Source organism: Pelmatolapia mariae, linkage group LG10_11 (assembly GCF_036321145.2).
Source record: "Pelmatolapia mariae isolate MD_Pm_ZW linkage group LG10_11, Pm_UMD_F_2, whole genome shotgun sequence".
Taxonomy (NCBI): Eukaryota; Metazoa; Chordata; class Actinopteri; order Cichliformes; family Cichlidae; genus Pelmatolapia; species Pelmatolapia mariae.
Window position 1 is genome coordinate 21,296,132 of NC_086236.1, and position 143,651 is coordinate 21,439,782.

The 143,651-nt window shown below is 39.6% G+C and overlaps 8 protein-coding genes across 10 annotated transcripts; 4 read left to right on the forward strand and 4 right to left on the reverse strand.

Annotated features, from left to right (window-relative positions):
- Positions 1-31,940: 31,940 nt before the first annotated feature.
- LOC134635336 (serine/threonine-protein kinase 36-like) lies at positions 31,941-35,714 on the forward strand. The gene is made up of 13 exons (XM_063484729.1): positions 31,941-32,153; positions 32,303-32,434; positions 32,520-32,696; positions 32,789-32,880; positions 32,998-33,061; positions 33,197-33,307; positions 33,395-33,469; positions 33,563-33,680; positions 33,811-33,937; positions 34,036-34,216; positions 34,379-34,980; positions 35,023-35,305; positions 35,595-35,714. Exons 1-13 carry the CDS (start codon positions 31,941-31,943, stop codon positions 35,712-35,714), a joined length of 2,295 nt encoding a protein of 764 aa, XP_063340799.1.
- Positions 35,715-37,652: 1,938 nt separating this feature from the next.
- On the forward strand, positions 37,653-41,225 carry prdx4 (peroxiredoxin 4). Its single transcript, XM_063485576.1, has 7 exons — positions 37,653-37,945; positions 38,876-38,993; positions 39,101-39,217; positions 39,390-39,512; positions 40,090-40,220; positions 40,372-40,406; positions 41,112-41,225. The coding sequence occupies exons 1-7, from the start codon at positions 37,735-37,737 to the stop codon at positions 41,160-41,162; spliced, it is 786 nt and encodes a 261-aa protein (XP_063341646.1). The 5' UTR covers positions 37,653-37,734; the 3' UTR covers positions 41,163-41,225.
- Positions 41,226-42,434: 1,209 nt separating this feature from the next.
- Positions 42,435-43,970, forward strand: LOC134636755 (diamine acetyltransferase 1-like). Its single transcript, XM_063486886.1, has 6 exons — positions 42,435-42,636; positions 42,728-42,779; positions 42,867-42,947; positions 43,054-43,155; positions 43,302-43,342; positions 43,443-43,970. Exons 1-6 carry the CDS (start codon positions 42,571-42,573, stop codon positions 43,608-43,610), a joined length of 510 nt encoding a protein of 169 aa, XP_063342956.1. The 5' UTR covers positions 42,435-42,570; the 3' UTR covers positions 43,611-43,970.
- An 814-nt stretch (positions 43,971-44,784) lies between these two features.
- Positions 44,785-54,633, forward strand: LOC134635993 (zinc finger Y-chromosomal protein 1). 2 transcript variants are annotated; one of them, XM_063485720.1, is made up of 8 exons: positions 44,785-45,206; positions 47,636-47,732; positions 47,990-48,307; positions 49,754-49,903; positions 50,038-50,166; positions 50,259-50,393; positions 50,535-50,678; positions 51,674-54,633. In XM_063485720.1, the coding sequence occupies exons 2-8, from the start codon at positions 47,666-47,668 to the stop codon at positions 52,972-52,974; spliced, it is 2,244 nt and encodes a 747-aa protein (XP_063341790.1). In that variant the 5' UTR covers positions 44,785-45,206; positions 47,636-47,665; the 3' UTR covers positions 52,975-54,633. The 2 variants fall into 2 exon arrangements, with proteins under 2 accessions (XP_063341790.1, XP_063341791.1); XM_063485721.1 differs by lacking the exon at positions 50,259-50,393 and having other exon boundaries at positions 44,786-45,206.
- A 20,910-nt stretch (positions 54,634-75,543) lies between these two features.
- LOC134635337 (lipocalin-like) lies at positions 75,544-77,201 on the reverse strand. The gene is made up of 6 exons (XM_063484730.1): positions 76,919-77,201; positions 76,228-76,367; positions 76,063-76,142; positions 75,851-75,964; positions 75,665-75,766; positions 75,544-75,563 (listed from the first exon to the last, which is right to left on the reverse strand). The coding sequence occupies exons 1-6, from the start codon at positions 77,012-77,014 to the stop codon at positions 75,544-75,546; spliced, it is 552 nt and encodes a 183-aa protein (XP_063340800.1). The 5' UTR covers positions 77,015-77,201.
- A 2,009-nt stretch (positions 77,202-79,210) lies between these two features.
- Positions 79,211-87,836, reverse strand: LOC134637946 (palmitoyltransferase ZDHHC23-A-like). Its single transcript, XM_063488524.1, has 9 exons — positions 87,718-87,836; positions 86,116-86,754; positions 84,498-84,665; positions 84,061-84,298; positions 80,165-80,304; positions 79,965-80,044; positions 79,743-79,856; positions 79,526-79,627; positions 79,211-79,424 (listed from the first exon to the last, which is right to left on the reverse strand). Exons 1-9 carry the CDS (start codon positions 87,834-87,836, stop codon positions 79,405-79,407), a joined length of 1,620 nt encoding a protein of 539 aa, XP_063344594.1. The 3' UTR covers positions 79,211-79,404.
- Positions 87,837-92,128: 4,292 nt separating this feature from the next.
- Positions 92,129-99,867, reverse strand: LOC134637944 (V-type proton ATPase catalytic subunit A-like). Of its 2 annotated transcripts, none has more exons than XM_063488522.1 (15): positions 99,739-99,867; positions 99,094-99,202; positions 98,532-98,660; positions 98,153-98,367; positions 97,927-98,064; positions 97,696-97,847; positions 97,133-97,295; positions 96,898-97,006; positions 96,532-96,654; positions 95,206-95,320; positions 94,927-94,990; positions 94,620-94,823; positions 93,254-93,348; positions 92,917-93,088; positions 92,129-92,803 (listed from the first exon to the last, which is right to left on the reverse strand). In XM_063488522.1, the coding sequence occupies exons 2-15, from the start codon at positions 99,173-99,175 to the stop codon at positions 92,711-92,713; spliced, it is 1,854 nt and encodes a 617-aa protein (XP_063344592.1). In that variant the 5' UTR covers positions 99,176-99,202; positions 99,739-99,867; the 3' UTR covers positions 92,129-92,710. The 2 variants fall into 2 exon arrangements, with proteins under 2 accessions (XP_063344592.1, XP_063344593.1); XM_063488523.1 differs by lacking the exon at positions 99,739-99,867 and adding an exon at positions 99,338-99,531.
- Positions 99,868-100,951: 1,084 nt separating this feature from the next.
- Positions 100,952-107,071, reverse strand: LOC134637947 (actin-binding protein WASF3-like). Its single transcript, XM_063488525.1, has 9 exons — positions 106,899-107,071; positions 105,461-105,671; positions 103,847-103,981; positions 103,592-103,745; positions 103,377-103,494; positions 103,101-103,285; positions 102,475-102,696; positions 102,091-102,395; positions 100,952-101,955 (listed from the first exon to the last, which is right to left on the reverse strand). The coding sequence occupies exons 2-9, from the start codon at positions 105,591-105,593 to the stop codon at positions 101,798-101,800; spliced, it is 1,410 nt and encodes a 469-aa protein (XP_063344595.1). The 5' UTR covers positions 105,594-105,671; positions 106,899-107,071; the 3' UTR covers positions 100,952-101,797.
- Positions 107,072-143,651: the final 36,580 nt, after the last annotated feature.

A 143,651-nucleotide genomic window follows, 5' to 3' on the forward strand; every position in this document is an offset into this window, starting at 1 on the left:
CTGCAAGTGTACAGGAGCCCATTTTTGGAGACAATCACTCCTGTGTTATAATGTTAATTGAAGTTTATCAGGTCAGATGACCAATAGATGATAAGAAATATACTCTTACTAATTCTTAGAGTTACAAGTACTTTGCTAAGCAAAATTAAATGAGGTTAGGTTGGAACTTGAGACGTTTACATAAAAGGTTCAGTTGGTGATGCATGAAAGAAAATAAATTTCTTCTAAAAATCTTTTGGAGAATTCTGATGGTAAGAAATGAAAAATATTCAAAGAGTGAAACTGTTAAAAAAGTGAAGGTTTTGTGCAGCTGGGTGTTGCAGCCCCTTTAGAGGAAAATGTAAACTTGGTTTAATGAGGTTAAAAACAAAACCTGTGATGATCCAGACACATTTATTGTTTCTTTAATCACCACAATAGTTTGAGTTTGTGCTAAAATCTCTTAAAAAGCTGTTTTGAGTAAAAGTTTGGCTTTAATGTGTTAAACTTGCATTAGATAAGACAATGTACCACTGAACACAGGAGGGATTATTGCTGAAAATGGGTCTCTGAACACTTCTGTAGATATTCTATTCAAAATCATTCATGATTTGTGATCAGTGTCAATATTAAGCATTTATATGATTATTTATTCTTTTGATTAATTGCTGTGATTCAACATGAAATCAAATTTGAGTCTATTCAGAAAACAAGACATTTCTAATTCACCTCAGACTTTTGAGCTGTAGTCTACATTGTAATTATAGTGTACGGTTATTGATTAGAGCAGATGATATGAGACTATCAGGAGAGACTGTTAAAAAGTTATGAGCTGTCTTGATGCAGAGAAAGTGGAGTTTGTCATCCTTGAGCTGCTGCCAAGATAGGCAGCAGGTAGGATTGAATGATGCTCTGGCTCTGTGGTCAAGTTCAGACATAGGCTTTAAGCAACCATGAGCCACTGATAAGCGTGATAGATTAATAAGCATGTATAAAGTGGACTTGTTAAACAGCTCTGATAGGAGAAAGTCAATGAGCACGCAATAAAGTGGACTTGTTAGGGCCAGTTTACCATCAGCCTTGCTAAAGTTGAACTTCATTTATATTTAAAGACAGACTTTAAAGAAAATTCTTATTTGAAACTGGTGATAAAATCCAGGTCAGACACAGTTACATACAAACATACAGTACACACTGCTGCTCAAAAGTCCCTGATTTTAATAGAAAATTGGCTTTAATGCAATATCACATGACGTTTATCAGTAATGTTTTCACAGCTTTAATCAAATCATTCATCATCCATAAGTTGTGATGGAAAAATGTCTGCAAGTGTGCAGGAGCCCATTTTTAGAGACAATCACTCCTGTGTTATAATGTTAATTGAAGTTTATCAGGTCAGATGACCAATAGATGATAAGAGATATACTCTTACTAATTATTAGAGTTACAAATACTTTGCTAAGCAAAATTAAATGAGGTTAGGTTGGAACTTGAGACGTTTACATAAAAGGTTCAGTTGGTGATGCATGAAAGAAAATAAATTTCTTCTAAAAATCTATTGGAGAATTCTGATGGTAAGAAATGAAAAATATTCAAAGAGTGAAACTGTTAAAAAAGTGAATGTTTTGTGCAGCTGGGTGTTGCAGCCCCTTTAGAGGAAAATGTAAACTTGGTTTAATGAGGTTAAAAACAAAACCTGGGATGATCCAGACACAATTATTGTTTCTTTAATCACCACAATAGTTTGAGTTTGTGCTAAAATCTCTTAAAAAGCTGTTTTGAGTAATAAGTTTGGCTTTAATGTGTTAAACTTGCATTAGATAAGACAATGTACCACTGAACACAGGAGGGATTATTGCTGAAAATGGGTCTTTGAACACCTCTGTAGATATTCTATTCAAAATCATTCATGATTTGTGATCAGTGTCAATATTAAGCATTTATATGATTATTTACTCTTTTGATTAATTGCTGTGATTCAACATGAAATCAAATTTGAGTCTATTCAGAAAACAAGACATTTCTAATTCACCTCAGACTTTTGAGCTGTAGTCTACATTGTAATTATAGTGTACGGTTATTGATTAGAGCAGATGATATGAGACTATCAGGAGAGACTGTTAAAAAGTTATGAGCTGTCTTGATGCAGAGAAAGTGGAGTTTGTCATCCTTGAGCTGCTGCCAAGATAGGCAGCAGGTAGGATTGAATGATGCTCTGGCTCTGTGGTGCTAAAGTTGAACTTCATTTGTATTTAAAGACAAACTTTAAGACAGTAATGTTTTCACAGTTTTAATCAAATTATTCATCGTCCATAAGTTGTGATGGAAAAATGTCTGCAAGTGTGCAGGAGCCCATTTTTAGAGAAATTAAATGAGGTTAGGTTCGAACTTGAAATTTTAATATAAAAGTTTCAGGTGATGATGAATGTAAGTTTCACATAGTAGAAATTTGTGTTTATCATTTATATTGGTTTTATTCTGAGTTTTGTGTTTATTTGTGAGCATTGTTTTTATCTCCATGATTTTACTCTGTTTGTATCACATGTTTTTAGTCTGTTTTTACATTGTTTTAATCCACTGGTAATTGGCTGGGCATGGGACAATTTAGCTGATAGTCATCACCTGCTGAGGCATGTGTCTGTCCAGTGGTGTCTGTTGGGTCTAAACTCAGACCCCGCTGTATCCAGGACTTATTCCCATGAAAGAAAAACAAGGCAACAGTGTTCGATCGATTACTTGCGCAAGGGAGGCCACATCTGTGTCCAGCACGACAATGAACCCCATGATGGCCTCCTCTCGCTGGCTTTTATTGAGAGACAGTTAACACAAAACACAGCAAAGCAACGCCCCCCGCATTGTATGTATATGTGTGAACTTCTATATGTAAGTAGGAATGTGTGTGTGTGTGTGTGTGTGTGTGTGTGTGTGTGTGTGTGTGTGTGTGTGTGTGTGTGTGTGTGTGTGTGTGTGTGCTGCTGATCAAAGGGTCATAAACTCAGGAAGCTTAGATCAAAAGAAGTAGATCCTCCAGATAGGATGTATCTGCAATAAAACCTTACAGCCCCCTACCCAGAACCCCGAGAATCTGGGGGGAAGGACAGTGGAATCCCTTTCATCAAAGTTGGCAAGCATAAAAATGACAAACATTTAACAATCTACTCTAACAGTGTCCTTTCAGCTGTTTAAAGGACTTATTAAAAGGAAGCAAGCTGAGTACTGGAAGGAGAGAGGCCCTAGATTGGAAGAGGAACGCATGAAGCCCGTCTGGAGACCGGTCAGCGTGATGTGGTGACCCAGGAACGGCGACAGTAGGAGACAACGCGTGTGATTGACATCAGTGCAGATGTATACCACTGCCTGCATTTGTGAGTAGTGGCTGACTGTTGTTCACTGGGTGCAGCCGTGTTGGGAGAGTGTCGCCATGGCTATAAGCCAGTGCAGCATCCGGGATGATGGTTCTGGCTCCTATTTGTTTTTACGTACAGGTGATGACGTGAGGGGAGCCGCTGTGGTATCGAGCGACGGACTCCAATGCAGAATGCGAACTGGGCTGGGATGTGATGGGGCCCAGTGGATGGACGAGACTGGGACAGGAGGCTCCTAGTCTGCCTGGCACGATGCTGGCGTGGACCTCGCTTAGCAAGAGGAATTTCTGTCCAGCTCAAGAACACACAAGGAGTATTCGTCCTGGGTTGTGCGACTGGGTGGGATTTTTGTGCATGAAGAGAATTGTATTTTTACCAGTTTTAGAATAATCTTATCTAGTCTCGGTGGGAATTTTAGCATATTGAGAAAAATGTTGTTGTGAATTGGCTTGATTTAAATCAAATTGAACTGCACTCAATTAAAACCAAATATAACTTGTAATCAAATCTATTCAAATGTAAAGTCATCTCACTCAATTTGGACAACTAGCACTGAAAAATACACTGACATCCTCTGTTTCCCAATTAGCAGATGAGAGGTTGCTGTTTTATTCATGACTCAATACTTGAATGGTTTTATCCTTTTTATGAATAAACATTTTAAAATGACATTGCTTCATTGTATGATTAATTCTTTGTCTGTGTCAGTCCTTAATACATACACATGTGTACAATAATTCTAGTTGCCATAGTCTCCGGAGATCCTATGCTCCGTTTTCTCATACTTTTCTTCACTGTTTACCTCATTCTGCCCAATAAAATGTACAAATTTCTGTAAACAATTATGACTTGTTTTATGCCATTAATAAAAAATGTCTCCATATGAGGACGTACTTGAAAAGAAAAAGTCACCACTTTGCATTTTACAAAGCAAGTAAACAAACACGGGGCTATTTATCATATAAATAACTTTTAGGTCTGTGGGATAGAAGGATAGGAGCTTTAAATGTTGTGCCTCCATAATTATTCTAGAGTCTTTACAGTGTTCAGCGACTGTTGTGATTTGGTGCTATATACATAAACTTGAAGTGAATGAATCCACCTGTTCACAGGAGATCACAGGAAGATGACACCAAACATCAGAAGATCTTATTGTGCGCCAGAGTAAAAGGGTGGTTTCTTGGGACTAAAAGCACATAAACTACAGCAGAAGCTCACATAAAGCAGGAAATAAGCAGGCAGCCCTTCAACTGCTAATGCACGTTTTGCACTTTTATTGTTGTGTCATTCACTAACAGTTCAATGGTGCAAGATTACCATATATAGAATTAGGATATCTGCATGACACATCTATGCTATACAGCGAATGGATTAGAATTATTACAAATACAGTAAGCATATTTACATTTGATTTCAAGCTCCATACAATATAGATATTTACAAAGTATGAAAATGAAACCGGTCTGACAAATAATGTACAGTGTTAATGACGGGTTTTTTTCTCCTTTTCTTTTGGTGAACAAATCTGAAAGGGGGCGGGGTTAACTGATATTAATTGTCAGAGGGGGAAAATATCATGGCTAGTTTCGTTTGAAAGGCATCAACGGAAAAACAAACACACACACACAGAAAAAAGTGATGAGGTGAAGAAAGACATATTAAGTGTGCTGTCGTTTTAGATGTCACAAGCTACTTTGTATAGTCCTATATCCCTGATATTAGAAAGAATTAAAATGAGTTAAAATACACCTTTTTTTTGATAGAGTTCAGATGGATGCCTAGCATGACTAATGAGTAGATATCCCCCCCCCCCAAAAAAAAAACAAAAAACAAAAAAACAACAGACTTCTAATTCACTCAAACTGCTTTCTAATAAAGAGGAAGCACTAATGTAACTCACCTCCTCAGTCGGGGTGCAGGGGTTACATTTTAGGTCTCCTTTTCCTTCCCCCCCCCCCCCCCCCCCCCCCCCCCCCCCCCCCCCCACCCCCTCTCTCTTACATTCAAACCCTCTTTTAGTTCACACTAGAACAGGCCGCCACACCATCATTTGGTTTAATATGAGTGGAACAACTAAACCGCACAGACTTTAAATGATCAGTTAGTTGAACCTTTTATTAATATGCGCAAAGAGCTGCAAACTAATATATATATATATATATATATATACACTGCAAACAATAAATACACAATCCAAAATAAAAACACCTCTGCAAAAGAAGTGGAAAAGTTTGCTCTGGCGGCGCTTCGCATCAACATGTATATGAGGTACATTGCACTTTTGAGATTTGATCTGTGCATAGGTGCATCTTTGATGTGCAGCTCAGAGATCCACAATCCAGCACGTTTCTGTTTCTCTGACCGTCAGGCTGGCTGACCCGAGGTCACGTCAGAGCTTTGTTTTTTATCTATATGTAACAGACAGTCGGTTCCTCTCTTTCCACGCATTTCATACAACACAGCAGGCATACTGCTGGTTGGTTGACCAGAGTTTTTTAATGCCTGTCTACATGAACACATCTCGAGAGGCGTAGGCGCCAAAAAGTGAATCTGGAGCCAAATGTAGCAGCTGCAGCAGGGCACACAGAGCAAATATTTTCATGGGGTAGTATCAGAAATAGGACCTTTGAATATGTAGTCCCTTTAACTTCTTTCCTTCTATTAAACCCTTTGAGAAACAGCTATCCAGTGTACTCCTGATATGTGCTCTTATCATTTGTTCCTGATGCTCAAATACAATCCTGGACTCAACATATGTGGCTGTGTCTCTGTCCTTGCTATAGATTTGTGTTAATGTGCAAAATAAGGTTAAAAAATAAAGAAATAAATGTGAGTTAGAGCAAGCTAGAGGAGCAGAGAGGAATGTGTTAAATGAGGGTTAACTACCACACTGATCCCAGAACAGACCGCATGTACAAATCAAGTTCTCCCTCTAGTTCGTTTTCATCCTCCTAGTCCTCCTCCTCCTCTCCTCGTAACCCTGTTTTTACTCCTTGGGATGAAAAAGCAAAAAGGGGCCGAATCTACTCCTGCAGGAACAATTGGTCTTTTTTTTTTTTTTAACTGCTGAGATATGAAGCGATCCTCGCTTGTTTGTCTCTAGTTAGTCTGCAGTTTTTATGTTAACACAAATGCATGAGTATTTTACTGACTCACTAACTGACACTGGCACTATCGGGGGTTTAGTGGCGGCATATGTACACAGATTGAGGAGGATCTAAGTATGACGTGGATAACCGTGGAAATCGGGCGTGGCCCGCCTGTCAAATTTCATTCCCACTTTGAGTTTTTGTTTCAGAGCCTGTTTCAGCCTGATGCAAATCTCACTGCGAGAAGAAAAATACCCTATAAATCTATTAGCAGCTATAGTTTAGGTAGCAGAGCATAAACTAACACGTCACTTGGAGAGATCTGTAGATTTTTCCCTTCATGGTTTCAAATGTAAGCTGGCTGATTTGGTTCATTTTTGTTTTTTGTTTTAAACTGAGCAAACCTGGTCTTCTCCCAAGGACTGCTGCAGGTATCATGCAAGCATGTTAATTTAATAAAAAACCAACAACAAAAAAAACCCCAAAATAGAATGAAACTCATTTCAGGAGACAAATAACACTGATAGCGACATTTTTTTGTACAGATGATTGGCAAACGGAAAGTTCCTGGAGAGTCGTGCACACACAAGTAGACTACTACAACATGCTACTTAGTTAGGGGAGTTTGGGAATGACAACGAAGCAGAACAAAATTAGACCCAAACATTGTCATGGAAACAAAAACACAAAAAGCTGAGGGGAGGGAATAGAGAGGAGGAAAGCTAAGTTGGCAGCAGGGTTGCTGGAGGGAAGCGGGGAGGCAAAAGTTCTGTGGAACTTCAACGTTTTAGTCGCATGAAAAGAGACTTAAGCCACAAGTCTACTTACAAGAGAAAACTGTCAAGAATCACAATGATTAATAAGGTTTAACACTTGGTATTTTCGGTATTTTCAAAGGCTTTTCAGAAAGGATGAAAGCGGTGGTTTTCCCGCATACCGCTCCGCAAGCTCAGTTCTTCGTCAGGCCGCTGCGCCACCTCACCAGCTTAGATCTGCGGGGAGAGTTTTACATTGTGAGGAGAAGGGAATGTTTTTGAAGGGTGCAGAAGCTGCACGTTTGACTGTGGTGTGAGGAGCGTGTGTGTGTGTCTGTGTGTGTGTACCTTCTCGTTCCTGCTAGCAGAGGATTAAAAGCGTGCACTTTTTTTTTCAATATAAATACCAATAAAGGGAAGTGACCAGAGCAGATTATACAGTGTGCTTGTGAAGCTGCAGGGTAGCTTCTGAGTGCATCCTGTGGAGTGTGTTGTGTGTGTTTAAGTGTTGTGGTTGAGGTGTCGTATGGCTTGATGGTAGAAACTGTTTTTAAGTCTTGTAGACAAGCGTGTTACATCCATCCGTACCTTAAGCATGGCCTGCTGGTCTTCGCTGTATTCCACCTGTGGACATAAATGTTAGTTTAAAGAGTCTTCACAGACTCTTACAACCCAATAAAGAAAATAATAGAACTATTTCTGAATGAAATAAGCCTATTGTTGAGTGTAATCTTTCATTCTTTCACTATTAAGAGTTTAAAAAACTAAAGATGACTTGAATAATTTAGACTCACATAATGAAAAGAGAGGTTTGTTTTACTTACCCTGAAGGCTCTGAGGACTGCTAATGGATCATCGGCTGTGAGTCTCTGCAGGAGTGCTGGCCAGCAGCGATGAGCCATAGGCAGCAGTTCATTTTCCCCCTCACTCAGCACCTGAACGCACAACTCCAGCACATCCAGTACCTAAAGACAAAGACGCACAACACACCTAACAGTTATCTCTGTTTTGATGCTGAATATATGTGAGCTGAAACTAAGTATTGAGGTCTTCATTGAGAGCCCAAACTCCTGAGCAGGTACGACGTCAGCACAGACATGACATTTTTCTGTTTCACTCCTGGACCAGACTGAATGTTTTTCCTTGATGAGCATTACACCAGTGAACAGTCATCCACACAGTTCTGACAGGATGAATTGTACCAACGCTGGCGGTCCTACCCTCACAAGAATGATTATTTTTGTTATTAGTCCAACAGTTGACTCTACATAAAACTACTGATACAGTACCTTGAGTCGGAGCCTGAGGCTGGGATCAGACAGCAGATGAATGCAGCGCTCCATAACATCCTTAGTGATGCTGAGGTGGGAGGGAAGCTCTGCTTTCACATCAGGACTACCAATATCTGCCACATCCTCACACTCAGTGGGAGGGACCTCTGCAACGGCAGCACATGTACAGTTAGACCGCCAGTTTAGCAGTGAGGTTCAGATTTCTATGACTCTTAATTACAATGATCCATCTCCTCTACACTCTGAATCTAATCTCACCACCACTACAACCTATAGCTTATATTCCACTGGCCCGTAGACAGACCTATTACCTCGGTCTTCAGTGTCATCATCCTCTATTCCAATGCTCTCTGCCAGTTCTTTCTGTTTGCAGTAATTCAGCAGGAATTGGCGAAAGCTGAGGTCTTCCTGGTCACTGGAGCTTTGCCTGGAGCTGGCAGACTTACTGGTCCTGCTACAAGTGGAAGGAAACCACCTCAACAAGACAACAATATGAACATAGGTTTGGTTACAATAAAATAAGTCAGTTGATCAAAATCACTGTGACACAGACAATGATGTTTTTGGAAAGAGCCCATTAGTGACATTTAATTTATATATTTTTACTGTGAGGGCTTGTAAAACTTCTGTATGAATATTATTATGAATATTAATTCTACAACAGAAAACGACTCAGCATTTAAACCATCATGATGTAGTAAATGTTTCCAAGGATACTGATAATTTGATAACAAGCAAAGTTATACATCCTGAAATGTACTCATTGATAGAAACTTTGAAAGGCACTGCAGAAAACAAAGTTAAGCAACACAGAAAAATGTGGTAGAGAATGCCTTTAGTCAGGTTTTCTTCCTTATCCTCTTTGACTCCCAGTATACGTGAGACTCAAGCTGACATCACTGTTGAAATCTTACCCAGTGCCTTCATGAGCGAGTGCAGCATGGAGCAGAAAAGAGCAGCTGTGCGCTCGTAGCTGAGATCCAGAGCCATCAGCACATCCTGAACGATGTCCCTGACCAGCGGGTTGCAGTCAGAGTGAGTCAACATAACTGTCAACACCCGTGGAGCCTGGCCAACAAGACAGGATTACAATGAAATACAGTACAAGCTCTGGGCAGCACAGGCTTAAGCAGACAAAGAAGAAAATCGGGTAAATCCTCCAGCAGTCTCCATTTTGGGCTAAAAACAAAAACACATCATAACTACATGTGGATGCTGGCTGAGCCTCTGAAGGTTGAGTGATATGTCATTAAGCAGGTAGTCAGAGTTCTCATTGATCAGTTCCTTGAGGGAAGTGTATCCACAGGCCTTACTGATGTCCTACAAGGAGCTCAGCGCCGCCTGGCTGACCAGCAGCGTCTCCTCACCAGCTTTCTCCAGCACAGGATACAGCGAGGCCATCAACAAGGGACGGAAATTGCGGCCCAGCGCCGGAGCACAGCAGGCAATGCCCTCGAGTTGGATGCACAGCTGACAGATGTTGCTGTTGAGCTAATGGATCGTGGATGCAGATGTTGATGATGAAGGAATCACTTGGAGAGAGCTTGTATTTGAGTTGCTGGCATCACTGTTGCATATGGAGGGGAGTCTGGATGGACTGAGCAGCTACGCAAAGAGACAAAACACGTACTAATGCACTGCTTTCTAACCACTTTTACACCTGCACTGCAGCTCTGAAGCTTTCAAGATATTGTCCATGCACGTGAGAACGCAAATGTCTGACACAGTTAGATCAGACATTAAACAGCCTTTAGCCTTCCTGCTCCTGAGTGAAAGCCTGTATTATATCTGACTGTGCTCATGTGGGGGTAGCACAGATTAGCCTTTCTCAAATTCAAGAGTGGGGGCCAATTTAGGATCTTCACTCAAATTTAAAATACAGGGGAAACTGATGTATTTCCTTACATAAACAAAAACCACACAAGCACTTATAAAATGCTCATCCTACCCAGTCATGCGCAAAGTGTTAAAATCAACGTGTGATCCACCTGCCACTAAGAGATATTATTTCTCTTTGGTAGATGGAAAAAATGTAATCAAACTCACTGTCAGTAGCTATAACAGCACATTTGTTATAATATGATGAATCAAGCATTTAGATATTAAATAGTATTGAGGGAGACAGGATCAAATACAGTGGGGCAAAATGTATTTAGTTAGCCAATTGTGCAAGTTCTCCCACTTAAAAAGATGAGAGAGGCCTGTAATTTTCATCATAGGTATACCTCTAACTTGTCCGAGTTTTAAAGAATTGATTTGCAAATTATGGTGGAAAATAAGTATTTGGTCACCTCATTTTTTGCCCCACTGCGTAATATACAAAGATATTTGTGGCAACTCGATGTGCTTTGTCCACTTTTATTATTGCATTGCTCTGTTAACCAAAGGGAATGCCTCAGTTTATTGTATGTTTGACTATAATTTACAAAAAAACTAAAGCATCATTTCTTATCGTTTCTACAATAACTATCAAATGAACAAATGGACAGTGCTTACTCAAGTCATGGATCAAGTGACTTAAAGGGCTGTTTTCAAAGAAAACTAAAAGTGTATGAGCAACCAAGGAAGTGAGTCCTACCTGGCCACTGGACAACATTCAGTGACAGTGCACTTGCTGGCATCTCCGGTGGGCAGAGCCCTGATTCAGTAGGGTGAATAAGGGATCTCGTCTCCTCCGTACTTAATGAGAGTGGTGTATCTGTCAGTCATGTCTGGCACATAAGACACCAGGTAGGTCCCATCATGGTTGTCACAGATATTTGCTTCTTGGGCTTCCCCTCTGGGTCCTTCAGGAGAAAACAAAAACTGTTACCTAAATATCAATGCTTTGAATACATTATTGTGTGGTCCACGTTCATGCACTCACAGTGATCTGCACTGCCAGCAGTCCCTCACCTGCATCTTTGGCATCAATGGTGACCTTCACTGGCAAAGAGGTGGGCACTCCAATGGTGTTAAGGTCGGATCCACTTGCACGCACCTTGCTGGTATCATGGGTGGGCAGCACCTTCACCTTGTAAGGGCGGACCAAAGGGGAGAGAAGACAACTGACTGTCGAATACAGTCTCACAAATGAAAGGAGCCTCATTTTCAGAACCGAGTAAACCACGCAAAGAGTTTTCCATTTTTAAAGCTGGCCAGAGTGGAACACTGTAACATGTAACACCTAGAAGGTTCAGATGGCTGCAGTACTTTGCTAATTTGGATCAAAAGTTTGGGGGAAAAATGTAATTAAATCAAGTGATCGTAATGCTGTTACTTCCGTTGTGTGGTTAACCATCTATCATTTTAGATTTTTTATTAGCAGCCTGATGAAATTAGCTGTGTAGTTAGCCGACTTCTGCCATCCAAACAGATGACCATCTAAGGTGAATTATGCAGATCACTAGCACAGTACACAGATTACCACTTCTTATTCCAGCCAGACTTCAGGTACTTCATTCTAATCATGCAGTAACAACAAAGATGTATTACTACTAGCTTTTTAAATTGTGGTTCTTCTATTCTAGAAAAACAAAAACATGTTATCAAAGGGTTTTGTTTTTTTTCAATGACATTTGTGTTGGCTGTGTCGGTTGCAGGCAAACATTTATCATAATGGTTAGATATTAGGAAATAGCTTAAAATGTGTGCATATTTAACTTGTTACACTGCCGTCGTGTTACCTGCGTGGGATCTCCTCATGAGCATATGACTGTACCCTGGATGATGATATGTGAGGAGCTTGAACTTGATTCGCTAACAGAAACTAATTTAGCTAGCTTAGCGCACATGTCTTGTGGCAAGATATTTGCGCTTAAATGTTTTAAGTCATTGGCTCTTCTGCCAAATTGCCACCAACCTGCAATTTTGTGAGCTGACTGTTTCGCGATTTTTGTGTTTTAGACAACAAAAATAAAAGAAAAAGATGTACAGATTCAGGCTTTTCCTTTCCTGTGGTAGTCGCATAGAATGACGTCACTGACACTGGTTTAATATGAAAACAAACTTTGCAAAAAAAAGAAGAAGAAGTGAGTCGGCGTGTCATCTTTATCGAGCACCATACATGTTTTGCCTCACATTAAAATTATTATTTTTCCTTTTCAAAAATAATTTATATTCAGAGAAGTCAAATATACCAAATTTGTATGGCTTCCACGGCCGGCAGGTGGCGCAGAGCACTTGCCGGCCCCTGGCAGATTGAAGCACAGAGGCGGCTGTTCGAGTCTCGCTCGATCACTCACACACTCACTCACTCACTTCAAATCCTCTCTGTAGCTTCAGTCTGCTAGGGGGATTCCTGGTCTGCGCAGGGAATCCCAAGGTTTTTTTTCTTGTCTTTTTTGGGGTGTTGGGGCCTGTATTTATAAAGCTGGGACTATCTCCGTTGTCATGGCTACCAAGAACAACGCCAGCTTGGGGGAGAGCGGAGAGCCGATAAGCACAGACTCATTCATCCTTTCTCCTCTTTCGTTTCACAGCTGCTGCGGTGGGAAACGCTAGGACTTGTGTGGCTATGCAGTTTTTGCATTGTTGGGAACTTTTAAGGACCAGCCTTGAATTTTACAGATTTGATAAGTGAAGACTGGATATTTAGTGAAGAGAGCTGGGATAATCTGGACAGAATCTGCAGGCTGCATCTCCAAATCAGAAATGGCTTTAGATCTGACGCTAACAGACAGGTGTTAAATCCTCCCAATTCTTTCGATCTTTGGGCTGAAGGAAGGACAATACTCGGTGTATAAATGCTCAATCAACAATTACTTTATTACATACAATTCAACACTTTTGAGCACAAACCATCCGGATGGGGAGACATGCATGCAGAGGGTCACAGCAAATCTCAAACTGGTGGAGGGTTACTCAAGCTCTTATAGCCTCGAGTGGCCCCCACCTAGTTGTAAAACCCTAAACATTCACATTCTTTCTCTCACACGGCGCCTAAGTTATGACCTTGGCTTCCTGTGCAGTATGTTCTGTTCTTTTCTAATCAGACAAATAAGGCGATGACTCTCTGAAAACAGTATTTCTTATACCTCAGCAGTATAATGCATCATAAAACAATATCATTCATTCACCATAAATCAGCAGTCTAATGTGATACAAATCAGTTTAATAAGTGTAATAATTATCACCTTCTTCTAATTCAGGAGAGTAATGCAAACTAAAACTACATAATTTCACAATCTTTAATTAGGGGTATAACATGGCATAAGATAATATAATAATCTCACACAGGCATGCATGTCTCAGGGTGATTGCACACTAACACTTTGTGATTAATCACACACACATTTGTATACATAACAAGATTAAAAAATTGGGTTCTTGAAGTATATATTATGAAATAAAAAATACAATATCTCAATAAACTGTTGTCCTGTGTCTTAAGGAGTATCAGATATCACTGTCTGCACTCTATGGAGATGGAGCTCAGAGTGAAGCTGTGGCCGTACGCTATAGCACCTGTGAGTCACACATTTTCTGATCCTGAGCATTTCTCAAACACAGGAGGGGAGAGCATGAAACCATTTACCTAATCACATTAGCACTAGTGTTCAGCCTAAAAAATAGACAAGTTAAAAGTCATGCATCTGAGTCAATCATCCTTTTTTATTTTTTTTATTATATTGTTTATTTATTAAATTATTTTCGAGACACTGTTAGTTGTTAGAAGCCAATGTTTTAATGATAGGATATATATGACAGTAATGAGACAACCTAAGATATCCAAGATTACCACAAAAACACAGAAATAAAAATCATAGAATCACAGAAAGCTTGTTTCTCTCCCGTTAGTCTATAGGCCCAGTTACCTTTTACTTTTCTGTGGTCAGTAGCCCTTCATGTCATATTCTGTCTCTATGTATAATATAGCATTACTAATACAATAACCTGTACGTAAATGAACTTCATTGTGTAATTGATGGCCGTTCTTAAAGTACTAGTCACTTAAAGATTAAATTTCACATCTAAATTCTCATCTTTGAGTAACTAGAACTCTGAGCTATGAAATAAATGTAGTGAGGGTAAAAGTATCAAATCAAAGTATCAAATTCTCTGTTATACTTTACATTTATTGTCTAAAAAACACTTTGCTCTGCTGCCGAAATAATTTCCTCCTATAAAGGAACAAAATGAGTGTTAAGTGTCGTTAGCTGTGGTACTTGATCTCTTCTATGATGTTGCTGCAGTGTCTGGTGGAGGCCCGACCAGCCTCACGGTTTCTGATGAGACTCCCGTCAGCATGGTGATCAGCTGGGTATCTCCCAATGCTCATGTCCTCCAGTATCGTGTGTCCTACACAGCATTGACTGGAGCTGATAGCCAGGGTCACACTGTCAGTGGGTTCTAGTCATTACATCTTCAACTATTCTGGCCTTCAGCCGGCTGTCCTGTGTGAGAATTCCAGGAATTCCATAAGTCCCAAAACTTTAGTTCTTGGGATGATAGTGTGGTTTGTTGTCTGCAGGTGCTGGTCCCTAGTGGGGAGAAGCAGGTGATGCTGGAGTCATTGCAGCCAGATACACATTACAGCATCTTGGTCACCGCTGAGCACCACAACAGAGAAGGAGGCAGCGGTTCAGCTCAGGGCAAAACTGGGAGTCAAACAAGGGAAAGATGCCAAGACAGCTCAAGTGCAACTTCCAGTTAAGACCGACAGGCTTACATGCAAAAACTGCAAATGTCCCATAACTTTACCCTTACAGGAGGATATGCATGCTTGAAGGTCTCCTCGTGTAGAAACATCAGGATTTTGGGGCAGTATTGTTTCTGCAGCACTACACATACAGTCATTTTGGTCCAGAGACACAGATTCCTTTCTCTGCATAATGATAGGCTCTCTGAACAATGAGACAGCAGCCAGTACCGGTACGATACCAGTACTGCTCTTGAAACTTGGTTATAAGTTCAAAAATTGCTGGGTGCACTGTGTCTACGTTTATTGTCCATGCTAGTGTGCAGATGACATTCTTTGGCTTTGTGTTTTTTGTTTCTTTTCTGTCTTTTTTCTGTCTCTCTAGACACTTTGTGGGTAAGCAGTGCGAGTGTGGTCAGGTCAGACCACTCCAGTATCTGTGTGTCATGGAGACCAGTATCTGCCGTTGATGTGTCTCATTCCCCTCGTTATTCCGCAGCGTATTTAAGCCCTGTGTTTCTCTGTGTCAGTGTCGCGTCATCCCTCATTGCTGTGTGATTCTCCCTGTGTTTCCCCGTGAGTTTAGGTTATTCTTTCCCAGTTTAGTTTAGTTTTGTGTTGCATGCCTTTTTCCTTTGCCAGTGAATAAAGCTGTGGTTTTGAGTTTATCCCTCGTGTCTGAGAGTCTGCATTTTGGGTCCAACTCCTGCCCGCACACAGCCAAATCATGACAAAACGACGCGACGACAAAATGGACTCAGCAGACTCACGTTTTGCCCCGGAGGAAGAATGGTTAGAGTAGGTAGGGGATTATTACTGGAGGATAATTCATGCTGCGGATCCCTACAAGGCAACTGGAGGTAGTGTTTGTTGATCACTTCCTGTCGTCCACTAGGCTCGGACAGTCTCGGTCATTGTGTCCTTGGGCAAGACACTTTACCCGTTACCTACTGGTGGTGGTCAGAGGGCCCGGTGCCGCCAGTGTCCGGCAGCCTCGCCTCTGTCAGTGCGCCCCAGGGTGGCTGTGGCTTGCCATCACCAGTGTGTAAATGTGTGTGTGAATGGGTGGATGACTGGATGTCTAAAGCGCTTTGGGGTCCTTAGGGACTAGTAAAGCGCTATTATTATCATTGAAAAAGATCAAACATGCGCAATTAAGGGACGATTGATGTGGGATAATTTATGCATGTTAAGAGAAATTATTTATAATGGAAAGGATTCAGAACTCTGCATCCTAGGCTTAGACCAAAGGAGGGCTTTTGATTCTGTTTCTCATTCCTACTTATGGCAAGTAATGAAAGCTTATAATATCCCGGATCAATTTATTTCCATTGTGCAATTGATTTATAAAATGTCCCTAGTGCGAGTTAAGGTAAATAGAAAGCTCTCATCCCCTTTTAGTGCTGAGTGCGGGGTTAAACAAGGATGTCCTTTGAGTGCTGCATTATATGTCCTTGCCCCTTATTGAAAAGGATAAATAATGATAAACGGATTAAGGGATACATCCTTGACAAATCCCATAAAATCACAGCCTTGGCGTATGCAGATGATGTGACGGTGTTAATTAGAAATCAAAACGAACTGTCTTCAGTTATGGGGATATTACACCAATAAGAACTGGCATCAGGTGCCAAGCTGAATCAAGATAAAACTGAAGGGTGTGGCTTGGACATCAGACCAGACAACCTAAAATCACGATCTCCCTATGTAGGGAGATTAAAATTTTGGGTATATGGATTGATAATACTGATTCTAGCTTACTAAATTGGAATAAGAAAGAAAATGAAATCAGAATGGAAATTATGAAATGGGAAAATAAAGATACAAATTATAAAACACGTATTAATATTGTAAAAACACACATAATTTCAAAACTTCTTTTCCTTGCCACAATACTTCCTCCTCCGAGAAAAACCGTAATGAAAATAAGTAAGATGTGCATTAAATTTATCTGGGGATCCTATTGCGGCTGCAGTGAATACTCAGAATAACATCTCTGAGCGGATACTGGGACACATCAGGGAAGAATCAGCTCAAATCAACAACTATGGGCGAAAGCTGGAAAACATCACGGATCAGTTGGCTGCGGTCGCGAGGTCTCAGAACTGGCTCTGTGAGCAAAAGATTGACAAGACCACGGAATTGAAGGTTAACAACATCATGGAGAAACTGACGGCTATCCAACGGGAGATGGAGAGATCAGTGTCGGAGTGCTAAAACAATACAGCTCGAAATTCTCATGAGCTGTTGGAAAGAAATCACCATCTTAATACGGCTACCCCTCCGGCGCCAGCTGCGGGCTCAAGGCTGGAGCCGATCAAAACAATCCGAGATAACGCCTGTGTTGACATTGTTCCTCCCCATTCTAAGGCCACCTGGGTTGGCTGGCAGACTGTTTACTTAGCCTGGCAGGGCGAAGGACACTGTCTCCGCTGAACTATGGACACGCACACACATACACTTACACTGAAAACCACACACTTATCCCCCTCCCTTTCCAAACGCCTTCGATGCTTGTTTCCTGTGGGGGAACACGGCGGGTCTACGTGCCGCGCTGGATAAGATAGCGCTGTGCGAGGCGGCTGCTGGGTTTGCTTCACATTGCTCCTTACCCATCACCCTACCGTGTGGCTTGTTATGTCTTCCCAATGTTGTGTCACATTTATGTGCTTTTTTGTGCAGAGGAGTTTTTTTGTTTCCTGTTCTCGTGCTGTCCTACCATGGAAGCATAGCATGAGAAGGGGTCTCTTTTTTTCCTCTTGTACTTTCCCATTGTAATGTACATTTCAATGTTTTTCTCTCCAATGCTACCAATCTCCGACTGTATCCCCATGTGATGTTTGTGTGTCTATGTAAGGTCGGGGGGGGTCCCATTTCACTGCAGGACCCCCCTGCATGTGACGAATAAAGCCTTGATTGATTGATTGATTGATTGGGATCCAATTATGGAAGCCCGTTTCCGCCACTAAAAAAAACCAACAAAAAACGATACTTAACTCGAAATTTCGAGTTATCTTCCTCTAGATTTCGCCTTATTTTCTCCAAATTTCGAGTTACTAACTCGAAATTGTATGTATGTGTGTGTATATATATATATATATGTGTGTATATGTATATGTGTATATGTGTATATATATATGTATATGTGTATATATATATGTATATATGTATATATATATGTATATATGTATATATGTGTATAAGTATATGTATATATATGTATATATATATGTGTATATGTATATGTATATAGATACATGTATATATATATATATATATACAGATGGGTGTTTTATATATATAAAACACCCATCTGTTTTATTTATATATATTTTATATATATAAAACACCCATCTCGCCCCTGCGGGCGGTTTATCCTTCAAGCTTGGGTCCTCTACCAGAGGCCTGGGAGCTTGAGGGTCCTGCGCAGTATCTTAGCTGTTCCCAGGACTACACATATATATATGTGTATATATATATATATATATGTGTATATATATAGAATAGAATAGCCTTTATTGTCATTGTACAGGGTACAACGAAATTGGAGTGCCACTCCCTTGGTGCAAAAATACAATAATAAATATAAATGTAAAATATAAAAGGTGCAATAAAACAAACAATAGTAGGTACAATATATACAGGATGGCAGCATATATATATATATATATATGTGTATATATATATATATATATGCGTCCAGCCCCATGCACGGGGCGATCCGCGGTAGCTCGTTAACGGAGATTTGCCTTGTTGTGGCGTTAATGTCATTTCAGATTAACGCTGACAGCACTAGTGGGAACACAATGAATATGACTGCACATTTACTCCGACATCATCCTAGTGCAAAGACAAGTGGAAGCAGACAAAAACAACAAGCACGCATGCTACAAACTTTACCCGTGTCATTTAGACAGCCGTTAGCACATGATTCTCCTTATGGGGACCTGATATGTTTAATATGCTGCTTAGAGTATACCCCAGAAGAAGCGTATAGTATAGCTTTTATTTTGGAAAGAGCCATTTCTCTGTAATAAACTCTCTTTTCCAAAGATGAGGGATTTTTCCATGAGATATTTATTTTTTTATTACTTTGTCATTTCAGCAACATTAAATTTAAAAACTGTACTTTTGAGTTAAAATATATATTTATAATTTTAATAAATGACAAATTAAAAAAGCATGAACATTTTTTTGTATCGAAAAAATATCGAACCGTGACACCAAAGTATCGAACCGAACCGAACCGTGAATTTTGTGTATCGTTGCACCCCTAATATATATATATATATATATATATATATATATATATATATATGTGTGTGTATATATATATGTGTATATATGTGTGTGTCTATATATATATGTGTATATATGTGTGTGTGTATATATATACGTGTATATATGTGTGTGTGTATATATATGTATATATATATATGTACCAAAGCTACATTAATGGTGTGTAAGCTTAGAAAATCAATGTAGAAGTTAGTTGTGCTTTTGTACATTAACATTTTCATATTGTATGCCTAAAAAATTTTCTAGTGTGCATTTGTTTTCATCTAGGAAGACTTAAATGAAGTTGCTTTGGCCTGGAATGACCACAGAATGCGCCCAGTCCACAACTCCCGAAGTCCTCACGGCCGACCATTTTTTATGTATGCCCTCCCAGGCATTTATGGCGCGAGGGACTGTCTCAAACATGTCAATATGGACAAAGTTGAAGCCTGCCTTGAAGAATGAGTGTTCAAAGACTTTCCATGTGAAGAGGATGTCTTTCATCTCTGTGTAGAACTCATGTCAGAACATAACCTGGACTTCTCAGATGATGTGTTTCATACAGTGGATCTGTATGTAAAGCTAAGGCAGTTGATGCTTACTGAGTTGGAGCTTTTGCCTTAAAGGTTAGACATTGTTATGCATTTGATTGAGGTGGCAAAAACACATTCTTTGACTCTTGTCCTTCAGGGACATCTAGGGATATTTAGGCCTTTTTTCCCCTTTTGTTTGGTTTTAATTTTGCTACATTTGCTGTCTGCAACAAATATCACCCCAAAAGAGAATTTTTTTTAATGCTATATTTTCATATTTAGACTGTAAACTTTTATGAGTTATTAATTTATGGATGGTTGTCATTTTGGGGGCACACATACTTGGGTTTTGGGGGCCTGAAAATGTATTTGACAAACAGGGCCCAATGAAAAAGGCTATAAAAATTGTATGTAATTTTTGGAGGGGTTTTTTTTGGATGGTTTATTTCAATTAACAAACCAATTTTTTGCGTTAAAAGCCTTAATATTAAAACATATGTACACATAATGTCTGTTAAACCTGCTATTTGGAGGATATGCAACGCATGTCACCTTGGAATTATGATTTCAACTTTTTGTAAATATGCTTTTTCATCTTTCTTTCTATTTGAGTAATTATTGATGTTTTGAAATATCTGGTTATGTAGCAGTAATTGTTTTTTCATTTTCATTTTTTTTACTGCTGAGACTTTTTATATATACTGACTGTTTTCCTGATTATGGGCAGTATAATTATATATTTTTTAGCATATGGATAACCTAACTGAGTGAGATTTATGGACCTATGATTTTTTTCAGATTGCACCTCAGAATAATAAAAACCCAGAAATTACCAAAATGAAAGATGTAATTTGTCTCATTGAACACTTTATTATAAAACACAGATCTTTTGCCATCATCTTATCTTAAAGCAAAATAACAACTGTACTGTATTTACAGTAACACAAAAAACCTTAAAGTATTCTTATAAAAATCAAATTGCAAGCACAAGACTTGGAAAAAGTAAGACAATACACTTAACAAAAATATGCAATATTTTGTGCAAAAATTCAATTATTATTAAAAATACAAACTTTCTAAAAACAGAGAATGGGACAATAAAAAGAGATTGAGGATAATATGGCAAGATCTGATAACAATATCCTACAATTACTTAAAGAATAAGAACGTGTGGTCTAAAACCACTATGAAGCAAATACATTGGGCTCGAAGATGAAAACAGAAATATAGGAAAATATCCTTTAAATAACTACCCCATCGGATATGCAGTTTTTAAAAAAAAAGGGGGCTATGATAAACAAGGGTTTTTTTCCATTAGAAAAATCAGGAAAAGCCAACCAAAAATCAACCTTCAGCTAAGCAATTGCTGATTTCACAGAAATCCAAAATAAAAGCATATAGGTGTGCATATGGCCATTCAAATTAGCAAAAGTCACCATAACCCAGATGGCTAAACAGAACTGTACGAACATAACTGTAATAAAATACAATGATATAGTAAAACCTGACTTGTAAACTGTAAAATGTGTGCACAATGATAAAGCACGTAGGAGATATTGAATATATCTCCTACATGTACTATATACTACATATTGCAGGGGTCTCAATCTCTAATTTTCTGGTGAACCACTACAATACATGTAATCTTGTGACTTTACATTAATAAAATTTGACAAATTAAAATTAACCTAATGCATTTTTTAAGTTGATTTTGGATTCAAATAATAGGAAAAATTGAATAAAAGGTGGGAAAACTGCTTTCATTGTTCACATGCACACACGCTGACTGAGGAAATGGGAATGCTTATAAATGGTCTCCAGACTGCCACTTTGAGACCTCTGCAGAAATGCATTTCACAAGTGTTTAGAAAAATATTGCCTCAGTTGTAATAGGAAAACACAGAAACACAAAGAAGTACCTCAAATTACATTACAGTGGTATTTCACCAAAGACTTTTTCTTGGAACTCAGTTTTTAAACACCTGAAACCTTTGCTGTGACATTCAAATGGGAACACTTTAGTTTTAGTCCACAACTCAAATATTATCTGTTGTAAAACAACAATGGCTTTTAAGCCATTGTCCGTGAATCAAACCTTTAGATAATGTCCATGGCCCACACATTTGATTCCAACACACTGTTCATCTCCGATCTGAAGTCAGGATAGCTGTCATAATTTATCGACAGCTCCAGTACACATCCACATGTGTGTGCCACAGGTCGTCTCTGGAAACCTTTCAAGTTCGTTAAACACAATGATGATGTTCTTTCCAAGATGTAAATCTGAACCTGTGCAAAACCTGAGGACCAAACACAAATGTTCCTTCTCAGCATTCTTCACATATGTAGTTAGATATTTCTGAATCAGCTTCTGGTGAGCCGTCATTGTTTCAGGGAAAGTGAGACAATTGAGAACTTTTCTCACAGTTGGTTGGAGGGTTTCATAAACTGAAGATAGATCACAAAGGCTTTCCCATGCAGTGCTGAGTGTTTTTGCCCACTGTTCAATAACATAGGCAGGCTCTTGGACAAGTGTTTTGTGTGCAAGCTCCAATAGGACTTCAGTGGCATTGTAGGCTGTTGGTATCTTTCTGCAGCTGTGGTTATCAAGTATGTCTATAAGTTCTTCTTGGTCCACGGTGCTAAAGTCTGATCGCCACGCCTCTAACACTGTACGCTCATTCAGGCATGAACTTAAGGAAATTCTCCACAATATCACTCATTACATATCCAAAGGCAGCTTGTTCCAGAATGGCAGGTGCAATTTTCACAGGCAGATATTTCTCTCTAACCCATCCAAATGCAATGATTCTGCCCACACTCTCCTACTCCTGTTGCCCAAAATCATGCCTTAAGAAGGGCACTTTGTAAACATTTCCAGTGGTGCACTGGTCATAGAATTCGTTCCAGAATTCTGAAAGACAATCTCTCACAACTCCCCCATCGTCATGGGCCATTTCAGGTGTTCCATCATGCAGTAAGACCTGGATTTTGATGTCGACATCTTCAAGGTCCTTATCACTAAAATGTGAAATGAGCTCTGACATTACCTGCCCTCTGTGGACCACCACTACTCTCCTCACTCTCTCACTGGATGGACCAGGTTGTGGAGAAAAAATCAGGGTGTCATCCAAATTTATTGGTTCACTGTCAGAAAAGGGGCCAACAAAAATAATGTCACTGCTGTGAGAAGTGTTAGCACTTAGAGACTGCGTGGAAGATTGTGGAAGGTTATCGTTTGGAGTGTCTTCAATGTATGTCACATCATGGCTGATTGTTTCAAATGGAGCAGATGTTTGGACTGTAGTGACAGTAAAAGTAGAGGTTTGGTTTTGAGGACTCGCTTCAATTTCTGAAGATGGATGCAAACCTGGGCTGGAGCTCTGAAGGCTGTCATTTTGTTTTTTCTTTGTGGTAAGGTAGAACCTGAGGATATTTAGTTTTGTGACATGATAAAGTTCTCCTACTGTCAATGCATCATCGACTGTCATCTCTTGATAATCCTTCAGATCACAGTCAAAATCTGTTAAGGGCCCCTGAATGTTTCCTCCATCTGGAAAGAACAGTCCCGTTGCAACCTGTAATATGTCCCTTTTCTTGGCATCCTTGCAAATGTCTATTTTTCTTGTTCCTCCTCCTCGTCTAGCTCTAACCTGCTTGAAAACCTCAGTGTCTTCATCATAATGCATCCATCCTATTTCTATTTTTCTATTTCTCTTCAGAGCATTTCTTTTATGGGTTGTTTGGGAATGTTCTTCTTGCCGTGTGCTACTGCCATCCTCTTCAGATAATTTTCTTTTGGACAGTTTGGATTTCAGCCGTTCAAAAAGCACTGACTTGCGGCTGCTGCCCCTCCGTCTGCAAAAAATCCAAATACTGCTAGACGATCACCGTATGATGGCAAATAAGTCTTCAGCTCCTCATCTGTCATTAGACTTATGACACTGGCATCAATCTAAAGATGGAAAAATAATTTAATTTATTAAAACAACCAGTCTTGAAAATACAATCCTATTTTTAACTTAAGAACAATGAGGAAAAGTTGCATTTCAACCAGTATCTTGTTGGAATTAAGTACCTTCTCATTCTCCAATGTCTGTATAATTTCCTCAGAGACTTCTCTTTGTTTCAGGAATTCAGTCAAGTCTCCCATGCTGTAAGGAAGGATGCAAATTAAAATTACCTATTACAAAGCCACCATATTATCATCAAAGTATCTGTGCCTACCTACATTATGAGCTCTGACTATGGTGGAGAAGTGGGAATTGCATTTTTAAGTGTCCATTTGCACTGTAACTACAGTCAGCATCACAATACAGTCAATCCCACATTTTCTCAGTTGTCTGGTTATATTTTTATTGGTTTTGTTCCTTATTTATATAGTTTTCAGTCATTTTCCCTGTTTTGGGTGATTTGTGATTTTGTTTTATACAGTGCTGTACACTTATTACGCATGCTTTCAGCAAAACGTCTGTTTCATCAGACGTAACAGGTGTCAATAGCGTGTAACAGAAACCTTATAGGTACCTTTGGTTAACCCTCACGTTGCATTCTATTCAACTTTGTATGTAACAATCGCTGTCACACCGTTTTTGTATACCTTTTATCCAGTTATCATTTGTAGGAAGGCATACAAAGCTGAAGCTGTTATACAGTAGCTCACTAGACGATCCAGTTTTGAGCGCGCACCCCTTTGCATATCCTTCCGAGTACCAAGGAAATGACGTCAGCCACATAGATAGGCAGCACTAACTCGAAATTTCGAGTTATTTTCTCAAAATTTTGAGTTAATAACTCGAAATTTCGAGTTATTTTTCTCAAAATTTCGAGTTAATAAGTCGAAATTTCGAGTTAATAAGTCCGAATTTTGAGAAAATAACTCGAAATTTCGAGAAAATAACTCAAAATTTCGAGTTATGGATCTTTTTTCTTTTTTTTTTAGTGGCGGAAACGGGCTTCCATACTAACTTTATTGTTTTATTCACACATAACAGAATAACAGAATTACAAAGTGCCTTGATGCTACTGTTGTAATAATACTGAACTGAACTTAAATGAGCTGAACTGTGCTATACAGTGATTGATGAATTTGTTAGACTACCATCCAGTGCAATTTTTATGCTATAAATTAAGTGTATTGGCAATCATTTTTGTATTTCTGTAATGGTTAATCCACCAGAGTGCACAAGCTCTTTAATCAAAATGATATTTTAATGCTAAATTATAATTATTGATTCATTCCTAACTTCTCACAAAAATGTAATTTCAGTTTCCTATTTGCCCAATCAATGAAATCATTTGTAGTTTCAATCATGTTTTTGACAGATTTCTAAAATATTAATCTTTTTTAATTTTTTTAATGACAGGTGGTCTAACATTTTGTGAAGCACTGTGTGTATCACCATCAGTTACATTTTAATTTTAGTATAAAAGTGCATGAAGCGATTACTTTAAAAAAAAAAATCTAAACAGTCAGGAAGGTCATTGGTTGAATCAGAGTCTTGACAGGAAAAGATAAATTTGTGTCTATTTTGGAAAAATTTGAGTATTTCCAGCCTGGCATTGTAACCTCATTTGGACAGGTAGTAGCTGCCAAAAGTATTGTTGCTGTAAAGCCTTTAGCCCCAACACCTCCAAGAGTTCCCGAAGCTAAGAAACAAGGACCTCGGCCTGGGATGTTGCTCCGCCATGCAATAGCCATCGCTAAAGAAGGTAAGTCGTTTTCCGCAGTAACTGTAGAAGAAGCTGTGTACTGAAACTTTGATTTAAGGGATTTTTTTAAAAAGCATTTTATAAACAGTATAAAAAAGCATTTTTTATAAACTACATCATCTACAGTCCTTTGGATTATTAGAAATTACGTGTGTTTTACTAACCTGCTTGACTATCAGCCACGAAAGCAGACAGTCAGTGCAGACCAAATATTGCAAGAGAGGGTAGGGTTGAGCTCCCGCCTCTGTCCCTTAGCTTAAGTCTGCTGTCTTCAGATAGCTGGTAAGAGGAGGAGACATTAAATAATGCACATAAGAAGTGCTGTACACTGTGGCTGTGTTATTTGTGTTGTTCCTGAAGTCACGTTCAGTGCTGTGTGGTGTAAATACATGATAAAGAAAAGACGGGGGTCAAAAAGTTTTCAAGCTCTGGCAAAGCACCACTCGGACATCCTGATGACTAAACATGAAGTGTGCCTAGTCCTCATTGAGCAGGTATTGCACACGTTCTGCTTCGTACATGTGTTTCATGCAGTTAATTTCCCCTTCAAGTGCATACTACAGCCTCAGTTGATGATTTTCACTCACATTTTAGGTGAAAAATCAACGCTCAGCAGTAGCCTGTGAGGCCATACAGACCTTAGATGAGCTTTACATTCAACTCTAGAAAACCATGGACCCGGAAGTAGAAGGAACAGGCTGAGTGCTATTGCTTAAACTTACACAGACTACAAATGACTTTATTCATCAGGAGGTCAATCTGGCCCTTGATGCCATTGTTGGAAAATTGCAGCCATGGTTGGATTCTCAGCACTCTGTTTAACGCAGGACTGAAGTAAGAGGAGAGAAGAGGCTGTAGTGATTTTATCAGAAGAAATGAAAGGGAGATACAGTTCACTGAGTTGTGCGTCTAATATTGTCCTTTCTTGGTTGGAGTTTGAAAACTGAAGCAATGCTTGAGAATATGTCTCTCTCTGAGAACACCACCCGGGCCTTTCCTTTGGATTTCTCTGGAGCAGTGCTGGGGGTTTGCTGAGTGGCAGTGTTGTTGCCATCTTGGTCCCCTGGGACATGAAAACCTGTTACAGGAAGTTTGTATATCAGCTTATAGTGTAGTACAATATGTAGTGAAGACAATTTTCAACTCCTGTTGTTCATACTGAGATAAAGCAGTGAATGAAGTAATTCACATCAAGTAAAAACATAAGAATCTAAAGTTTGAATAAAAAGTGCAGTTGTATTATCAGAAAAAATGTACTTTAAAAATATATCTGCAGCATCTGAATAAATCTCTAAACAGTAACTTCCATCACACAGTACACTGTTGGTACAGATGAACTGAACTTTGGAAGGCTTTAATCTCTAACAGTGCTCCAGATTGTATTAATTTATCACAGGAACACCTGTAAAACCTGAATCTGCAGAGTAACTTTTTACTGCTACTGTTAAATAAATGTACAAAACCTCCCTCCCTTTATTGCTCTAAAACTAACTGGTTTCGACTGGTAAGTCACACCTTGTTCCCACGTAACACTTGTCCTTAGTTAGTTCCGTATTATATAAGATGTCAGTCCCAGTCAAAGAGGATCGGTATCAATCTTCTGTCACCTTCCTTGTATTTCACCTTTGTATAACTGTGGTGTGAAGCTTTGCTGGTGAGTAAACTTAATCACTCTCGTTGAATCATAATTTAAAATGAATAACTCAGCAGAGCAAAGGGAGGCTATGTATGAATGAGCTTTTATCCACGTTCTCCTCCCGCTGATCACTTCTTCCACCCAGATGATAGCATTGCAGCTTGTCTCATTGCCTGTTCTGTGTTTTGTATGTTTGAAGTGTAATGTGCTCAGGATTCCTGATAACATGGTCCAGTACCTGCATCCTGTTGGAGAACTGTAGGTTTCTCTCCTGCATTTTTTCAGTGACCTGCAGGTATCTATGTGCAGATGTCTATGTGAATTATTGTAATCAGCCTCCTTGAATGTTTTCATTCAACTTTACTCAACTACTTTCTCACAGTTGTATACAGTGGTTCTTCTGTGGTACTAGTTTCAGTCCAGCAGGCCAAATATTTTGATCATGTTGTAACTAAAGGTGATGTTACGTCAAGGAGCAAACAGACTGGTCCACCAAGTAAACTACAACTGTCACAGCCACGAATGATGAAACAGTCACTGTGCAGAGTCTGTATGAGCTCATGAAATTCAAATAGCTTGTTTTTAGGGCAAAAAAGGGAAGAGAATCCCACATCACACCTATAGCACAGTATTTTTTTTTTCTCGTGAAATGTGATGAAAATGGGACAAACGTCGCTCAATAAAGAAGACTTCTTGTATTTTTGTTTGTTTTGTGGCATCTGGGTCTGAATCTTAACAGAAATGCTCAACAGTCCAAGAGCCTTTGTATGAGGCCAGCTGAGATACAGCCATCTTCTTCCTCTAATTCAGCTTTGAAGGAGTCACATCAGCAGCCACTGGCACAGACAGATGTTACCAACCTGCCTCATCAGGAGTCAGTGTGCAGCTGCTAAACACACAGACATCAGTTAATACACCTCATTCAGCTCATTGGCCTCCTCTGCTGCACAACTTGAGCTCTGGCCTCTGTCTGGGCTAAAGTGGATTAGACTAGATTGGACTATCAAAAAAAAACCCTCTAAAAAAGCCAGCACAGTTCCTGAAAAATATTCTTTGGACAGATAAAATTAACCCAAAGATGCAGGGACCAAGCCTCTTGTCCACCAGGAGAAACCCCAATGAGAGGATACCAGGATACCCAGGGTATTCTATTAAGATTGCCAGAAAAAGAGCCATGTGGTAGAAAGTAACTCCTCTAATTGTTTTTACTCAGCTACAGCCTAATTTGGTCTAATTTTGCGCAAAAGTACTTCTATACAGGAGGATGGGGCTGTTGCTACATGATAGTTCTTTATTATTTCTTTACGGATTAAAATCTTATTTCCGAAAAGCCTCAGCATTTGAATTAAAGTTGTTATGTGAGACATATTTTGCACTATTATACATTTTAATTGCATTATACATACCTTACAGAGCTCTAATATAAACAATGCAGCTAAAGTTAATGTAATTCAGTTTTGTCAGTCAAACATAGATTAAAGAAGTAAAGCTGCTCTTTATACACATATTTAACAGCTTAAATATCATTAATAGTTGTTTTTTTTGTGTGTGTCGTCGTGAAAAAGTCTGTGGATATCTTCATCTCATCCGTCTGTAGTAGTAAATATGATTGTGACTTTATATCTCACTCCCCCCCCATCATCCTGACTGACACCCTCATCACCTCTGTGGACTCATTCCACTTCCTGGGTACCACCATCACCCAGGACCTGAAGTGGGACCCCACCATCACCTCCGTCATTAAGAAAGCCCAGCAGAGGATGTACTTCCTGAGGCAGCTGAAGAAATTCAACCTGCCAACACGGACGATGATGCAATTCTACACCGCAATCATCGAGTCCATCCTCACCTCCTCCATCACCATGTGGTACGCTGGAGCCACTATCAGGGACAAACAGAGACTGCAGCGTGTTGTGCGCTCTGCTGAGAAGGTGATTGGCTGCAGACTGCCATCTCTGCAGGACCTGTACACCTCCAGGACACTGGGGCGTGCAGCTCGGATCACAGCTGACCCTTCTCACCCTGGACACAGTCTGTTTGACCTGCTCCCCTCAGGCAGGAGGCTCCGGTCCATTCGCACCAGAACCTCTCGCCATAAGAACAGTTTCTTCCCCTCTGCTGTTGGACTCATGAACAATAACCATATGACTGTTCCCACCACTAACACATGACCCTACACTGTGTTCACTGCATCATTCCATGTTTGGCACTGATCACCACCTGCACTCATGTATATATCTATCTACTTAGCACTTTTAATTCTTATTTTTATGTCTATTTAAGCGTTATATGACAGTATGTTTGCACTAAGTACCGCAGCAATTTCCTAATGTTGTAAACCTGCTCAACATTTGGCAATAAAACCCTTTCTGATTCTGATTCTGATTCTGATATGGTCTACTATTAGCTTTGCGTCAACAGAACAAGACTTGGGCCACTTCCCTCAACCATAAGGATTTATAATATATTTATAATAATTTGTGCTATAGAATTTCTAATATTGCGCCAACGATAGTAATAATACTCTATAAGTTGACTCAGGAAGTAATAGAATTTTATTTAACGTTCAGATTTTTATATTTTATTTTTGTGCCATGAACAGAGATGGGCCAGTGAATCCCCCGCCACCCCGCCCTCTCCTCCCTGTGCCGCAAGCAGCAGGCGCACCTCGCAAACGGAGGGCGCCCTTACTCCAAGCAAATGGGCGATAGAAAACCGATCGGTGCCTATGCCATTCTCAATATGCGCTGACTGATGTCGGGGCAGCATGAGTACGAGCAATTTTTTATTTATTTATTTATTTTTTTGCCGATGCCCCAGCACGATGTCGCCCCAGGCCCGTATCAAAAACCACTACTGTTCATGGCCAGTGTTGGTCAAGTTACTTGAAAAAAGTAATCAGTAACTAATTACTGATTACTTCCCCAAAAAGTAATCCCGTTACTTTACTGATTACTTATTTGCAAAAGTAATTAATTACTTAGTTACTTAGTTACTTTTTAAAAACACGATTTATAACCTGAATAGGTGATAAAGCAATAGATCTTTCAGCCCAATTCTACTTTTTCTGCATAATCCATCATACAAAATGTAATCAAATGTAAAAGTCTCTTTTTAAAACTTGTTTTATTAGTTTTAATCTTTTAACTTTATGCATCAAGCAAAAATTCAATTATATGCAACATTCTCTGACTGGAAGAAATTTGTTTAACATTTAAACCTATTTTCTGCACATTCCAGCACATAAAATAAAATATTTTTTTGTGTTTACACTCACTCTTTCAAATAGATGCAAGTAAAACACAGCAGAAAATAAATAAAATCAAAGACTAGCGGTCCTGTTGTTCTATTTTCACCTGTAAAGCAGGAGTGGTGTAGGCGGAGGTGTGCCCTGGTGAAGGTGAGCCGCAGCGGTCAGTTGAAGAATCCGCGAGTTTCTCTGTGAATTTCCCATTACGTCGTAGCGCACTCGGTGCTTGCTTGGAAGTTTAGGGGTTTTTTTCCCGCTGTAAAAAGAAGTTTTCTTCCCACGCACAACGGACGCTAATGTTTTTGTCACTTTTTATGGAATCAAACTTAAAGTAAGGTCAGTACTTCCACGCTTTAAACGCTGCATGCTCATACTCTCTCCCGCACTCGATATATTATCCATTGTTGATCTGCACACAGCTGTTGTCACGAACGTCGCACTCGCTTACGTCACTGTCATGAGACATTCTCGCAAAAAAATCACGGTTTTAGTAACGCAGTAACGCAGCGTTCCTACGGGAAGTAACGGTAATCGAATTACCGTTTTTTCAATAGTAATCCCTTACTTTACTCGTTACTTGAAAAAAGTAATCGGATTACAGTAATCTACAGTAATCTAATAACCAACTCGCAAAATAAAACAAAATAAAAACAAACCAACAAACACGAAAACACCAGACATCATGATACAGACTTATAATTTGCACCGATGTTTTTTCGAAATTCTATACGCGAAAAGTGAGCGCGAGAGCCCTTGGTGCACCTGCTCGCTGCTGAAGTCAAAGTAATTTATTGTCATCTCCGCTACATACAGTCCAGTATATAGAGACGAGATGACGAGGCTCCAGTTACAGCAGTGCAAGTAAACAAAAAATAAATATAAGAAGAGTAAGAAAATAAATATACACTTTAGAACTAGGGGTAAAGGGATCAATAACAATTTAAAATTTATAACTTACAGTTTGATGATTTAAAGTCTCACACAACCCGTCGAAAGGGGAGGGGGCCCTGCTGCTTCCAAATAGAGCACATTTCATTCATAATGATAATGATGGGGGGGAGTGTTCGCCCGGGGCGCCAAACAGGCTAGGACCGCCACTGGCCATGAACGCAGCTGCCGTTGCTAGGCTGCGTCTATGCTACCCTCTCTGTCACAGTTTCAAAGTTAGGGTTTTGTCGACTCCAACAAAACCAACCTTCTCACAAATGAACTCCCATAACGGTTTGTCGCAGGAGGGAAAGGGTTCATTTGGACGGGTTTACAAAAGGAAACCAACAGGAAGTGACAGTGTCAAAGTAAGTAATCCGTAATTAATTATTATTATTTTAGGTTTTTTTATTTGTTAAGGCTTGTATGGTGAATTCAACGGAGGGCCTTAAACCTGTTCTGTGCGCACTGACAGAAAAATAAGGATGAAAGGGAAAATGGTGCGATGGCAGCAGCAATGTCCCCTACAGTGCGCAACCCCAACCCCTCCTGTGGCGATGTTTCTGTTACAACGGGTAAGCTGGATATGATGGCTACTAATCGAAGCCTCGGACCGAAGATTCAAGCTAGGTCGACATCAAAGCACAGGTCTAAAGAGATCAGTCCGCGACTTGTGCGGAGATGCAGTAAGAAAAGCCAGGGCACACTGCGACTGCAGGTCAGAGACAGCTGCCTTTTCCACGCATTAGAAAATATTTATACTGTATATTCTCTGTGAGTAGAGCGTCTGCTTTGGTAATTTAAAAAAAAAACTTGCTCTATTAAATTAATATATAGTTCACACTCAGTCATTTCTTGGTCTTTCAGGATGTCAACAACAAGGAGTACTGGAAGAATCTGGCCCAACTATCAGATCCCAGCAGACAAAAGAGAGAGATATTAGATTACAGTGTCATTATACCTCAGATTAAATCCAAGATCCAGGCATTTAAAGCTCAGGTAATTTGTTTCAGCATTTCACTTGGTGTGAATTTCTCCTTCTAAACAATTTTGTATCTACTCTTTTTTTCCTTGTCTTGGACAGCTAAAAGGGGGCGTGATAAAAGAAGTTCAGCAGATTCAGCAACCAATGAGGGTCCTACATAATCTGCTAGTGATGGCTGAGGTTGAGAAGTTGAACAACGTTGGCCTTGAACTTGGACTACCCCGTGTCCTCTTTGGCCTGATCCAGGATACTGTAGAAAGCTCAGATTTCATTAAGGTTGTTACTCTGGATTGAAACAGTGTTTCACAATGAACTGATCCTGCAACAATGTTTCTCACTTCTACTTTGGTACTTTGCCACCTGTTCAGCACCAGCAGAGTATCCCCGTCGTTCAAGAAATGATCACAGTGGTCCTGATCTACTGGGAGAAGAACTGTGCCTGGGTGGAACAAGAACAAAGGTTTGATAAGTCTTTTTTGTTTCTTGCTTAATCTGATTTTCTTAATTTGTGAAATACCCAACGCATACACACGTGATTCCAACTACAGCAGCTCACCATCTGCTTCTCACACTTTAGTCTGGAAGAGTTCACCAAGTCCTTCAAAACAATTCTTAGTCAACCAAATCTCAGTCGTCTGGTCGTGAGTACCCACTGACATATTTCCACAGCATCAACCATGTTCAGCATAGTTTACATATAATATTCTGTGTCTGTACCTTTTTGATATGCATTGAGCTGGTCTGTTGTGTGAAACACTTGATTATCTGTCTTTTAGCCTCTGGCTGCTTGTGTTTTGTCTCTCTTTACACAACACAATGTTGATGTCAAAGTTGATGTGGAGCATCTAGCATCCTTGCTGAAAACTCTGGTCTTGGACCCATGTGAGGTACTGAGCTCATGTAAACCTGGCAGTAATATGAAAGCTTAAAGGGATCTGAAAATGTGTGAACCATTTATTTTTCTACATTATCAGCCCCACATTTCTCCACCCTCTGGTTGGGGACTCTGTGATGGCCTGCTGTCTTTGTTCCTAGATGCACTTAATGAGGTCAGACTGCAGATGAAGTTTGGTTAAACATGTAAATAGGTGGATATTAGCAACGTATCTGTACTAAATGTCTGTGCTTTCTTGTTTAAACAGCATGAGAATGGCCCTTTGCCTTCGGGTTTAAATCCAGTTTTCTTTCTGAATCTGTGGAAAAAGATCGGTGCTTCCCTAAGAAGTGCAACATCAGACTCTGACTTCTGTTCAGCAAATGGTAATATGCTCATCTTATGAAACCCATGACGTCTGAAAACACTTCTAATGAAAAAAACAAACTTTACTTCTGTGTGTGTGTGTGTGTGTGTGTGTGTGTGTGTGTGTGTGTGTGTGTGTGTGTGTTACAGGGCTGTATTCCTTTCTCTCTGCTTTGCTGTTTGCCTTCTGCAAGGATGCATATTTGTGCATTCCTCTGTTTTGTGATGATGGATCAGAATGTGTGTACGCTCTCAGCCGCCTGCTAGGCACCTACTGGTTAGTGTTGAGATGTCTTAATTAAATTGCATTTTTATTTGTATTACAAGTCAGCTACAATGCCTGCAGCTAATAATAGCATCTTTTACACCCTACAGTCTTCATTTGTTTGCCAAGGGCAATCCTGGGAGACCCAGTGTGGATCTGAGTCACAACACTTTATCCACACTGAGCTGCCACTTGTTATGTTTTCCATTCGCCCTGGACCTGCCTCCACACACCATGTCCACAGTTCTCCAGTTGTACGACAGCTGTGGTATTGTTACAAGCCTCCTGCAGGTTAGGGCCTTATTTTGCTCCAATAAAGACCTCGCCGACAAAGATAATTCTCTGATGCAACACAGGATAACTCTTGCACTAGATTCACGTTGTTGTTTGTTGTTGCCTGTTTGATGCGTGGTGAGTTGTCTGTGTGATTTGGGGGTTTTTGTGCTTTTGCAGGTAATTCAAACCTTTCCTCTTCAACTACTGGAGCTGCCTCTCTCCCTTCTGAGCCGGATGCTCCTGTGTGATCCCCACCGCTCGATTGACCACCTCACAAAAGCAGCTTCTTGCTTTTTCTCGCCATCCTGGGATGACCAGCTCCCTGCCTCCAGCCATCAGAGTCCTCCAACCAGAACTGCCAGCTCTCTGCTCCCTGAACTCCTGCAGTTAGAAATTCTGTGGGAAGCTGCTGTGGAGCTCCTCACTCTATTGTCTCAGATAGCCCATTGTCCCTCCTGCCCCCTGCAACTTTCTGTAGAAACCTCAGTGCTGCAGCATGCACTAGCTCACTCGTATGAGCAAATCAGGGCTGCTACGTGTAGATTTTTAGGAAATTTGGATCCATTCAGGCCTCTCACACAACACACCCTAAAACCTGACATTTTCAAAGCCATGATAAACTGTCTTAATGATTCCTGCATGCCTGTCCGGCAGGTGGCTTGCAGGGCGGTTGGGAACTGGTTGGGCTATATTGCAGCTGGGCCGCATATGGACAGACCCAGTGAGAATGGGATATATAGAGAGAATTGGTGCATAGAAAAGCAACAAAATAAACAGACGTACTCAGATATTGAGGCAGCAAGTGATTTGGAAACATTAAGAGAGCAGAGAACGGAGGAGGAAGAAAGAAGGTGGACACATGAAGCCAGGAGGACAGTGGCCATGCTGGTAACTCTAATCTGTGATCCTGATGCCCTCACACGTCGTCACTGCTGTGCCGCCCTGGGAAACCTGCTAAATGTTGATGGAGCCATATCCTTGTTGCTGGAGGAAAATGTGCCCGGCTTACTTCTAAGAACTGCATGCACAGATTCCCATAGTGCAGTGAGAAAAGCTGCCATAGGATCTTTATACCTGTACAGCCAGCAGGATGCCATGCATCAGGTAACGAGCATGTCACAGCAGCGCACATGCTCACATTACAATAAGACAATCTCTGTTTGGAGAATTTGGTGCTTTTGAAATAGTTACATTTGACTTTTTAATTAGAAAAGCAGAAAACAGTTCACACCTCCTGGTATTGAATTTAAAGCTGTGCTCTTACGCACAGAGCTTGTTCTGTCCTTTAGATAAATTTGTTGACTGTTTAATCTTTCACAAGTCAGTAAGACACTTTGAAACACACATTTATTGGTTTATTTTATATTATTGCTTTTTTTGCATACATTTAAAGGTCCTGATGTCTCTTGATGCCAGTCAGAAGCTTGTTCAGGCTTCACAACATGCTCCTCCACAGTGTGACTATCAGCGGCTCATTGGACAGCTGACTCCACCAGAAAAGTCAGCAGCTTAAAAACCTGCTCCCTGTTTAACTTTACAACAACATATTTGTCTAAACAAATATGTTGTCTGTGTTAGAGAACGACCGAGTCTCCCGTTTATGAATCAAAATAAAACTGTTTTTACTGTTTAACGTCTCAGTTCATGACAGCAAGCTGTTCTGATTTCATGAGAAAAAGAAAGGATATAACTTCTTTAGAATCACAGTAGGTTTTCTTTTTCACTGATAAAATTGTCATAACAATAATTCAGTCTGTATAAAAGTGGCAAATGAGGAGTTTCATTCATTTCGGAGTCATGAGTATTTCTACAGGCACTGCAGCGTGCTGTCGATTTTTGAAAAGCTTGATGGATTTTTAAGGCGACATTTTTCCATATGCAGATCAACATGTGAATTTAGAGGCTTTTGCATTTCAAAGCCCTTCAAAGCCCAAAGTCTTCAAGAAGTCTGTGTATTTGGGCTAAATAAAGTAGAAAACAGCGAAGCTGAATTTCCGAGGACTGGACGTCGAAAGTGTTTTTATGCTTTTTATGATAAATTTTGTATCGACTAAACCAGAAGTGATCGATACCCATGAAAGTTTTCAGTCTTCTCTGTGTAACTCTATTTGTCAGCTGTCTGCTCAGCAAGGCTGCGTGAGAAAAGAAGCACTTGTCAGGGTCCGTCAGGGACCTCAAACATGTGTAAGATGAACGCTATGAAAGTTTTCTTTACCTGTCTGGTGCAATGAATAGCTGTCTCCCAGTACTCGGGACGCTTGTCGTTTTTGTTTGTCTTTTTTTTGCCAAGTGCAAAGGTTCTGCAGTGTCATGGCTGCTTTCATGGACACCTTGGGTCCTTTGTCCTCCTCGGATATAATCATGATCTTTACAGCTGTAATGATGATGGAGTTGAGGCTGCTGGGGTGCTTATACAGCTTCACTCCCACTGCCATCAATGTCAAGAGGCAGTACTATAAGTAATCTGCGTGGAATTTTGCCATGGACTCGTCCACATCGACAAGCGCCTCCACATATCTGGGGATTTAGGCAAACCTTTTGGCTCTCCTCATCCTTCTCAGCATCATTTTGGTCACATTTCTGTGGTCTACCAGTCACTTGTATTTCTCTAAAAACTGCACAGCCTTCCATTTTTTAAATGGAAGGCTTTTTCTCCTTAGAACAACCCCAAGAGTTTTAGTATTTTCTTAGTTTTGGTATTTGAATCCACTTTTGATAAAGTTGTGGGGAAAATATTTCAGGAAGATCTTCTGAATCTACAGAATCTTGAAACATAAATATGTTAATATGTTAATATTACACAGTCAATTCTATTCAAGCATATGTAGGAAACTAAATTGTTTTAGTGTCAAGTTTCAAATGCATCAGTTTTCTAAATGTTAAAAATACAAACAAAGGCCACAGAATTTTAAGCATAGTTGACCAGAAAAGTTTGACCTTGAAGAAGAGGTCAGAAGTCCAAAGTAACGTGGTATTTAGAATACATCATTCTTTACATGTCTGTATGTTGTCAACACAAACAGTAATAAGCAGCATCGCTTTCAATCCTATAAATGGCATTATTGTTACTTTGACCTTCAGATCAATCTATTGACCTTCAAGGAGAGGTCAGAGGTCAGATGTGGCATATTTTAAATCTGTATGTGGTCGCTCTAAGTTACAAGGCTCTTTATCAGTTCTTGACCAATAAAGCTTGATTTTGAAGACATTGGTGGATGTAAGCCAAACTTTAATGGACTGTTAACATTACCCCACTCCACACCTCGACAAAAATATATCAAAATCCATTCAAAACATTTCGAACTATCGTTTTTTCTAGGTGAAAACTGGCACTGTGTGTGCACTCCAGTGATACACGCAGTACGCCTGATGGGCTAATTAATTCCAGAAGATGGCAGCAATGTGAAAACAAGGATGTCAGCTACTGGAAAAACCTGAGTGAAGAAGAAGAACAAGGAAGACTGCTCCAATCCTGCAGTAGGTCTGAGGCGCATTGCTAGTGAGTGGCTACGTGCTGTCAAAGGAACGTAACAATGGAGTCTATTTTCAACACTGATATGAAAAAGGAGCTTTTCTGCACTCTGTGCACTGCTCTGCTCCTCCTCGCCACGGTCACGTCTGCAGAGGAAAGCGCTCAGGTGAAAAACCCCCAGTGTCAAAGTTACGCGGGAGGACACGTCTATCCCGGAGAGGCTTTCCGTGTGCCTGTGTCCGACCATTCCCTCCACCTCAGCAAAGCCAAGAGTGAGTTTCTCTCATGCTTTCATCCAGAGAGTGCTGCTAGATTAGCATTTGCATATTTAAAGTGTGCACTGATTTTTAAAAAAAAAAAAAAGTACTGCTTTCTCCTTCCTGTCAAACTACGACTAGCAGCTTGTGCATTGATGCAGCTGGCTGGTGCCGCACAGAGCACCCATGTTATGGTTTAATTTTGCAGTTATTGTTAAAATCCCCAGGTGATATCTTTATTTAAACTTTAAGCCTAACCTGAACTCTCATGGTTTTTGTAGGACACGTCATACTCTGAAAATCTTGGCGTGAGCACCTCTCCCCGCCCCTCTGACACATGACTGTGTGTGGCGCAGTACCTACACTTTTTAATACAGACCTGATAACATAAATAACACTACTTTCAAAATAATAAAAGGGGACCACTAAACTCATGTGATTATGTATGGGAGATTTACTGTGAAGATGTCTGAGTCATTTTCATTACTGCAGGTTTTTCCTCTTCCATATGGAAACATGAGTTTGTAGACTTTACCGGGCAAAGTGCGTAATTTTGCGCCTATTCCACAATTTGCACATTTATGACATGATGCAAATGTACTTTTTAAAAGGTTGGGGAAACCTGCAGTCAGCTGAGACTAAAGAAGTCACTTGGATAAGTGACTAAATGTTTCTCCCACTGAAAACACTAAAAACGTCCAGATGAACAGAATCAACCTTTTGGGGCTTATTCCACTGGTTAAATACAGTGCATTGCTAGTTGTAGTACGTAATACGTTCAGTACAGGGCAGGGAATCCAAAGGAAACAAAAATGAGTAACATAACACAGGAACCATTTTACTGTGCAAAGAGCATATAAGTAAGCTCTACAATTATATTTTACAAATCTAAAATGAATATATACTGTTTCCCAACGTTTAACTTGGTTTTTCGTCCTGGTTTAGTTTCAAAGCCTGCACCCCACTGGGAAGGAACAGCTGTCATCAACGGTGAATTCAAGGAGCTGAAGCTGTCGGACTACAAAGGCAAATACCTCGTTTTTTTCTTCTATCCACTGGACTTGTAAGTACCATCGAATGCACACGTTACATTATCACTTTGCACATTCTGCTGGGATTGCTGCACAGCATTGTTCTCAAGTGAAAGCATTTGTTTTGTTTTTTCTGCAGCACATTTGTCTGTCCGACTGAGATCATTGCATTCAGTGATCGTCTGCACGAGTTTCAAGCCATCAACACGGAGGTGGTCGCTTGCTCAGTAGATTCCCAGTTCACACACTTGGCCTGGTGAGATTGCCGTTTCCATCACAATTTAATGGCTGAAGATCAACTCTAATAAAAACAGATGATGTTGTATTATTTTGCTCTCCTACTTTAACCTTTTGTATGTACTTTTGATAGACTTTAATTCATTTTATGATAATGAAGACTGATGTTTTTTGCTTTCTGTTTTTTACAGGATCAATACTCCCAGGAAGCAGGGTGGACTTGGACAAATGAAAATCCCTCTGCTGTCTGACGTCACTCACCAGATTTCAAAAGACTATGGTGTCTACCTCGAGGACCAAGGACACACACTGAGGTGAAGTTTATAGCCATCATCAAAATTTTATAGCTTAAGCAGCTTAAAGAAATATTACTTATTATGTAGCATTGTTATGGCTCCTTGCTGTAGGTGAAAGGTTTTATTTGCAGTTGTAAAACTAATGGCTGTGATCAGTGTGTAAATGGTAGATGGACTGGTTCTTATATAGTGCTTTTCAACCTTACCTGAGCACTCAAAGTTCGTTGTACAACACGCCTTATTCACCTTCATTTCTATACATAAGTGCTTTCTATCTAACTTTGACACATTCACAGTAGCTTGGGGTTAATATCTTGCCCAGAGATATTTGGTCTGCAGATTGGAACAGCCAAGGATCAAACCACCAAACTTCCAATTAGTAGATGATCCGCTTTACCTCCTGAGCCAGACACACAAAAATTAAAAGAATCAACCTATAGTGCAGGAAGGCATAAATAGTTCTAGAACCACAAATGGCATATATGAGGCAGGGTCCTGCTGCTGACATTCAGATAATTTACCCCCATGGAAACATTCACAGGAAGCATTGAGCAGCCACTCATGCTCTATCCTAACTCATCCATGTCTTCCTCAGGGGTCTATTCATCATCGATGGCAAAGGTATCCTGAGGCAGATCACCATGAACGATCTTCCAGTGGGAAGATCTGTGGATGAAACTTTGCGGTTGGTCCAGGCCTTCCAGTACACAGACAAACATGGAGAAGGTAAAAAGATGGATTTTATTATTAGCAGCTGAAATGTCTGACTGTCTTTCTTTTATGCAGAATACCTAGAAACAAACAGCTGGCTTTCAGCTGAGTCTTTGAGCTGTTTCTTCTTTAAATTCTGACTAGTTCTGTGTTATTGTTTTCACAGTGTGTCCAGCAGGATGGAAACCAGGCAGTGACACAGTAAGTATCACTGGGCCAGTGACTAATATGGATCCTTAGGCACTAACTGCTATTGTCTTCCAGCATATTAAAAAAAAAAAATCAGACAGGCAGCCATGTATTTGTAAAAACTGACGAGCTGTCTCAGGCCTAGTTTCTGAGTGAAAAAAAGTGAAAAAAAGTGAAAGCGTGATGGAAGTGCTTTAAAATGGCATTGTTTCTGTTTAGCGGCCAGCAGGGGGCAGCACTAGTTGCAAAAAAGCATCTGACTGTGTAACAGGCTTAGAAAATGATCCCACTGCTCACTTGAACGATGATCTCAGTCTGTAGTTTCAAGTCTTCTTAATGCATCATGATTTGATTTTGTAAATTATGGTCCCATTTAGAGTAACATAGACCTTATTATTGACAATTAGGTATACTATGAGATACATCGTCATTGTTTTTCCAAATCAGATCCACCACTTTTTTTTGTAATTCCTTCAAAAGAGGTTTTATTATTTATTTATTTAGTTAAAACAGTTCAGTTTGGCCTTGATGGTTGACCTTAATTGTTACCCAGCAATTACACTGCAAAGATAAGAATTCACCTTTTGCTAATCTTTTCCATTGTTAAGTGGGAGATACACTATGACTAGTTTATTATCAGAAATCTACATTATGTGTCATATAGGTCTTCTTACATGAAATGTGCTGCACACTAATTTAATGATTTCTTTTCCACAGATCATTCCCGACCCTTCAGGCAAGCTGAAGTATTTCGATAAACTGAATTGATCTATTTGTTTTCCCAGTCTGTGAAATTCAACACTTACACTTTAAAATTTCCAATAAAATGTGTTTTCCTAAACTGCTGTGTGTCTGGTCTCTTAAACCATGACGATGTTGAAAGTGATGTTGAAAAACTAGTTCATGCATTTATTACTTCTAGGCTGGACTATTGTAATTCGTTACTATCAGGATGTCCTTAAAAACTCCCTGAAAAGCCTTCAGCTGATCCAAAATGTTCTGCAGTGAGAGTACTGACAGGGACTAGAAACATTTGAACATATCCAGTGACTCCCAGATTCTGGAGACACAGAAGTGAAAATACTGTTCCCTCTCTGCTGTCTGTGCTTTGAATTTGCTACAATGTAAATATGTGATGAACAAACATTTTGCTGTAAAAAACAGCCCCAGGCTGTCCAGCATGTGCAGTGAATAATGCAGGTAATGTCTTCAGCATTTACTTAGCACGCTGAAAACGCATTTAATCATTCTAAGTTATAGCTGCAATATGCAAACTTCACTGTGACCTTTGGGCAGCATGGTGGCCCGTTGGCTACACTGTTGCCTCACAGCAAGAAAATCCTGGGTTCAAATTCAGTCTTTTTGTAGATGCACTTGTTTTTAAAATGCTTTTAAGGACTATTGCAGCAGGGCCCTGCTTGCTTGTGCTTTGCAAGAGAAACAAATGCATGCAAAAGTATCAGTGCCATTGTGATTTCAAGGGTAAAATTTGCTCTCGAATGAGTAAAACAAACTCAAATGTTTCATAAAATAAGTTAACTGAAGTTTGTTTATCAGCTGCTGGTTACTAACTTGATCACCTATAGATAATGTTCATCCTCAACCACACCCCTGTTTTTTTGAGCTGTTAAAAACAGGTTATATAACGTGTTTTTAATCAACAAAACTGTTTTTCCTTTTCCACCAATGCAAATAACTGCATCTGAATGCAAAGAAGCAGTAAATTTTAGCAAGGGAAGAACAACCGGCTCAATGTTATGGGTTGATTTTGTATTTAAAATATTTTACACGCATTTTCAAATGTGGGTTATTCTTTACTCAGCATAACAGATATGCTTGGCATTTTTTTTTAGGTCTGGTTAATATTAACCTTTTAAACAACATTTAAATGTCGTCCAGTCAACACAAAGATAAGGAGCGAGCAGAAAAGGAAAAGAAACAGGATGTAATGAGCTGTTTGCCCATATATGGGTCACCTTTGTCTGGCATGTATAAAAGAGAAGCGTCTGAAGCTGCTCTGCCACTCTGCAACGCAGCCAATGCAGTTCTGTGTATGTTGGTTTCCCCATTTCATTGTCGGGGGGTAGACTCCTGAGGAGCGGATGAAGAAACAAATTTTGCTTTTGTTTACATTCAGAGGATTAGTGAGCAAAGGGAAAAGGGGTAAAAAGAGAAAATGGCCAATTTTATATTACGGACAGCTGAACCAAAGGATGTCTCAGATATCCTGCGACTCATAAAGGTAAACCATATGTGAACTGATAATACTTCAAGCCTTTAACTGGGAGTGTGCTTAACTAACAGAAATATGACCAAATGACCTTGCCTTTTAGGAGCTTGCTAAATTTGAAGAGATGGAGGAGAAGGTGGTGCTGACAGAAAAAGGTGCTGTGATTTAGCTTCACGATGAAGTTTGCATTGATCTGGAGTTTGAGAAAGCTTAAAGGTTTAATAATGTTTTGTTTTTTTCAGATCTGCTTGAAGATGGCTTTGGGGATCATCCATTCTACCACTGTTTGGTTGCTGAAGTCCCAAAAGAGAAGAGCTCAGAAGGTAAAAATACGCCTCTTACAAAATATTCTCATATTTCTCAGGAACTATTAATGTTGTTCACAGGTCTGATCCACTATTTAATCACCTGCTTTGTGTTTTCTTTAAGGGTACACTGTGGTTGGGTTTGCTATGTACTACTTCACATATGACCCATGGATTGGAAAGCTTCTGTACCTGGAAGATTTCTTCATCATGCAGGAGTTTCGTGGTATGTTTGATGAAAAGTTTTATTGCAGTGCTAAAGGTTAATGACTAACAGAGGAGAGACAACTTCTTTCCTACTTTGCGGGACAATTTGTACTCATTGCCAAAGAACTGTCTTAATTGCTCCATGAACATGTAATCTTTCACCAGGTCTTGGCATTGGTTCAAAGGTCCTGAAGGTGCTGAGCGAGGTACTTTGAACATTGCACACTTCAACATTTTTCTGGTGACAGAGTCACCTTTATTTCAGCTGCATTCACGCGTGCACTTTTCTTTTCTCCTTTTTCCTAGACGGCAGTGAAGACCCGCTGCAGCGCCATGCATTTTATAGTAGCAGAAAACAACACCAAGTCTATTGAGTTCTACAAGAGAAGAGGTGCAGCGGATCTGTCCTCTGAGGAGGGGTGGCGTCTTTTTGCCATTGAAAAGAAAAATCTGCTGAAAATGTCTGCCAAATAGAGTTTGCCACTCTTAAACTTGTGCTGATGTTTGGTTTATTTTTAGTTTTATTGTTTTATTTAGGACAGTGCATGTTAATGAACATACAATTACATGAATGTAAACATACCAGATTATAGCCAAGGGCTAATTTCCATCTGTGATAGCAGTGAACTTTGCTCTATGTGATCAGTGACTTGGAGCAGCCTCAATAAATGCATTTATCAATCAGCTGTTCCATTCTGACCACAAACCATGTCTGGGACTTTTGAAGTCATTGCTAAATTTACACTGATCTTGGAAGTTTGGTGAATGAACACTGAAACGTGATAATTACATGGTAATAATCTACCACACAGCTGGAAAGTTTGTGAGACTTGAACAAGCATGCTAATAAATACATTAATAAATATAGATTTTATGTGTTTGGGATTTTCCATCACAACCTACATCATCCTTTGCTTCTTTGCTATGTTGCCTTTCCCAAGCTGACTAATATTATAGTGCTTTTTTAAATCATATGCACATTGTGATTCAATCAGACCTTAGAATTATAATACGGCATTAAGAGTTTCTGGGATCATTTTACTCATTAAATCCTGAAATGTCACAATATAAGAGAAAAAAAGGCCCTCTTACATACTGAGTAATTTTAACAAAGTGAAAGTGTAGCAGTGTGTATGCATAAAGATAAGTATGGAGAAGTTGTTACTATTACCGATTAACATTCTTTGCTGATAACCACTAAATTTTGCAGAAATGCAATTGGGTTCCTTCTAAACTGGAAATTTCTGCTGTTTCTGATAAAAACCCTATCAGTAGCTAAAACTGCAACATATTTAAAACTGATGGATGCATTTCATATATTTTCTGTCTAGTTTCTGGAAATTTTTAACTGCACTTTAGTTTTATTTTCTTTTTAGATCACTTTTAATGGAGTTCAAAAGAAGCGCAGTTAACACACTATTTGGGAGAACATAAACTGCCCAGGTACAGTTGTGCTGCAGATGTGGGGAAAAAACAGCTATACTTGTAGGCTTAACAAAACTGCAGAAGTGATAGGTTCATTTATAAAACAGGGCAGTCGTCGGTTTGTTTAAATGTTGAAGCCATGCTCTCTATCTTGAGGTCATAGTTTAATTGTCCTTTTATTGTGATGCACTCTGTTGTTTGGCGCGAACTGACGTAGTCCTCAGCCAAATTACTTGCTGATACACCGGGCCATGGAGCATAAACTAATTAGAGTTACCGCTGCAGCGCACGCTTTCACACGACCCGCGTTGTTCTTTAGATTATGGCCTGTTTGGTGCCTGTCGGGCTGATTTCCACCACAACCCTTCCGCATTTTCCTGCTGCTCTCGGGCTGTGACGTGTCGTGCTGACGGCGGCCTCGGAGCTGGAGGAGCGGGGGGCTGTAGCATGACAAGATCTGGCTCGAGACGTCCTGCTTTGCTTTCAGCGGTGCTCCTGAATCAACCCCTAACCCCTCCTTCTCTTCTCCTCTCCGGCCCGCCCAAATAACACAAAATTCCCGACTGAATCCTGCCCGAGTCTGGGGGAACCAGGCGGCCTGGGAAGCCGAGGAGCGGACAGAGGCATCCCTGCAGCACGAATCTGGTACGCGGCTCGTTTTTGTGCCAAAGGCGTCCGATTTCAGAGCTGTGTTTGCATTTGTACGTGCCCGTGGCCTTTTGTTTTTTCACATGCATGTTGTATTTTAATTTATTTCTTTATTTTTGCTGAGAGGCCGCAAAGGGTTGGGCCTTTTCTTTTCGGGGCCGGGGCCTCAATAGAGGCCGTAATTGGCAAATCAGGCCTATCCCGTTAGCTAGCGAGCCTCCCGAAAAAAAGGGATTGTATATTCGTCTGTCGTAGTTGGCCATCGGCATTTGTTATCGATAGCTGACAGCTGATAGGCAACGCACCATTCAGCCCCATATTCGTCTGACACTTTGTCGTCGCCGAGGAGTAGTTTAATAAATGTTAAAATTAGCATTCGTCCAGCAGTTAAGCTAACAAAATGGCGGACGCTTGTGTGATGGAAATTGGTTGTAGAAAAGGTATGTGTGTGTGTGGGTTCAGCCCTCCTCTCGCTAGCTGGCCGGTACAGAGCTACATAAGTGTGCACTTAACGAAAGCCTCGTTTCTTTGCATCTTTGTCTTTTCGCATCTGTATGTGTGCGTGCAATCAGCCTTTTCTAAACGTCTGTTTGCACCGTGACAGTCGGGCTTTGCATGTGTAATCAGTGCTAATCTTCCTCCAGTGGTCAATTGAAGACATTGCCGTGAATCACCTCATCGGGATTTGTATTGTGCTATAGATTTATCGTAGTTATATATATATTTTTTTAATGTGATGTCGGTGTCTTTTGAGCACAAGTGATGCGGGGAAGTGCCGCACATCTTCCTCACACCGTTGTCATCTTTTTCCACCTGGAGGTGGGGGATGGTACATTCAGTGGAAATTAAATGGCAACCCGGTTGCATCGTTTTCTGTTTACACCTCAGTGTTCCCTTGTGTTAGTTTCAGAGAGATATCTGTGTTGTTTTTCTTGTCCTACATTAGCTCAACTTTACCTCCATTTTTTTGGGTGGGGAGGCGAAATGTGGCTTTGATTCTGTTAACTGTAGTGATGCGGGCATGACAATAATGGCACTGGTCATTTTAATTTCTGTCCGTTATCGCATACACGAGCTAACAGTTTAAAGCACATTTTATTTATTATTATTTTTTAATGTTGTGGTATCCCTTTTAAAAATAGCTTAAAACCACAAAGCTGAAGTCGTGGGGTGTGTGTGTGTGTGTGTGTGTGTGTGTGTGTGTGTGTGTGTGTGTGTGTGAATTAAAGGTCAAATAATTTGGATCTTCACAAAGAAACACTGCGTGAGCAAAGGCAAGGCTACAGCGCGATTTTAACCCTGGTTCTTGATAAAGTTCGATTCAAAAGTTGGTTTATAGGGTACTGTGAGGTAACAATCAAGTCTTTGAAGCCTGATTTGGATGCTTGACGGCTTTTAATGCTCCAGGGCAGAGAAGAGCACACTTTCTATGGGATAAAACGAGAACTGAGGTTAGTGAGTGTACACCATGTTTACAGTATCAAGCCCACAGATGCCTATACATGCCCCATTTGCTGTAAAGTGAATCTTGAAAGGATACGCATTAGCTGTTATGGTGGTGGCAGGAAATTGTGCAGCAAAGGCCAGTGATGGAGGAGTGTGGGTGACTGTAGAAAAGCATGGAATCAACCAAAGTGGAAAAAAAGATGACTTTTAAAAGTTGATTTAATGTACTTAATGCTTCTCTGTTGAGGGCTTCTGAAGTGGAGCATATCATAAAAAGTTTGAGAACCACTTTGTTAAGGCACTGCTCAAGCTACAGTACTTGTACAATGCCAGGCCACTGGTCTGTATCATGTGAATCACGTTACAGTAATTCAACAAGTTATACTAAGTCTTTTTTTGAAAACACGCTGGATGCCAGGCTCATTAGGGACTTCATGGGGTAGTGTGCAAAAGAAATGACACCAGCATTGTTGGGCTAACATTGGCGATGTTGCCCACGTTTGCATTAGCAGCTCGTGTGGCAACTCTGACAAATTGAAATGGATTTAAAGCAGATTTGGGGCATAAACATATGATTTTTTTTTTTTGTTTTTTTAAATCGTTTTTAGTTCCAGTGGCTTGAAGCTGTCAAAGCAGCAGTGTTTTCATCACATATCATTGTGTGTGTGTGTGTGTGTGTGTGTGTGTGTGTGTGTGTGTCTTGAGTGACCTGCAGTGGCTGCTCTGAGTGTCATACCAGTGTGTGAATGGGTGAATGACTGAATGTAGTGTAAAGCGCTTTGGGGTCCTTAGGGACTAAGTAAAGCGCTATACAAATGCAGGCCATTTACCATACAGAAAAGCATAACTGTACACCTGTAAAATATTGTATAAGGAGGGCAATGGAGTGTAACAGCATTACAATTTATAAGTAACCTATTTTCTGCATAATTTTCTGCCTGTGTTTACTTTATACTAAGCTGTCTATCATTTGGTTTCAGCTGTCCAGTAACAAATGCAGTGCGAGGACAATGGATGAGGATGTCACCAGGCTTGCAATACATTCTGAAGAGCCTAAAATAATATTGCACGGATCGGGTAATTAGCAATGCTTATACTTACAGAATACGTCTTGCTGGTATGAGAAGTACAAGAGTACTAGCAGGATTTCTTTCTTTTTTGTGGATAGCCAGATAGCTTAAAATATTTGAATGAAAGTGTTGTTTGGAAGGAGATGACATGACCATCCACAGCAAAGTTATATTATGACTGTATGACCATTTAAATCATTATCACACAATAAACCCTTGCTCTTCACTGTTATCTGGTTAACCACGCAATCCTGCTTCTTCTAGATGAAGGTGGTGCCGGCGGGCAGGAGTTTGTTGTGGAGCTTCAAGAGACTGTGTTGGTGTCTGAAGGCGAAGGGGAAGGCATGGCAGTTCACAGGTTTGCCCCAGACGAGCTAGTGATCCAGGATGCTGTTGAGGATGTGGTTTCAGAGTATGTTCACTGCGATGAAGATGAAGATGTTGCTGTAGAAACCTGTGTGATGGCTCTGGATGGTGAGGAGGAAGGTGTTGCCATGGGAGACATCCCTGAAGATGGGCTGGACCCAGAGCAGCAGGAGGACGATGACCAAGATGGCTGTGGAGATTATCTAATGATATCCTGTAAGTTTACTAGACTGTGCTGCATTTACACTTAGCATACATGTCTTTGGTTTGTTGTATTATTATTATCTGTATAATATCTGTCGCTTGGAGAGATGGAAAATTTATATGCAATTAAAAGTTAAAGTAAACCAGTAAGCAGTCATAGCAGTGGCTACTCCCCTGATCTTTTTATGAGCTGTCCTGTTAACCGCAGCTTATGTTCATCTAATATTAGTTAAACATTTCTGTGGTTTTGGTACCAAAGAGCAGAAGTAATAACTTCTGAGCTCATAGGTGCACCCCCCTCCCCTTCTCTTCTGCCTTTTGGGGGAAAAAGCATTGAACTCAAAATGAGCACATGCACAGATCAGAAAAGATCTAATATTGCTTAAGAGTCAGTTGTGCCTCTATAATGGTTGACACATTTGGAGTGTATTTAAAAGGAAACATCCATGTAAATGACAGGACGAAAGGTTTAAATCTACAGTGTAGGCTAACATGCACCTTCCCACCTGCAGCAACGTAGACCTCAACAACTAATGTAAACACAGTTTATAGATTAGCACAGTGATAGTACCCCTGTGAAATTAAATCAATGGGTTTTAACCATATGTAGCTTGCTCATTGTGCTGTGGCAGCGCTACTGTCATGGTGGTGGCAGATGGCTGCCCCTCCCTCAGCCTGGTTCCGTTAAAGGTTTCTTCCTGTTGAAAGAGTTTTTCCCTCCCACTGTCACTCAGTGGTCGCTCATAGGGGGTTGTTTGATTGTTCAGCTTTTCTTGTAAATAAAACTTAATTGAATCTAAATAAGCAAATCTTTCTCGTTTTTGAATGTGTCAAGTTTTCCTTTTTATTATATATTGTACAGGTTGAAGCACTTATGTGTTTGGCTTAGTTTGCCTTAGTTACTTTGCACATCCAGCTACATAACTACTGCACGTGCACATCCCTGCTGGGGAACAAATATCACACTTATAGCTACATAATGAGCTGAGGTGATCAGTTTTTGTTTTTTCCCCAGGCTTAATTAAAATTACAAAATTGTGGACAGACACACTGTACAACTTCTTTCTCTTGCATAGTAGTAGTTTGCATTCAAACAAAACAAAAGATCACGGTTCAAATTTATTTATTTTTTTTGGGGAGGGGGAGAGAGAGACTCATTAACTCTAATTTCCCTGAGTACCCAGAGATTTGCTTTAGCCATAAATGCTATGAAGATGTCAGTTTAAAAGGGTGGAATTGAAGGGTCTTTTTTTTTTTTTTTTTTTGATAAGTGATCATACTAAATCATAATAAGTTTTGATCTTTTAGATTTAATATTTAGATAAGCTTCTTAAAAGATCGAGTACCTTATTTGCACTCATTTCATGGAAATATTTCCAGTATGTCATAATTTACACTGCTACGAAGTCTCTGCTGGTGACTCTGTTTAATCAAGTCTGATGTGTGTCCCTTTGCTAGTGGATGAAGCTGGTAAAATGGTGTCTGAGGATGGAACAGAGGTGACAGTGGAAGGAGCTGTGGAGGACCAGGAAGTGGAGAAAGATGAGGATGGACAAGAGGTGATAAAGGTCTACATCTTCAAGGCTGATTCTGGGGAAGATGACATGGGTGAGTGGCAGTTAGCTTTCCGTTAATAAAAGAATCATGATCATAAATAATACTTGGTGAATCCTGCAGAAAGCCTTTCTATTTGGGTATATTTTTCAGAAAGTAGAGAACTGAACTTAAGTTTCATTGTGCAGGAGAATCTGTTGACATCAGCGATGGGGACACAGAGAACGTTGCGTTAACAGAGTCTTCGGGCCATACGCTTAGAGAGAAGATGGTTTACATGTCTGTCGGGGATTCTCATCACAATCAAGGAAATCATGGTGAGTCATCTGGATGCAAGGAGCGGGGACAGCTGTCATGAAACTGAACGTCACCAGTTTTTTGGTTTTGTACCTGTTGGGCTCATCTACAGGTGGGTCCAAGGTGACTGATGAGGTTTATATGGAGGTGGTGGTAGGAGGCGAAGAGCCAGTAACTCACGACCGCTCGTATGACAGCGTGTCTCTAAGCAAGGACTTCATGCCTGTGGCCTGGGCAGCTGCTTATGGTCAGCACCCTTGTCTATTAAATTGCTATAAAAACCACACTGGAAGCCTGTGCATCAACCACGTCTCTTGGTGTCCTGGTTAAGCTTTAACACACCAGTTTTGTTTGTTTATATGCCAAAGACGTGCCGTTTCTCTCACAGGTGCAGAAGATAGCGAGAGTTGTGAGAACCGGAACGGTGCAGCCAGCGCGCTGCTGCATATCGACGAATCGGACGGGGTGGACGAAATCAACAGACAGCGCAACAAGACCAAGAGGCGGTCAGAGCCTCGACAAGTCCAGACAGGTGAGAACGGCACAAATCAGACACAGACTTCTCAGGCTTGTTTGGATAAAAATTAGGATTTGTCTAGTCTTTTTAGGACTGCATAGCAGAAGAGATGATGAAAGCAGCGGCTCTGTCATTTTCAATAACAATTAATTGTGAGATATAATAGTGAGTTTTTTGTTTGTTTGTTTTTTAAGTAAATTAGAGTGTGGTATGAATAAACGTGGTTGTCATTTTCACATTGTTGGCTGTGCATATTTCTACAGTTTGTACAGCACCATCCAAACCAGTTCAGCGCGTTAGAAGCAACAACTTCTTCTGATCTTGTTTAATAGTTGTTGACGAGCAGCTTCTCTGTGCATTACCTCCCACTCCTGGCAGTTGTAACACATTACATCCTAAAAGGCAATTATGAGAAAAACTGAGAAAATATGTAATTTGTACAAAAAATAACTGCATTATTTATTTATTCTAAAATCATGCCTGTTCATATTTGGCATTAGCAGTCAATATAATGCATAATATGATTTTTATTTTTCCTAGTGGTTAGCACAGTTTAAAAGGGATCATTGTTTATGACTTGCCTTCTAGCGGCAGTTAACTAGTTTGTCCGGTTTATTGTACCGATGGGCTGTTTTGATGACACCTCTTTATTTAAATACGATTGTCTCTGAGCAGTAAAAGCTGGTTGACATTGAATTCAGATTTTATTTGTACATTAAGCTTGATTAAAGGAACACAATTACTGTGTGCTGCTGCACAGTACATGTTCTACTTTTGTTGCTTTGATTTTCAGTTCAGTTCATATTCGATATTGTACAGCTAAACATTTAATTGATATTTATAATTTCACCAGTATTGAAATATTTGAAGATAAACACTGCTCTTCCAAAAAAAAAAAAAGCTTCTGTTTATGAAGGAAATGACCAGCGATGTGGTCATTTCCTTCTCCCTTTTATTTTTTCTTTTTCTTTTTCTTAAATTTAATTTTAATTTTTTCTCTTTCTCTCCAGCCATTATCATCGGTCCATATGGTCAGCCCCTCACCGTTTACCCCTGCATGCTCTGTGGTAAGAAGTTCAAATCACGAGGCTTCTTGAAACGCCACACCAAGAATCACCACCAGGATGTTTTGACCAGGAAAAAGTACCAATGCACAGACTGTGATTTTACCACCAACAAGAAAGCCAGCCTCCACAATCATATGGAGGTGCATGCTCTGAGCAGCAAGGCCCCTTTCGAGTGTGAAATGTGTGGCAAGGAGTTCCACCAGCAGGCGGCACTATTTTCTCACAGACTGCAGCACCACCACCGGGAGCCCAAGAGCCAGCCACCTCCACCGCCCACCAAGATGCATAAATGCAAGTTTTGTGACTATGAAACTGCCGAGCAAGGGCTGCTCAATCGACACTTATTGGCAGTTCACAGCAAAAGCTTCCCCCACATCTGTGTGGAATGTGGCAAAGGCTTTCGACATCCTTCGGAGTTAAAGAAACACATGCGCACTCACACCGGCGAGAAGCCTTACTCCTGCCTGTACTGCGACTATAAGTCAGCCGATTCCTCTAATCTCAAAACGCACATCAAGACTAAGCATAGCAAAGAGATGCCATACAAATGTGAGCGCTGTTTCCAGACGTTTGCAGAGGAGGAAGAGTTAATGCAGCACGGATTAACGCACGAGGAGAATAAGACCCACCATTGTGCCCACTGTGATCACAAAAGTTCCAACTCCAGTGACCTGAAGCGTCACATCATATCTGTTCATACCAAGGACTATCCCCACAAATGCGCCGTTTGTGGGAAAGGCTTCCACCGGCCGTCTGAACTGAAGAAGCACTCAGTATCCCACCGTACTAAGAAACTCCATCAGTGCCGGCACTGCAACTTTAAAATCGCAGACCCCTTTGTTCTCAGTCGCCACATCTTGTCAGTCCACACAAAGGAGCAACAGGCCTCACCTGAAAAGAGTGAGACCAAGAGGACAGAAACGCACGCTCCTGCTGTGACGCCGAAAAAGTCCGGGCCCAGCGGGTCGAGCGGCTCTGGTCCGCCGGCAAGAGTTAGCGCGGCCAGCTTAGCCAGCAGCGTGACTGTAGTTATTGGCAAAGGACAAAAAGAAAGGCGGATTTACCAGTGCCAGTACTGCGACTACAGCACCGGCGACGCATCGGGTTTCAAGCGCCACGTGATTTCCATTCACACAAAGGACTACCCACACCGCTGCGAGATCTGTTCAAAAGGCTTCCGACGACCCTCGGAGAAGAACCAGCATATCATGCGTCACCACAAAGACGTGGTGCAGGCAGAGTGACTCTGACCGAGCCAAATACTGTGCCACAGCAAAGAACAATGTTGAAGCATCCGTCAGACCCCGACCACCGCGCCCTCGGCACGTTGCCATTCACATAGAAGTAGTGCGGAGTGTGTGCTGCACTCGGTCCATTCTGTTGTTTTGCTCTTTTTAAATCCTCGGCCTACTGTTTGTTCAGATATGTATACACGTGTACATAACATTAATGCTCTGTCAGAGTTAGCAAACCAAGCCCCTCTGTAGACTCGCACTTTTAACTGCATGTCCCTTGCTGGTGACAGTGTGCATGGCAGATTGTGCAGATGTCTCTTTGTAGATACACTTTTTTGTTTTTTTAAACTTTTGCAAATAGCAATCAGTTCTCAATCACAATGGTCCTAATTATTTGTCTTAAAAACAGATGTGTAATTTTAAAAATTGTTTGCATAATTTTTTTTAAAATGTACTTAACAGCAGTTTGGATTAACAACCTGTTTCCAGTAGCACTTGGTAAAAACGTGTGTGTGTGTGCGCGTGTGTGTGTGTGTGCGCGTGTGTGTGTGTGCGCGTGTGTGTGTGTGCGCGTGCGTGCGTGTGAGCGGGAGAGAGAGAAACAGAGGGAGCTTGAGGGACAAAAAAGCAGCCGTTGTGCTTCCTTTGCTCTGACCCGACCACTTTGTAACATAATGCTTCTTGGTGCGTTGACTAAAATCACAAATACAGGCAGAGGGGGAGTCACTCTGAGCTTCGTCGGCAGGGGGTTTATGATCATTGATTTGCTACAAAAACACAGAAACTGGATGCATCATGTTGGTGAATAAGGTTTTGCACGTGCACACAAATCGCAACGCTGTCACTTGCCCTCAATGCTTGGTTATCAAATGTCCAATATTTCTGTTACAAGTCCGAAAGCGTACTGTACGTTGTTCAGAACAAGTGCCCAAAGCTGTAGAGATGACACCCTCGGTAACAGTTGTTTTTTTTGTTTTTTTTTTTTTTTAAACGCATTAATGCTATCTCGGAAGTGAAATCCTTTTAATTTGACATGACTTTTTTTTTTTTTTTTTGTGAAGAGAGGAAAATGTTTCCACCTCAATTTCTTTTGAAAACTGATGAACTGTTCATACGAATGATTTTGTTTCTATCGATTGACATATCTTTTAAATCACTGAAAAAGGGTAATCTGCAAGTATCAGTATGCTACCAGTGTTAAACTGGGTTATAAAAAATATGCCAGATCAGTGTCCTAATATAAGTGTCTGGTCTAAATGAGAGTTGAATAGTATATCTGGTGCTGCTGTTATAAAACTAAGGACTGAACTCTTTGATTTGTCCTACACAGATGTACTTTTGCCTGTAGAAAGGGAAACATGTATATCTTTTTAGATGCAACTTCAGAAGACAGGTGCTGGTGGTGTACATGTACTTTTGGCTTTTTACATATTTTTTTTTTTTCCATTTTTTGTTATCACCTGTGACTGTTTTATATTTATTTCATTTACAAGTTGTTGTATAGTTAAGTGTAACTAGACTTCTATGGGACGTAAATTATTGTTTTGTATACAGATCTGTACAAAGCGTGTAGATGTAAACACTTGATTAAAAAGGAGATCTCAACTGTGTTGTTGTGGATGTACTTCAGCGTATTTGTTAAAAAAGATAATAAAGCAAAGTATTTTAGCTGTTTGGGAGTTTTTGTTTGTCAGCAAATAGTTGGATTCAGTTCAGTTTTATTTATATGGAGTCAAATGATAACAACAGTTGCCTCAAGGCGAAAGGCCCTAGAATAGCCCCATGTTTGGCCAGGTGACACTCAAATGGAAGGAGTAATAAGGAGATTATTTATTTTTATAAAATCTGAATGTTTTGGAAGCATGATAATATTTTCAGCCAGGATGCCAGTCTCCAAGTAGAACTGCCTGAACTTCTGCACCTCAGTGCTGAGGTCCAAATCGTGCCCTGTAAAACCACAGATATAAATCTGCTGCAGTGAATACAACTTTACCGAACACAAATGTAGAATTAGACATTTTGATTTTTTCATACAATCTGTTAACAACAAAGCTTTGACTGCCCCTGTTGTTGATGGTCTAAGTCAGGTAGTGCTCATCATACTTCACATCAGCTATGCACAAGTCAGAGTATCCACAGACTTTCAATAATAAAGCCAAGTAGATGATGTAAAAATAGGAATGGCTAAATAGTGCATTCATAATCAGTTGTATGTGTCAACTATGTGGGCACCTCAGTCTTGTTGGCATGAAGGAAAGTTGTGTAACATGTACCATAAGGGCTTCAAAGACATCGTTTAAACAGTAGTCGTCTTATTAGTCATTACGCATCTCCTTTTAAATATTTACAGTGGCTTGCAAAAGTATTCGGCGTCCTTGAACTTTTCCACATTTTGTCACATTACAGCCACAAACATGAATCAATTTTATTGGAATTCCACGTGAAAGACCAATACAAAGTGGTGTACATGTGAGAAGTGGAACGAAAATCATACATGATTCCAAACATTTTTTACAAATAAATAACTGCAAAGTGGGGTGTGCGTAATTATTCAGCCCCCTGAGTCAATACTTTGCAGAACCACCTTTTGCTGCAATTACAGCTGCCAGTCTTTTAGGGTATGTCTCTACCAGCTTTGCACATCTACAGGCTGAAATTCTTGCCCATTCTTCTTTGCAAAACAGCTCCAGCTCAGTCAGACTAGATGGACAGCGTTTGTGAACAGCAGTTTTCAGATCTTGCCACAGGTTCTCGATTGGATTTAGATCTGGACTTTGACTGGGCCATTCTAACACATGGATATGTTTTGTTTTAAACCATTCCATTGTTGCCCTGGCTTTATGTTTAGGGTCGTTGTCCTGCTGGAAGGTGAACCTCCGCCCCAGTCTCAAGTCTTTTGCAGACTCCAAGAGGTTTTCTTCCAAGATTGCCCTGTATTTGGCTCCATCCATCATCCCATCAACTCTGACCAGCTTCCCTGTCCCTGCTGAAGAGAAGCACCCCCAGAGCATGATGCTGCCACCACCATATTTGACAGTGGGGATGGTGTGTTCAGAGTGATGTGCAGTGTTAGTTTTCCACCACACATAGCGTTTTGCATTTTGGCCAAAAAGTTCCATTTTGGTCTCATCTGACCAGAGCACCTTCTTCCACATGTTTGCTGTGTCCCCCACATGGCTTGTGGCAAACTGCAAACGGGACTTCTTATGGTTTTCTGTTAACAATGGCTTTCTTCTTGCCACTCTTCCACAAAGGCCAACTTTGTGCAGTGCACAACTAATAGTTGTCCTATGGACAGATTCCCCCACCTGAGCTGTAGATCTCTGCAGCTCGTCCAGAGTCACCATGGGCCTCTTGGCTGCATTTCATTAATATTTTTCAACACACAGATGGTTGAATCTGTCTTCAGTTTACCAGGAGTTGGAGCAATTGCACAAGTGCTGCTTATTACTTGCAAATGTGCCACAATTTCAATGGAGATAAACAGGCTTTCCAATGGTGTAAGGTTTATTGCCACACAGCATTGTTACAAAAAAGAAATTTTCAACCAAAAGCTAATTTCCTACTTTTTTACATAACACTGTTTTCTTCAGGACTTTCAGATATGAAAAGTATATTTACGTGGATTCACCTCTGTTTGCACCATTTAGTTATGAGCTGTTGCATCTGTGGATGCCAAAGAGAAAACTTTCCACTGGACACTGAGCTGACTATACCTGTCTTCCGCGTGTAGCATAAGCGTTTACTAGTGTAAGGCTGTAGAATTTCAATTTACAAAGCCAGTTACCAAAACTGTTAATACTTCCATGAACCATTGAGCAAGGCATATTACTTGATAGATGCTATTAGGAATGCTTTAAAAAGGCATCAACAGCACAGATACAGTGGATATCATTCACAGAACGATGTTTTCAAACAGCATGTAAACATTTTTATTTCTGCTGTTAGATTGTTCTAATTTGACATTTTTATATGTTTTAAATAAGACAAAATTACAGGTTCAGACAACAGATGTTTTGGTTAATATAATTTTTTATTTGATTGGTCGATCGTAATTTTTTATGGGTAAGATATTATAATACCCTGGTTCACTCTGTGACTTACTTTGTCTCCTATAAATCTTCTTTAATTCAGTTCAATTCAATTCAACAGTATTTACATACAAATGAATTGAACTGAACTGAATTAAAGAAAAAACCCAACAATCCCCTATGGACAAGCACTTGGTGACAGTGGGGAGGAAAAACTACCTTTAAAAATTTAGAAACCTCCGGCAGAACCAGGATCAGGGAGGGGCGACCATCTGCCTCGACTGGTTGGGGGGGGGGGGGGGGGGGGGGGTGGAGCCGATGACAAATGTATACACAACTAAATATTAAAGCAAATATGCTTTAAAATGGATGTTTAGGGACTTGAAGTAACTGTTGATATTTAGTTGTATATAACTTTGATTTTATAGGAGACAGAGTTGAAGTCACTTAAGTGAATAGTCTCAGAAACCAGTTGCGCTTCTTTTTCTTTTTTGGATTTTCTCTCGGCATGTTGTCATCTCGGGCCTCTGGATTTTCTGGTTTGGTAGTACTGGCCTCCTCTTTTTCTTGCTTATTCTCCTGGAGTGTCTCGACTTTGGCTGGAGAAATTTCTGCTTCATTAACGCTGGCCTCTTTTTGATGCATTTTCTCTTTTTGGGCTGGAGAATGATCCTGATTGCCAACGTTGGACTCGGGTTCTTCCTTTTTTATTGTCTCTTGCAGAGACCGCAAAGACTCCTGAAGAATGACCTTTTCATCTTCTGTTTGCTTGAGTTGTTTGCGGATTGTTGTGTTCTCCTGGTTTTTCCTCGTTACAATTTCCAGGTAGAAAGCTCTGGTTTTTTCCAGCTCTTCTTTTAAGTCTTGCACCTCCAAATTATTTTTGTCACAAAGAGCCTCACTGATGCAGAGTTTGGCTTTGAGCTTGACAAACTCACAGGGGGCTCTTTCTTCCTGTTCTTTGCGTTTTGCAACTTCCTCTTCTAGGTTTTTCTGTGTTTTGAGGAGCTGCTCGCGGAGTTGTTCGATCTCTTCCTGCTGTTTTTTACATTGGACCTCCAACTCAGCTTCCCGAACAGTTTTCACCTCTGTAGAGTCTGTGTGTGGAGCTTCTGTAGTTTGTGTTGAAGTGTCCACACTCAGCTCTGCAGATGTGACAGCTGTGTTGCTGTCTTGAACAGGAGCCTCACTCACCTCAGGGGTGAGATTCTCCTCGGGTCTGCTTCTGCGAGCCTGTTCCAGTTGTGTTTGGAGCTCAAGAATGGTTTTCTCAGCATTTTCTCTGCAGCACTTTAGCTGCAGGCGAAGCCAATCATTTTGGGTTTTAGCCGCAGTAGCTTTGTGGTTCGCGGCTGTCATTTTGTAGAGATTGGTTTTCCACATGTGCTGAGCCTCCTGCAGGTGGAATCTCAGTGCACCCATTTCATCGGTCTCACTATATGGACGCCTGCCATCATTTGGCATTAAGTGAGGATTCGGCTGTGGTTGAGGTGGTCCATCACTGGTTCTAAGGTCAGGCTGATGTGGCACTGTCCCTCGTTTCTGTAGAAACTGTGGATTGTACCAATGCTGCCCAGGCCCATTATTGGGTTTAAAGTGGGGATTGGGCTGATGTGGCACAGGCCCTCGATTCTGTAAAAAGTGTGGATTGTAGCAATGCTGCCCAGGCCCATTATTGGGGTTAAAGTAGGGATTGGGCTGATGTGGCACAGGCCCTCGATTCTGTAAAAAGTGTGGATTGTAGCAATGCTGCCCAGGCCCATTATTGGGGTTAAAGTGGGGATTGGGCTGATGTGGCACAGGCCCTCGATTGGGTCCAGGGTTTCTGGCTCTGGGGTTTGGGTTTGCATTTTTTTGTTTTTTATTCTTATTTTCACCCTTTGGTTTGGCAGATGGAGTCACCTCATTTGGTGCCCGGTTTTTCCCTCTTGGGTTTGGCTGCTTCGCTTTTGTGTTAGGGCGAACAGCGGCCGATGAGGTTCCTTCCTGGGGATCAAGGTTTTGCTGCATACTCTGCATTCTTCTTGTCTTTGCTCTTACAATGTACAATGAAGATTTTTTTCTATTCGATCAGGGTTTGGACTTGTGTTCGTTGCATACACTGAACGTTTCAAATCTTTTTCCTAAAGGTTGGCTCGTGGTGTGTTCCTAAAGAGTCGCACAGTTCTGAGACATACTGAGAGAATACGCTGCGGTTCTATTTAAGGACTTTTGAGAAGATGTCATGTGCTCCTTTGATCAGTTTCTTTTGATCTAATAGAGCAAATTGAGTGTGATGTCATCTGCTTAGAATGTAGAATGTGATGTCATTAACTTAGCAGAGAATCTTGTTTTTCTTTGAAATAGAATTCTACCAAACTTAAATTAAAAACTTTAATTTTGTACGAGATGTTAAATTCTTTAGGAGAACTTTAGGAGAAGATTACACAAATAGCTCAGAAGCTTCAATAAATGTTTCTGCATCAACATGTTTTCCATATACATCTTTAAAAATATTTTCTGTTCGCTTCGAGTTTAAAAGAAAATCATTTTATTTAACACTATCAAGTTGGAGATTTGCTATATTGTATAGTATTAAACATTACGCACACACACACATTCATCTGTCACCTACTTGTGCCCTCCGGGTGGCTCTTCTGTGTTTCCTACTATGAACACATCCTCATCCTTCCATCCTGTAACAACAACAAAGCTGGCACTCAAACAGCACAGGACACGACTCCTTCCTGAACAAACACACGCAGTCTCAGTTTTGCTGTTGTGTTCATACACAGGCTTTGCACATAACCCTAACATTAAAATATGAGTGCTGAAAATTCCTCTGGTGCCATCCAGTGGTATGTTCAGTGCACTTCACTATTCCTGTTAATAGAACATCTGAAAAGGAAAGAGGTAAATAGTCATGCTGTCATAGTAAAAGAAGTTCTTCTTAAACGACAAAAAATCAGCATTTGAACCAAATAACAAAAATATTTTAAAGATCTGGCCTCAGATTTATTATTTTAGTGTTTAGAAATCCCTTCTACACATATCTGAGCAGGTTAGTAATTTTCTTTTTAGTTTCACGAAGAAATTGTGTCCCCAACTAAGCACAGCGGGGTAAAATAAGCCGAATAACACGCTGTATTGTAAGCATTTTTCCAGTGATATGGGTGAAGAAAGAAACATATTTATATATATAAAATTACCAACTGCAGGCAGTCTTTACCTTTCGATCTCAGGCCCCAGGCCTTGAGTATTTTGTGCAGTTCCTTTGTCTAGGACTGACTCTTCTGGATAGAAATCTTGATGCAGACCTTGTTAATCAGGCTAATCTAGTGTTGTTCCCCACACCTCCCATGAAGGCTCTTTCGTTCCTTTTGATGTTGTACAGTTCTAATCATTCCAGGATACATGTCAGGGACATTGACTCACAGACAATGGTTTTGATTGGTTTACCATGACTACTTTATTATTCCTCAGCTAATCAGCAGGACTTGTGCAATTGTCCCCCTGGCCCCAGCTCCTGGTAAGCTGAAGACAGCTTCAACCATCTGTGTGTTGAAAAATAGTAATGAGTCCAAACCACACCACATTGGTCAGTTTTTTTTTTTTTTTTTTTAATTTTGTGCGCAGTGCAGATTTTCTTTGCACGGAGACCGTGTCAGCAGTGCACGATTGCACACAAGCACAGCTTAGAGGGCAGTGCCTGTCAGTGCCAGTGCCTTTCTGTTGAATTTGCATCTAAAAACAATGTTTCCCTGGAAAAAATGCATCTATGTAGGAGAAAACAAAAAGTTCAGCCCTTTGTTTTAAAAGAGCAGCTGCAAATATAATGTTCAACTCTCATTTAGGCCAGACAAAGCAACAGGGGTCTGCAATTGGGAGAAGAAAGACACAATTAATCAGCACCTCATCCAAACAACCTCAGACTGAACACAGCACACAGGACTAGTCCCAGACAAAACACCCACCAAATCTGAAGTAGATCAGATGACCTGCTGATCAGACGGGCAGACAGATAAAAAGTATAGAGATTTTCTTTGATTCACTAGTGAGATAAAATGCATTTCTTGGACAACAACATTACTTTTATATATTTGTTTTCCAGGAGCAAAGGTCTATTTATACTGGCAAGCAATGGATGCGGGAGGAGTCTTTACACGGTGACTGACTAATCAGTCTCTTCATCATCACTTCTGGTGTCATGGTTTTAAACTGCACAGTGGAGGAAAGAAACTGAAAGAAAGTTTCTTACAAGTATCTGATGTGTCCTTAAAGAACCGAATGCTCCTTATCCGTCCCTAACCAGTGTCATAAACTAGCTAACAGGTGGAATGGCACCACTGCCCACAGTGTACAAAAGGTTATAAAGTTAACCACACAGCACATACTCTTGGTACATTAGCTGTGTGGAATATAGTAATCTAGATGTTCTGGGATTAATACAAATACCAAAGTAATTTTCATGAAAAAGGTTAACTGAAGCTTTTATGCTAAAATTAAGGACTTTTTGTTCACATTGGTAAAACACCAAGTTCAATTTTACCATACTATGCCACTTTATTTTTAAAGTGCTTTTAGAAACAACAACAGGGCTGACAATCATCTATGAAACAATAAAAAATAATGCAACATTTTCATTTCAAGATCTTTTTATTGAGCCTTCTCCTGATTTTACAGTACATTTACTTGTCTTGCACTCTTTCAGTTGATATGAGTGACCAACATCTAATTCATTTGTTAACTAGTGCTTTACTATCATGTTCAATCTGCTGATTGAGACCATGTGATATTTAAAAAATTGCTAGTGAATGAAATTTGAAAAAAAAAAAAAGATCATTGTGATCAAAGCTCTCTTGTTTACTCTGAAGTCTGCAAAGATAATAAGCTGCTTGGCTTTAAGTTAGAATTTCAAAAAGTTTGCAAATAAATGAAGAAACAAAAGTTATAAGTTTAAACCTATAAAAGAGAAACTACAGTTTCCACTGAAACAATTTCAGGTTACCATGTCTGTCGTGTGGGCATGTATTTTTGTTACGTGTTATTCTGCATGCCAGCAGGTGCCGACAGGTTCATCTGAACCTGCTTTGTTTATCCTTTTGGAGCAAAAAAGCTTTTTTTTTTTTTTGGTGTTTTTTTTGTTTGTTTGTTTTTTAATTAAATTTAATCGTCACATCGCTGATATCTTATGATCTACACCCCAACTACTAAGTTTGTGTTATTTAAATTATTTCTTTGAATGTTTCTCTTGCTAATTGTCTCACATTTACCTCTCACACAGTGGACATGATTTTGCCCTTGTAGCATTAAACTTTGAGGTTGCAAAACTGTCCATTTGTTTACCGAATTGACATGTTTTTGAATCCATCCCAGAACCAGGGGTTTGTGTAAGTGTTTTTTTTTAGTGTGTTTGTCCGTGCTGGCTGGGAGGGAAAAGGTCATTTCAGGATCTACTATACAAAGAGGCAGCAACTTCCAGATCTTCATCTGTGTTCTCCTCCATCATCATTTTACTCAACAGCAGCCATGGCTTCACTTCTCACCCTTCTGGGAGTGGTACTGTACTCCGTCATGGTTTCTTCTCTGAAATCCTACCTCAGACAGACTTTGATTTACAGGTGGTAAGAGTCATCGATAATCATTTTTATTTTACCACCCATCTATTTTCATTACCACATGTCCAGCTTAGGGTTGCAGGAAGGGTTGCTTCAGTACATTTTCAAGTGCATTATATTATAGTGTGCAATATACTATAAGTGTTTCTCCCATAAGTATTTGGACAACGAACTTTGTTGTAGCTGTGTCTCTGTACAAAATAAAAAAATCAAGATGTGATTAATGTCTGCAGGTAAAATATATAGTGAACATGGTTTTATAGTAATGTGCAAACACAACCTCACTCTGCTATATAAAAGGAGCCAACCACAGCTGTCAACACACTTCCACAGGTCTTCATCCACAATCATTTCTTTACTCATCATTAGCAGATACGAATTTACTTGCCACTCTGCTGGGAGCTGTGTTCTGCTCCCTGATGGTTTCTAACCTCTAACCTCAGCTCTAAGAGAAAATGGCTTCATTATTATAATTTTCTGCTTGACATTTTTACGGCTACTGTATTCATTTAATCGCGTAGATTGGCTTAAATCAAACTACATTACAGATACAGCTCCATTATATAACAGTGTGACCTTAAATAAATGAGGAAATTGAGAGACGGAAAACAAAAGAAGTTGAAGGGTTAAAGAGCTACAGCAGATGAACAGTATCTCAAAGTCATGTCCTTAGAAAATAGGAAGATTAGATGACCTGAGAGATCCATCTACTGCTCACAGAAGCTTCATCAGAATCAGTCTCAATGCAAGGATGGCTGTATCTATTCTTAAGGAAGGGAAACAGGGAGAAAGACTGGCGTATGTCACATTACACAGGAACTGGACTGAAAATCAGGACCAATACTCATCAGTGTTGCAAACATACTGTAAGTATGGAATTCAGGAAAGAACCATCAGTAGTTGATCCACTATGCAAATGTCTGATGGGCAGTGGCTTCATGTTTTACTATGACAAACTGCTAATGCAGTAAAAGCATCACAGGACTTCAGTCATGGATTGGCCTCCTAAGAGCCCAGACCTCAACATTACTGAAACATCTTAACATAGACTGGAAAAAAAGGGAACCAACATCCAAAGAACTCTTCCTGAATACTTCCTTACAGAAAGTACAAAAAAGCTTTACTAAGAGACTTCAGGCTGTGCTGGATAATAAAGGTGGACTGACTTTCAAACTCCTCAGTAACGTATAAACTCAGTTTTTGTCTTATATACCGTATTTATTTATATAACAAAATATATAAACTTGAGGGGTGGTTTAAGATGTCTGTAGAGTACTGTTTTATTCATTATCTTTAAACCAACAAAAAAAAGCACCAGTCTGTATGAAAAACAGGGGAACGGTCAAATTAAATGTAAAACTCTAAAATTGCTTTGACAACAAATCCAATCATAAACAAACAAAAAATAAAATAGAAAAGTGTTTAAACACACTTTTCCATAAAGCTATCAATAGGAAGTGTTCCAGTAAACATGTCATGTGTTTCTGTCTAATTTCTGCTGTTTTCTTTTTATGTGTCCACAGTTGGTAGGTAACCCGATTGGAGTCACCAGTAGTGACCTGTGGTTTCTCAGCTTCAGAGACTTTTGATGGGCACAGCTATTGTTGTGCAGCTGCTGGTGGGGGCCTGGAGTTGGTTCTCCAAGCTGTGAGAGGACAGAGATGGAGAACAGCCATTTACGGTGGCTTGCAAAAGTATTCGGCCCCCTTGAACTTTCCCACATTTTGTCACATTATAGCCACAAACATGAATCAATTTTATTGGAATTCCACGTGAAAGACCAATACAAAGTGGTGTACATGTGAGAAGTGGAACGAAAATCATACATGATCCCAAACATTTTTTACAAATAAATAACTGCACCTTTTACTGCAATTACAGCTGCCAGTCTTTTAGGGTATGTCTCTACCAGCTTTGCACATCAAGCGTCAAAGGCGTTTGGAGGGGGGATGAGTGTACATCTGCATGTGTATATATGTCTTGTTACACACCGGCCTGGGGGGGGGGGGGGCTGGAGTGCAACACAAGAAAAATAATAAACAGCCACAGCTTTACAATGACTAGTCGTTTTATTAACTTGACAGGTAGCGAGCGTCAGGGTGGGCATGGCCAAAACAACAAACAAAACACACTGAAAATGAGTCAGAACTAACTTACCTATAGTGAGTCAACCCCAAAAGAAAATACAAACCTCTAACCTGTCTCCCTACCCGAAACAGGAGAAAAAGGTTGTAAAAGAAATGGCTTCCCACCCCTACAGCTACCATGTCCAGATAAACGACTCTCTACACTGTTTTTACTGCAGCCTAGCTCTGTCACACGGCACGAAGGGCCCCAAACGCACAGCTCACTGGAAACAGGAAGTAGGAGGAGGGGCTGCCGGCCCAGTCAGGTCCCAATTTGTAGCTGGCCTCATTCCCTCTTCCACCAATGATCAGCCTCCACCTGGAAACTTACATAACACAGACATCACAGAGTACACACAATGCCCCCGCATGGTGTGGCGAGTAACAGCACCACACGGCAACAATGACCTGGGTCATAACACCCCCCTATCTAAAATCAAGCATCTCCACCTTTTAAGAGATGCTGAATCTAGGTCTCTACTCGGGATAGTGCATCGGCCACAATATTATCAGCCCCTCGGAGATGATGAATGTCAATATTAAAGTCCTGCAGCAACAAGGACCATCGCATGAGGCGCTGGTTGTTATTTCGCATGCGAGAAAGGAAGACCAGGGGATTGTGGTCAGTATAAACAACAGTTGGCGCGGGGCTGGAACTGACATACACTTCAAAATGTTGGAGGGCCAAAAGTAACGCTAGAGTCTCCTTCTCAATTGTACTATAATTCATCTGATGCTTATTGAACTTTTTTGAGAAGTAGCACACTGGGTGATCAAGTCCCCGGTCATCCTCCTGCAAAAGTACAGCACCTGCACCATAAGCACTGGCATCCACCTCTAACTTGAACGCGCGAGTAAAATCAGGGGCACCTAACACTGGGGCACTGCACAACAGGGCTTTGGCTGAGTCAAATGCTTCCTGACAGTCAGAGTTCCACAAAAAGAGGTGTGACGGACTTGTCAACGCAGTCAAGGGAGTAACCACTGTGGCAAAATTTTTGCAGAACCCACGGTAGTAGCCACACATACCCAGAAAACGGCGAAGTTGACGCCGTGTTGTTGGTACTGGGAAATCCAAAATGGCCTGGACTTTGGCCGTGAGAGGGCGTACCTGCCCCTGTCCCACCTGTTTCCCCAGATAGGTAACCACAGCTTTGCCGAACTCGCACTTGGCAAGATTCACTGTCAAACAGGCATCCTTCAACCGGGCAAAAACTTCCCGCAGCGTGTCCATGTGCTCTGGCCATGTTGGTGAATAAACTACAATATCATCTAAGTAAACCTCACAGCCATGGACACACAATAGCACCATATTCATCAGTCTTTGGAACGTGGCCGGAGCATTTCTTAACCCAAACGGCATCACAGTATATTGCAGGAAGTGGTCTGGTGTCACAAAAGCAGAGATCTCAGCCGCCCGTTGTGAAAGGGGCACCTGCCAATAACCTTTCAAAAGATCCAGCTTTGTGACAAATCTGGCTGAACCCACCCTATCTACGCAGTCATCCATACGTGGGAGCGGAAAAGAGTCTGGTTTAGTGACGGCATTTACTTTGCGGTAATCATTACAGAAGCGTGGAGTTTGGTCAGATTTAGGCACCAAAAGGGTAGGGGAACTCCAGGGGCTGAAACTAGGGACCGCAAAACCATTCTTCAGCAAGTATTCCACCTCCTTCTTCATAACAGCCCGCTTCACTGGGTTGACTCGGTAGGCATGCTGCTTAATGGGCCTGTGGTCACCAACATCTATATCATGCTCAAGCACGGTGGTTTGAGTCGGTTTGTCACTAAAAAGCATGGTATGGCCACAAATCAGACTATATATGTCCTGCTTGAGGGGCTCATCCAAGTAAAACAAATGAGCCTTAAGATCCTCCAGGATTTTAGAATTCTCTAAGCGTGCCCCAGAACTTGGTCCCTGGTGCTCATGCAACCCATCCACCTCAGGTTGGTAAGAGGGTGATCCCACTGTCACAACAGGGGAGCCCATGTCGGTATGACTCTTTTCACGAACCACATATTTCTTTAACATGTTGATGTGACAGACCCGGGACTTTTTCCGCCTATCTGGGGTTTTAATCAGATAATCTGTGTCACTGATTTGGCGCTCAACCTCATAAGGACCACTGAAGCGAGCTTGAAGACATGAACCCACGACTGGTAGGAAAACCAAAACATGCTCACCAGGCAGAAAGGTACGCTTGAGGGTTTTCCTATCATACCGCTCCTTCATATTACTCTGGGCACTAGAAAGCGAGCTACGTGCCAACTCACACGCAGCGTGCAACCTCTCCCTAAACGAACTCACATAATCAAGTACATTGTGCGCGGGTCTCGGCTGGTCTGCAAGCCACCTCTCCTGGAGCAGACGTAAGGGTCCACGCACAGTGTGTCCAAAAACCAACTCTGCCGGGCTAAAACCCAGGGACTCTTGTGTGGCTTCTCGAATGGCAAACAGCAACAATGGCAGGCCCACATCCCATTCTGCATCAGTTTCAACACAGTACTTCCGCAACATGGCCTTTAGAGTCTGGTGGAATCGCTCCAATGCCCCCTGAGTTTCTGGGTGATAAGCACTAGACACCCGGTGCTTAACAGACAGTTCAGACATAACTTGAGCAAAAACCCTAGACAGGAAATTAGATCCCTGGTCGGTTTGAATGTGTTTCGGTAACCCAAATGTAGAAAAAAACTGAACTAGTGCTTTCACAACGGCCTTTGCCCTGAGCGATCGCAGGGGAATAGCTTCTGGAAACCGTCTAGCCGCACACATTATGGTAAGTACATACTGGTAACCTGCCTTGGTCTTCGGCAAGGGCCCTACACAGTCCACTATGACATGTTCGAAGGGCTCACCTATTGCAGGGATAGGATGTAAAGGGGCAGGAGGGATGACCTGATTAGGCTTGCCAGACACCTGACAAACATGACAGGACCGACAATAATGAGCCACATCAGATTTAAGCCCTGGCCAAAAAAAATAGCGGAGCACTCTGTCATACGTCTTTCTAATCCCTAAGTGGCCCGACAGATGATGCTCATGGGCAAGACTCAAAACCTGGGGTCGGTACTCCGTCGGCACCACAACCTGAGTGACCACCTCACCCTCTAACCCAGACACCGGAGTCCACTTGCGCAACAGAACCCCGTGGTCAAATTGGTAGGACGCAGGACCAGGTACAGCCACCTGCTGCAAGGCAGCAGATCGGCAGGCAGACAAAGTATCATCAGACTGTTGAGCCTCAACGAGCTGCTCCCTGTTCACCGCCAAACACAAGTCCTCTGATACTACACTAAAAACCTTAGATTTCTCATCGTCTACCTCCGAGGAAGGGCTATTATGTGAGTCAGAACCATCCAAGAACGTCTCAGATATGTCCACCACGTCACTGAGGAGACGAGCCTGAGCACGTGTAACCACACATGCTGGGAAAACTGTGGAGTCGCCAAGTCCAGAAGAGGTATGACACAAAATATCCGGAGTAGGACATTCAGTGACTTCAGGAGTGGCCGGAAACACCTTTCCCCCAGCCAAGTCGTTTCCCAGAATAAGATCAATGGAGTGCAACACAAGAAAAATAATAAAAAGAAGTAACTCACACAGCCACAGCTTTACAATGACTAGTCGTTTTATTAACTTGACAGGTAGCGAGCGTCAGGGTGGGCATGGCCAAAACAACAAACAAAACACACTGAAAATGAGTCAGAACTAACTTACCTATAGTGAGTCAACCCCAAAAGAAAATACAAACCTCTAACCTGTCTCCCTACCCGAAACAGGAGAAAAAGGTTGTAAAAGAAATGGCTTCCCACCCCTACAGCTACCATGTCCAGATAAACGACTCTCTACACTGTTTTTACTGCAGCCTAGCTCTGTCACACGGCACGAAGGGCCCCAAACGCACAGCTCACTGGAAACAGGAAGTAGGAGGAGGGGCTGCCGGCCCAGTCAGGTCCCAATTTGTGGCTGGCCTCATTCCCTCTTCCACCAATGATCAGCCTCCACCTGGAAACTTACATAACACAGACATCACAGAGTACACACAATGCCCCCGCATGGTGTGGCGAGTAACAGCACCACACGGCAACAATGACCTGGGTCATAACAGTCTGTGTGCGTGTGTATATGTCCAGAGTTCAGCTGAGACAGTGTCCTTCGCCCTGCCAGGCTAAGTAAACAGTCTTCCAGCCAACCCAGGTGGCCTTGCATAGAATGGGAAGAACAGTCTAAGCACAGTCTGTTATCAGGGTGTTGTTGTTCAGCTCCAGCCTTGAGACCGCAGCTGGCGCCGAAGGGATAGCCGCATGAAGTGATGGTGGTTTTTACTTTAGTGCGAACAACTCATGAGAATTTCAAAGCTGTTCTAACAGTCCGACACTGGTCTCTCAATCTCCCGTTGGAGAGCCGTGAGCTTCTCCATGATGTTATCAAACTTACGCTCCGTGATGTTGTCCTTCTTCCGCTCAAAGAGCAGATTCTGAGAACTCATGACCGCAGTGAGCTTCTCCAAGATGTGATCCAATTTGCGCTCAGAGGTGTTATTCTGAGTGAGCCTCTCCAAGATGTAATCCAATGATAGCTCTTCTGAAAATAAATGTACCGGCCAATTTATTAGGTACACATTGGTCCTGTGTACTCCGTATATCCGTCGCATGGATGCAGTCTTGTCTATCAGTGGTTGGGAGTGAAATTCTCATCGTCATGTAAGCACCAGTTTGGTAATGAAGTGTGTCATGGCCTTTGCGCTCAGAGGTGTTATTCTGAGCAAAGCTTACAGTTAGAGTATATGAAGACTGAAAAACAACTACAACTTTGTACAAGAAAAGTTACAAATGCATACCAATAGTACCCAGAGGTTAGAGGAGGTGAAACACAAATTTTCCATCACATTTGTCATTCCCCTTCATCAAGACCAGGTATTTAAGGAGCAGCTGTGGCAGCAGTTCGTTGCCTGATTATTGTCTCCTCTCAACAACTCCGCGAGCAGCTCCTCAAAACACAGAAAAACCTAGAAGAGGAAGTTGCAAAACGTAAAGAACAGGAAGAAAGAGCCCCCTGTGAGTTCGCTGAGCTCATCGTCAAACTCTGCATCAGTGAGGCTGTTTGTGAGACAAATAATTTGGAGGTCCAAAACTTAAAAGAAGAGCTGGAAAAAACCAGAGCTTTCTACCTGGAAATTGTAACGAGGAAAAACCAGGAGAACACAACAATCCGCAAACAACTCAAGCAAACAGAAGATGAAAAGGTCATTCTTCAGGAGTCTTTGCGGTCTCTGCAAGAGACAATAAAAAAGGAAGAACCCGAGTCCAACGTTGGCAATCAGGATCATTCTCCAGCCCAAAAAGAGACAATACATCAAAAAGAGGCCAGCGTTAACGAAGCAGAAAATTCTCCAGCCAAAGTCGAGACACTCCAGGAGAATAAGCAAGAAAAAGAGGAGGCCAGTACTACCAAACCAGAAAATCCAGAGGCCCGAGATGACAACATGCCGAGAGAAAAGCCAAAAAAGAAAAAGAAGCGCAACTGGTTTCTGAGACTATTCACTTAAGTGACTTCAACTCTGTCTCCTATAAAATCAAAGTTATATACAACTAAATATCAACAGTTACTTCAAGTCCCTAAACATCCATTTTAAAGCATATTTGCTTTAATATTTAGTTGTGTATACATTTGTCATCGGCTCCACCCCTCCCAACCGGTCGAGGCAGATGGCCGCCCCTCCCTGATCCTGGTTCTGCCGGAGGTTTCTAAATTTTTAAAGGTAGTTTTTCCTCCCCACTGTCGCCAAGTGCTTGTCCATAGGGGATTGTTGGGTTTTTTCTTTAATTCAGTTCAGTTCAATTCATTTGTATGTAAATACTGTTGAATTGAATTGAACTGAATTAAAGAAGATTTATAGGAGACAAAGTAAGTCACAGAGTGAACCAGGGTATTATAACATCTTACCCATAAAAAATTACGATCGACCAATCAAATAAAAAATTGGATTAACCAAAACATCTGTTGTCTGAACCTGTAATTTTGTCTTATTTAAAACATATAAAAATGTCAAATTAGAACAATCTAACAGCAGAAATAAAAATGTTTACATGCTGTTTGAAAACATTGTTCTGTGAATGATATCCACTGTATCTGTGCTGTTGATGCCTTTTTAAAGCATTCCTAATAGCATCTATCAAGTAATATGCTCAATGGTTCATGGAAGTATTAACAGTTTTGGTAACTGGCTTTGTAAATTGAAATTCTACAGCCTTACACTAGCAAACGCTTATGCTACACGCGGAAGACAGGTATAGTCAGCTCAGTGTCCAGTGGAAAGTTTTCTCTTTGGCATCCACAGATGCAACAGCTCATAACTAAATGGTGCAAACAGAGGTGAATCCACCTAAGCCGCCCTTGTACGATTGCCCCCCGGCTCCAAATCCCGGTAAACTGAAGACAGATTCAACCATCTGTGTGTTGAAAAATATTAATGAGTCCACACCGCATTTTCTTCTTAGTAACAGCCATGTAACAATAGAAATATAGAAACAGTAATTAATCAGATTACTAGTTACTGAAAAAAGTAACGGCCGTTATTCCCATCACTGATAATGACACGATTATTTGCATTTCCACTACTCATAAACTAGTATCAGTATTTAATGATCAATATCCACAAATAAGAATTGGAAATAAATGACACTAGATAAGCACAAATCTGACTGAGAACTTAAACTTCACCTTAATGTTTTTGTCTGTCCTGCTCACATCTCCAATGTTTGTACACGTTGTCATTAGCGTGTCTTCACTCAGCCACTCCACATCGGCCACACCGCTTTACTAACTAAAAGTGTCGGCACATAAGGACGCCGTCATAACCCGTCAACGACACTGATTAGCGTTTATATGAATGTGAGTGGCATCGTTGGCTGGAGCAGCCAGTTACCGGTCACTCACTGACTCACACTCCAAAACAGCACAGAATCAATTGTTATGTATTTATTTTAATTTCAATCCCGGTTTGATTTTTTCTGTTTTGTTTTGGGGGGGGTTTGTGCGCAGTGCAGATTTTGTGTGCGCGGAGACCGTGTCAGCAGTGCGCAATTTCGCACACTCGCAGCTTAGAGGGAAAAGTGCAGACAGATGCTTTATCTTTAACACTTTTTATTAGCCAGCTGTAATAAAGATTCGGTACATGGTAACTGCAGGCAGATAGAAGCAAAGTGATGAATATTGTTTTGGGACATTTAATTAATTAATTCTTAATGTTTGAAAGACCACAGATAATGAATTAAAAGGAAAACTGTTGCAGGTTATGGATGTTAGTGGAAGTGGTCCTCTGTGACATGACCACTGGGACAGAAGAGTGGGCAGCTGAGCACTCCTCTGAAGCAGTACAAAGTACAGAACTAACTGAACCTCCAGCTGCTATATAAATGTGATATTAAAATAATATTAATACAAGGAATACAAACTTCTAGTTCTAATGATTTCACAAAGCTTCAAATAGCTCCATTTGCTTGCTGATTACATTGTAGATGATGACTTTCCTTACACACTTGGAAAAATGAGACATTAAATTTAAATGAGATGTCTGTTCCCCCTGATGTAACCCAGCTCTGAAATCATTTGTCCCCCCAAAACCCCAAAACGTGTTAGCTTGTGTGAATCTCAACACATCTTCTCCAAGAGTGCAGTGCAGTGTACTTCAGTTTGTTTTGCAAGAAGTTCGACAACAACAAATCATCAATCTGTCGATCCAATCGACATCTATCAATTCAAAAAAAAAAAAAAAAAATTAAAGTAATTTCCAGTTGAACAGATCCCACCGGGCAATCCATCTTCTTCCTCTCCCGTCCCGTGTTTCTTACATCATTCTCCATCTCTGAGTGATGTTATCTCATAGTCTTTTCTCTCCCTCGGTAATACCACAAATGTACATTTAGCTAGCTGGCACACTGTGTGACTGTAACTGCACAGAAGCAGTTTGTTTGCTGATATTTGTTGGACTGTTAAGAAGGTTACATGTGTATTACTGTTAAAGTATACAATCAAGAGTTTCACTTGTTTGTTTTTGGAACTTTGCTTAAAGTTGTAACTTTAACTCGTGTGATATCTCACCACTAGATGTCAGTAGAGTACAGACTGCAGTCAGCTGAGTTCTGCTGTTTTACCCCCTCTAAAGCAGCGGTCCCCCCGGGCCTCGGACCGGTCCGTGAGTCGTTTGGTACCGGGCCGCGAGAGTTGAGGCTCAGGTGTGAAATGTATGGTTTTCATCGGTTTTCAGCGTTATTTTGTTATCTTTTTTATCGTTAACTCGGTTTTCCTGGGTCTTTTCACTTGTGTTATGAATAAATCTTCTTTTTTTCGGTACCGGTACTAGTTTTATTTTGTTGTATTTATCCGCGACATCTTAAAGGCCGGTCCGTGAAAATATTGTCGGGCATAAACCGGTCCCTGGCGCAAAAAAGGTTGGGGACCGCTGCTCTAAAGTGTATAATCCTAGCGATCCATATGGAGTGCAGGCTGTCAGTCTGCTCTTTACCTGAGCTCTGAATAGAGCTTTGTGAGTTACTGAAGGCCATTTCTGTCGAATGACAGTGATACTGAGCTGAGTTGCTGAGTTTGTCCTGAACTTCTTTTGTTGGTAAGTGCTGCTGTTTTTGTCACTGTAAGCCTCTGTTAGCTGGTGTTAGTAAAACTTTCATTGTTGGACGCTTCGAGAATAAATCCTCAAATGATGTGCGGGTATCACACTGTTTACCAGCGGGAAAGTGTGATTTTTTAGGAGACTCAGTGATAATATTAGCTGACAAAATGTTAGCTTATAACCAGCTGGTGTTGTTGTTATTAAGCCAGGTCGTTGTCAGCTGTCTGGAGGGTCACATGTCTAATCTTCTTACAATAAATAACTGCGACAATGTCTGGAATCGTTAATAAAGAAATTTGGGACAGTTGTAAAATTGTATAACAGAAGCAATGCTCTCTACCTAGCCACCTAAAATTTTGTCTTCTGATAATATGATGTAACTGAGATTGATTATGGTCAGCACAATTTCTTTTTATTGCTGAATGTTGGAGGCACTGCCTTTCAGAGCAGAGACGTCGCCCTGAAAGGATGATCACTCTGCTGCAAGGCTGACTCAGAGAGCAAGTTTAGAATAACCAGTTAACCTAACACATATGTCTGTGGATGTGGAAGGAAACCAGAGTACTGAGAGAGAACCTACTTAAAGAAAAGGGAACAGATGGGCTGTGGATCTTTGTGCCCTTTACCACCATGCCAAGTACCAAATAATCATATAGCCCACTGTAGAGTAGCCAAATGTGGTAAAAGATATTAATTATTTTCATGTATTAGTATTAGTAATGTTGAAAGACACATGTATATTTAACAGGCTGTATCACCTTTTTTTTTTCTTTTTCTTTTTTAAATAAAATTCAGATTTGTTTTGCAGCTCTATATAGATTCTTTTTGGCCACTAAAATGCTCAGAAATGATATTTTGGGAGCACAGGTTGCTCACCCCAGAAGTGGAATAGCTACTTCTGAGGAAAAACGTTCTGATTTGGCTTTCATGAAGACCAAAAAACAAAGAAACCCGAGTCTGACTACATGATTGTCTAACAATCATAATATTCTGGTTGTAAGGAAATGTATTCAAAGGAGATTTAATGTATAAACCAAGAAGAATAGTGAAAAATATGTGATTTCAAATAGTGGGTCAATCAATGGAAGAAAAAAATGTAAGAAATTTAAGCACAGAAACAACTTGTTAAAATTGTGTGTGTGTGTGTGTGTGTGTGTGTGTGTGTGTGTGTGTGTGTGTGTGTGTGTTTGTATAAGCAACTGTTGTGCTATGAGGTACTCTGACCTCACCACTCGGTAGCATATTGCTTTTAGTGTGTTGACTAAAACCCCAATACGGGCAGATAAAACAAGGAGTCATTCTGACGTCTACAGGTGGATGATCTAAGATCATTTAATCACATAAAATAAAACTCAGTAAATTGTAAACGGATGTAAATAAAAACTTGAATATGCATTTAACTTATAATGTGACCACTTTTTGTTTTTAACAATCGAATACTCTCTGCTGTCTTGTCTTCAGCTTGTTCAGAATGCTGCAGCCCGACTCTTGACAGGCACTCGTAAACGTGACCATATTTCCCCAGTCTTGGCTTGTTTACACTGGTTTCCAGTATGTTCTAGAATTGATTTTAAGATTTTATTGCTTGTTTTTAAATCTCTAAACGGATTATCTCCCTTGTAGCTCTCTGATCTTTTAACTAAAAATACTGCAAATAGAACTCTTAGGTCAGGGGATACATTGCTTCTGATTGTTCCTAAAAGCAAACTAAAGCACAGAGGAGACCAAGCGTTTGCCTGACCCTTTGGAACAGTCTGCCTCTTCAAATTAGGACGTCTCCAACACTTGACATTTTTAAATGCCGTCTGAAAGAACATTTTTAGTCCCTAGCTTTTAATTGTGACTGAGTTTTTGTTTTGTTCTCTTTGGGTGTGTTTGTTTTACTTTTTGCTTTGTATAGCACTTTGGTCAACCTGTGTTGTTTTTAAATGTGCTTATAAATAAACTGATTGATTGATTAATTGATTGAATACTACAAAGTGTGTGAATGGGGGGAAAAGACATTTTGATTGTGTTGTTATGGGTTTTCTTCAGTTTATTTCATATAAAGGATGAATAATGAAGAAAAATATTCTAGATGTTTGCATTTTTATTGTTAAAAACTGCTCAAGATGGTGCTCAGTCACATTTCCATAACAGATGGTGTAAGATCTTCATGCAGTACCGGTGAGACGATCGATGGGACAGAAGATTAGGCAAGTGGACACTCCTCTGTAGAAGGAAAAATGGAAAGTGTAAGGTGATTAGTGCACAACATCACTCTGTATTTCAAGCTGTTTTTATATAGAACTTCACCACCAATGTAAAAGTACCGCTTTTAGGAAGAAGGACAATATTTTCAGGAAGGATGCCGGTCTGCAAGCACAACTGCCTGAGCTTCTCCTGCAACTCAGCGCTGAGGTCCAAACTACGTCCTGTGAAACCACGTGATGTAAATCTGCTGCAGTGGGTGTAACTTTACTAAATGGTTTGCTGGACACAGCTAAATGCAACTTTACCATATAATCTGTTAACGACAAAGGTTTCATTCCCTCTGGTGTTGAAGGAATAGGTCAGGCCGTACTCATCATACTTCACATCAACCATACGCATGTCACTCACATACCCCCAGTCTGACAAAAAGGAAAAAAGCAGAAGAGAATATGTGAAAAAAATAATACTGGATGATGATGGAGAATTATTCGTTTCCTCTCTTTGTGGGCGTACTCACACCGACTTCTGTATGTGAATTTTCCAGGCACCTCAGTCTTGTTGGCTAAATTTTCCATTTTCCGACATGTATCATTACTACTGCAAAGACATCACATTAATCTCCAATGTAAATATTTTATTGCTATTCAAATGATATTTGCTCTGTCTGTCCTCTCACACTCACGTAAGACTGGAGAATGACAACTCAAGGCCCCCATCTTCAGTTGGCTTAATGATGGCCGTGCCGGTCTTCATATTGGCTTTGCTACTGACAAACCACTGGGCATTAGAGCAAATTCCAGTCAGGTACCACTTACCTGCCATCTGTGGACACACAAATGGAAAGAATTGCGAATTAGACAGAAACACAAGAGCTGTTTATTGTAACACTGTGCGTGTGTGTGTGTGTGTGTGTGTGTGTGTGTGTGTGTGTGTGTGTGTGTGTGTGTGTGAATGCATATTAATTAATTTACTCATATATATTAGTTTTATTCATGCTCCATCTTGAGACAACAATTGCAGAACTTTACATCAAAATTTCCAATGCTTATGTTTTGTTGTTCACACTGAAGACAGTGTGAACAAACTATAACCAAACTATATTTATATTAGTTTTTTTTTTTTAAGCAATGGTGAAAATATATCTTATCATGCAAAATCCAGGGTGAAACATCACCACATAACATAAATGGTGAAGTCGTTATAAAAGTAAATTTTGCAAAGGTTAGCCTCCTGTATAGACTGCTAAACTGTCTGGTTCCCTGCCTATCCCTGTTAGATAAGCTCCAGTACCCCCCTTCCATGGCCCTAAGATAGAGAGATGGTTATGAAAATAGATGGGTGGTAAAATAAAAATGATTATCGATGACTCTTACCGCCTGTAAATCAAAGTCTGCCTGAGGTAGGATTTCAGAAGACGAAACCATGAGGGAGCACAGTACCACTCCCAGAAGGGTGCGAAGTGAAGCCATAGCTGCTGATGAGTGAAGAAATGATGATGGAGGAGATCACAAATGAAGATCTGGAAGTTGCTGCCTGGTGACTCTTTATATAGAAGAGTGAGATTATCTCCCCACCAACAGCTGCACTTATACAAACCCCAGGTTCTGTGATGGCTTCGAACATGTGACATTTTATGCAAACACATGGTTGGTTTCATAACCACAAAGTTTATTCCTGCAGGGGCAGAACTGTATCCACTGTGTGAGAGGTGAATGTCAGACAGTTACCAAGAAAAACAGTAAAAAACACACAAACTTCAAAAAGTTTCAAAAGTCACAAAAGTTCATATCATAGCAATCACAAACTAAGGAGCTGCAAAGTAAAAAAAATATAGAAATTTATAAATATAGAATATATATATAAATATATATATAAATATAGAAATTTATAAACTACGTTTCTACTTTTAACAACGCAGTGGTTGCCTTCCAGTGCTCTCTGTAGCAGAGATCACAAAATGAAATGCACCTATCAGCATTTGCGACAGTCGCAGAGACAAAACACACGCCCTGATAGAGATAGTAACCTGAAATGTGTTCTTAGAAAATGTAGTTTGTCTTTTAGGGTTTTAATGTCTCGTTTTACCCTAATTTGTCTAAAAACTACTTGAAAGCCCCACATGAATGTAAGAGGTTTATTATCTATGCAGAGTGTAGCATCCTCAGAGTAAAAAGGAGAGCTTTTCCAAAGCTGACTGATTAGGAATCCCAAAGTTGGCTTTCCTCATAAGTAATACACGGTCCCAGTCAAACTGTACATGATCACTCCTACAGGAAGCAAAGTAAATGTACTATCATTTTATTTCACCTGTGACATGATGAAAAACAGCAGAATAGCTAACGCTAACAAATGGGTGTTGAAATGAGAATGTTTCATTTTCTGCTGTTTCATAGGTCAAAAAGGGCGTTGAACCGAACTGAACTTCATTGGCCGAATGTGCTGCCAGTGTGAACAAAAAGTCCTGAACTTTCAAATAAAGTCTTGCTAAGCTAAGTCGCTAAGCTAACTCTGTGAATAAAAGACATTCGGTGTGACTGAAATTGTTAGCTCAGGCACGAGCAGTTCATTCTCTAAGGAGCACTGGGACTGTTGCTGCACCAGTAAGCAAAACACACATAAACAATATATTCATATTAACTGCTACTGTTATTAAGAGTAAACTTTAATTAGTGGTCCTTTGGCAAGTTTAATTGTCCCCGCCTGGTCTACAACAAATAGCTTAGAAATCTTAAGGTCGAGACTCAACTGCTTTAATATTACACTACACCGAGCACTGTGTTACTTTGTGTGAATTGCTGCTACTATTGTAGTGCAGTATCTGCTGTGTGGTTAATCATATAACCTTTTGTACACAGCAGTCAGAGTCTACTTGCACTTGGGTCCATCTGCTAAATAGCTTTAAAAATTGGTTAGGGAAGTGGCTTTGATTATACTAATACACTATACTGTGCCACTGTCACAGGACAGAGATCCACCAGGGAACATCTGTCAGGATGAAGAGCCTTTGCTTCTCTAAATATAAACCAAATACTTGTAGGAAACTTTGGGAAGAGGCATTTTTCCTCATGTTATCTAAAGTTAAGTTAGCTTGGATACTTCTTACATACTTGCTCTGCAGAAAGCCAAAGAGTTTGGACCTCTGAAAACATTTCCAGTACAGCTGGATTTGTTTGTAACTTTGGTCACCTTTGTATCATCCCTCAGATTCTTTTCTCTACTGCACAGCTTTGAGACCATGACACCACTGGTGCTGAGGAGATGTACTAGTAACGTGTTTTGCTGGTAATGATTTCTCCTGCCTGCATTCCTTGCCAGTTATAATAGATCTTTAATCCTGGAAAACAAATATATGAAGTGATGCTGTCAAAGAAATATATTTTATTGCACTAATGACTCAAGCAATCTGTATGTTTGTCTGTCAGTCTGTCTGGTCAACAGTTCATCTGATCTACTTCAGACTTGGTGGGTATTTTGTTTGGATTCAAATAAACACTGTGTTTATTTGTTTAATTCACAGGTTATTCTATTATTTTTTGTATATAAATCTTTGCAAAGTGTGCAGATACAAAGACTTGATAAAAAGAAGGTTTTAGCTGTGCTGTTATGGATGTACTTCAAGGTATTTGTTTAAAAATTGAATAAATCAAAAAATTTTAGCCATTTCATACTTTTTATTTGTGTGGTAATAACAGCAGGTGGATAAATGCAAAGTGATGAATATAATTTTGTGATATTATGAGCATTCTTAATAATGAAAGAGCAGAGATAGTAAAGTAAAACGCAAACTGTCTCAGGTCATCGACGTGAGATTTTCAGAACAGTGAAAGCTCCTCGATGAGATGGTCACCTGGACACAAGGTTAGGCAGCTGGGCACTCCTCTACAGAGAGGAAAATGGAAAGTAAATGGAAAAGTGATCAGTGCATAACATCATTCTTGATTGCAGTTATTTTAAATAAAACATCTCAGAGGTAAAAGTACCGTTTTTGGTAAGGATGACAATATTTTCAGGCTGGATGCTGCTTTGCAGGGAGAACTGAATGAACTTCTCCTGCACTTCAGCGCTGAGGTCCACACCACGTCCTGTAAAAAAAACAGATGATGTAAATCTGCTGCAGCGGGTATAGCTTTACCGACCAGCAGAACAGGTTAAAATGGATTGAGCAGAGTGTAGAATCAGAGCTAAATGCCATATTACCATATAGTTTGTTAACAACATAGCTTTCTTTCCCCTTTGTTTTGATGGAATGAATCAGGGCATACTCGTCATACTTCACATCGACCATGCGCAAGTCACTGAGATACGCCCAGCCTGACAAAGGGAATGCAGCAGAAAAGGGGTCATGAAATTATGAAAGCAGAAACAGCAAACATACTAGATCATTAAATCGTGCTTTTCTCTGTGTGTGGGTGCACTCACGCCGACTTGTGTATGTGAACTTTCCAGGTATCTCAGTTTTTTTGGCCAGATTGTTCATTCTCCAACACGAGCCATTAGGGCTGCAAAGAAATCACTAAAACATTAATTCTTTCACATGTTGTCATTTATATATATACAGATATATAGATATATATTCCTATTTATTTAAATGTCCATTGTCCTCATGCCCTCACACTTACCTAAGACTGGAATATGACATCTCCAGATCCCCGTCAGCAGTTGGGGTAATCATGGCCGTGCCCATCTTCATGCTGGCTCTGTGACTGACAAACCACTGGGCATCAGTGGCAATTCCAATCAGGTACCACTTACCTGCCATCTGTGGGCACACAAGAGGAAAGCATCAGGAGTTGAAAACTTTACTGAAGCGTTTTTGAAACACTTTCTGTGACCAACTTTACAAAAAAGTGTGTTTTAATAACTCATGTAAGCTTTGGAAGACAGAGAAAAAATAACACTTCATGTGTGCCTTCTTCTTTTTCTTTGTTTTTGAAGACAGCTACATTGCTTTTGTTTATGAAGGCAGTGAACAAAAGATTTCTCACAGTATAAAACACAAAAGTCACAAAGTGAAAAGCCAAAACCATATAAGCAAGTTGAATATGCATTGCTGCTGGAAATAAATATTGTAAAATAAAACGTACTAATGTAGCCATTTGTCTTACCGCCTGTACGTTGAAGTCTGCCTGAGGTTGGACTTCAGAAGAAACCATCAGGGAGGAGAGCACAGCTCCCAGCAGAGTGAGAAGTAAATGCATGGCTGCTGATGATGAGTGAAGAAATGATGATGTGGGAGAGTGTGGATGAAGATTTGGAAGTGTGTTGTTGAGGTTCTGCCTGACTCCCTTTATATAGCCGAGGGAGATTACCTCTTCTCTCGAGGCCAGCACACACACACACACACACCTACACAAAACACCGGTTCGGGGATGGGTTCAAACACATGAACCCACATGCATGGTTTCACAACCAAAAAGTTTGGCCACGCAAAGGCAGAATTCAGTGAACCATATGAGAGGTATATAGCAAACAGCTGGCAGGAGAAACACACAAAAACAAATCAAAAATTTTAATAACAGATCAGCTGGGATGTCAGAGAATTGGGAAGCAAATAAAGTAGTAATTAAATTTCAGCTTGAGTGGAGACAAAAAATCTGTTTTGAAACAAAATACACTATATCCACAGTGGTAAACAAGGCTGCGGCTAAACTCCAGCGCTTTCTGCGACCGAGACCACAGAATCAAATGTAGCTGTCAGCAGATGTGACAGTAACGCGCACAGACAAAACACATGGCTCGCAAACTGGATTCCTAATCGCGCTTCCCTGTGTAGTAACCTGAAATGATTCCCTGGATAAGCTAACAATAATAAGTAAATAAGTTTGTAGAATCTTTTTTCCACTGCTGTTGAGTGATGAAGAATCAATGGTTCTTGAAATAACAACCTTTTATGTGACAAGAATGAAAGTGTCACACCATCCATCCACCATCTATCTGGGTCCAGAGTGAACTTGTTTGTTTGTTCACTACCCACAGATTGTGGCCTTCTGGTAATTTGGTTAAAACATAGGGGTTACCTTCTTGTGACCTAATTACTGTTGCATTTAGGCCAGATGCCAGTCAGTGACCCCCCTGGTAACCTCTGACTGCTAGGAAAACACTAGCCCAGCAAGTTAGCGTGCTGGCTGCCGGATGAAATCATTCCCAAAGATTACAAAGGATTACAAATCACTTTGTGAATGCTTTGGTGGTGAGAAGGCTGCTGCAGTTTCCCATACTTCACATGGAAGATGCAGGAGGTGGTATATGTAACTCCTGTGCTATACAAAAGCTCCATTTGCTGTTGCATTGTAGGCAGTGGGTGATGTTGCCTACTTTGAGTGAAGGTGTCTGACACTGTTTTCTCTCCCTGGGAAATGCTCACAATGAAGAAGTTGTCCTAATTTAGTCGTCTTAAGTAAGCGTTAGTTTGTGTTTGTTTGCTGACATTTGTTTAAAACTGCATTTTAAATTATCCTGTTTTTAAAATGCCACATTTATAATATTCAACAAGATTTTGATGGACAACTGATCGACATCTGCTCCGCCCCCCTTTAACACTTTGTACAGTGCTATAAATGATGCATAAATTATGTTGTTTATCCCCCTTTTTCATCTCTTTATGTGCACTTGGCACTAGTGATGGACACACCAACACAATCTTCTTTTATGTGTTTTTGTTCCCTCATTTTAGGCTGAATAAGTTTAATATTGGTAAGTCTTCCAGTGAGTTCCAGTAAGTGACTTCCCTCAAATGTCTTAAACATGCTGTGAACCGACTGAAAGGAGCAAACACATTTCATTCCTCTGTGTGCAGACATGTTCCCTGTGGCCCAAATCTCAAGGCAGTGCTGACTGAGGATGAAGTGTGATACCAGCTTAACCCATAGTGGTAGCTGTGGGAGGACTGCCATTAAGGAAGCAACCACAACTGTCCCCAACCCACCAACTCATCTCTTTTGTGAAGGGACACAGATATTTTTTCTTTGTGATTAGATCCCCCCCACCATGTTTGAATTCTATTTGTTTTAAGGAAACTGTATTTTTAAACTTACTTTAACCCCTTGCTGAGACTGGTTGCTTAAACCTAGAATCAAGACATTGCTGTAGCTCTGTTACACCACTACATTTAAGTGACAAACTGACTGAGCAACAGAGTTAATATTAATGTTATTGGGTGTTTTTGTTAATGTTAAGCACAGAGTGGCCTGAGGGTGGCAGCAGAGGAAAAGCTGTTCATGGTCACTGACTGAAAGTGCTGGCACTGAAGTTATAGGGATGAAATACGCCTTCAAATGGAAGAAATGTATCGGTATAAGAATATTTATTGATGTGCTCCACCCAAAATGTGGATTATGAGAAATAATGCTAATTAGTGAACAGTGTGAAATGAAAATTGAGACTAGAGATTATGTTAGAATAGATAGGGTTTCATTTTCAATTCACACTATGTGACTGAGAACAGTGATTTAACAGTTAGACATTCCAGAATTTTACATAAATTATTATTATTATCTATAACCGAATAATTAGAGAAAGAATTGGCGTGTGTGTTTAGATTTGTAGATCAGTGTTGAAGGCACCGTGAGACAGTCATGACCAAAAAACATTCGTTAAAAAGCACACACAATAACGCAGCACACTGCAGAGAAGAAAGGCACAAAACGCACATTTTATTGTGTCCAAGGTGATGAACTTTGTTCTTGCTCTAACCATCACATGCAACATATTTTAGACATTATTTTAACATCTTACACTGAGCTAAGCTAGCCTCTTTGTTCTGTATTAGTTAGGCCTCTTCTCACAGATGCAGATCCTTCCATAACTCGATTTTCTTGCCTTCTTATTAATTTTTTTTTTATATATCTTTGTTTCTTTTTAAATTTCCAACTTGACCAGTACAGTGGTGTCAGTATTTACTGAGTGCATGTCTGCAGAACGAGTCAAAAGTGACCATTTGCTTTCCTTTGGCTTTTCCTCTGATGCCATCTTAAGGCCAAACCACGTTGCTACTGGACATTAAAATAGTAAAGGACAGCTATCCAGTCTTGAATCCAGCAGTTTTGTTTCTGGTTTATCTTCTTTGATTTGAACTCCAGAATCACTCAATGTTTTTTGTATCATTTTGAAGTTTATTAGATTTTTTGGACTTGCATGCAGTGAGATTATTTTTTTTATAAAGACAACATATTTCCTTCTTACTTTCTGCAGGTGTATAAAAAGGCAGGCTATAATGTCTGCAGTCTTTGATTAAATTTTATAAAAGGCACAAAATCCACAGACTGTCTTGCATGTGTCCAGGTCAAAAGCTTCAACAGAAAATGGTGCTAAAAATCCAAACCCCAAACACATGTATGCATCTTTAAACAGTCATTAAAAACATGTTCATATTAGTACTGCAGTCCTGGAATGTATTGAAAAAGAAATATGAAATTTAATTCTTCATGCATGCAGCACGAACAGTCTATTACCACGATGTCACCGAGTGCATTAAGTACAACTAGACCAAGTCAGTAAGGCTGGACCGAGGAGAAGCTGAAGCATCTGTCATGGTGAGGAACTCAACCCAGTTCTGATAGAAGCCACGAGAATACTCTCCTGTGTCAACAACGAGTCCCCACAGGCGGCTCTGGCCCGTTTTGTTCCTCAGAGCCAGCTGAGCCTCTCGCTCCGTCACGTTAAAGCTGATATTGAGAACTTGTGCCACCAAGAGGTAAAGCAGTCCACCTGCGACAATGCTGCTGTACCACGCACAGGTAAAGCAAAGTGCTGTGCTGCAAAAGTAAAGAGAACAAATCATTACTGCAACATAACCTGCCTTTTCTTCTCTTCTCATACTGGCAGGACAAATTCAAGAAAAACAAACCAAAAACAGTAATTAAAAATGTCATTGATGAATTGAAATAATTATTTAATGATTAAAGTTATTCAATTTCAAGGCTGCAGCAGAATAAAACATATAAAGTGCTGTACCTAGACTGAGTGTAGACGCCGGGGCAGTAGAAGAGCCCTGTCATTAGATACTGATGAGGACAGAGGCTGCAAAGCACCAAACTGATCCCGTACAGAGAGGTCAACACAAACACAGAGAGGGTCAGCAGAAAACTGCGATGGTTTGCCTGTCCTACACAGCTGTTTATCCTACAACATCTCAACAGGGACACACAACACCAGAGAGACCAGGTTACATGTGTATCTCACTATCACGCTGTATATAAAATGACAGAACTGCTACATTTACGGATTTTAATTAGTTTAGAAGTGACTCAGTGACCTTATTTATCTTGTTACATTATCCTATCATTTTAAGCCCATTAGTTTTTCCTCTTGGCAGAGCGCTCTGCAAGAGGACTTTCAGTGTGACAGAAAAAAAAATCTAATTTGCAAATGTCCCCAAAACAAAATAATAATATTAATAAGAAAATCTAAATCCATCTGCATGAGTTTTGGAGTATGTTTATCAAAATCTGTCAAAAGGAACTGATTATGGAAAACTTGATGACATGTGATGTGTTTATGGCCTGATGAGGCCCATCATGTGTTCACTAAATTATGATCTAATGGTAAAATTAAACTCTATTTTTTTCTAGTGTGGGGAAATGTAAAAGAGAGTTCAGTTTTCATCTGCTGATCAGCTGTGAATGTGACGCCCCCCTGGTCCAAGCTTCTGCTCAGATTCGTTCCCCTAATCTAATTACAACACAAGAGGTGTAGACCCACAAATTCAACAGCTCAATTTAATTTCATTGTTTATTTCAACCGAATGGCCACCATGACCACCAATTATGCTCCCAGACAACTTAAAAATAAAACTAATAGTTTAAGACATAAAGACATGGACGTGGATGTGGATTCAGATAAAACTGAGGTTATGCACTCGGCCCTAATAAATCTTAGAAACATGATGTTAACCAGACACTTACTCTGGATGGCATTATCAGGGCCTTCAGCAACACTATGAGAAGCCTGGGAGTTGTTTTTGACCAGGATGTGTACTTCAATGCGCATATGAAACAAATATATAGTAACACTTTTTTTTCATGTGCACATTAATATATAAAATTAGAACCATACAGTCTCAGAATGATGCCACAAAACTAGTTCATACATTCATTACTTCTTGGCTGGACTATTGTAATTAATTATTATCATGTTATTCTATAAGTTCCTTACCTGCCTCCATTATTCCAAAAAACACTGCAGTGACAGTACCGACAGGGACATTTTTGCTTTATCTTTCCCTTAGTCTGTGGTTTTTCCAGGCTCCATTTACCCTCTTTTTTCCCTTTTCTCTTGTTTTACGTCTTTTCTCTTTCCAATATCCCCACAACCAGTCATGACAGATGTCTGTGCCCCCGGGCCCGATTTGCCAGGGGTTTCCTCCTCTTAGAGGGGAGTTTTTCTTTCCCACCATTGCATAGTGCTTACTCAGCAGGGACCATTTGATTGTGAGGGTTCTTCGAGAGAATCTCTACCTTACAGTATAAAACACCTTGAGGCAACTGAATAAACCTAAACTGAACTGAATATTAAACACACAATGCTTTGCTTACAAAGGAAATATATAAATATGACGTGAAGTCAGACCCACCAGATACAATGGTGGTCCAAACGCTGGACACATGAGCCACAGGTTCGACAATGACCAGCCCGCGGTGGTCGCATTATTTTGCACAAAGGACACCTGCTCCACTTTGCTCCGAGGCCCTCCTTTGGGGTTTGCAGCTCTGCTGGTGTCCCTGAGGGAGAGGCTGCTGATTGGATAGATCCATTATTTACTTGTGTGGACTCCTTTTTATCCTCCTGACTGTGACTGTGAGAGTCGTGAAGGGCAGCAGTCACAAATCCTGGGCCTTTCTTGGTGTGAATAAGAGAGACTATAGTGAAGATCATCCCAGAGGTCACGGTGCACACCTGCAGCTGGCTGATGTCCCCACGCGGTAAAATCTCTGTGATGAAGAGGTAATACATGTAGGCCAGAGAGTACAATGCGAGGGTGAGGAAAAAGAGGGTGCGTCTCTTCTTTCGGTGCGTTGCATAGTAGTACCACAGCACCAAGCCAGGCAGAGCTGTCAGGACGGTTATACCCAGCAGGTAGTGCAACGCTGCAACCTTCAGCAGGAGAGGCAGCATCAGCAGGGCCGGGATCAGGGAAATTTCCAGATTTTCAGCCATGGCACCAAATACAGGAGACTGAAATGTACTTTTAGATGGTTTGTCTTTCAGCCACCTACAGAGAACAGTGGTCATAGAGTATTAATTAGACAAATGTTTATTCATGTGTCTAATCATTTCCCTTTTCACTGATGGAATTTATTTTCAAGTTCTTGAGCTGCATGCAAGGTAAAATTATTTCATAGTTGGCTTTTTTCAGGTTTGAGACATACACGATAGTTTGCTTTGACTCTAGAATAATAGGAAAGATAAGATAAGACTTTTGCATTCTCAGGTAATCTCAGAGAAAGCTTTTAGAGCCGCTCTAACCGATAAGAGGGGCCGGCCAAATAAAAAAGGAATTAAAAAAAGAAAGAATGATATGTGCCCTCCTTTTCTCTCTCATTGTGAATTTCGGCACATTTTAGGAAGTAAAGTTAATTGTTTGTGGCAAATTATTAAGAATTTACATAATTCAAAAATCTAATTACAAAAATAACAGCATCCTACTATAATACTTAATGTGATAATTCAGGTATCACAATAAATATATGGTAAATTTGCATCTTTGCTTTTCTCTTTGAAAGTTTGATTCATTTTATTAGAAGTCACTCCCTACCAGCACAGCTAAGGCTCATCTCGATCTTATTTATCTGTGCAAAACAAAGAAGAAGAAAAAGAAAGAAAGAAACTTCATCTGTTTCTTGGCGGTGAGACATTGCCAGTAAACCAGTGTGGGTGTGTGGACTATTTCCAGTCTTAAAGCTAAGCTTGTTATCCAGCTGTTGGCATTCGTTTCATGTTTCATTGACAGTCATGAGAATGGTATCACCTCCTCTCGCTTTCTTTAGAAAGCCAATAAACTAATAGCATAAAATCTCACGCTATTTTCTGTTTCCTTTGTATCTGGTTTGTGTCCAACCTTTCTTAGTGACCACAAACAACAGCTACTTGTGTAGCTTTCTAGCAACAGTACTACACATACAGCACACACTCCTTGATTATTAGTTTATTCACCCATTTCTTCACACCTTCATACCTGTTAAAGGCTTCATCCAGATCCTCGCAGTCACAACAACATCCGTACTGGTAGAGATCGCATTCACAGCAACAGATAGGATCATCTGGCTCCGGTGGCTTTAACTTCTGCCATTGCATAATGGCCTGCTAAAGATGGAGATTTATAAAAAAAAAAAAAAAAAGGTCATTGCATGCCACAGATGACACAGTTACAGCATGCTGCGTTTGCATGATACATGACTTAAAAAACACAAGCAGGTAATCCTGTCATGATCAATAAAAACTATCCAAACAAAGACCCTTTATTGATTCCTTGTTTCCTTACGTGGCCTTGAAAGACCCCACAATTAACTTGCAGTGCACAGAGAAAAGCAAACATGCTCACACACACACAGCTCTCACCCTACCTTACTGGGCTCTAAGTAGATTGCTTTTGAGAATTAGTAACAGTGCTGACAAATTTAGGATCCGTTTTCAAGATTATATTTTTAATACAAGAAATTACAAAATGTTTTAAACACCTATTACAAAAAATAGGCATAAACAAGTGCAAAAGATAAGTAAAAACAAAAAAATATAATCAGAATCAGCTTTATTGACCAAGTACTCTGGCTATTTCTTTATTCTCAATATACATACCGGAAAAGACACCTGGCAATGTAGAACAACACATATAGCATATTTGTGTTCATACTTGTTGATGCTATTAATACTATAACAGCATATTTATATTTATATTATATATCAGAGTAACAAATACAGTATTAAACAGATTATAGCAATGCGTACATGACCTGTACTTGTAACTCTAAAAGATCCCTGTTTAAAAAAAATATATATCATTTCCATAATCAGAGTATTCTCAGTCTTATTATGTCCCCAAGAGCTTCTAATGTAATTTGTTGAAACAAGGCCACGGTCTCCGCAGGGACAAACTATCTGGGCCAGCAAGCCGAAGACTTAAATTCTCTGAAATGTCTTTGAGTTATTGTCTGTGTGAGTTATTACATTAGTCTGATTTGTATCTGTGGTTATAGCCTTATTATGTGGCATCTGACACATAGCTATACAGGAATTTCCAAAGAAAAATTATTTTAAAGACAAAAATAGTTATTGCAATCAGAGTTTGTCTGCTAAAGATCATTATTATTATTCAGTAATAACTTAATTAGCACTATCTAATACTTCTAGGTGTTAACTGTTAATAAGGGACACTCACAAAGAAAATATTTATTTTGTTGACTTACCTTTTGTCTCCAATGCAAAAACACAAAAACAGCAAGCTACGTTGGCTCAAAAAATTCACAGTTTCTACACGAGAGCTACGCCATCCTCAGCAAACAATGAAGAGAGAAATGCTTAAGAAGATGACCCCTTGTCACCAGGCTCCTTCTGCAAGTGACTGAAGGGGAAAAAATAAAAAGCGCAGCCTAGTTTCTCATCAGTCATTTGTGATGAAAAAGGAAATTGGCATGTCCCTGCCCCGATGGTGCTGTGGCGACACCGAATCAGTGCAGTGAGATGGTTTTCATTTCTTGCATTCCCATGGTGGAAGCGTCCCAACAGAAGGCAACTTGAAGTCCTGACAAGTAGCTTGATATTGTGTTGCATCTGCCAGCTCACATTTCCACAGACTATCTTTCTCACATGTCATTAAATAGTTCACAAGTCGTTCTCGGGGATATTCAGCCTGCTTCTGCCTTACAGCTTCCATCAGCTATCATTTTAGATTTTAATATTGGCGTGCTTGGCAAATATAGGCCCTCCCTCATTTGGTTGAGGGAGCCAGAGAGAGCCAGGAGTTTTTCATACCTCTGCCCACAGCTGAGAGGCTGTGTTGAGGTATTCAAAAGCTGCAACAGCAGCCCTGATAATCCACGCTGAGCCGAACGAGGGTGCGTATGAGAAACATGACAGGCACTCAGAGATGTGAGACTGAGCGATGATCCATGGGGCAGCCCCACCCTCTGGCATCATATTTCCTCCCACAAGCAACCTGACCTTGAGGCTCACCCACCGAAAACTCTCGAAGAGTGCATTTGTGCTTGATCAAAGGCGCACGGGAAGCCTCTGTGTTTACGCTCATAAAGCCCTGCGCTGTACACATTGCACTCTTCGTGCGACGACACGATACCGACACTAACGGTGCGCTCAGTGACCCATGCAGGGAAGTTTTCTTTTCTCACCTGGAGCCAAGGTCCTTATTCACATCAGCACATGTTCATGCTTATGAACACTTTAGCAGACAGTTTATCCAACTTGAGCTTGATCTGGGTCACTCTGCAGCATAAACCAACTTTAAAATGAAATGTTGTTGCAGCTCAGTGAAAGGGGAAACACTGGAACCTGAAAGACAGACGTTAGGACCCATAAGATATCTTATCAGAGACAAAATAGCCAGTATGACCTTTACTAAGAATAGTTTAAATAATGAAATAATGGTCATCCTGTTTTCAAAGTGGCAAAACAAAAGGTTAGACATGCCTTGAAAGTCCATGCCACTTTCGCTTGCACATAAGCAAATCCATTTACAGTTTTGTTAATGTCCTCTTTACACACACTGCCCCATGAATCATTACTAATTCAAGAATAAGAGGGGCAGGTGCATTATGAGCTATAGGCTGGTAGTGTCTGCACTGGATGGACAGAATCAATGCAGAGAAAAGCTGCTGCTCTTTCTCCGGTGGGTTACGCTTCCATTAGTCCTAATGGAGCCCGGAACCTGAGATAGCAACTCTAATCTATTTTAGAGGGTTTAATGCTAGAGAAATACACTGAACCAACAGTGAATGCTGAAGATTGTGCATCAGCAAACTGCTAAGATGCTGATAATGCAGTATGACAAATAAATGTAATAATCAGTCCATCTCCTTGTCGTATATTTGTGCTCTAACGTACTAAAGCATCACATATCGAGTTAAGATGCTTTCAAAGAGAATAACATGAATTATCTTTATTTGTCAACTGACAAAGAGAAAAGAAGAACCAGTTTTTTGTTTTACTTTGCAGGTAGTTTGCTGCAAACATCATGGAACACCAATGATGCTTATAGTCAATTGTCTATCCTTTTTAGTGGATAACAGCGATCCCGGACAATTCTTCTTTGGTAATCTCTCAAGCTCCTCTAGATTTGATGATCTCCTGTCATGGTCTTCAGTTTACCCCACAGATTTTCAACAGGATTCAAGTCAGGCCTTTGTGCAGGCCAGTCAGTAATGCTCATTTTGGTCTTTCGAAGGTAGTTCCTCACCAGGAGCGACGTATGTTTTGGGTTGTTGTTGTATTGGAAGACTAAGCGACTCAGTTTTGTGGCATCTGGAACTGGCATATCCTCCATTTCCAGATGCACTGAAGCATTCCCACAGCATAATACTCCCACCACTGCTTTTCACTGTGGGGATGGTCTTCTTTGTGTTGTATGCTTCTCCCGTCTTTCTAAAAATATAAGCAGCATCTCTGTGGCCAAAGAGCTCTAGTTTCTTCTCATCTGACCAAAGAACTTGCTTCCAGTATAGATAGTCTTTCTCCAGGTTGTTCTTAGCAAACTTCACTCTGGCTTGAAGGTGTCTCATGTGCAAAAGTTGAGTTTTTCTTGGTCTGTAGTCTTGAAATCCATTCCTGCACACAGCTCTGGTGATTGTCTTCTTTAAGACGACAATTCCCAACTTGGCTCAGTCGTTCACATGTTTTTGAAGTTGTTCTGGGGTCTTTAGACACGTCTCTCACTAGTTTTCTTTCCAGAGTCACACTTGTTCAATACTGTGTGGGTCTCTTTGAATTCCTTGATGATGCTTCTAATTCCAGTTCTTGACATTTGATAACTTTACATATACAGCTCCTCGTTTGTGAGCATCAACAATTCTTTTTCTCAAGTCTAAACTGATTTCTTTGGTTACTATTACGATTACGTTTTCTTCAGTGACAGCTCAAACTCTCACTGAAGTTTTTATACTTTGTGTAAACTGGAAGACAACCCTTTTAAAACTCAGTTTTCCAATGTTAGAGCACATCATTACACAACACTGGTTTGTGCTGTGGTGACAAAATGTTCAGCTATAATACTGACCCCAATTAACGCTTTTTAAAGAAAGCATTTGCAAACATACTAGTTATGTTGAAAATTAATTTGCTTTATTTAAAAAAAAAACTAAAAAAAAAAACACTGGAGAAAATCTTGACTAAACTTTAAATTTCATACGAGGGCTAATAATTCACTGCTCATCTGTTCATATGTCTAAATCTATCTGCGCGCCATCTACAGTAACAAGTCCTTTATTGAATAGAGGTGTGCTTATAAGGTTTCACCAATGACTGATTCTTACATCAATTATCAAAATTTGTGTATGAAAGTTTGAAAGATTTCAAACTGCTGGTTTATGTTTTGAAAGAAATATGAGAAATAAAATCTTACTGAAACCATCTACTTTATTTATTTCCCATTTATTTAGGGAGACAATAATGTACCATGGACAAAACAGCAAGACTTCTTTTACAACACAAACCAACAGACTCATTCATTCACATTTTACACATAATATCAAGTATATATTCCACAGCATCACAATCACACTTTAGAGGTAAGACGTGGAAGAACTCCTCACATCCCCTGAATACACTGCCTCTGTCCCTTTATCCACGTTCATGTTCCCATTTGATTAAATATCTGCAGTGATCACTGTTACATCTGGGGGAAAGAGACATCAACTCTTTTTTCGCAGCTACTAGTGGAGTGCGAGTGCAGCACTTGATTGGGGCGAATTTATTTAAGTAATATTCTGAGACAGCCTAAGGGGATTTCAGTATTGTTTTTTTGATGAGTAAACTTGACGAAAATCAGCAAAATGAAATACAATTTGTGTAGGTCATGGAATGTTTAAGGGGCGTAAACATCAAGGAAAAAAAAAAGACTATGTGACTGTGGCAGACATTCAGAACATGGGCCAATCAGTCTTTACTATGTTGCACTGCACTGGGGTCTGGATATCTGAGAGACAGGCTGAGAGGTAGGAAACTCATTCCTCCAAGGTTCGGAAAGCATTCTGCATGTCCTCCAACAGTTGGGCGTAGTCTCCTTTGATCTTTGCTTCACCATCCTTGACAGGATCCTGAACGATACATGAAAGGCACAAAATCATTTAAGGGGGTTGATGATCAATATGGCAAAGAAAAAACAAAACAAAACCAAATATCTCCTGCCACATGAGAAACAAATGTGTACCTTGAACTTCATGGAGCTGATCTTGTACAGGATCTCCCCCATGTTTTCCCTGATGATGGCCCAGGTGATTTTGTTGTCACTCTGAGCTGTGGACTCCACCGCATGTCGGGCCATGTCGTAAAACGCTATCATGTTTGAGAGGATGCCAACAGTTTTGTAGAAGGGGCAAAACCTGAAAGAATATTTACACATATGTTGTTTAATACTTTTTCCTGTTTTCATGGGAATTACAGTAATATCATAAAATACAACATCCAAAATGCACAATTACAAGAGTCAGCATGTTCTTTTAAGACTTTCAATGTAATCTGTCTAAATGTAAGTGCTTTGTATTCACCTGTCATAGGGAGTATAACCATTCTGCTGCAGGAAGTCGTCCTTAATGAGCTTAGCAACTTCTAGAGTAATTTTATCAGTCTCAGCGAGTGAAGCCTGGGAACAAAACCAGACGAGTTCTTGTTATATTTTTCTAGTCACTGGCACATATTTTTTTTAGCATTCTACAGTGATGACAGAAGAACCTTTTTTTTTTTTTTTTACATATAATGTATCCACTAAATTGGCTTAGAAAAAATATACAAGAAAAGAGATTAAGCATTAGATTGCATTTGTTACACTGGGCCTTTTGTACCAGCACATGTTCCTTCAGTCTCATGTACAGACTTCACTCTCTTCAATCTCCCACCTTCATCTGGTAAAACTGATCAACAGATCTAAATCCATTTAGAGTCCATAGTAACAGAGCTAGTAGAACTTCCAAAGCATTCAAACTGAATAAAAATTGTGACGATTGATATGAATTCAGACCATTCATAGTTCATTGGTCATTAAAATGGACATAAAACACTACATGCATTAACGCTAATTTACACCTTTGAACACTGCTTAAAAAAAACTGTCACAGATTAAACACTATCTGTGAAGCTGGATTTTAAAAAACAAGTGTTTGTAGTAGAGCATTTGTGGCGCCATCATGTGGCAGTACAGAATATTACTTCACTAAGTCAATTTGTTGGTTGCTGCCAATAGACTTACATTAGTCTATTAGTTTTTGTGGAAAACATGGAAACTGAAACGAAAAGCAGGGTCACTTTTGTACCGCCCTGGCAGTATTCAAGAGAGGAGACATGCTCTGCCAGCTGATTATGTCACTCAGTCTGTATACACAACCCAACAATGGACAAACCAGTGCATTACCAACAGGTGGATTCTCCCATTTGAGTGCATGTAGCTTAAAAAAGAAAAGTGATCGCAGCAGCCAGGGGCAATAGAAAAGTGACGCCCTTAAACTGTTTTAGTTTTAGTCTCTGAGTTTTATCCAGTATGTGACTAGTTAGCAAACACAAAATAATCAACCTTGTGACGTCATATTCTGTATCTCACAAGAAAACGCTATAATTACGTTAAAAACTTCAACTTTAAACACTTATTTTTTAAATTCAGCTTCAGAGGCAGAGTTCAACCTGTGACAATGTCTTTTAGAGTAGGGCTCAATACTGTAACCTAACATGCTTGTGTTTGGACAGTAGGAAAGAAATGGTGTGTCCAGAGAGACTCTGAGCATACAAACTCCACACATAAAGGAGCACAGACTGCACAGTGACGCAGTGGTTAGCACTGTTGCTTCATGGTAATGAAATTCTGGGTTCGATCCATCGCGCCGCTTGGGACAGTTTTAGACCATTTAATATAAACTGACTCACTTTGCCAACAAGCTGCACAATCTCAGCCAGGTCCTCTTCTTCCTGTAGAATCTCTTTTGCTTTTGTGCGAAGAGGAACAAACTCCGGGAAATGTTTGTCATAGTATTCATCCAGAGCTCGTGTGTACTTGCTGTAGCTGATGAGCCAGTTTACAGATGGGAAGTGTTTTCTCTGAGCCAGCTTCTTGTCCAACCCCCAGAACACCTACAAACAACAACAAAAACACAGGGCAGTGTAAAAGAGAGACACTTTCACTTTAAGGTGAATTCGGTCAAATGTTTGCATTAAGTTTCTACATTTTACTTACCTGAACGATTCCCAGTGTGGCTGAAGTGACAGGATCGGAGAAGTCTCCACCCGGAGGCGACACACTAAGGAGTTCACAGTATTAAAGGTAAAGTTTACTAATAAAATAATCACCTGCTGGATTCTATTTAAAGGTTTCACATGAAAAACTTTACATTTTCTAACTAATTTTCCCACCGAAGCAATCTCAATATAACGACGTGCAGCAGTCAATGACCATCCACAGAATGTGCACAAACAAACAAAAAACACAAACTTGCTTATATAAATGTGAACTCACGCTCCTACGATGCTGACGCTGCCTTCTCTCTCTGGATTTCCCAGGCACTTCACACGTCCAGCACGCTCATAGAAGGAAGCCAGTCTGGCGCCCAGGTAAGCCGGATACCCGCTGTCTGCAGCCAGCAACATTCACAAAGGTAAATGCTTCACATGAGTTTACCTACTGTGTGACAGGGTCTTAACAAAATCTGAATGAACTGTACTATGAAGTGAGTTCAACATACCCAGGGTATCCTTCTGTTATCTGGACTCACTTACACTAGCACTGGTGCTCAGGATAAGCAGTCAGACAAAGCTAATTATCATCTTGCTAAGTTAACGCAGTGTTTCCTCTGCACGTTCACAGGAAAAGGGTGGTGTTGGCAACATCTAACCAATCATAATCTTCTTCTTACTATAACAATCACAGTGTATGTATGTATATATGCACACCACCTCTTTCTTAATGGGTGGGCCAATCTGAAGGAAACTTTACACGAATATTGCCACACACAATGCGATTATTAACATCTACATATTTTTAAAACAATTCATTCATTACAATTCTTCTCATTTTCATATATACCATTTTAATTTCAACATCCCGATATTATGTGATATTATGTTCTTACGTTTGCCTTTCTTTCAGCTGTAGCTCCAGTGTTGTTTAACATCTGAGAGTAAAGATTAAATAACTCAAACATGGGCTTAGACTACACACAAATATGATAGAAGGTCTGCAAGTACAGTGTAGGCGTCCTGTTTTAGGATTGTATATTAAAACTTCTAGAACAATAAAATTACTGTACAATTGCAGCCACACAAAAAAGGGAAAAATGTTTTGTCTAAGAATATATATTTATTACCAACGCTCATCAGGGAAACTGGTAAACATTAGACACTACTGAAAAACTTTAAACCCTCCTATCTCCACACAGATGTCCAAATGATCCTTCAGGAATAGTGACACTATTTTCTGGAGAACTGAATGGTCAGTAGGAGGTGATTTTTGTACCTGCTGATCTCTAATCTAGAACCTAACCTGCTGCAGAGCAGGTTAAAATCACAACATAAGTTACCTTGGCAAGAAATAAACCACCTTCATAGTACAGAAACCCCAGAACTAATCCTGAAGTTACCTAATGAAATCCTGATTAATAGTACATCCTCACTAGTTAAATGAAAATGAAAGTGCTTTAGAACATGAATCAAAATGGCATTAGTAAAATACACCAAATATATATATTTTTTAAAAACCCTGAAATAAACATTACCTAACTACATACCAGCAGGTTAAAAACAAACAAACATGTTTTGAGATTTTGACTGTGACCACTGAACTCACCAGCAGGCATTTCAGCCAGTCTTCCAGAGATTTCTCGCAGAGCTTCAGCCCATCGAGACGTCGAATCAGCCATCATGCTCACATTGTAGCCCATATCTCTGAAGTATTCAGACAGTGTGATCCCTGCACAGGCAGAAGTTTGACATTTGATGACATGTTCAAAATACTGTGCAGGAAGAGGAAAAAAAAACAACAAAATACACACTAGCTCACTACTAGCTACTTTCATAAAGTTCTGAATAGGATTTTAGAGTGTTTTAAGTTTTTCAATTACTCGAAAAAAAAAAATTGTTTCTTTTTTTTAAGTATGTAGTAAAAGTTAAGGTTAACAATGACTCAATTCTCTATAATAAAGGCAGCTTATACCTGTGTAAATGGAAGCCTCTCTAGCAGCCACGGGCATGTTGGAGGTGTTAGCAACCAGCGCTGTTCTCTTCATGATGCTCTCAACTTTGCCGTCAACTTCCATAGTGAGCTAGTGGGAAGAGCAGTGTGAACAACAGCCTTAGCTTAAGCGAGTCAAAAGTGATGCAGTAGTGCGTTTGTTACAGTAGACAGAAAAAACTCAAATAACAAATCAAAAGCTTCGTAATCTGCAAACCTCGGGGAAATCTCGCAGCACTTCAGACATTTCGTTTCCACGCTCTCCACAGCCGACATAGATGATGACATCACTGTTGGAGTACTTGGACAATGACTGCGAGATCACAGTCTTTCCACATCCAAAGGCTCCTGGTATAGCAGTAGTGCCACCCTGCACACAGCTGTAAAGCACAACAGCCACAAAGTCTCACTATGTAATAAATAACTAAACAATCCACCAGTGAAAAACCCACTTTTCATATGTATATGTGATATGCAGTACTTGCAGTATCACCACCCACTGTAAGGCTTATGGGCTGCCCTAAATTAACACTACTGATAATCACTATAATCCTTTTTTTAAGGTTAAGTAATGGTTAATCCACCAGTATGTGCAAGATTTTTAAACAAAATTATATTTTTAATGCTGAAAATAGTTTCAAATTTATTGATTTATAAAAAAGTTTGTTTTAAACATGTTTTTGAAAGATTTGAAAAATATTAGTGTTTTCTTGTTTTTATGACAGGCGGTTTAATAATATTAAATAAAGATGTCATAATGCACAGCAAATGAATACTCACGGGAAAAGTGCATCCAGAACTCTCTGGCCGGTCAGCAGTGGATGATTAGCTGGTAGTTTTTCTGTGACGGGGCGGACTTGTCGTACTGGCCACACTTGCACCATGCTGAGTTTCTCTTTAATGCCTTCAAACTCAAGCTCCAGAACCACATCCTGAATGCAAGAAAACCCCCAAAATCAGTTCTGTTTTTATCCAAAATAAAAAGCACTTTGTTTCAAATGCAACACTCACTGAAATGTCGTAGTTTCCAGGTGGAGCCAGGTAGGTTATGGTGCCTCTGCTACGAGGTGGAAGCATTAGCTTGTGTTTGATTAAGGAGTTTTCAAATACCATACCATAGATATCTCCACCAGTTACGTGACTGCCGGCCTGGCGAGGGGATCACATTTTTGGTCAGCACACTTGAAGAAGAAAAGACTTTGAAGGCCTCATCACTGCAACAGTGCGCTTTCCTTACCCGAAGGTTCTGCCCAGGCGTAAATTCCCATTTGTTGTCTCTGTTGAGAGCACCAATGTTTACTCCTCTTGGGATGTAAATACTGTTAGTGAGGTCATTGATGTCTTTTAGTGGGCGCTGGATACCGTCAAAGATGGAGCCCATGATACCCGGTCCCAGCTCTACAGACAGGGGCTTTCCAGTTCGCAGGACAGGGTCCCCGACAGACACGCCAGCTGTATGATCAAGTTAGGGTCACCAAACAAACCACAAAATGTCTGAAACATGTGATATCTGCCAAGCAGCTTTTCTTAATGCAATTCAGTCTGATTTGTTTTTGTTCTTTTTTACTTTTGTTGTTTGACAAAAGAGGAACGAAACACGGCAGCAGAAAGGATACATGTCTCCTCGTAGACCTGGATAGTTGCCATGTCCCCTTCTAAACGGATGATTTCTCCCACCAGCTCACTGTGACCCACTCGAACCAGCTCATACATGGCTGCTCCTGCCATGGCGGTAGCTGTCACCACTGATGGCAATAGCAAGAAAGAAAATTACAGATACTGAAATGATTAAGAAACAATCAAAAGTTTTACTTGTTTATATTTTCAACTGGGACAATTTCAAAGAGATTATTAAGACAAAAATGACAAATGTTATAGCTTGAACATATGTGACAGACCAAGGATACCCTTAAGCAGAAGTCATGCAGTTCAGGATAACTATATACTCTACAGCTATGCAAGAGAGGCACTCTTTAGTGAGATTAGACATGATTTATACACAGTTTATACCCAGTTACCCCTGCTGGGTAATAACAGGAAATGTCATGATTTTGTCATCATGTGATCAACTTCCTTAATTTGTCAGCTACTCAGCTAAACATTGCAACCATACTACTTTTAACTACATTCAACCTGATAGATTCTAGCCATTTAAAAGACAAGGAGAATAAACCAGACCTGGTCCAGAAACACCGTGTACATATCCAAACTGGCTTTCTCGGTCCTCATCCTGGATCTTGGGAAGTTTTGAGGTATCCATCTTGATAGTTTATATCTTACTAAATTCCTTGAGGGGCACACAGAGGACAACATATGCTTTCAAGTAATTTTATAACACTCACACACAGTTTAAGACATAGTGCAATACTTAATCATTAGCCAGGGTAAAGTTATTGTATTACTATTATTTTTCCAGACTTACTTTAGATGCTAGTGTGACAGGGAGAATTATGCGAGCACCGTGACTTGGTGGTTTCTCTCATGAATGAATGACCACATCTAACAGTGTTAGGTCATGAGCTAACTCTGCTAAAGCTTCATTTTCCTTCCATCAGAAACTAAAGATGAGGTAAAATGAGTCAGCGCTGCCATTCCTGGCCAGATGGTAGCTTGTTTGTTCCTCCATACGGAAGGCTGAGAGTAAAGCTGATTTGAGCGTGTGCACGTATAAGTCAGGTGACTAGTTAGCACACACTAGCTATCTTCATCATCATCGTTCACAGTTTAAGCTAAACAGAGATTTTTACACTCGAAATTTGCCCCATAACTAAAGGGAGGCTGGTGAGAATGTAAAACCCTACAAAGCCTGTATAAATACTATACCTTATTACAATGGTCAGCTGTCCAGGTTTGTCTCTACTGTAGAAGACTGAGGAGGAGCTTCGCTGTGCTAATCACCTGCCAAACAGCAGACTGTCACGGGAAGAAAACATCTCCATTGCGGCTCAACTCGCTTCCTGTCTTGCAACGCTGGCAGTTATTACAGAGCCAACATGGCGTCTAACAGTTAACAGTTTCGCAAGTTCCGTTGAGCTACACATTGGCATCGGGTGACCTCTGCTGGGTTTGAGTGAATTTACAGGCCTCGTTGTTTCATTGTTTTCTTTATTTTATAAAATAGTTATATTCCATAATTAATTTAGCATTTTTAATATTAGATTATATTTTTATTGAAACTATGATATAGCCTATAAAATTAAAGCTGAAAATTGTTTGTAGAATTTAAAACGGTTTTGGTTTCTGTAACTTAAGTGGCTGTAAAGTTGATTTGGTTGCAGTTTTGAGAGCACAAACTTTTGAATCACCTCATTGTCCTTCCAGGTACTGTAACTTGAAAAATGTTCACAGTAAAATTTTTTCATTCCTTATTGAAATATCCCAAAATTATTGTCCAAAAACCGGTAAATAAATGGGAAAAAAAATGATTTGAGTGTGAGGCAGTGTTCCCAGTTTTGGTGCGTTCATATATTAAGTCCTTTAATGATTTGCACATTTGCACATTGACTGTTTTGATTATCATTTTTTTATGTACTTAAATTTACATATCACTTTAGTTCTCAGTTGATCAGTGAATTTAGCCATCTCGTGTCTCTTTGTGATTATTTACTTGTAATTTTGATTTTGTTGTGTATTATATTACTCCTTTTTGTCTGATAGAGGTAATTTTCCATCATGTTGTAGTCATTGTGTGACCATCTTTTTGTGTCTCTGCTCAAATTCTATGATATTCTGTCTGATTTTGCCTGTTTTTAATCTCTTTGTAAACACTCTATGCTTCTTTTTGGCTACTTTGTATGTCTGCAGGGTTGTTTAGGTCATTTTTGTCTTTCCGGTCATTCAAAGTCATTATGTGCATTCATCATATGTCTCTGCAACATTTTTTTTGACCCACTGGCCCGTCTCCAGCAAGGTTGTGCAATAATCTATAAATAATTTTCAAGTGGGTTTTGACCTCTAGTATCTAGTGGAGTTTAAGTTAAAAAGAAAGAAGTAAAAAAGAAAAAAGACAAGGATTCAATGATAGCATGATTTTCTTGCTAACTTGGAAAGTTTATTGATATATCGTTATTTTTAAAGACACATCACAACAAATAGTAATAATGTCAGACATGATACCTTCATATACACAATCCAGAACTGAGAAATTGTTACAACTTGAGGTAGCTATTACAAAAACACTAATGGAATGAAGTGTGACATTAGGAAGATTAAATTAAAACAAAAACACTTGAATCTTTCAATATTATGTTATGATTCAGTGCTTGTTGATATCACAGCACAGGTTTTAACTTGTCATAGTAGGGAAAGCACAGGCTTGCTCTACTTGTGTGTTTGAGTGTTTGAGCTGGCTTGTTAGGTAGTGTGCCAATGAGCCAGCGTGCCTAATACAAAGACCTTGAAACTGAAGAAGCTATGTGGATGTTAGCCAATGGTAACATGTATTATTTATACCAATGCTTTTCTTACACTGAAATGCTCTCTGCTGGGATGCTGCTGGACAAAGATAGGAGGTCATCACGTAAGGACATTTTGCTAGAACAAGCGGTATACAAAGACAATCTTAAGAAACTAATGGGTCACATTTCCATGTGATAGAATTGCAAACTGTGTGATTTATCACACATTGACTCTGTTTTGAAATGAGGATATTTACCTGTTACAAAACAAACTGGTGCAAACTGTGTAGATGTGCTAGATTAGTGGTTCAGTTGCTCATGAAATATTTATTATGAAAGTAGAAATAAAAAACACAAGGTAGAGGTATTTTGGCAGTAGTGGCTTGGTACAAAGACTCCACTAGATGGAGCTAGATGGAGTGTTTCACAGTTTTCTTTCATCTGTGCTGAAGATCCAGTGGAGAAAAGACCAATTCAGTGTTTTGTCAGTCCGACCACTCATTCTCATCAAGCTCAGAGTCCTCCTCAGAGTCGCTGTACTCAACTGCAATGCGTCGGGAAAGGATGGTGGCTACGTCGTTCCCCACCGGCTCCCGCTTGCTCTGCTGCTCCTGCTGCTCTTGGACTTTCTTCAACTGGATGCCTAATGAGGGCACACACATGTAGAGAGAGGACAGAATATTATATATCTGTATTGCACAGAGTGTTAGCTGCTCACATCTGTGCTCATCTGACCAGCTGGAAGCAATGCCAACTGCGTCTAAGCACGCTGACTCACCCATGCGGATGGCAGACAGCAGGTCACTTCTTGCGTCTCTCACAGGTTTGGTCTCACGTCTGCAGCCTTCACTGTGTCCCGCTAGGTGTGAGGGTGCAGATGGCGGAGGGAGAGGAGGAGGTGGGGGACCTGGGGGTGGAGGGACCGTGTGATTCCCTGGAGGAGGTATTGGTGGGAGTGGGCAGCCCGGGCCCGCGTGCCCAACGCCATTATGTGGCGCTGGAGGATGTGCACCCAATGGAAAACCAAAGGCTGTCTGGGCTGATGGGATTGGAGGGCCTGGGGCAGGAGGTGGTGGGATAGACCTGTGTGACGGTAAAAGAAAGAGGATTAAGTTGCAGATGCCCAAAAAGAGTATATTATATTTCAATTTCTCTCACATACTTGTAATCTGCAGGGAGACGAATTGAACCGTTCATTCGGTCTGCAGCACGAGGCTCTGCTGCGGCATAGGTTACTCTCTTGTAGTTGACATCAATGCTTTGGTATTCATGCTCCACAGGTGGTGAGGGATGCGTGTTCCCAGGAACGTAATCGTGAGACTTGGCAGAGTTACAAGCAGCATGGGCAGGCACTGGAGGGATGGGGTAATCTAAGAGGTCAGGCCTGGATAAACAATAAAAGAGAGTTTGTCATGCAGATGCAGATCCAGATGGTAGATTTGTTGTTACAATATCAAAGCCGACGCTTTACACAACAAAGATATTACAATTTGGGTCACAAGGTCCTATTTGTGAAAACGGATCTACCCCTCCTTTTGGACACACACACACACACACACACACGCACACACACACACGCACACCCCAGCTGCTAAGTTTTATTTTAAAAGTATCAGAAATCTACAATAATTTTACAAATTTCTCCATAAAAATACAACTAGGATAAAATAAGATCTACATCATTAGTCCCAAAGTTGGGAAATTCTTTAATTCTCTCTGTAGCATTGTATTATACAGAAAAATGCATTGAAAACCTATCCAAAACACAATCTTGGTAGCTTCTCTAACCTCCCATCTGGCGAAAGGGAGCCCTCAGATGATGCTCCTCGCCTGAGACTCTGTGGATGTCTGTGATCTGGACGGAGCTCTTTATCAAACGCCATCATGTTCCACTCCTGCCTGCGGTTTCGTGCCTTTCTGACCTTCTTCACCTCACGCTGAATGGTGCTGCTGTCCACACATCGCTTCTGTTCCTGCAGAAACAACAGGAATACAGAGTTTGAGTAAGCAGTCAGTAAGTAAATACGTAAATGCGTAAACAAGATGGGTAGAATGCACTCTGACCCTTTGCCTCCGCCTTGCTTTCCTCTTCTCCTCTGTGTCCTGAAGCATTTTCTCTTTCCACAGGTCAAAAAAGTATGACGGGTCAGAGTAGTATTTCATTGCATCAGTAGAATCCTCTCTGTATTTAAAAACCAATTTCCAACATTAACTGAAGACATAACTGATCAGATATCTAACTTCAGAACAGTAAAAAAGAAAGAAAAACAGTGCAGCACCTGTAAGCAGTGAGGTTGCTGAGAAGTGGAGGTCTGTCACTGCTGTTGTACATGTCGGCTACAGAACTAGGAAGGCTGCTCTTGGATAAAACCTGCTGGTCCTGGACACTCGAGCTTCTGAAGCCCTTCCTCATGTTTATGTCTTGAAGAGAAACTTTAAAAAAGCAAAATTAAGGAGGAAAGTTTGATATAAAGTGTGTAGGAATAACCATAGCAACAAATAGAAGAAGATTCACTGATACCCAATGAACTAACCCTCCTCCACACTGGAGTCTAGTTGGGTGACTTTGACGGCCAAGCGGTCAATTCGATCCTGAAGAGAGTTTGCGCGCACGTAAAAGGTGTTGGCTTCATTAAAAAGCTCCCCGAAAACATTTTCTGCATGCTTACCTGCAACCAGAGCAAGAAAGCGGGAGAGAATAGAGGAAAAGCAATAAATGGAAAGGTGTGTCAAATCTCAATAACATTTAAAAGATAATGGCACCTTAAAGGCAGAGTGTTGATATCAACTATCTAAATTAAATTGCTCAAAATGTTTGTTTCCATTACAAAGTCAGGGGCACATTTCAAACAGCTCTAGTCTGCTTAATGTAAAAGCTATCATTAGACTGCCTGTGTTTGTGTCTCCGCCCAGTTACTTCCATCTTATCGTGCTGTTGTACAAATCTGTACGCTAAGCTCTAAGCTTCGGTAAGTTTACTAATCGCACACACACACACACACACACACACACACACACACACACACACACACACACACACACACACACACACACACACACACACGGATGTACAAACTATCAAAGGATATGTTCTAGGATTTCTTCTTGTCTCCTCTGTCTCACTTATTTGTAACCACAAAAGCACACAGGCTTTCTAATCTTTATACAGACATTGCAACAACATGTTTAACATTAACCACTGTACTTCTGCACAAACCTGTGTACAGAGTTAAATGCATTTTAGCAACGACTGCAACAAATCACACACTGACAAATGTGATACCCTTAAAATATGTTCTTTGTTTGTTTTTCCCCTCATTCAAAGCCAGCAATTATGTGACACTCTTATCTGATAATCCCTTTTAAAGGATTAAGAAAACATAAGCACTCCCATGACATAGAGGGTATATGTCAATATGTCAAATTATTATCCCCAGAAAACTCAATGCATATTGTGTTGTGTTACAGGACTGATATACACTATGTAGCCAACGGATTAGGTCACACCTCTTAATCTTTGAATTTGGGTATTTTCAGTCCCGCTGCCACCGATGTATAAATTCAAGCACTAAGCAGTCTGCCTTTACAAACATCTTCAAAAGTATCAATCCTCCTAAAGAATTTGAGTGTGGTGCTGCAACAGGATGTTACTGTTACAAAAAGTCAGTTTTTGAAATGCCTTCCTTCCTAAATATTCCAAGATCATTTGTAAGTGGCAGAGCAGGGAGAAAGTGCAGAGCTCCAAAGCTCCTCTAGCATTAACATCAGCACAAAAACTGCGCTGGGAGCTTCATGGCCTGAGTTTCAATGGCTGAGCAGCTCCTCTAGAAGTAAGGTGTAGGAGGCCAAGTACTTTGGTCCATATTATGTATTAGTTGTGATAAATCGATCTGTTAAATGCATAATAAATCAAGCTAAAAATCACTGTGTGCAAATTAGTTTCCCACCCTATCACTTCTAACGATCTTTCACAACTTGAAGTAATTATGCCCTGAATATTTAGATAGTTTAGGTTTTTTACTGTATAATTTTCCTTATGATTTAAATTTCGATTTGCTTAATAGTGGCAACACCTTGATTGCATGTAATGAGCACAGGTTAAAGACAAATGGATATTTTATTCTGAATTTGATCAACTGTAAGCTTACTCAGACTGCTGAGCTGTCGAATTATAGCGGACAGCGTGTTGTTGGTTACACATTCCAGCTCATTGCCAATTCCATCGGGCACGGCACTGTGGCACAGGTGCCGAGGCTCAATGTTCCTCTTCACCAGAGGCATGACCCCTTCTCACATCTCCCCAGCTGCTTGGAGTCAGAGGACAGAGCTGACAGCTCACTGCTTACTGCAACCTGTGGACTAGAACAATCAACATATTAATGCATAAAGTCAATGCAGTCACCACAGTCACTAATGTTCTCAAATTAAGTTAATAATTTCAGTTTAAATGTGTCTTTATTTTTAAAAAGCAACCCTGTAATGCACAATGCACAATGCATTAGTATGCTTGTTAGCTTTCCTTGCTTTTATAATTTAAAAAGTGTGTGGGGAACGTGTAATAGAGAGACAAATTAAAAATGACACCTTTGAGGGGTTTTTTTTTTCAATATTTGCTGCTTTGTACATTGGGCCACTTGCTGTTGAATGTCCCAGTTTATCACTAGCTGTCAAAGTGGTATGCCTATTGTATGTAATTGTCCATTTTTGCAAAGAGGTTAACGTACTCGCTGCAACATCTGTTTTATTCAGGAACCTTATTGTGACAAAAGGGGAGCTAACACAGGCACTGTGTGACTGTTTTTTAAGCGAATTTGCATTCCTGTTTACACATCTATATCAGATGAAAACAAGGGATGGCCATGCCAGCACATTGTTAATATAGGTAACAACAAGAACATAAACTACCATATGTAATTTTAACAGCTGTTTTTGCAGCTCTGAAGCTCAAAGAAAATGTTAAATTATGGAGTGGATGCTCATTTAATGCTTCACTGACACTGAGGGAATGATTTTGGTGTAGCATCAGAGGTCCATTCTTCAATTCCCAAAAAACTACATGCTTATATTGTTGGTTAGAGTAAAGGGGCTGTCTGTTAGTTTCTTATTACTATGCATATTATCAAGTCATTTTAGCTCAGCCTCATTTATTTATTTATGATCAATTAATAACCAATAACTGAATGGACAAAGGACAAAAGGACTGCTTTGTAGCATGTTCATGTTAAAACTTTGTGACCTTGGAAAATACAACTTTTATTTGTCCTCCTTAGACTGCTTTAGCTTTAGCTGGACCATATAACCCAGGCTTCCTATTTAGACAGGTAACATTTAATAAAAGTTCACTGAAACAACAAACTGATCACTTAAAATACAAAACTGTTCAATTCTATGATAACATTGCATTTTAAAAAATGTTTTCAATCACAGAATCTGGGGGGGTGGGAATATGACGTTTCAGTTTTTAAAATTATTTTATTAATTACTTGCACAGGAAATTTTTTTTTTCTTATACTAATACAGAAAACACAACCTGTAACAACAGACCTACATTAGCAGCAGCTGAAAACATGGTCATGATTGTCCTACCATAGAACAGCTTAAGCGTTGGCTTGCCGGTTGGCTCGTTTTGTTCACGTCAGCACGCAGGGAAGAAGCTGTCAAAGTCGAGTCCAAACTGTTTCCTCCAAATTAAACAGACTATTTGCTGGCCTGCTGCAGTCTGTAGTGTACTTTATGTTGACAGTCATCTCTGCAGGGCGGAGTTCACTCTGAAAACAAATCTCCGGTCCAAATCACAGCTTGAGCCATGAGGGGATTTAGTCAGCAGATTACTCCTGTCATCCAATCACAGTCGCCATGGCATCCAGTATTTTATTTCAGGATGTATTAGTCCTATTTTTAACAGCCACAAGTCAACCTTCTATGAATCGGATATTCGTGTGCCAACCTCAAGTTTTTGACATCAAATCAAGACCGAATGAAAAGTTTAACTTTAGTGTGACACAGACACAAGTATGCCATTAATCACTTTTTGATAAGCAGTAAAAATTTTATTGACAGTTTTAACACAGTGATTAATTAGCCGAAAATTTAAATATATACAGTGGTTAAAATTTGCATAGTATTCTCAATTCTAAGGGTTCATTTTGTGCATTCTTTAACTTTTGCTCCTTATGTTTTTGTGTGTATGGGTGTCTGTTGTGTGTGTGTTATCACTTCACTTCAGATCAACTACTTGGCATAAACAGGAGTGTGTCGGACCCCTTTAGGCTATTAACATCACAGTAGGAATGACCTGGATTAAGAGTGAAATGAGACACTCAGAATTTTATTTGAAAGCTACACACACACACACACACACACACACACACACACACACACACACACACACACACACACACACACACACACACACACACACACGCGCACACACACACAGATATACTGTTTTTTTTCTCACAGATGGCATAATCTGGCCTGTGGGAGGGAGTACTGTAACCCACATATCGGGGCTTAAACCTTTTTAAGTAGCACACTGTGAAATTATGATTCAGTTATTACAGGAGCATACCCTATTCTGAGACATTATCTAATCCAGGTGTCTCAATGCAGTTTGTACAAGTGATAGGTTTAAAGTTAACTCCTTATTTTTGCTTTCTTTTTTTGTCCAGTGAAGTGATTGAGCAGATTTTTTTTTTTTTTTTTAAACCTGTCCCGTTTGGTTCTTTTGCCATCAGAATTATTGTCTAAAGGCGAAGAAAGATGCCCAACGGATTTACTTTACCAAATGGACCATCCCAGCCTTGCCGTAATGGTCCATTTGATTTACCTTTTATTGTTTATTTTATTTTATTTTTTTTTTTTTACTTGCTAGATACGGGACAGGGGAAAAGAAAAGGGAGAAAGAAAGAGGGGGGAAAAAACAAAACAAAACAAAAAAAAAAAACAGCGGAGAAGAGGGACGGGGATAAAGGGCAAAAAACAAAAACCAACAAAATAAGCAGACAAAAAATACATATATCGATCACCTGGATCACCTGTTGAGAAAGAAAAAAGAAAACAAGCAGAAGAAAACGAGAGTAATAGAATAAACAACATCACAATGATATATGGGAATATAACACTACATACTTAATATTAAACATTATTGTGCAGCACGTAAGATCGACAGCGCACAGTGTGCTTTGAGGTAGGAGCCAAAAAGGGTGTAGTTTGTGTGTGTGATCACCTGTGTGTACACCTGTGAGCATGAGCGCGCTTGTATTTAAAAGGTTCCTTAATGTAATGATCTGCTAGAGGGTGTGGGGGGCCACAGTCCCATCCTCCAGGGCATGAAGCAGGTATGGAGGAGATCAAAACTCCAGACATCCAGAGGCCCCCAGAACACAAGAGACCAAGGAAGACCAACAGAGGGGCAGCCGCGCCACTGTCCCAGAAAGAGCTGAGGAGAGTCCCAGATGAGGGATCACTCAGCAGCCGCGGAGCAGAAGCCAGGGGGGGTTGCAGTGACGTGCCCGTGAGCTCCGCCGGCAGCCAGCTGTGCCTGAGTGACCGAGCCCCAGGCCGAGAGGCCGAGGGCACCCCACCCCCGAAGTGGCCTGAGCGAGCCCCAGGTTCCAGGCCCCGATAAGCAGCCACCAAGGAGTGAGCCGGTGTGTACCCGGACGCCCACCCCCGGACACAAGGAACCACCAACGCATTGAGCAGATTTTTAAAAATATAGAGGAAGAATTGAGATGAAGAAAAGGAAGGAGGCAATGATATATATATTTATATTGTGATGTACAATTCACAAATGACAACAAATAAATAAAAGCATAAATACGTTTTAAAGGTGGTTCTCTGTCATCTTGCGATGTCTTTTCCAGTTGCTGTGGAATAACTGCCTCTCTGGGGCAATGAATTGCTTGCTTGCTGCAGTCCTCTGGAATCATGACTTAAAAGCAAACCCTTTGTCACTCATCATTCCCTGGTAACTATCAGACCAGAGCTCTGTCACCTGACCTGAAGTGCTTGCTGTCTAATACACGTGCACGGGGTAGCTCATTATTGAATCTGTAATTTTTCATGTATATTTTTTGTTAAAGTGTTTCATGATTTGCAGAAAACTTCACCAAGACACATAGAGTTTCATGTTCTTTTTGTCTCTAGAGGGCACTGAAGCATTACTTTTTTCCAGCCTCCTGTAGAGTCTTTTACAGAAGAGTAGTCTGACGGTAGCATTGCCACTCTTTACATGATAAATATTTCCTTTTAAAATAAAAGGTGCTGACAGCTGGTTCCTCAAAATGAGTATCCAGGCTCGTTCACTGTGACATATCCCAACACTTGCTCTGAATGTTTTTTTTATTTGAGTTTTGGGGCTAATTGAAGTTTGGGGGTTGCAGCTCTCCTTGGTGTTGGTATAATTCTTTCTGGGTCTGCACCACAAAATAACGATTCTCACGTATTGCCTCATTGTGTCATGCTGTATACATTCTGATTACATTAATATAATGGTATACTTTTTTTTTTTGCTGCATTTATTAGTCATAGCCACTCATATGCACAGTAATGTGTAATTTTGAGCCACCCATCTCTTTCTTTTTTGGTTTTGATTCCAAGGAGTCAGGCTTTCTTTTAATTAAAAAAAAAAAAAAAGCTCTTTAGCAATAGTTCCCCAGGTTTTCTGAAGGTCTTTCAAAGTTTTCTTCTTCTCTTTTTTATTGACACCAGTTGCATTTTTTACAGTCTTTGTATCTGACTAATTAAAGGGGATTTTGGTTTGTTTATTTCTTTCTCTTTATTTGTTATGCCACTTACCAGTGATCTATGAATCATTCAAGCATAAAATGACACCCAGCTCAAGGGATGAACCACTGTTGTACCAATTATAACAGACAACTTACCAATATTAAAATCTATCTTTCAGGCAATATTCAAAAATACAAGTGGTCATACCAAATATTGTCGTCCAAGCTTGTTAGACTCATACAAACTCAGTTTGAAAACCATTTATGTTACCCCATGTTTCAATTGCTGTGGCTCAAGACTTTTGCACATTACTGTAAATAATCTGAAGAATAAATAAAATATGAGAAACTGTTAGGAGCGTTTATTTATTTATTTAATCATCTTTTGCACATGGAACTAACATTTGCATCTAAACATGAGAAAATTTAAAATATTTCTTGCAGTTTTTTTTTACACAGTTCCTCTAAACACTGTCCACTTCCTCAGCCTTAAACAATAGTCACAAAGAAGAAGAAAAACAAGGCAACAGTAACCAGGACAGTCGTCTGTTACTTTTAATCTTAAACAGAGAAGTTTGAAGCTCCAGTGTTCCTATCCATGTGATAAAGAGAAAGAGTATGTTCAGAGGGTGCAGTCATTGAGTTTTTATTTATTTGGTAATTTATTTTATTTTTGAATTTACCATGTTTTAAATTAAAGCATGCCTAAAAACTGTTATCATTAAGTTAGCATAAAGGCTAACTTCTATGGTGTCGATAAGCTAGCAGTTCTACTTACACAGAGGGTTAAGTAAGCTAAGCTAACGCTAGTTCCAGTTTAAGATTTTGGTGGAATTACAAAATGATAAGAATGACAACATCACCTTGCAGTAGGGCAGTCAGTGTTTTTCTTTTGTTATGAATTAGTGTGTTGTCATATGGTTGCTGTTTGTAGTTTGAAGAAACTGCGGCTAAACCTGACTTTAAATGTCTGTTTGTAAGAACAACAGCGAATCTAGCATCAAGCTAAGAGATGTCTTCACCACTACAGCCAGGTAAGCACCCAAATTAATTGCTAGTTTTTCACAAAGTTTTGGTGATATTTGTAGTGTCATTTCATCGGATGAAATATGTACTTGTTAAGAAATCTGGACCTTATTTGTTTAAAAAAAAGTGTTGTGAAATTGTAAAATGTAAATATAGCACTTAACTCCAATGTTGTGAAAGTTTTTTTGCCTACTCTCTAATTTCTTTTCCTGTGTCATATGTGTCACAGTTAAATGTTTCAGAACATCAATACTATCTAAACCTGTGTAAAAAAATAATTGCTGCCCAAACCTAATAACTGATTGTACCAGCTTTGGCAGCAAGAACTGCAGTCAGATGTTAGGAATAACTGTCAATGAGTCTTTGACATCACTGTGTATGAATTTATGACCCATGCTTCTTTACTGAATTGCTTTTATTCTCACATAATAAAGTGTTTTCAAGTTTAAGCAGCCTGTTTAAGGTCATGCCAGAGCATCTTGATCAGATTTGACTAGTACAATTGAAAATCTCAATTTGTACTTCATGAGCTTGAGCTTCAGGGCACAAACTGATGGCCAGAAATTCTCCTTGAGGATTTTCTGGTAGAGAGCAGTTTTCATTTTTCCATCAATTACTCGTCCAGGTCCTGAAGCGGCAAAGCAGCCCCAGACCATCACACTCAACCAACACCATGTTTGGTTGTTGGTATGATGTTTTTTTTATCCCAGGTGTAACAAGAATTAGACCTTCCAAAACCTTTTAATTTGTCTCATCAGTCAACAGAATATTTTCACAAAATTCTTGGGGAATGCTTTTTGGTAAATTTGAGATGAGCCTTTGAGTTCCTTTTGATCAGCAGCATTTCTTTAATGATGTGAAACATGTAAGTGTGAAAAATACACACACACATACACAACAACTGTTTCAAAGCATTGTATTGAAAACTATTTTTAGGGTTTGTTTTGACTGTCTTCAGTGCAGGACAGACGAAGCATGTCCACAAATGAGGTGATAGGTCTGCTGTTGAAAGAGCAGGAGGAAAGGGAGAAGAGGAAAAACACATCTCTTCCTACGCAAAACCTCACAGGCATGACAATGTCTGAGGTTAAACAAGGTGGGTGAAAAAAGAGCAGAATGCAGTGTTTTAAAGGTTACATTTGGTTTGAAGGATTGCTCTCTAGTGTTGACACGACTTACTCTCTTTGCTTAGACATTTCTAAGAGAGACAGCAGTGAGAATTGGATCCTCGTGTCAGAGAAGAATGCGCAGCTAAAGGTAATGTAATTAAAGGGTCTAAGGCATAGTTTTTGCAAAATCAGCAGCTGCATTAAACAAAAGAAAAGGAAACTTTAGAGGTCCATTATAAGCCCATCAAAAATAGATAGAGATACAGACACTATTATTTTCTCTTACATTAGTTCTTATAATTGTACAACTATGGTTGCATATTTCAAAAATCAATGAAACTAATTTCTGTTTGAGGGGTGGCTCAAAACTTTTGCACATTGTTAAATTGTTAATTGTGTAAAATGTTTAGCTTGTTTTTCTAGACCCAAGAAGAATCCCTCAATTGTAAGGACTAACCCTGAGATCGAGATTCTTTCAAAATTCATGTGAGCAAAAGTACAAATATCCTGCTCTTAAATGAAGCTATAGAGATTTTAACCAGACAATCTTTACATTTTAATGAAATGATGTTTGGGATTAGCTTTACTTAGGATTTTGCTACATCCTGGAGAGACTAGAAGCGGGGGAAATAAAATCAAATTTTGTTTGTTAAAAAACAAGGATGTATTGGCTCTTAAGCTTTATCTCTTCCTTGATTTATATTTCCTAAAATCTGGAACTATTTTTTCAATACTATGCACATAAAGTCTATCATAATTCATTATTTCTTTAATAAATGCGTTTTCTGTTAGAATAAGACCCATCAAAGCTTTTCTGTCTTTTAATTATGACAAATTTACAGTATGTTAATCTTATGTTGTTATCCTTAAATAATCCAGTTTGATAATAAGGTGATCAGTTCAAAGATTAAGAAGACCGCAAAGGCCATTACTGCACAGAAATATGTAGTACAAAGACGTGAAGATTTCAAGGCATTTGAAGATGGCTTTTTGAAAGAATTCCTCACCTCTGTCGAGAAGAAAATTATGGATACCCAAAATCTGTAAGCATCAGAAAATTCCCCATATCAAAATGGGATATTTTGATATAAATATTGTTTTGAATAGGGGATGGGTTGATTTAAATATCATTTTCCATTGTAATAACTATAAAACTGCTTTTTTAGCAGGTTGACAAACTCAAGTAGCTCCAAACAGGAAATGAGTGATAAGATTGAGAAGGTAACTGATGAAACAGCAATATTAAAAAGGTATGGCTAACAATAGGAATATCATGCATGTCACTTAAATGCTGTACGCATAGGTTTAATGCATAGATCTGTAAAAGAAAGTGACAAATTTGGAATTAGTAGCATGCTAAAGCTTTCTTCTTTATAGTGAAGTTGCCAAGATTGAGAAGGTTCTGAATGAATATAAGAGGTACAGGACAGTTCTGTTCAAGCTTTCTCCTCCCGAGTGGCAGGAAGCCCAGAAAGCAGCAACTTTAACAACCAAAGGCTTGCCAGACAGACCAGATGGTAGGAAAACAACATTAAATGGATACGGGTTAGACTGGTGTGGGTTTCTCAAATGGGAGACCAGCCTTTTATTAAAGAATAAACTGTGTCTGAGTTACTATTGAATGCATTATAACTGCTGGCATAGAAGCTCACATACATCTGATCTGTAAGTATGAACTTTAACACAGGCTTGGAGAAAGATGTGGATTCCACTCCAGATAGAGTGCTGCCTCGCACCAGTGAGTCTACACTGTCCTCAAACCACAGTGATGCAGTGTAAGGAAACACACACACTATCACCACTTGGTTCTTTTCTATCAATTCTCAGATCATTTAATTTGATTAGTTAGTTTGATTAGTTTTAGTTTTGTTGGATAATTTAATCTGTGATGTTATCAGAGCAACAGGGAGCAATGCAACAACAGCAAAGAAGGTGGTAGGAGTTCCAGCAGAATAAAACTTTTTAAAACTCTGATCTTAAAATCTGTTTCATTTCAGGGTGAAGAATTCCCAGCTGGATGGAAACAACACAATCTGTGAGGTCAGAGTTAGTGAGTCTTAAACCAAAGATCATTAAAGCAACAGCCATTTTCATCAGGAGGCTTTATTTACAGTGCTCACTTACCTTTCCCTGCAGGACAAGCTGGAACTATATTTCTTCGATCCCCAGGAGTTAATGGTCCTGCTGTCAGAGCTGACTGACCAGAACCTGTCTCTGATTCACAATATCACCAGGATGGATAAGAAAATGGAGCACACTTTCGAGGTCACCATAAAGAAAATGTGAGAATCATGGTTTTTCTAACAGTTCTTTCAAAGCCAGGTGTACACAGCATGAATTCTGGCTGTTGTGAAGAAGTCCTCACAGTATCTTGCAGATCTCTCGTGACAGCGGTTCAAAGTTGGTTTTTGAACTTACAATTTATGTGACTGCTGCTATGTCTGCTAACCAAGCAAAAGGAAAGCACCAAGGATAGATAGATAGATAGATAGATAGATAGATAGATAGATAGATAGATAGATAGATCGTAAATAAGCTCTTCTTTGTGTCAAGGAAAGAGGAAGAAGAGCAGCTAAACAAGCATGTAGAAGATATGATGGAGAGAGTTGACATCGAAAAGAAGAGAGTGGCCATGCTTAAAAAGAGTGTTCATCTCCATGAATCAATAAAGACAGAGGACCAGGTAATGATGCAGAGTGTACTTTATGCTCGACTTTTTTAATATATCATCCTATTTTAAATCAAAGCAGCCTTGGGGAACCTTTTTTTTCTCTCATCTTCTACAATTGTCTTACATACAGGATATTATGTTGGATGATTTGGCGATTAAGGTGGCAAAGGTGTATTCCTCATGCATCGATGAACGGCCGACCCAACTCACCACTTTGGAGATGCTGACTGGTTTTGAGCACCATATGTCTCTGCTGTTCCAGCAAGTTGAAAGCATCCCAGAGGACGTGCTGAAAACACTGAGGAACATCAAGGACAGCGAGAGGAGGCGCAGGTTTGTCTCACTGAACGCAGATGTTTAGTAAACAGGGCTAACTTGTGAATAGATAGTAAATTTTATCCACCTCCTTAATCTCCAGTTTTTTTAACAATCCAGAAAGATAAAAATGGGTTTTGTTTCTGTTTATATTTTAATTCCTGTCTTTGGTGCATTGATAAAAATCCAGTATACTGTATAACTACCTCTCTTATTACATGCTGTTACACACTCCAGACAGCGAGAGGAAAAACTTAAACTGGAGATGGAGCAACACAGAGAAAGGATGAAGAAGTGCATTCAGAGATCGCTGGGTGAAGCCAAGAAAACAGTGAGTCACTTAACATAGATTCATACAACATTGAATACATTCTGTACTTGCATTAAGTCAGTGTGCCACATATATAAATGGTTGTTGTGTGATGTTGGGGGGAACATCTGCAAAAATGCAGCTCAACACAAACACACAGAATGCTCTTCTTACAATTGAGAAATGTTACCTCTAGCTTTGAGAAATAAAGACACTTAGCCTCTCAATGCTCTACCAACAAATCAATTTTAGTTAGCTTAGAAAAAAAATCTCATAGCAAGTTATTTCCTACTGATGGTTAAGGCTCCACCTTTAAAATCTTATAGTATGGACGAAAGCTCATGCCCAGATGTTTCCCGGTCAAGAAGAAGATTGAAGTTGTTGATGAGGTCATCACCTTCATGGAGGACTTCCGTTCCCACCTCTTCACTGAGGACTCAGATTAAAAACAAGTACAAATGCACTACTTGTTACACCTGTCTGAGTCCATGTTTTCACAGGGATTGTGTGATAATCACAACTTCAGGTCTAAAAAACTGGGGAGGATGTGTAAAATGTAAATAAAAACAGAATGGAATGATTTGCAAGTCTCACAGACCAATATTTATGGTAAAACATAGAAAACATATTATATTTTAGTATTTCATGAAATTTTGAATTTGATGGCAGCAAAACGTCTTGGAAAAGTTGGGATGATAATGACACGTAAGTGGTAATAAAAAGCAGCTGGAATCCTAAATCAGACAACGGGGCAACACTCCTGCCCTAAAAGTCCAACAACTGGGATTCTTCTCAGTGGTAAACGTGTCCCTTCCCAACTTTTTTGAGATATGTCACTGCCATCAAATAAAAAATAGCCATTTCTTTCTTAAAATTGTACATTTTAACAGTTTGATGTTTTCTATATTCTACTGTAAATAAAATATGGGTGTATGAGATTTCAAAATCCCTGCATTCTGTTTTTATTTACACAGCCTTCCCAACATTTTTGGAATTAGGGTTGTAATAAAGCAGCAGTTACAGCTGATGTTCTAATTACAGCAGGGGTCATACTGACTCCTCAATAACCTGAATGTTGCCATCTAAAATCATTATTACTTAATGATCAGCCATTTGTGTCTGAATGTCAGCTCACTTGCAGCTTGGTCATGGCTACAGTTTTTCATATTAATGTGTAGTTTGAAAACTGTTTTCTCTCTTTCTGACTTTCTTAGCGGTGTAAAATCTGTGAGGTCTTAAATATTTTTCACAATAGCATAATCTCTTAGCCAGCTCAGAAGTATTAACCTCAATAGAGTGCTTACCCTCCCCATTATCATCATCATTGACCCTACTGGTGTCCCCCAATGTAGCCAACCACCAGCTTACCCACTTATTGCACACTGCCCTAAACACTCACACCTCCATCATCCATTACACACAGACTGCCTCTCCTCTGATATTTGTCGTCCTATTATGGCTTTCTAGTCCTACTCTCTGCTGGTCACTGCCAATGCCTTGGCAGTTATTTCTCAGTAAATGAGTAACAGACACACACACACAGACACATACAGACACATATACAAGCACACACAGACACAAACACAAACTGTATCAGAAGTATTGATATATAATTTAACACAATTAAATGATTTTATTTGTAGTAATCCTTAATGTGTGAGTTTTCTTAAAGGAAAGCGAAGTTTCTTTCATATTCTGAATAAGATAAAAAGACATTGGTCAGTATGTGCTTTTTCCATGTAGTTCGTACCTCTCAAACAGATTTATTCAGTGCTCTGCACCATGTGAGTTTGGAGAATGAATTTGAAGAGGTAATACATGAAAAGTAATAGACTAGGCACTCACAGGTGAAGAAATAATTTCCTGGTGTGGCATAATATTGGAACATTTAAATGCATCATTTCTTGAGTTGGAAAATGTAGTTTTTAGTCTTTACATAGTGGTGGGCTCAATGTGTTAATGAATATGACAGATAAAGATTAAGATACTTATAAACAGTTTTGAGCTGCACTCATCAACTACTGTATTAGGTACACCTGGCTAGTACTGGGTTGGATCCCCTTTTGCCTAAAGAACTGCCTCTGTGACATAAACTCAACAAGGTGATGGAAACATTCGTTATAGATTTTAATAATGGCATCACATTATAATGACGATATCACACAGTTGATGCAGATTTGTTACCTGCTCATTTCAAGCAATGATCCAAATCTCCCATTCCATCACATCCCAGAAGGTGCTCGATTGGATTGGGCTAGTTCATCTTCAGAAAGGTTTATTAAAAAGATAGAGCTGACATTTGTAGTCATTTATATTTACAAAAATAACAAATGTTTAGGATTATAGAATAGTGAATACAAATAATAAACCTGATGAACTTTGACACATTACACACACATTTCACACACATATGAGCAGCAGCACAAAATTCCATGTAGCAATCTCCTGGTAGCAGTCATCATTAACAAGCTTAATAGCTGCTATTAAGCTTATGTTAGCTACCATAGCTTGCAAATACTAGCACATATTAAAATAAATAAATAAATAAATTGTCTGTTAGCATTTTGTATTTCAGTTCTGACATACATTACACTTTAAAAAGAGTAAAATCAAATTTTGGACTTTTAAAAAATATATTATTTAGCCATTTGGTCATTTCATGGCTCTCTTTGAGGCCTATCTCTTTATTGCCATTGAGGAAATTTACAGTGTGATAAAAAGTGAACAGATGCTCCGTTTACAGCTCTTGCAAAACTTAAGTATTTTATATTACATTTTATATAAATTTTATATAAAATATTTTATTGGAACAAAGTTACAATGAAAAATAGCTGCAGTAATGTTATTCATGGTAGTTCCGAGGCTTGCAGACAGACTGGTATATTTAAAACACACAGGTCTGTTAAAAAACAGACTTTAACTTCAAATGAATTTTCAAAGATTAGTTCATTTTGCATGAAGAACCAAGTGAAAGGTTCACTTTACTAGCTTACTAGCACTCTACTAGGAAATTTCACTTATATCATTTTCTTTAAACCTGTTGATACCTAACATGAAGTCTGTGCATTAAAGGAACCTAACCTTGTCCGACTGTAAAAAAAAAAAAAAATTGCAATATTTATGTATTTTTCTTATGCTTTGCTATGGTGATGCTGAAGTTTAACAGCACTGCTTCTTTTGTGCTTAAAGAAATCATTACAATTTACCATACCTTATCATTATAAAGCTATCATTAAATTATCCAACTGTTTTCTTCTTATCCTGTTTACAATGGGCCTTCACAAAACACAAAAACTTCAATTTTCCCATAGCAGAGCACAGCACATCACACCACAGTGGGAAAAATAATCAGCCAGAGCTTAAAGCTGTATCAAAAGCCTCACAGTTCCTGAACAGCCGCCTTCAGAGGGGGTGACTCTTAGAATGCCTCAGCTTGTTTGTCTCATGGTTTAAGTGGTGCACATAGCCATGGAAAGATCATTAAATCACTGTTTTACCACTTGGCTTAATCCCCACAACAAAGGGAGAAGATACAAAAAAAAAAAAAGGAGAAACTGGAGAGAAAAAAAATGGTGGGTGAGATTAAGTAGAAACTTGATGGATCTAAACTGACGGCTCTGTTTCCCAGCGTTGCCAAGGGGAGTTAAGAATCTTGATTCCACATCTCCCAGTCTGAAGAGTGGCTGCTGAACGGACGTTCCCCGTTTACCCCTGCAATGGCTACACCCTCCCTTGTAGTGTCCGCTGCTGTGGCCATCTGCCGGATTACCCAGCAGGATATATTTTTATAGAGAGCATCCTATTCATATCCTGCCTGCAAAGGTTTACATTAAGGTTGAACTCGGGTGCACTTACAATGGCAGATGAAATAGGCTCTATCCTTCTTACAGCACCCCTCCCCATCTTCTCACTGTTTGGCAGACAGATAGCAGTGGGTTGAAAGGGGGTGCTTCACTGTGGCATGAAAGAGGATCTCATGCGATGCCACTGTCTGCTGCTGATTTTTTTTCAGGCACTGACAATAAAGTGGTGCCCAGCATGAAAAAAAACATTTGTATGTGCCAAGTGCGATTGTTTCTTCTAATAGGCATCAACAGGCCAACTTCGCTGTGTTACCATACAGGTGAACTCATTCCTGGGAAAATGTTTTTCTCTTTCTCAGCCTCGTAGGCGCGTTGGCGTCCCCCTTTTTCCTCGGCCTAACGGGATTAGTCGTGCCAGTGCTACCCCGGCTGTCACGGTACTGTCTACTTCCCATCTCTCTTCTGGGCCTCTAATGTGATTAACCCATTCCCTGTGGTCCAAATGGTTCTGGAGGGTGGGTAGAGGGAAGGGGTGGAGTGGAGCGCCCCCTTGGCATGTTCCACCCCATGGCTAACGCACCATCATTGGTACTTTTGTTGGGCAGGAAGGACTGAGGTCGGAGGTCTGTTAGGGCGTGCAGATGACTACAAGTGTGTAAAGAAAGAACTCAGACGCTGACACCTACATGTTATAATGTAAGGATGTCGCTGAAATCATTTTAGCGGTTGTTTTATATCAATTTCCTTAAAATCACCATTATGGACCCTCAGGCTTTTAAGGCTTTCAAAATCTGGTTCTTGCCTGTTTAAGCCTGATCATATTCCATTCAGGCACCTCAATTAGTAATGAAAATCTGGTCAAGCTGATTTGTATTATGACTTTTGCTTTCAAAGACTGCAGCCCTGAATATTGACTGCTTTTTAAGCGGAGACAATAATAATTGCCTACGCCCATCATCTTGTCAAACGTCAGCGTTGCGGGGCTTCGCCTGTTTAACACATGTCACGCTCATTTTCAATCTGCTGCAAGTCTTCTTCAGGGCATCTGCTGCACGCCGAGGATCACATGCCCTTTGCCACTGCTCAGAGGGAGAAGCCTCAGACCCAAGAGCGACATACAAAACCCAGAGCTGAAATCACCTTTACAGTGGCAAGCACTTGTCACTACACATTATATATCTGTGCGGTGACATACGGCATACTGTAGCCTCTCAGTATAATGAGGAAAATTCATTAACATGTGCGTGTTAACTGTTATGTTAACAAATTAGATTCCTGATGAAAAGGCCAGACTCTAGACAAGTTTGTTGTTTACAGGAAAAATGACACTATTAAAAAACATGAAAACTTTTCTTTTATTATAATCATGTTTATTCAATTTACACCTTACCTCAAAAATGAAAAACTACTTGCTATTAGGTCTTTTGAAATTTTTTTGCTACATAGTAGTGTTTTTATATGGAAAGTTTGCAGCAAGCTACACAATTATAGTGTTATGAGAACTTTATTAAATAGATTTTAATAAGTATCTGTTAATCCTGGTTGAAGTTTGAAGAGTACAGATGATAGAACAAAACTGTCAACCTGGTCCAACGACGTCTATCCTCACGCTGCGCGCAGAAGGGTTCACGTGAGTCCACAGCCGTGGTCGGGCGACAGCACGGAGAATTAGGAGTCTTAATTAAGATTTTCTTACACCTCTACATGTGCTGTTCGAAAGCGAGACAACAGGCTTGAATAGGGTGGGGGCACGGTGGATTTTTAAACAGCTGCCTGCACTGAAACAAACCCCAAAGTTGATGCGAGGATCCACACGATGCAAGAATGTGTGTCACTTTAGCCACTCCATCAAAGAGCATCCATGAGCTGGTGTGTGTGTCGGAGAAAGGTGTCATGTATGTGCACTTATCTACATTAAGTGTATATGTTTACACTTTAGACACTGGTTAAAGAGAAAAGAGACAACAATCCGACATTGTGGTTGAAAGACAATGCCATGCTTGAGGGGGTAGCACCCCTTGTGTGGAGATTTGGTGGGTTTCCAATCCTGATATCCAGCCGAGCACCATGTAATGGAAGGTGACGCTTATTGTATTAGTAAGAGCTAATGAGTGTCTAAAAGCCTGTGTGACTGTGTGCGCCAAGGAATCTCATCGTGTGTGGGGGGTGGTAGGAAGAACAATATATCTGCTAAGTAGAGGAGGCCATGAAGTGCAGCATGGAGAAAAAAACAGGTCCACCATCAATGCAGAACTCTGGAGGCACGCGAGGCCTCAGAGTTCTGTGCATTTAGGTTGTAATAAAGATATAAAGAGGAGAAAGTGACGAAGAAGTTTTAATTGATGATAAGTTTAGACAGGTAAACTTTAGTTAACATTGTCATGAATCACAGTTGGGTGCGTTTGCAGTGAAGCTTTCTTTGATCAAGTGTCAAGTAGACACGTAAAACACCCACTTCTCTTTCAGAATGAGTGAAAAAAATATTCAGGTATGATGCTGGCATGTTTAGATGATTTAATTTGATTTATTTTTGAATGCATGTTTAGATTTAAAGACCAGAGCATGTTGCAAGGTGACAGTCTTGCATCATATTACATAATGGTTAGGTATGTATCAGTTCCAACTCTATGGCTTTTAGTGACTATAAAGTTGAGCAAAATACATGCGGCCTGTAAAATGGTGCAGTACCACCTATTTACCACAAGGTGGATACCTAACTAAATGAATTGAGCTTCATTAGGTGGAGTGGTATCCTTACGCCTCAGCCAATTTTTAGGTTTCTTTTTAAACTCTGGTGTTCTGTTGTTTTTTGGAAACATGCATAATTTGAAGTAAGAGTCTTTTTCTTATTTCATCACATCAAAATGATTTTACATAATCCATTACAGTAAGTCTCTTAATTCTTTGTCCACACTTTTTTTTTAATGTAAACTTCTGATACTGGTAATATAGGTGTACAATGTATGTGCACTAAACAGCCTCAGTGTATTGCTTTTGGTTTCAGTACATAGATCCAAGAGCTGTTTGGTTTTCATATTGGCACAACTTATAGGAAGATTATGGGCATTGAAAGTACCCATATAGGCCCTTTACACATGATTTATTTGCTAATGTTGCATTTACTGGGTTACTGAACCCATAATGCAAAAGCCCGAATATGAGCCCTGGGTTTAAACTACACACAAAGGAAAGATGCTGAAGTCCCCCGTGGGGCTTTTCTTTTCACACTGTGTGCGCCTTTTCATACTTAAAATATATGCTAAATTTTGTCATTCACCACGATTATGTATCATGCATTATTGCTGTGGCATTTCTAAATCCTTTTTTATGTCCAGTATTATCTGCTGTTTTAGAAAGCTACAATAACCCACAACACCAGTACTGTTTAATTTATAAGGCCCAGGTTTGTTAGGTCCTGACTTGATAAGCTATTGTTGAAGTCATGAAGTTGAAGTAGACTCAGTTCATTTCAGTGCCATTTCTATAGCGCCACATCACAACAGTAGTAGCCTTAAGGCAGTGGTTAGCATACAGTACTTGCTCTAACCTACAGCATATTGGTTTGAATTATGTAGTCAATATAAAAAAAACACCTCACATTTACACATAAATGCAAATAATTACAGAAGTCAGTTATACATGTACTTTCCTTGCAGCCCCCCACCCCGGTTTTTAGTCTTTGCCCAGGCTAATTTTCAGGTTAGCTTAGCAATGCAGCCAGCAAATTGGGAGCTGGACTTCTACTAAATTTGTGCTCAGTTAGAGCTGTGCTTTATTGTCACTAAAATTCCTGCCAAGCATTTAAGCAAACAGCCCTCACCTAGGCCAAGATGGCAGTGAAGCAGCTGAAAGTGGACCCTTTGTCAATGACCATCACATTAATCAGGTATGGGCAGTTAAATTGTTACAATGCCTGAGTGAAAATTATTTCGACATTCTGCATATGTTTCCTTATTTGTATTACAACTGAATATACTTTCTGGCAGACATCCTATTGTAGCACCACACCAACGCCTTGTTGAATAACATTGTGATGAGCTGCATGATTCACTCCTTCAGTAATCTGTTAACTGAGCGAACAGACCGGAGGTTTGCAGTTAACTATGTACCATAACTGAAGATAAATGAGGATTTAAATGATGATGATTTATTGCATATGAAACCAACAGTGATGATTATTTTTATGTTAAAAGTAACCGCACTTCCAGCATTTCATTTAATCATATTATCTGCTGTTTTTCATTCCCTGCTGATTGGGATGGTTTGCACTGCCAGGAAATAACTCTGAGCTAGAGCTTTACTTGCAATACCCATTTCAGTGGTGAAAAAACATATAACACTTTAAAAATATATATGAAAGGCTAATTTTTGCATAACATGAACAACTTTTACAGAAAAATTATTCTAAAAGCGATCTCCTTCAGTGTGCTACCTATAGCACTGTTCTTCACCATCACAGACCAGTGTGAATACTGGAATTCTTGTCATTGTTCAGGATTTATGAATGCCCTAATTTGTTGCCAGATCACAAATTTGCCATTGCACATTGCTGCAAATGCTTTCACCGATGGGCGGCTGTGAAAAATAATGTCGTCAAACCAGGAGGCTGTCAAGTGAAGGCACATGGCCCACTGGAGATATACTGACATCAAGGAGCTGAAATGCAAGCGGGCTTTTTCAACCGGCCGGTGGAGTCTAATACTTGGCACACAGGTCAGCTTCAGTGCACTCATCTGAACGTAACTCAGGTTGACACAATTTGACCTCAGCCGATACCCCCTCTGCCTGCCTTTGTTTTCACATTCTCCCTAGGGAATTGCATTTAATACTATCCTTAGACATTCTATAAAAAAATTTCAAGTCTTCTAAGCTCTCATTTCTCAACATTTGCTTTTCTATTATTTCCCAGAACTCCTCGTCCTTTCAGAAACGGCCCTTTATAGAGCTTCTGACAGAATTGTTTCTCTTAGCTTGCCCTTCAAAGAAACGGCTCCTTTAGTGGATTGAATGAAGAGGCTATTGTTGCTAGCTTAACTCCAATGTTTTTAATACTTAACATTTTAAAACTATATGTTTTTTACTCATTTAAAAATATCTCCAAATCACTGAGTTGCACTTTTGTCTCATGAGTAGAAGTCTAAATGTTGCTAAACTTTCCGTAAGGCATGTTAAACAATTTGGAACCAGTGATTCCGAAGGTTTCGCAGTCAAATGAACGGCAAAAGAGCAATATGTTTAAAGAAGCTCAACCTAAAAAGAAGTTAATGTTTCTTCTGTGGCTTTGAGCTTAGCATCAGGCTATGCAGTGACTAAACATTTGGTTTTTTAAAGCAGTGATCACCTGTCCGCACAGGTCTGCACATTTAGTTTTGGGGGAAGTGTTTGGTTTGATGTTGAAATGCCACTTCTTTTTGCACAGTAAAGCTGTAAAGGTTAAGATGCCATATGTAGCATTCTTTCATTCAGTTTATTTTCATTTTCAAAATGCTCTTTATTCAGTAACAGTGGAAGAAAAGATGAGTTTCTTAGTGTAAGTCTTAAAGCAAAATGTACATTTTCTTTCTTTTCAGTCAGTGAAATAACTTTTATGATGAAAGAACACATTGCCAAACACAATTCCCCTCCCTAGTGGCTTAGTGGTGTTTTCCATGTTGTTGGGCACACTGTGCAAATATTTGAAAACTCATTTAAATTCTTTTAGGGTGAATCCAAACAAAAATAATAAAAAAGCACCCATCATTTAGAGGTAGCAGGTGGATGATTGTGCATGGTTGACTGATCAGAAATAAAAAGATGCCAGAAAGAGCATTCAAGAAGGGAAGGACGATGTTCCTCATTTCCTAATTAGCGTTTGGATTCTCCTTCCTTATCCCACGTCGTTGCAACAAACCAACAAAAAAGTTGAGTTAAGCCACAAAACCCTGTGTGTCTTTTCAGAGGAAATGGCTCCCTTGCGGGGCCCGGTGCAGCCGTGTTTATTTTCTAACACTGAATGGGTGTGAGGTGTGAGGTCAACCCACCGTGATGCTGTAAATACTAACAGGGCCTGCTGGTAATGAGCGAGGCCACGGGTGAGCTCTCTATTCAACCCTTTAACCAAAAGAAACTGAACAGGGAGCAGTGTTTTTCTTGAACAAAGGTACACATAAAAAGAGATACATTTAGAACAGACAAAAAAGAGAAACTAATTGTCATTGATCTCACATTAATCTTGTCTGTAACTTCAGCTGCTGGCATTTTGTTGAATTTAATGCTTTAATATAGACCGGCATAAGTAAATTCCCTCATAGAAATAAATGTTTAAAAGGCCCATAGCTAGCAATGATACACTGATCCTCGTCAAGATATTTTGTGATGTGAAAAATGTGCTGGTCTATGCTCAAAAAGTTAACAAAAAAGAAAAGAAAATGTGATTTGTGAATATTAAATATATTTCATTTTCATTTTTTTTATATTTTGACCAAATAAAAACCTCTCTACTTTTCTTCTTAGCAGAATTAACCTTACTATGATGGCAGCTGGAGATTAAAAGCTAAGGGAAAGGAGAATAACACAGTTGTGCTTTATTTCAATAGTAAAGCACTAACCTGGGGATTTATGGACCTTTGTCTTGAGTTTATTTTTATGTCATTTTCTTGTCTGCCTGAACTACAGTATTTCATAGATAGCTTTGGTGGGATATGACTGTGCAGTTTGCCTAGAGTTGGAGCTCCTATGGCGGCCTGTGGAGATCTGCCAAGCTGATGTTAAATGAAGCATGAGGATCATTATATACAACTACCTTCATATGATAATGAAGGAGGCTTGATTTTTATCTGGATTAAATAAACTTGCTTTATATATTTGGCCACGGGCATGGTTCATTACTGGGTTTTTAAAGAAAATTTATCTTAAACTAATCCCCATGTCCCAGCTGAACCTGGCAGAGAGCATACATGTCAATGCAGACAACCCAAGGACATGCAGCTTGGTCTTTTCAAGACCTGTAGAACCTAGTACTCTAGTAGAAGACTTGTCCCGCATCCTTTTCTGTAAAACCAGACTCATGGCCGACCAGCAGATTTATCTGTCTATATAGTACTATATTTATCTGTATAGTAGATTGGCCAGAACTTGTTGTGACGTTTTCTCCCCTGACAATCAGTCAGTGAGGAGTTAGTAGCTTAATACTAAAACACGCTGGCTGCACCTTTTTGTCAGATTTTTCACTGACTAACTGCAGTTGCACTGTTTGCCCATAGGATGTCACTATATATATGGTTATCTTAAAACATCTGTTGGCATAGAGTGTTTGTGCCTGGCAACTTATTGTAGTGCTAATGAAACACTCTTGTTTCTCACTACTGTGAAGTTATTCATTACATTATTGGGAAATATTTGGGATGAAAATAATTGTAAAGAAAGGACGGTACACCGATGCAATGCTACAGAATTTCCAGGATGCTATTAATCATTTGACTCAACTCAGAGTAAATGTAAACAGAGTAGCACTAAAGTAAAATAATTAATAAAAAAGCACCATGGTTCTGCATTTCATAACAGGCCATTTAGCTGTGGTGCAGATATTAAACTGAACACACAAAGAAGTTACACCAACAGCAGCAGTCTCACAGTCTATGATAATGTGCATTGCTGTCAAAATAAAGAACAAAATAAAAGGGGCAGATATCACTTGTTGCACTTATTATTGCTAAATAATTCTACATATCTGGAGTTTCTGAGATTTAATCCCCAGTATACTGAGCCTTGTTATAGTTTTCGCTGATGTAAGTGAGTGTCAAACTAGGTCAGCAATTTGGCAGTGATGGTCTGTAAAAGGTACTATCTCAACAGTAACAACATATGAGGTGTTGTGCTGCATGTCGGGTCTAAGTCGTTCAGGAAAATGAAAAACTGAAAAAAAAAAAAAACAGTGTTAATGGAATGCACAAAACCATGGAGTCCCAGAGGATGATTTTTATTGTTTTTATCTTATGTGAATAAAACAGATTGTTTATTATGTTCCTGCATGGGACATAATACATTCACTGTAGTAATGAGGACTGTATAGCACATAAACTATGTCACAGTATGGTGGCGGTGTGGATTGTAGAATTGTTAAGGAGCCAAAATGTGGACAGCGGAAGGTTTAACAAAAAGTAATACAGGTCCAACAAAACAAAATTCATAAAGTTAATCAAAATATAATTCAAGAACTCAGGGAACGACAGGAAGCAAAACCAACACAAGACATGAAAACTTTAAACTAAAATAAAAAAAAACCAAAGGAGACTAATAGCAGCATTTAACAAGATGAATGGGACAAGGAAACACAGAGGGGTGAGGTATACACAGAATGAGAAAGAGGGAGTACAGTGACAACAGCTACAAGTACTAAACACAAATTCAAACCCCAGAAAACACCCAAAAGGCTGAACTCATCCCAAGCATAAACATAAAGTAAACAGAAACCAGAGAGATGATTATATAACAAGGAAACAAAGTCACAATAGAATAACAAAAAAAAACCCTAACTGAATTCCCAAAACTTCAAACAGAAGAACGGAAAGCCTAAACAGAAAGTCAAACTTGAATATGTGAACTAAGAATTCAAAACAGGAAACAGGGATCAAAGCAGGAAACAGTGTCAGTCTGCCCAGCGCAAGATTCCTGCTGGTAACAATCTAAACTTGTGTGTATCATGCAAGAGCAGCTAGAATTTCATTGTTTAACAATGAGAGGTATAACTAAAACGGTCTATGCTGAGCTCTTTTTATTTGGGGTGCAAGATAAATACATTACGTGCAAAAGATAACCTTTCGAGCTAAAGATTAAGGGAAAAAAAGCCTACATCTGCACGTGTTCCTCATGTACTACCCCTGACTGCTGCTGCTGCTGTTTATCCTCCCAAGAAGGAGTTATGAGGTCATATCTAACAGAGATAGGACTAATTTCATGTTTTTATGCAGGGTGTAGTTAAATGACATGTCCTCCACGTGTCAGCGGACATAAACAAGATTTTTGCATTGAATCGCACCAGCAAGTTAGAGTTGTGTTTGGGGACTTTTAATATTTGTGCTAAAACCTCAGGTTGTCTATTTCTTTGTTAAAGAGAGATTTGATTAAAAAAAGGCAACTTTCTCCTCTGATATTGTTTTAGCAGACACTGTAACCTTTAAATACCTATAGCTGTTTTTAATCCAAATAAAATCAAGGCTAATGCTTCATTACTGGGTATTTTTACATAATGATCCTCATGCTGCTGCTGTTAATTTTTTTATTAACGCAATTACCGGGCTCTTAGTGGACTGGGTCAGAGAGGTCTAATTACCCTGCGTCATGCTGGTAAATAGTTGGAGGTGTCTCTGAGCAGGTGGCCCTGGAGGTAAGAGGGAGACATGGGGCATACCGAGGCGGGCAATTACTGGATGAATTTCACTTTAATAAATGTTGAGCTACATTTGGAAATTCAGATAACAGAGCTTTCTGCCTAATGGGTGCTGCACTGAGGCCACTTGAGCAAGAAAATGATCTGAAAGAGGGTTTAATTAACACAAGCTACATGATCCAGGGAGCGCATGACAGAATGTTAAAGTGAGGGGGAGAGCACGCAGTACAGGGATAGTATGAAAATTAGTGAGGGGGAGAGTGAGGTGGGGAGGAGTGGTCGGTATGCCAACTTTTATTTCACAGGTTTAAAGGCTGAAATGTGCTCCTGGTTTCTCACATTACTAAAGGAATGAGAGTGAGTCACAAAATAACACATGTATACACTAATATAAAAGACACGAGTGCAGAGCCTGTGGGCAAACACCTCAAAATATAGCTCGGTTTGATCGCCTCATGTTGCATATTCATGCTACGTAGAATATTTGACATTATAAGGAAATCAGATCAAGTTACCATCACTGGCTAAGGATTTTTCATAACTTGATAATGATGATATTTAGTCAGACTTTTTGTTCATGTTGGAAATAGTAATATTTGCTATCAGGGAAATGAACATCAAAGAATATGCACATTCTTTGATGTTGGCTGTAGCTCAGGTGGTAGAGAAGGTCACCTACTAACTGTGAAAGGTTGGTGGTTCAATCCTAGTCTGCTCCAGTCTGCATGCCAAGTATCCTTGGGCAAGATACTAACCTGCTCTCCAATGCATCCATCGGAATATAAATGTGTGTGGATGTTAGTTAGGAAGCACTTAGAAACAATAGAAGAAAGTGCTGGTGTGAATGGGTGAATGCACAAGTTGAGCAAGTGAGTGCTCAAGATAGAGTAGAAAAGCGCTATATAAGATACAGTCTATTTACCACTGTATTTGCTCACTATGGTAAATGTTTACACTATATGCGGTATAGTGTAAGCAATCACGATTGTAACATAGTGAAATTTTTATCCCTCCTAGATCTTGAACAATGAACGATAAGTAGTATTATTACAAGTTTGAACCATTTAAGAACCACAGCAACTGACTGCAGCAACATCAGCACAAAAACTGTGTGCCGAGAGCTTCATGGTATGGGTTTCCATGGCCAACTAGCTCCTTTAGGTCTAATGTGTAGGTGGCCCAGTACTTTAGTCTGTATACTTTATTTTAAAATGGCAAAATTGAGGTCAGCATATGTTCAAGAAGATGAGGCTTTAGACAGCTCTAAACACTCTGTTTCAGACAGTGTTCTGTACTCTTGGCTCTCTATGATGTAGATGAGAGCAGGTGTCTCTAAGACAACTTTTTTGTCTACCCCGCTTTTTTGTCTAACCCACTTTTCGCCCTGGGATAGGCTCCGATCCCCCCACGACCCTGAATTTGATAAGCTGAAGAATTTGGATGGATGGCTGTGTTGATAGTGTTACACATGTTACAGATTGCTTAAATATTCTATAGGTGTTCAAATATAATTCAGCAAACCATTAAGTGACCCACTTATACTCACTCATTTAATAAAGTTTTTCTTCAAGGCTGTCGCTCCTCTGTACTTTATTTTCCTGCTATGTTGAACAAATACAGTGACCGAGGAATCCATTGCAAACTTTCTTGACTTTTTACCTCTACCTGAAATTACTGCAAATAGCAAAAGTATTGCTGCAACCTGATTGTGCAGCATCGAAATGAATCTCCTAGTTTCCAGCTTTTTGATGATGCACAACACTTCTAAGTGGTACCTACTGTTGACCCTGGAGTTACTATACAACAGCCCTGCTACCTCAACCCCCTCCCCCCCAACTCAGCAATGTTATACAATGAGTGCTCTCAGCTATTTATAGTTGGTGGTTACTTAGAGGAAATGTTCTTTAAAGGGAAATCGGGAAGAATGCATATCTACATGAGATAGCTTAGCATGCAGTGACATAATCATATGTTTGAAAAGTTTTTGTACGTGTAATTCAGTGTTGCACCTGCATTACGTGTTACAGAGAGGACTGTATTTTGGCCTGTAGCTCATGTCACTTTTGATGTTTTTAGTGTTTGTTGCACTAAAGCCTCACCGTATAGGTCTGTGCTGTGTGTATAGAAAAAGGACGCAGGGTTTTGTTTTTGTTTAAACAGTGTATATGTGTGGTTTTGTGCATGTAAGGTCCTCATGGTTTTACACACCGCGGTCTCCCTCCACTCTCCACAGGAGCTAAAAGCCCCGAAACAGAACGGTAATTGCCCAATTAGGGCCCTCGCTCTGTGGGCTGCAGAGCACTATGCGCCTCCACATGCTCACAGAGTCAGATAATTGAGCTGAAAGCAAATGAACGGATGGCAGACAAACAAGCTACTAGAAAATAATTACTTGGAGTGTTTCTTTTCAGTACCTGTACAGCGAATTTCATTATTGTCAATAGCCTCTAAAGCTGCTCGAAACTGTGGTATTTGTCATTTTCATAGAGACTTGATAATGACATTAATTTGTCTTAATGGGTTGGTTCTATTGTTAAAAATAGTAAAATGAGCAGAAATTGTCTTTCCTCAGCAGGTAGAGAGGACTTCACCACACTCCTGTCAGGCATGAGGAGATAATTTGGTGTGCTTGTCAAATTTCCAATAATTTGTTATATGGAACATGAGTAATGCTAATACCATTAATGTCCATTTTCCTCTAAATTCATTACTGCCCTTTTTCCCTTTTATGTTTTTAATGCCTCTGCCATTTTTCTGTGCTTCAAGAGGTTATACCAGGACTGATTAAAAACATGCACATTTATACTTTCGCCTCATACACACACGTGCATACAGACATAAACACGTCATTTGAAATCTGTAAGATATGCCTCACATCAGCACTCCTCCTAAACAAGTAAAGTGTCTCTTAAGCCTGAAATATCATTTCTGTTTGCTAGAGTAATGTTAGACCACAAACAAAAACAATAACAGTATCAGCTATAAATTATAAAATGGTAAATAATCTAAATTGGCCACTTGTTTTCATTTAACATTGCTACGACTGCTACTAGAAGATCAATTTTATAGCGCTATTTATTGTAATTTGCACATTTTAATTTTGTTTAATATTGTACTGTATTTTTCTACATACCTGTATTATCCGTATTTCACAGACATCATGTGAAAATACTTTTTAAATTTAGCTTTGAAAGACTAAAGTATAATTTTTCACATACATTTTTAAAAAAGATTTCATGTATGTGTAGATATAATACAAAAAATGTAAAATTAATTATTATAAATTGAAATTTTAATAAATAAAAAATGAATTTCCAAAAGTGATATTTTTTTAGTATATGCAAACTAAAAGATTACATTCTCCTTAAATACAAAAGAGCAGTGTATGAATTAATTATCCACAAAATAATGACTGTACTTTGAAATAAAAACCTAGTCTTAGTAATAATTTTCATTCAAACCAATCAATTATTTTTTAATTTTTATTTATATGATTTTTTAAAATTAGAATTAGAAAACTAATTTTACAGCAAAGTCCATTTGTTTAAAAAGTGTGCTTAAACTGATACAAGTCATTACTGGAACGTCATCAGAGAATACTATAAAACAAATGTAAGAACTTAACATTTTTTTATTTGAATGTATGTATCCAGTTTTATTTCTAAAACCAGAGGCAACATAAAAATATATATAAAAGCATAATGTACTAATTTATTTTCCAGCTATCTCACAGAATTAATAAAATCTTGCTAAAGATCACTAAAAATTGCCAGAAATAAAAAATTTAAAGTAAAAAAAAGTGTTTACATTTTGAGCAATGGGGCTCTGTTACAGTCGGATATAAATGAGGCAGCGGCTTGGAGGTGATTCTAAATTTACCTCAGTTGATGGCTCATTGTCCGCATGTTGACAAAACAACTCAATTCTACTCACAATTAGTCTTTATGGCCAAAATCAAGATGTCAAGTTGAGCAATTTCTCGTTTCATTCCTTCACTGTGCTGTCAATAATGAGTGAAGTACAAGGAAGAAGAAAAGGGCAGCAATATTAAATACAAAATCTAATCTGCTTTTTTGTTTTTAAAGCAGACACTCTAACAAGCAGTTATTTGATAATTAAATTACTGAAACTGGACTGTTCTAGAAATTTTTAATCTAATCCTTAATTTATTGTCTCCCAAATGATCTTGCACACTTTTACAATACTAGATTATAGAAGAATGTTTTATAATATTTTAAACTTATAGCATATTGCATTTTCAATAGAAATGAAATTTATACAGCTGTTGCTCATTTTGTTCTACTGTGTTTTAGTTGAAAGGGCTCTCCTCATTGACTGTTGCCTCAGTGAATATAACAGCCTGCAGAGGGCGCTAGTAAGTAAAATGAGGTGCCAATGGCAGTTGCATACAGTAACAAATATTGTTTTAAAATGAGTTGCATCAAACATATGTGACTTTATTATTCATTTACACTTGATGTTGTAGTCTAGGAAGTTTGCAGTTTCCATTTTGTACACGTTGTAATATTCCCCACACCACCTTTTTTATTTTAATAAACTCAAGACATAATTCAGTATAGGACTTTTATAGTGCTCAGTAATAAAAATGAAATATAAATCAAATTTTTATGCTGCTAAACTCAAAATCTTGTTACTTATCATCAAGCTTTTATAGTAAGTAGATAAATAAGATGACTAAAAGCATTTAAGAATACTTTTAATAAATGGAAGAATTCAACAACGACCACAGGTTTGCAGGAAAAATGCTTCACATAAGATTGTTAATATGATAAAAGAAATGTATGCTGTATGTCTAGGATTCATTTGCTCTTTGCTCTGCATTTTTGTGCAGTATAAAAATGTTACATCCCTGTTTTCATTGCTGTCTAAATCTAATAACAGTAACATCAATTATGGTTAATCCTCTGTCATTTTTTATCTCCCGTTTATATTATGGGTGTTTTTTGATGACAACAATACAGGAAATCGGGACTGTTTTTGTAGATTGTACTGAAAAAAAATGAAGATCATAATTTAACCCATTTCATCTGGGAACAAATATGATTTTATAACACACACATTTTAGTCAGTCTTCTGACTTGAGACAGTTTGCAGTGTTTAGTCAGAGGGTGCTTCCATTCACATTTGCCAATTATTCAAATATTTTTAGTTGTGTGTGACTCAGATTTAATGACACTCTTTTCACAATCTCAGCTGAACTTCATGTCTTCATCGTTTTATAATTTTAATTTGCGCGCGCAGTGTTCTGTCATTGTCATGTGTATAAATGATTGTGCATACAACTTTACAAGCTTGTTTTAAAACCAGTGATAAATAAGTTCATTCAAAACTGTAGAAACATTTAAACAAACACAGAAAAATGTGTCTTTTTCAAAGGCAGGATTTTTCACTCCTATTTTGAATTGCACAATAATTCAATGGAACTGCAAAACCCATTTTGCCGAACCCTGTTTTCAGAGGGGAAAAACAATCAAAATGTAGCTTTGCTAGTACAATGAATGCAAGTCTGTTGTTTGAAAATAAGATCAGCATATATTGAAATTTGGTTTTATGTGTAAATAAGACTTATGCAAGCGTAATTCGTAAATCTCTTTTTAAAACTTGCCGGTGAGTCATTTTGAAACCATCATATTATTAGAGAAGCATTAATGTAAGCCCAAGTGATACTTCTGTCTGTATTTAGTTGTCTGTGAGTCTTTTTATATTGCTTGAAACGTCACAAAGTGGTTTAAGTGCCAGTGGATCACTGTTTGACATGATGACTGAGCTCGTGATTCATTTGCGAGGCCTGTTTGGAGATTCTTATGTAACACTCGGTTGAATAATACTTTTTAAATAGAGACACTCTTACTTTCCACAACCACTGATAGGATGTTATGTCTGAATGTGAGATTTTACAGTGAAAAAAGAAACAGCATAAAGAGCAAAAAACAAAATGGGATGCAAAATACATACAGTTAGGTCCATATATATTTGGACAGGGACAACTAATTTTGCTTCTGTACATGACAACTTGAATTTTAAATGAAACAACTCAGATGCAGTTGAAGGGCAGACTTTCAGCTTTAATTCAGTTGGTTGAACAAAAAGACTGCATAAAAATGTGAGGAATTCAAGCATTTTCTTTTAACACAAACCCTTCATTTCAGGAGCTCAAAAGAAATTGGTTAAAATATAATAACTGAAAATAAAATGTTCATTTCTAGTACATAGTTGAAAACCCTTTGTTGAAGTCTTGAACTCATCATCTATCACTAGATGCTGGGTTTCCTCCTTTTTAATGCTCTGCCAGGCCTTTACTGCAGCAGCTTTCAGTTGCTGTTTGTTTGTGGACCTTTCTGTCCAAAGTTTAGTCTTCAACAAGTAAAATGCGTGCTCAACTGGGTCAAGATCAGGTGACTGACTTGGCCATTCAAGAATATTCCACTTCTTTGCTTTAATAAACTGCCAGGTTGCTTTGCCTATATGTTTTGGGTCATTGTCCATCGTATTATGAAATGCCATCCAATCAATTTGACTGCATTTAGCTGGATTTGAGCAGAAAGTATGTCTCTGAATGGCTTAGAATTCAGAAGCCATGCACGCCCAAACCACACTCCCTCTGCCGTGTTTTACAGATGATGTGGTATGCTTTGGGTCATGAGCCGTTCCACACCTTCTGTATACTTTTTTCTTGCCATCATTCTGGTAGAGGTTGATCTTGGTTTCATTTGTCCAGCGAATATTTTTCCAGAACTGTGCTGTTTTTTTTAGATGTTTTTAGCAAAGTCCAATCTAGCCTTTTTATTCTTGAGGCTTATGAGTGGCTTGCACCTTGCAGTGAACCCTTAGTATTTACTTTTATGCAGTCTTCTCTTTATGGTAGACTTGGATATCGATATGCCTATGTCCTGGAGAGTGTTGTTCACTTGGTTGGCTGTTGTGGAGGAGTTTCGCATCACCATGGAAATGATTCTGCAGTCATCCACCACTGTGATCTTCCATGGACATCCAGGTCTTTTTGCATTGCATCAGTGCTTTCTTTCTTTCTCAGGAGTACCAAACTGTAGATTTTGCTGCTCCTAATATTGTAGTCATTTCTCAGATGGGTTTTTTCTGTTTTTGCAGCTTAAGGATGGATTTTTTCACCTGCATGGAGAGCTCCTTTGACCACATGTGGTTGGTCACAGCAAAATCTTGCAAATGCAAGCACCACACCTCAAATAAACTCCAGCCCTTTTATCTGCTTAATTGATAATGACATAACGAAAGAATTGTCCACACCTCCCCATAAAATAGTCTTTGAGTCAAATGCCCAATTACTTTTGGACACCCTCCCTTTAAAAAGAGGGTGGCACATGTTAAGAAGCTGAAACTCCTAAACCCATCCAATTCATCCAATTTCAATGTGGATAGCCTCAAGTGAAAGCTGAGAGTCTACACATTATGTCCATGTTTATGATAGAACTATAATTGGAATAGATTTCAGTAAACAGGTAAAAAAAACAAAACTTGTGACAGTGTCCAAATATATATGGACATAACTGTAATGAAATACAACTTTGTTTCCAGTTGTATGCTTACATACAATTTTAAATGTACTTTTTAGATGAATACATTTTTGTGTAAAAGCATTAGGTTCCTAGGAATGTAAACCAATGCATGGAAGTGTGGAACTGTTCGATGTTTTTCAGTACATATATTATACAGAAAAAAAGATGGGGGTGGAGGGGACTTCAAGAGCTCTCTGAAAATTGTTTCATGTCCCAGATAATTATGTATGTGTTTTATTTACACTGCACAGTCTTGGTCATGTGATCTTTTCAGATCACCTGCGAAATAGTTTTCATGAAGGTGTTAACTAAGGTTGGCTGATATGTAAAAAATATCTGTTTATACCAGCCACGAGCACACCTTCAGAATCCGTCTTCAGCAGCGCTGGTAATATTGTTAACCACCTGCGCACACTGCTAAAACATGATACAGTAAACATGCTTGTTTTCCTGTCAAAGAATTTATAAGTTTGGTTTGGAGGGAATATTTTACCTTCTTTTCTTGTTTGTTTTAGTATTAATATGGCTACTTTTTGGATTATTTATTTATTTATTTATTTATTTAAAATGCGCCAAATCGTGCAGAAGACTTAACTTTATGTCAGAGATTTTCTTTTTGTTCGCTGGAAGAGACATTTTGATTTTTAACTTTTTTGTTTAATTTTGTATTTGTTGTTTGGTCGAGTATGTAAGATGAATAAATATGAGAACGGCCTGTAAACACGGTTATAGTGGAAAAAAGAAGCCAGTTTCTCTTCATTTCCCTCCCCACCATTGTGTTTTTTTATTTAAATAAAATGTTTTTGTTTTTTTCTGAACATAGGCTACTGCCGTTCTTTCTTTCTGTTATGAGTTTGAGTAAATGATTTGCTGCTGCGTCTGGGCGCACTCTGAGTAGGGTGCATTTGCTTGCAGCTGAACCAGGGTGCTGTTAAAACAGCGTTATTATTTATTTCTGTTGACTGCTTCTATTAGCTTCAACCAACATTATTAGCAAACTTACTCATGGGCAAATAAATAAATAAATGCTTCAAAACCATTGCATTGCAAAGCATAAGCCTTGTGACATTTCTATTGGAAAGGTCAATAAGAACGTACTCCAGAGTTTAGAGCAGCGTTCTCTTCTGACCTCTGGCATCAAGAAGGCATTTTCACTCAGAGAACTTCCACTCACTGGATATTTTGGTCTCTTTCAGACCATTCTTTCTTAACACCTGTGTGAGAAATATGTGAGGAAATTCCAGTAGATCAGCAGTTCCTGAAATACTCAGATCAGCTCGTTTGGCATCAACAACCATGCCACACTCAAAGTCACTTAAATCATATTTGTTCCCAATTCTGATGCTCAGTTTGAACTTCAGCAGGTTGTCTATATGGTCAAGATGATGTGAATGCATTGAATTGCTGCCAAGTGGTTGGTTGATTAGGTATATGCTTTAATAAACAGATGCACCTAGTAAAGTGGCCAGTAAGTATATGTAGCCTAGACATGCCACATCCATGTAGTTTTCATTGATTAAAAAAAAATTATAATTAGTTTTTCTACTTTTTATTTTGATAGTGAAATTTGTATTAATGTTTTAAAATTATCTTAATTATGTACTAGTGTGAAAGGTCCCGTTTTTCTTGAAGCCTTCAAAAATCCCTATTGATTTTTAATAATGGTATTTTATTCTAACTCGCTAAGGATAAAATGGTATGTCACGACAATAGAGACCCACTAAACTATATTATCCCAGTATTTAAATTTAATTTAAAGGATATGCCCTGTGTCTCATTTGAATAATTCATTGATGGTGTATCTCCACCTGCTTCTGCCTCCGTGCCAATGTCTGAATTTGTGTGACGGAGCGGCTGAATGGTGATGTGTGACACACTCCAGATGAAAAATAACAGCGGCCCTCAGATCTGCACAACAGCTGATGAAGAATCACTGACTTTTATTGGTGCTGAATAAAAGGATGTGATGAAAGAGTCAAAGGCTGAGGGAGAGAAAGAGGGATTCAGAGGGAGGGGCGGAGGAGTGCAAAACAAGGCCCCATCCATCACATGAGTTGAGAAGACACATTCCAGTGCCCTTAGCAAGAGGATACATTCACTCAAAGTCACAATAGAGGGGGATTCTGGGAGAAGCTGGGAGGGGCACCCATCAATACACAACCTCACCCTTGGGCTCTCTGTGCGCACAAACTCAATGGCCCTTCCAGTCCAATTCATTTCTCTCTATGGGCATGACAAATGTACATTTTGCTGCTGATAAAAGTTTCCATACTAAAACAACAAAACAGATAAAACAAAAAAAATGAGGGCATAGTTACAGCTGAAACTTTAACTGCTCAGCTCTTCCCCAGTCACTTTCTCGCCATCTTTCTGTCCATCTCTTTCACCCTGGCTCTGTCTTTAACTAGATTCGGAGAAATTTGAGCTGGGGTTGTAGGATATCTGTCTGGCAGAGTTAGTGGGGATTTGAGGGTGGAGGGAGCAGGTGATGGCTTTCTGGAGTGCACTCATTTACACTCCTCCTTTTCTCTTGCTGAGCAGCGTGAAGAGGTGGGAGAGATGAGGGGCCGGCTCCTCTCACTCCTGTGAGCTGCACCTGCCAGGGGTGAGAGGATCAATTGTGAACTCTGACCTTATACCTTCTACAGTCCTATATTATTACCCACACCGTGCAATATGTACATTAAGAATGGACAAAAATGTATATTCACTGGCATGAAGTCCACATTGTTGCGCAGCTCTAGATTTCACTTTCATGAATGGACTGCATGCAAGATAGAAAAATAAAAAAGATATTAAATGGACTACTTGCAAAATCTTTAGGTTTATAAGGCTATACCAGAAAATGGTAAATTGAGCTGTATCTGATTTGTATATTTTAGCACAGTTATAATAAACATTTTAGGTGAAAAATAAATAAATAAATGAGTTTCCCTTGAGGAACAATCAACATGCACCAATAAATACCAGAAGTATTTGGACAAATGATGATCAGCTGGTCCATCATTAATGTTACACCTTTCTCCAGTTTAAATGATCACAGAACTCATTTGTTAAAAGCAAAGACAAAGATGAGTGAAACAAGCTCAGCAAAAAGGTCAAGTAATGTTTGTTTGCATGTCAGTTGAATCGTTGAATAAGCAAAAAAAAAAGTCATCCACAGGTGGGCTTACTGTTAAAAATAAAAATAGAAAATAAAATAGAACACCTGAAGCATATCCAGTCTGATAGTTGTATGGAAACAAATTAAATATATGTGGGAGAAAAACAGCTTTAAAGATGAGTGTCACCCAATATGGCATTGTTCGTAGACCACTTTAAATATTATCAACAAATATGGGTACACAGGGAGAGTGAAAAGCATTGATGGGTTCAAAGGCAGGTAGGATTACACTTTCACAGGAATATACACAGAAACACGCAGCTTTTGAGATGGATTTTGAGAGTTCAGAATCAACCTAAATGGATCTGATGGTTGAAAGCTTGGATGGAGAAAGTGGCACAACCCACCCCAGCTGCATTAAGGGTGTGTCAGGAACAGCAAAGTCTGAAGCAGTTTTCCTTCAATAGCAGGTGAACTTTTGTATCATTAGAATGATCCAAGTCAGGGATGCACTGAACTGAACTGAATCAGCAGATGTCAGTGTGTTTTTAATTCAATTCAATTCATTTCAGTTCAGTTTTATTTATATAGCGCCAAATAACAACAGCAGGCGCTTCAGTGAGCTTTATATTATAAGGTAAAGACCCCACAATAATAGAGAGAAAACCCAACAATGACCCATTTTGAGCAATCACTTGGAGCTGATGAAGAGAAGCCAGTTTGTTAGAATATGCTCTCTCTTTCTAGTCCCTGTCAGTACTCTTGCCACAGCATTTTGGATCAGTTGAAAGCTTTTCAGGGAGTTTTAGGACAGCCTGGTTATAATGAATTACAGTAGTCCAGTCTGGAAGTAATAAATGCATGAACTAGTTTTTAAGCATCACTCTGAGACAGGATGTTTCTCATTTTAGAGATCTTGCACAAATGTAAGAAAGCTGGCCAACATATTTGTTAAATATGAGCATTAAAGGACATATCCTGGTCAAAAATGACTCCGAGATGCCTCACAGTCTTACTTGAGGCCAAGATTTGGCCTCATGTAAGGGCCGATCGTGGCTCAAGAGTTAGCAAGAGTTCGTCTTGTAATTGGAAGGTTGCTGGTTCGAGCCCCGGCTCCGACAGTCTCGGTTGTTGTGTCCTTGGGCAAGACACTTCACGCGTTGCCTATTGGTGGTGGTCAGAGGGCCTGGTGGCGCCAGTGTCCGGCAGCCTCGCCTCTGTCAGTGTGCCCCAGGGCAGCCGTGGCTACAATGTAGCTTGCCATCATCAGTGTGTGAATGGGTGGATGACTGAATGTAGTGTAAAGCGCTTTGGGGTCCATAGGGACTAAGTAAAGCGCTATACAAATACAGGCCGTTTATTACTTGTTATTTCTGTTTGTTAAAAAAAAAACAAAAAAACCCACCAACTATTTATTTATTACTTAAAAAAAAAAAAATCTGTTTCTTCATTGTTTTGTTTCTTTTCGCTCCAGGACCGTGTGTACATAATTTCGTTCCACCTCATGCTAACGTGATGCGAATGACAGCTCCTTGAATCCTTGAAATACTGACTAAAAGTATACCCAACTTCCTGCAGTAGCTTTTTAACGACCACAGAAACATTGAAGTGGCATTATTTTTCCCTTATACAAGAAAATTAATTAGCTTAGCTTAAATTATTCCATTAAGGCTGAACAAAACTGCACATTTTTTCATTGTATCACATTTTTTTAGTGGGAGGAGATAACATTGCATTCATCTAGATACTGTAAACTTGTTGCTTGCATTTTGGCTTATGCGCAAACATGTAACAGTGCACATGTTTTCCTAAACTTGTGTTCATCCAAAAATGGGGCCACTTTATTTTTTGTTGTTATAGCATATTGCTGGCAGCTCATTTTGTGTGTGAACTGGGTACAAATGGGTATTATTCTGTGTGATGAGATCTATTTGGGGTTTTGTCAAGACTTCGAGTGGTGTGAAACTTGGTGTCAGTGGACCCCTGGCCTAGACCAGCTGAAAGCCAGTGTGTTAGTTTCTATGGTAATGGAGAAATAGTAACTAACTCCCAGCAGCGTCCCGCCGCGTGTCGCCTCCTCAATAGAGCGCATCTGCAGAAAACTGGGGGACCCCATGAGATGGGCAGTGACCCGTCATCACACTAGCTCTCACATATATGGTCATATTATGGACATTGAATTAGCCTAAATCTCTTTTTCACACTGCTTACGTCATAACTCTTGAGAGACGTTAAGACGGAGCCATATATTCCCAGTTTTTGTCAAAAGCAGAGTGTCAGACTGAGTTAAAAGCCATTGCAGAGGTCATTAGAATGAGGTGGGGGGTGAGGGGTAAGACCAGCGCAACCACAATAACCACAAAGTGGGACAGAAAAAACATGAAACAAAAACTGACTCCAAATCACAATGTTTACAATGGAAATTTGAAAAAAAAAATGGGGTGGGGGGTTGGTACTCAGTTATGAAAATCACGCAGACGTCTACTCTCATTCATGCAAATGTTCTTCACTTTCTCGCTCTTTGCCCCGAAAGTATGGCTGCCACTCAGGAATCTCAAACAGTTAAAGGGTAGTTACAGTTGAAAAAAGTGTAGTTACACTTGAAAAATCTATTTTTCCTTAAGGTTTTAAACAGAATCATTAAAACATTTCCCTCTGTTTTCATTACATGTCTAAAACATCATGTGCATAAAAAGTTGTACCATCAGAGTTTTTAAAAAAAAAAAAAGTAATTGAAAGTGTCGACACTCAAACCTTTGTATCCTAAAAAATGAAAACAATTCCAAAAACAATAGTGACTCTTGAATGGAGGCTAATGTGAGATGAATGGAGAGGAAATGGGCCAAGCTGCAGGAGGTCATTAATGAAAAAAAAAACTTTAAAGAATCACAGTGGCTTTAGTCTCTGCTTCCTCATCTTGCTCTTTTAGAGGAAAACACTGAGATGGGGGTAATTATAAACTGCTGAGCTAAAACTGAGTACTTAATGGTAACATGGGTAGTTTTGGTGGGTGTCTATTCCCCCTCTTTTTGCTGCTCTAAGTCTCTGACCTCCCTCCTCCCAAACACTTACCCCCCTCTGTGATTTCCCATGGGTTTCCAATTGATTCAATTAAGTGAACACTCCAACACCGTATGATTGCAAGATTGTTTTTTTTCTACCAAGCGCAAACCAGCCAGGCAGCTGCATCAAGAAAATACTCATCAATACACGGACATTTTTAAAAAGTTAAACACAAAATGTAAAATAGTTGTTAATTCATCTGAAAATCTTCATCTCTAAGCTGTAGAAGAAATCCCACTGGAAACATCAAAGGATCAAAAATCAAATCTTAGAGAAAAAAAGTGAATGAGGGGAGGGAAAGAGGGGAGGATCAGAAAAGTAAAGTGGTGAAAAGGAGGGAGGAGCAGCGCGTCACCATCAGAAGTTGTTCTGCGCCGTAATTCAGTTTTGTTTTCTCTACAAAAAAGTCTCCAACATGCGCGCCTGCAGCATAACATTCGGCGAAGAGAAATGAGGCAAACACAACATCGCAAAAGACACTTTGCATTCTTCGGCTTTTGTACTTGTGGGACTTGTGAAAGCGCAACGGACACAAAATAGGGAACAAAGGGAGCAGTGTGGATGAAGGCACTATCTCTGACATCCCCAGCACTTTGAACAACTTGTCAGCGCAGACACTGAAGCAACTGCATTCTGTCACATTTGTGTACAAACCCCTTGAAAGGGCTTGCTGACCTGCCCATATCCCTTTATTGGGGTTCAAATGGCAAGAGGCATTCATTGTGTCTGGGAGAGTTCATTAAATTCATTGGTTTGACCTGTTATTTCTAGGCCAAAAGTCTGCTGATTTGGAAAAATGTGAGTCAGCCATACGTAATAGCCTACTGACCTCCGCAGGGTAACAAACCCTTTTGAAGAACATTTCAAGGCCTTCATATGAATAGGGTCAAAGGGAACGTTTGAGACATAACTATAGCAGAACCAATGGATTCACATCAAAAGGAAATTTGAAATCATCCAAAGATATTTAGACCTCTAATGGTTTGTCTAATAATAATTCTGAGCACAGCACGATTTCTAATTATTTTTCATTTATGAGGAGTGAGTGCAAGGACTGGGGCAACTTTGACGTTAAACAGCACAATTTGAAAATTCATTAGCGAACAAATGCTTAGTATACTGGAACGAACGGCAAAGTCGGTAGAAGTCAAAAAGTTCAGGGAAAAGTGCGCTTGACCATTTTAGTTCCCATAGCGTCGTCACATTTAGATGTAAATGGGCTCATTACTGAGGCCAGGCTGCCAAGTTAGCATCTATTTCTCATTTGTTTTTTGTCAAAATAGGCAA

Coding starts and splice junctions, on each gene's coding strand:
- LOC134635336 (XM_063484729.1), top strand. CDS start 31,941: ATGGCAGCAGCAATGTCCCCTACAGTGCGCAACCCCAACCCCTCCTGT. Junction 33,938..34,035: donor CGCCTGCTAGGCACCTACTG/GTTAGTGTTGAG, acceptor TACACCCTACAG/TCTTCATTTGTTTGCCAAGG. Junction 34,217..34,378: donor TTGTTACAAGCCTCCTGCAG/GTTAGGGCCTTA, acceptor GTGCTTTTGCAG/GTAATTCAAACCTTTCCTCT.
- prdx4 (XM_063485576.1), top strand. CDS start 37,735: ATGGAGTCTATTTTCAACACTGATATGAAAAAGGAGCTTTTCTGCACT. Junction 39,218..39,389: donor CAGTTCACACACTTGGCCTG/GTGAGATTGCCG, acceptor TGTTTTTTACAG/GATCAATACTCCCAGGAAGC. Junction 39,513..40,089: donor GACCAAGGACACACACTGAG/GTGAAGTTTATA, acceptor TGTCTTCCTCAG/GGGTCTATTCATCATCGATG.
- LOC134636755 (XM_063486886.1), top strand. CDS start 42,571: ATGGCCAATTTTATATTACGGACAGCTGAACCAAAGGATGTCTCAGAT. Junction 42,637..42,727: donor ATATCCTGCGACTCATAAAG/GTAAACCATATG, acceptor CTTGCCTTTTAG/GAGCTTGCTAAATTTGAAGA. Junction 43,156..43,301: donor CATCATGCAGGAGTTTCGTG/GTATGTTTGATG, acceptor ATCTTTCACCAG/GTCTTGGCATTGGTTCAAAG.
- LOC134635993 (XM_063485720.1), top strand. CDS start 47,666: ATGGATGAGGATGTCACCAGGCTTGCAATACATTCTGAAGAGCCTAAA. Junction 48,308..49,753: donor AGATTATCTAATGATATCCT/GTAAGTTTACTA, acceptor TCCCTTTGCTAG/TGGATGAAGCTGGTAAAATG. Junction 50,167..50,258: donor TCACAATCAAGGAAATCATG/GTGAGTCATCTG, acceptor GCTCATCTACAG/GTGGGTCCAAGGTGACTGAT.
- LOC134635337 (XM_063484730.1), bottom strand. CDS start 77,014: ATGGCTTCACTTCGCACCCTTCTGGGAGTGGTACTGTGCTCCCTCATG. Junction 75,965..76,062: donor ATTCACATACAGAAGTCGGT/GTGAGTACGCCC, acceptor CCTTTTTGTCAG/ACTGGGGGTATGTGAGTGAC. Junction 75,564..75,664: donor TGTCCTTCTTCCTAAAAGCG/GTACTTTTACAT, acceptor TTCCTTCTACAG/AGGAGTGTCCACTTGCCTAA.
- LOC134637946 (XM_063488524.1), bottom strand. CDS start 87,836: ATGCAATGGCAGAAGTTAAAGCCACCGGAGCCAGATGATCCTATCTGT. Junction 80,305..84,060: donor TCACCATGACAGATGCTTCA/GCTTCTCCTCGG, acceptor GTGTGCCCACAG/ATGGCAGGTAAGTGGTACCT. Junction 80,045..80,164: donor ATGTCATATTCCAGTCTTAG/GTAAGTGTGAGG, acceptor ATTTCTTTGCAG/CCCTAATGGCTCGTGTTGGA.
- LOC134637944 (XM_063488522.1), bottom strand. CDS start 99,175: ATGGATACCTCAAAACTTCCCAAGATCCAGGATGAGGACCGAGAAAGC. Junction 94,824..94,926: donor CCACACTGGGAATCGTTCAG/GTAAGTAAAATG, acceptor TGTTGTTTGTAG/GTGTTCTGGGGGTTGGACAA. Junction 92,804..92,916: donor TCAGCTCCATGAAGTTCAAG/GTACACATTTGT, acceptor TGTATCGTTCAG/GATCCTGTCAAGGATGGTGA.
- LOC134637947 (XM_063488525.1), bottom strand. CDS start 105,593: ATGCCTCTGGTGAAGAGGAACATTGAGCCTCGGCACCTGTGCCACAGT. Junction 103,495..103,591: donor AGCAACCTCACTGCTTACAG/GTGCTGCACTGT, acceptor TTTTAAATACAG/AGAGGATTCTACTGATGCAA. Junction 103,286..103,376: donor AAGCAAGGCGGAGGCAAAGG/GTCAGAGTGCAT, acceptor TTGTTTCTGCAG/GAACAGAAGCGATGTGTGGA.